The following is a 144,179-nucleotide window of genomic DNA, read 5'->3' as shown; positions in this document are numbered from 1 at the left end:
GAGGGGTCAGGGTGAGAGTGAGAAATGTGTCTGAGTGGGTCAGGGTGACGGTAATGGAGTGAGTGTGAGGGGTTCAGGGTGACGATGATGGAGTGAGAGTGAGGGGTGAGGGTGACGGTGATAAATGTGTGTGAGTGGTTCAGGGTGACGGTTATAGAGTGAGCGTGAGTGGGTCAGGGGGACCTTCATGGTGTGAGTGTGAGGGTGTCAGGATGATGGTGATGGAGTGAGTGGGAGTGGGTCAGTTTGGCAGTGATGAAGGGAGTGTGAGAGTGTGAGGGTGACGGTGATGGAGTGATTGTGACAGGTCAGGGTGACTGTGATGGAGTGAGTGTGAGGGGGTCACTTTGACGGTGATTGAGTGAGTGTGCGGGTCAGTGTGTCGGTGATGGAGTGAGTGTGGAGAGTCAGTGTGACTGAGATGGAGTGAGTTTAATGGGGTCAGTGTGACGAAGATGGAATGAGTGTGAGGGGGTCTGAGTGACGGTGATGGAGTGAGTGTGAGGGGGTCAGTTTGACGCTGAAGGTGTGAGTATGACTGGTCAGGGTGATGCTGATGGAGTGAGTGTGAGGGAATTGGTATGACAGTGATGGAGGGAGTGTAAGGGGGTCATCGTGACGTTGATGGAGTGAGTGTGAAGGGGTCAGTGTGACGATGATAAACGAGGGTGTGGGGGTCAGGGTGACCGTGATGGGGTGAGTGTGAGGGGGTCAGGGTGACAGTGATAAATGAGTGTGAGGGGTTCAGTGTGACGGTCTTGGAGTAAGTGTGAGGGTGTCATGTTGACTGTGATGGAGTGACTGTGAGGAGGCAAGTGTGATGGTGATGGAGTGAGTGTGAGGGGGTTATTGTGACTGTGATTGAGTGAGTGTGAGGGGATCAGGGTGACGGTGATGGAGTGTGAGTGAGGGGGTCACGGTGACGCTGATGGAGTGAGTGTGAGGGGATCAGTGTGACAGTGATGAAGTGAGTGTGAGGGGGTCAGGGTGACGCTGATGGAGTGACTGTGAGGGGATCGGTGTGACAGTGATGGAGTGAGTGTGAAGGTGTCAGAGTGACGACGATGGAGTGAGTGCGAGGGGGTCAGGGTGACGGTGATGGAGTGAGTAAGATGAGGTCAGGGTGACGGTGATGGAATCAGTGTGAGGGGTTCAGTTTGACGGTGAAGGAGTGAGTGTGACGGGTCAGGGTGATGCTGATGGAGTGAGTGTGAGGGGATCGGTGTGACAGTGATGGAGGTTGTGTAAGGGGATCATCGTGACGTCCATGGAATGAGTGTGAGGCGGTCAGTGTGACAGTGATAAATGAGTGTGAGGGGTTCAGGGTGACGGTCTTGGAATGAGTGTGAGGGTGTCATGTTGACTGTGATGGAGTGACTGTGAGGAGGCAAGTGTGACGGTGATGGAGTGAGTAAGAGGGTGTCAGGGTGACGGTCGTTTACTGAATGTGAGGGGGTCAGTTTGACGGTGAAGGAGTGAGTGTGAGGGGTCAGGGTGATGCTGATGGAGTGAGTGTGAGGGGATCGGTGTGACAGTGATGGAGGGAGTGTAAGGGGGCCATCGTGACGTTGATGGAGTGAGTGTGAGGGGGTCCGTGTGACGATGATAAATGAAGTGGTCAGGGTAACGGTGATGAATTGAGTCTGAGGGGGTCTGTGTGTCGGTGATGGAGTGAGTGTGAGGGGGTCAGTGTTACTGTGATTGAGTGAGTGTTAGGGAGTCATCAGTGTGACAGTGATGGAGTGAGTGTGAGGAGGTCAGGGTGACGGTGATGGAGTGTGAGTGAGGGGTTCACGGTGACGCTGATGGAGTGAGAGTGAGGGGTAAGGGTGACCGTGATAAATGAGTGTGAGGGTGTCAGGGTGACTGTGATGGAGTGAGTGTGAGGAGGTCAGTGTGACTGTGATGGAGTTAGTGTGAGGATGGTCAGGGTGACGGTTATGGAGTGAGTGTGAGTGGGTGAGGATGACTGTGATGGTGTGAGTGTGAGTGGGTCAGGATGACTGTGATGGAGTGAGCGTGAGGGGTCAGCGTGACGGAGATGGTGTGAGTGTTAGGAAGACAGTGTGATGGTAATGGACTGAGAGTGAGGGGGTCAGCGTGACAGTGATGGCGTGAGTGTGAGAGGGTCAGGGTGAGGGTGATGGAGTGAGTTTGAGGGGGTCAGAGTGAGGTTGATGGAGTGAGAGTGAGGGTGTCAGTGTGACGGTGATGGAGTGAGAGTGAGAGGGTCAGGGTGAGTGTGATGGAGTGATTGTGAATGTGTCAGGTTGACAGTGATAGAGTGAGTGTGAGGGGGTCAGTTTGACGGCGATTGAGTGAGTGTGGGAGGTCAGTGTGACGGAGATGGAGTGAGTGTGAGGGTGTCAGTGTGATGGTGATGGAGTGAGTAAGATGTGGTCATGGTTGCGGTGGTGGAATGAGTATTAGAGGGTCAGTTTGCCGGTGAAGGAGTGAGTGTGAGGGGGTCAGGGTGATATTGATAAATGAGTGTAAGAGGGTCAGGGTGATGGTGATGGAGTGAGTGTGAGGATATCAGTGTGACTGTGACGGAGTGAGTGTGAGGAGGTCAGTGTGACTGTGTTGGAGTGAGTGTGAGGGCCTCAACGTGACGGTGATGGAGTGAGTGTGAGGGTGTCAGTGTGACTGTGACGGAGTGAGTGTGAGGAGGTCAGTGCGACTGTGATTGAGTGAGTGTGAGGGCCTCAACGTGACTGTGATGGAGTGAGTGTGAGCGGGTCAGGGTGACGATGAAGGAGTGAGTGTAAGGGGTTTAGGGTGACGGTGATGGAGTGAGTGTGAGGGGGTCAGTGTGACGGTGATAAATGAGTGTGAGACGGTCAGGATGACGGTGATGGAGTGAGTGTGAGACGGTCAGGGTGAAATTGATGGATTGAGTGTGAGAGGGTCAGCGTGACATTTATGGAGTGAGTGTGAGACGGTCAGGGTGACTGTGATGGTGTGAGTGTGAGGGGTTCAGGGTGACGGTTCTGAAGTGAGTGTGAGCGGGTCAGGGGGACCTTCATGGTGTGAGTGTGAGGGGGTCAGGATGATGGTGATGGTGTGAGTGTGAGAGGGTCAGGATGATGGTGATGGAGTGAGTGGGAGTGGGTCTGGTTGACGGCGATGGAGGGAGTGAGTGTTTGAGGGTGACGGTGATGGAGTGAGTGTGACAGGTCAGGGTGACTGTGATGGAGTGAGTGTGAGGGGTGAACGTGATGGAGATGGAGTGAGTTTTAGGAAGTCAGTCTGACGGTGATGGAGTGACTGTGAGGGGGTCAGGGTGACAATAATGGAGTGAGTGTGAGACGGTCTGGGTGAGGGTGATGGAGTGAGTGTGAGGGGGTCAGGGTGAGTGTGCTCGAGTGATTGTGAATGTGTCAGGTTGACAGCGATTGAGTGCGTGTGAGGGGGTCAGTGTGACCGAAATGAAGTGAGTGTGAGGGTGTCAGTGTGACGCTGACGGAGTAAGTTTAATGGGGTCAGTGTGACGAAGATTGACTGAGTGTGAGGGGGTCTGGGTGACGCTGATGGAGTGAGTAAGATGGGGTCAGGGTAACGGTGGTGGAATGAATGTGAGGGGTTCAGTGTGACATTAAAATTGTGAGTGTGAGGGGTCAGGCTGATGCTGATGGAGTAAGCGTGAGGGGATCAGTGTGACATTGATGGAGGGAGTCAACAGAGGTCAGCGTGACGTTGATGGAGTGAGTGTGAGGGGTTCAGTGTGACGATGATAAATGGGTGTGTGGGGGTCAGGGTGACGGTGATGGAGTGCGTGTGAGGGGATCAGGGTGACAGTGATAAATGAGTGTGAGGGAGTCGTGTGACGGTGATGGAGTGAGTGTGAGTGTGTCTACTTGACTGTGATGGAGTGACTGTGAGGGGGTCAGTGTGACAGTGATGGAGTGAGTGTGAGCGGGTCAGTGTGAAAAAGATTGAGTGAGTGTGAGGGGGTCAGGGTTACGGTGATGGTGTGCGTGTGAGGAGGTCAGTGTGACTGTGATAGAGAGAGTGTGAGGGGGTCAGTTTGACTGTGATGGAGTGAGTGTGAGGTTTCAGTGTGACGGTGATGAAGTGAGTGTGAGGGGGGCAGAGTGACGCTGATGGAGTGAGTGTGAGGGGATCGGTGTGACAGTAATGGAGGGAGTTTGAGGGGGTCAGGGTGACAGTGATGGTGGGAGTGTGATGGGGTCAGGGTGACGATGATGGAGAGAGTGTGAGGGGTCAGGGTGAGAGTGAGAAATGAGTCTGAGTGGGTCAGGGTGACGGTAATGGAGTGAGTGTGAGGGGTTCAGGGTGACGATGATGGAGTGAGAGTGAGGGGTGAGGGTGACGGTGATAAATGTGTGTGAGTGGTTCAGGGTGACGGTTATAGAGTGAGCGTGAGTGGGTCAGGGGGACCTTCATGGTGTGAGTGTGAGGGTGTCAGGATGATGGTGATGGAGTGAGTGGGAGTGGGTCAGTTTGGCAGTGATGAAGGGAGTGTGAGAGTGTGAGGGTGACGGTGATGGAGTGATTGTGACAGGTCAGGGTGACTGTGATGGAGTGAGTGTGAGGGGGTCACTTTGACGGTGATTGAGTGAGTGTGCGGGTCAGTGTGTCGGTGATGGAGTGAGTGTGGAGAGTCAGTGTGACTGAGATGGAGTGAGTTTAATGGGGTCAGTGTGACGAAGATGGAATGAGTGTGAGGGGGTCTGAGTGACGGTGATGGAGTGAGTGTGAGGGGGTCAGTTTGACGCTGAAGGTGTGAGTATGACTGGTCAGGGTGATGCTGATGGAGTGAGTGTGAGGGAATTGGTATGACAGTGATGGAGGGAGTGTAAGGGGGTCATCGTGACGTTGATGGAGTGAGTGTGAAGGGGTCAGTGTGACGATGATAAACGAGGGTGTGGGGGTCAGGGTGACCGTGATGGGGTGAGTGTGAGGGGGTCAGGGTGACAGTGATAAATGAGTGTGAGGGGTTCAGTGTGACGGTCTTGGAGTAAGTGTGAGGGTGTCATGTTGACTGTGATGGAGTGACTGTGAGGAGGCAAGTGTGATGGTGATGGAGTGAGTGTGAGGGGGTTATTGTGACTGTGATTGAGTGAGTGTGAGGGGATCAGGGTGACGGTGATGGAGTGTGAGTGAGGGGGTCACGGTGACGCTGATGGAGTGAGTGTGAGGGGATCAGTGTGACAGTGATGAAGTGAGTGTGAGGGGGTCAGGGTGACGCTGATGGAGTGACTGTGAGGGGATCGGTGTGACAGTGATGGAGTGAGTGTGAAGGTGTCAGAGTGACGACGATGGAGTGAGTGCGAGGGGGTCAGGGTGACGGTGATGGAGTGAGTAAGATGAGGTCAGGGTGACGGTGATGGAATCAGTGTGAGGGGTTCAGTTTGACGGTGAAGGAGTGAGTGTGACGGGTCAGGGTGATGCTGATGGAGTGAGTGTGAGGGGATCGGTGTGACAGTGATGGAGGTTGTGTAAGGGGATCATCGTGACGTCCATGGAATGAGTGTGAGGCGGTCAGTGTGACAGTGATAAATGAGTGTGAGGGGTTCAGGGTGACGGTCTTGGAATGAGTGTGAGGGTGTCATGTTGACTGTGATGGAGTGACTGTGAGGAGGCAAGTGTGACGGTGATGGAGTGAGTAAGAGGGTGTCAGGGTGACGGTCGTTTACTGAATGTGAGGGGGTCAGTTTGACGGTGAAGGAGTGAGTGTGAGGGGTCAGGGTGATGCTGATGGAGTGAGTGTGAGGGGATCGGTGTGACAGTGATGGAGGGAGTGTAAGGGGGCCATCGTGACGTTGATGGAGTGAGTGTGAGGGGGTCCGTGTGACGATGATAAATGAAGTGGTCAGGGTAACGGTGATGAATTGAGTCTGAGGGGGTCTGTGTGTCGGTGATGGAGTGAGTGTGAGGGGGTCAGTGTTACTGTGATTGAGTGAGTGTTAGGGAGTCATCAGTGTGACAGTGATGGAGTGAGTGTGAGGAGGTCAGGGTGACGGTGATGGAGTGTGAGTGAGGGGTTCACGGTGACGCTGATGGAGTGAGAGTGAGGGGTAAGGGTGACCGTGATAAATGAGTGTGAGGGTGTCAGGGTGACTGTGATGGAGTGAGTGTGAGGAGGTCAGTGTGACTGTGATGGAGTTAGTGTGAGGATGGTCAGGGTGACGGTTATGGAGTGAGTGTGAGTGGGTGAGGATGACTGTGATGGTGTGAGTGTGAGTGGGTCAGGATGACTGTGATGGAGTGAGCGTGAGGGGTCAGCGTGACGGAGATGGTGTGAGTGTTAGGAAGACAGTGTGATGGTAATGGACTGAGAGTGAGGGGGTCAGCGTGACAGTGATGGCGTGAGTGTGAGAGGGTCAGGGTGAGGGTGATGGAGTGAGTTTGAGGGGGTCAGAGTGAGGTTGATGGAGTGAGAGTGAGGGTGTCAGTGTGACGGTGATGGAGTGAGAGTGAGAGGGTCAGGGTGAGTGTGATGGAGTGATTGTGAATGTGTCAGGTTGACAGTGATAGAGTGAGTGTGAGGGGGTCAGTTTGACGGCGATTGAGTGAGTGTGGGAGGTCAGTGTGACGGAGATGGAGTGAGTGTGAGGGTGTCAGTGTGATGGTGATGGAGTGAGTAAGATGTGGTCATGGTTGCGGTGGTGGAATGAGTATTAGAGGGTCAGTTTGCCGGTGAAGGAGTGAGTGTGAGGGGGTCAGGGTGATATTGATAAATGAGTGTAAGAGGGTCAGGGTGATGGTGATGGAGTGAGTGTGAGGGTGTCAGTGTGACTGTGACGGAGTGAGTGTGAGGAGGTCAGTGTGACTGTGATGGAGTGAGTGTGAGGGCCTCAACGTGACTGTGATGGAGTGAGTGTGAGCGGGTCAGGGTGACGATGAAGGAGTGAGTGTAAGGGGTTTAGGGTGACGGTGATGGAGTGAGTGTGAGGGGGTCAGTGTGACGGTGATAAATGAGTGTGAGGGGGTCAGGATGAAGGTGATGGAGTGAGTGTGAGACGGTCAGGGTGAAATTGATGGATTGAGTGTGAGAGGGTCAGCGTGACATTTATGGAGTGAGTGTGAGACGGTCAGGGTGACTGTGATGGTGTGAGTGTGAGGGGTTCAGGGTGACGGTTCTGAAGTGAGTGTGAGCGGGTCAGGGGGACCTTCATGGTGTGAGTGTGAGGGGGTCAGGATGATGGTGATGGTGTGAGTGTGAGAGGGTCAGGATGATGGTGATGGAGTGAGTGGGAGTGGGTCTGGTTGACGGCGATGGAGGGAGTGAGTGTTTGAGGGTGACGGTGATGGAGTGAGTGTGACAGGTCAGGGTGACTGTGATGGAGTGAGTGTGAGGGGTGAGCGTGATGGAGATGGAGTGAGTGTTAGGAAGTCAGTCTGACGGTGATGGAGTGACTGTGAGGGGGTCAGGGTGACAATAATGGAGTGAGTGTGAGACGGTCTGGGTGAGGGTGATGGAGTGAGTGTGAGGGGGTCAGGGTGAGTGTGCTCGAGTGATTGTGAATGTGTCAGGTTGACAGCGATTGAGTGCGTGTGAGGGGGTCAGTGTGACCGAAATGAAGTGAGTGTGAGGGTGTCAGTGTGACGCTGACGGAGTAAGTTTAATGGGGTCAGTGTGACGAAGATTGACTGAGTGTGAGGGGGTCTGGGTGACGCTGATGGAGTGAGTAAGATGGGGTCAGGGTGACGGTGGTGGAATGAGTGTGAGGGGTTCAGTGTGACATTAAAATTGTGAGTGTGAGGGGTCAGGCTGATGCTGATGGAGTAAGCGTAAGGGGATCAGTGTGACATTGATGGAGGGAGTCAACAGAGGTCAGCGTGACGTTGATGGAGTGAGTGTGAGGGGTTCAGTGTGACGTTGATAAATGGGTGTGTGAGGGTCAGGGTGACAGTGATAAATGAGTGTGAGGGTGTCGTGTGACGGTGATGGAGTGAGTGTGAGTGTGTCTAGTTGACTGTGATGGAGTGACTGTGAGGAGGTCAGTGTGACTGTGATGGAGTTTGTGTGAGGGGATCGGTGTGACAGTGATGGAGGGAGTGTGAGTGTGTCAGGGTGACGGTGATGGAGGGGGTGTGACTGGCTCAGGGTGACGGTGATGGAGTGAGAGTGAGGGGTGAGGGTGACGGTGATGGATGAGACTGAGGGGGTCAGGGTGAGTGTGATGGAGTGAGTGTGAGAGGGTCAGGTTGAAGTGGTGGAGTTAGTGTGAGGGGGTCAGGGTGAGAGTGATGGAGTGAGTGGGAGTGGGTCAGGTTGACGGTGATGGAGGGATTTTGACAGTGTGAGGGTGACGGTGATGGAATCAGTGTGCGGGGTCAGCGTGACGGAGATGGAGTGAGTGTGAGGGGGTCAGGGTGACAATAATGGAGTGAGTGTGAGAGGGTCAGGGTGAGGGTGATGGATTGATTGTGAATGTGTCAGGTTGACAGTGATAGAGTGAGTGTGAGGGGATCAGTTTGATGGTGATTGAGTGAGTGTGGGGGGTCAGTGTAACGGAGATGGAGTGAGTGTGCGGGTGTCAGTGTGACGCTGACGGAGTGAGTTTAATGGGTTCAGTGTTACGAAGATGGAGTGAGTGTGAGGGGGGTCTGGGTGACGGTGATGGAGTGAGTAAGATGGGGTCTGGGTGATGGTGTTGGAATGAGTGTGAGGGGGTCAGTTTGACGGTGAAGGAGTGTGTGTGAGGGGTCAGTGTGATGCTGATGGAGTGAGTGTGAGGGGGTCAGTGTGACGATGATAAATGAGTATGAATGGGTCAGGGAGACGGTGATGGATTGAGTGTGAGGGCGTCTGTTTGACAGTGATTGAATGAGTGTGGGGTGTCAGGGTGACGGTGATGGAGTGAGTAAGATGGGGTCAGGGTGACGGTGGTGGAATGAGTGTGAGGGGTTCAGTTTGACGGTGAAGGAGTGAGTGTGACGGGTCATGGTGATGCTGATGGAGTGAGTGTGAGGGGATCTGTGTGACAGTGATTGAGGGAATGTAAGGGGGTCATCGTGACGTTGATGGAATGAGTGTGAGGGGTTCAGGGTAACAGTGATAAATGAGTGTGAGGACGTCAGTGTGACGGTCTTGGAGTGAGTGTGAGGGTGTCATGTTGACTGTGATGGAGTGACTGTGAGGAGGCAAGTGTGATGGTGATGGAGTGAGTAAGAGGGTGTCAGGGTGACGGTGGTGGAATGAATGTGAGGGGGTCAGTTTGACGGTGAAGGAGTGAGTGTGAAGCGTCAGGGTGATGCTGGTGGAGTGAGTGTGATGGGTCAGGGTGACGCTGAAGGAGTGATAGTGAGGGAATCGGTGTGACAGTGATGGAGGGAGTGTAAGGAGGTCATCGTGACGTTGATGGAGTGAGTGTGTGGGGGTCAGGGTGTCAGTGATGAGGTGAGTGTGAGGGGGTCAGTGTGACGGTGATGGAGTGAGTGTGAGGAGGTCAAGGTGACTGTGATGGAGCGAGTGTGAGGAGGTCAGTGTGACTGTGATGGAGTGAGTGTGAGGGGGTCAGGGTGACGCTGATGGAGTGATTGTGAGGGGATCAGTGTGACTGTTATTGAGTGAGTGTGGGGGGGTCAGCGTGACTGTGATGGAGTGAGTGTGAGTGGGTCAAGGCGACAGTGATGAAGTGAGTGTGAGAGGGTCAGGGTGACGATGATGGAGTGAGTGTGAGGGGATCGGTGTGACAGTGATGGAGGGAGTGTGAGGGTGTCAGGGTGACGGTGATGGAGGGAGTGTGACTGGCTCAGGGTGACGGTAATGGAGTGAGTGTGAGGGGTTCAGGGTGACGGTGATGGAGTGAGAGTGAGGGGTGAGGGTGACGGTGAAAAATGATTGTGAGTGGGTCAGGGTGACGGTGATGGAGTGAGTGTGAGGGTGTCAGGGTGACTGTGATGGAGTGGGTTTGAGGAGGTCAGTGTGACTGTGATGGAGTTAGTGTGAGGATGGTCAGGGTGACGGTGATGGAGTGAGTGTGAGAGGGTCAGGGTGACGTTTATGGAGTGAGTGTGAGTGGGTCAGGATGACTGTGATGGTGTGAGTGTGAGGGGGTCAGGATGACTGTGATGGAGTGAGTGTGAGGGGTCAGCGTGACGGAGATGGTGTGAGTGTTAGGAAGTCAGTGTGATGGTAATGGAGTGAGAGTGAGGGGGTCAGCTTGACAGTGATGGCGTGAGTGTGAGATTGTCAGGGTGAGGGTGATGGAGTGAGTGTGAGGGGGTCAGAGTTAGGGTGATGGAGTGAGAGTGAGGGTGTCAGTGTGACGGTGCTGGAGTGAGAGTGAGGGGGTCAGGGTGAGTGTGATGGAGTGATTGTGAATGTGTCAGTTTGACAGTGATAGAGTGAGTGTGAGGGGGTCAGTTTGACGGTGATTGAGTGAATGTGGGAGGTCAGTGTGACGGAGATGGAGTGCGTGTGAGGGTGTCAGAGTGAAAGTGATAAATGAGTGTGCGTGGGTCAGGGTGACGGTGATGGAGTGAGTGTGAGGGGTCAGGGTGACGGTGATAAGTAAGTGTGAGTGGGTCAGGGTGACGGTGATGGAGTGAGTGTGAGGGTGTCAGTGTGACTGTGATGGAGTGAGTGTGAGGGGGTCAGTGTGACGCTGACAGAGTGAGTTTTTTGGGGTCAGTGTGACTGTGATGGAGTGAGTGTGAGGGGGTCTGGGTGACGGTGATGGAGTGAGTAAGATGTGGTCATGGTGGCGGTAGTGAAATGATATGAGGGGTCAGTTTGACGGTGAAGGAGTGAGTGTGAAGGGGTCAAGGTGACATTGATAAATGAGTGTAAGCGGGTCAGGGTGATGGTGTTGGAGTGAGTGTGAAGACATCATGTTGACTCTGATGGAGAGACTGTCAGGAGGTCAGTGTGATGGTGATGGAGTGAGTGTGACGGTCTCAACGTGACTGTGATGGAGTGAGCGTGAGCGGGTCAGGGTGATGATGAAGGAGTGAGTTTAAGGGGTTTAGGGTGACGGTGATGGAGCGAGTGTGAGGGGGTCAGTGTGACGGTGGTAAATGAGTGTGAGGGGGTCAGGATGTCGGTGATGGAGTGAGTGTGAGGGGATCAGAGTGAAAGTGATAAATGAGTGTGCGTGGGTCAGGGTGACGGTGATGGAGTGAGTGTGAGGGGTGAGGGTGACGGTGATAAGTAAGTGTGAGTGGGTCAGGGTGACGGTGATGGGGTGAGTGTGAGACGGTCAGTGTGACTGTGATGGAGTGAGTGTGAGGGGGTCAGTGTGACGCTGACAGAGTGAGTGTTTTGGGGTCAGTGTGACTGTGATGGAGTGAGTGTGAGGGGGTCTGGGTGACGGTGATGGAGTGAGTAAGATGTGGTCATGGTGGCGGTAGTGGAATGATATGAGGGGTCAGTTTGACGGTGAAGGAGTGACTGTGAAGGGGTCAAGGTGACATTGATAAATGAGTGTAAGCGGGTCAGGGTGATGGTGTTGGAGTGAGTGTGAAGACATCATGTTGACTCTGATGGAGAGACTGTCAGGAGGTCAGTGTGATGGTGATGGAGTGAGTGTGAGGGTCTCAACGTGACTGTGATGGAGTGAGCGTGAGCGGGTCAGGGTGACGATGAAGGAGTGAGTGTAAGGGGTTTAGGGTGGCGGTGATGGAGCGAGTGTGAGGGGGTCAGTGTGACGGTGGTAAATGAGTGTGAGGGGGTCAGGATGCCGGTGATGGAGTGAGTGTGAGGGGGTCAGAGTGAAAGTGATAAATGAGTGTGCGTGGGTCAGGGTGACGGCGATGGAGTGAGTGTGAGACGGTCAGTGTGACTGTGATGGAGTGAGTGTGAGGGGGTCAGTGTGACTCTGATGGAGAGAGTGTGAGGGTGTCAGTTTGACTGTGATGGAGTGAGTGTGAGATTTCAGGGTGACGGTGGTGGAGTGAGTGTGAGGGTGTCAGGGTGACAATGATGTAGTGAGTGTGAGGGGTCAGGGTGACGCTGATGCAGTGAGTGTGAGGGGATCGGTGTGACAGTGATGGAGGGAGTTTGCGGGGGTCAGGGTGACAGTGATGGTGGGAGTGTGAGGTGTTCAGGGTGACGATGATGGAGTGAGAGTGAGGGGTGAGGGTGACGGTGATAAATGAGTGTGAGTGGTTCAGGGTGACGATTCTGGAGTGAGTGTGAGCGGTTCAGCGGGACCTTCATGGTGTGAGTGTGAGGGGGTCAGGATGATGGTGATGGTGTGAGTGTGAGAGGGTCAGGATGATGGTGATGGAGTGAGTGGGAGTGGGTCAGTTTGGAAGTGATGGAGGGAGTGTGAGAGTGTGAGGGTGACGGTGATGGAGTGATTGTGACAAGTCAGGGTGACTGTGATGGAGTGAGTGTGAGGGGGTCACTTTGACGGTGATTGAGTGAGTGTGCGGGTCAGTGTGACGGTGATGGAGTGAGTGTGAGGGGATCGGTGTGACAGTGATGGAGGGAGTTTGCGGGGGTCAGGGTGACAGTGATGGTGGGAGTGTGAGGTGTTCAGGGTGACGATGATGGAGTGAGAGTGAGGGGTGAGGGTGACGGTGATAAATGAGTGTGAGTGGTTCAGGGTGACGATTCTGGAGTGAGTGTGAGCGGTTCAGCGGGACCTTCATGGTGTGAGTGTGAGGGGGTCAGGATGATGGTGATGGTGTGAGTGTGAGAGGGTCAGGATGATGGTGATGGAGTGAGTGGGAGTGGGTCAGTTTGGAAGTGATGGAGGGAGTGTGAGAGTGTGAGGGTGACGGTGATGGAGTGATTGTGACAAGTCAGGGTGACTGTGATGGAGTGAGTGTGAGGGGGTCACTTTGACGGTGATTGAGTGAGTGTGCGGGTCAGTGTGACGGTGATGGAGTGAGTGTGGAGAGTCAGTGTGACCGAGATGGAGTGAGTTTAATGGGGTCATTGTGACGAAGATGGAATGAGTGTGAGGGGGTCAGTTTGACGCTGAAGGTGTGAGTATGACTGGTCAGGGTGATGCTGATGGAGTGAGTGTGAGGGGATCGGTGTGACAGTGATGGAGGGAGTGTAAGGGGGTCATCGTGACGTTGATGAAGTGAGTGCGATTGGGTCAGTGTGACGATGATAAACGAGTGTGTGGGGGTCAGGGTGACCGTGATAAATGAGTGTGAGGGGTTCAGTGTGACGGTCTTGGAGTAAGTGTGAGGGTGTCATGTTGACTGTGATGGAGTGACTGTGAGGGGGCAAGTGTGATGGTGATGGAGTGAGTGTGAGGGGGTCAGTGTGACGATGATAAACGGGTGTGTGGGGGTCAGGGTGACTGTGATGGTGTAAGTGTTAAGGGGTCAGGGTGACAGTGATAAATGAGTGTGAGGGGGTCAGTGTGACGGTCTTGGAGTAAGTGTGAGGGTGTCATGTTGACTGTTATGGAGTGACTGTGAGGGGGCAAGTGTTATGGTGATGGAGTGAGTGTGAGGGGTCAGTGTGACTGTGATTGAGTGAGTGTGAGGGGGTCAGGTTGACATTGATGGAGTGAGTGTGAGAAGCCCAGGGTGACGGTTATGGGGTGAGTGTGAGTGGCTCAGGGTGTTGGTGATGAAGTGAGTGGGAGTGGGTCAGGTTGACGGTGATTGAGCTTGTGTGTGAGTGTGAGGGTGACGGTGATGGAGTGAGTGTGACAGGTGGGGGTGACTGTGATGGAGTGAGTGTGAGGCCTCAGCGTGACGGAGATGAAGTGAGTATTAGGAAGTCAGTGTGACGGTGATGGAGTGAGTGTGAGGGGGTAAGGGTGACAATGATGGAGTGAGTGTGAGAGGGTCAGGGTGACGGTGATGGATGAGACTGAGGGGGTCAGGGTGAGTGTCATGGAGTGAGTGTGAGAGGGTCAGGTTGAGAGTGGTGGAGTGAGTGTGAGGGGGTCAGGGTGAGAGTGATGGAGTGAGTGGGAGTGGGTCAGGTTGACGGTGATGGAGGGATTTTGACAGTGTGAGGGTGACGGTGATGTAATCAGTTTGAGGGGTCAGCGTGACGGAGATGGAGTGAGTGTGAGGGGGTCAGGGTGACAATGATGGAGTGAGTGTGAGAGGGTCAGGGTGAGGGTGATGGATTGATTGTGAATGTGTCAGGTTGACAGTGATAGAGTGAGTGTGAGGGGATCAGTTTGACGGTGATTGAGTGAGTGTGGGGGGTCAGTGTGATGGAGATGGAGTGAGTGTGCGGGTGTCAGTGTGACGCTGACGGAGTGAGTTTAATGGGGTCAGTGTGACGAAGATGGAGTGAGTGTGAGGGGGGTCTGGGTGACGGTGATGGAGTGAGTAAGATGGGGTCTGGGTGATGGTGGTGGAATGAGTGTGAGGGGGTCAGTTTGACGGTGAAGGAGTGTGTGTGAGGGGTCAGTGTGATGCTGATGGAGTGAGTGTGAGGGGGTCAGTGTGACGATGATAAATGAGTATGAGTGGGTCAGGGAGACGGTGATGGATTGAGTGTGAGGGCGCCTGTTTGACGGTGATTGAGTGAGTGTGGGGTGTCAGTGTGACCGAGATGGAGTGAGTGTGAGGGGTCAACGTGACGGAGATGGAGTGTGAGGAGATCAGGGTGATAATAATGGAGTGAGTGTGAGAGAGTCAGGGGGAGGTTGATGGAGTGAGAGTGAGGTGGTCAGAGTGAGTGTGATGGAGTGATTCTGAATGTGTCGGGTTGACAGTGATTGAGTGAGTGTGAGGGGTCAGTTTGACGGTGATGGAGTGAGTGTGAGGGTGTCAGAGTGACGCTGACTGAGTGAGTTTAATGGGGTCAGTGTGACGAAGATGGAGTGAGTGCGAGGGGGTCAGGGTGACGATGATGGAGTGAGTAAGATGGAGTCAGGGTGACGGTGGTGGAATGAGTGTGAGGGGTTCAGTTTGACGGTGAAGGAGTGAGTGTGACGGGTCAGGGTGATGCTGATGGAGTGAGTGTGAGGGGATCGGTGTGACAGTGATGGAGGGAGTGTAAGGGGGTCAGTGTGACGATGATAAATGAATGTGTGGGGGTCAGGGTGACGGTGATGGGGTGAGTGTGAGGGGGTCGTGTTGACTGTGTTGGAGTGAGTGTGAGTGGGTCGGGGAGACTGTGACGGAGTGAGTGTGAGGGGGTCAGTGTGACTGTGATTGAGTGAGTGTGAGGGGATTGGTGTGACAGTGATGGAGGGAGTGTGAGGGGGTCAGGGTGACAGTGATGGTGGGAGTGTGATGGGGTCAGGGTGACGATGATGGAGTGAGTGTGAGAGGGTCAAGGTGACGGTAATGGAGTGAGTGTGAGGGGTTCAGGGTGACGGTGATAAATGAGTGTGAGGGGGTCAGTGTGACTGTGATGGAGTTAGTGTGAGGGGCTCAGGGTGACGGTGATGGAGTGAGTATGAGAGGGTCAGGGTAACATTGATGGAGTCAGTGTTAGAGGGTCAGGGTGACGGTTAAAGAATTGAGTGTGAGTGGTTCAGGGTGATAGTGATGGAGCGAGTGGGAGTGGGTCAGGTTAACGCTGATGGAGGGATTGTGAGAGAGTGGGGGTGACGGTGATAGAGTGAGTGTGACAGGTCAGGGTGACTGTGATGGAGTGAGTGTGAGGGGTGAGCGTGACGGAGATGGAGTGAGTGTGAGGGGGTCAGGGTGACAATAATGGAGTGAGTGCGAGAGAGTCAGGGTGAGAGTGATGGAGTGATTGTGAATGTGTCAGGTTCACAGTGATGGAGTGAGTGTGAGGGGGTCAGTTTGACAGTGTTTGAGTGAGTGTGGGGGGTCAGTGTGACGGAGATGGAGTGAATGTGCGGGTGTCAGTGTGACGCTGACGGAGTGAGTTTAATGGGGTCAGTGTGACGAAGATGGAGTGAGTGTGAGGGGGTCTGGGTGACGGTGATGGAGTGAGTGTGAGATAGTCAGGGTGAGAGTGATGGAGTGATTGTGAATGTGTCAGGTTCACAGTGATGGAGTGAGTGTGAGGGGGTCAGTTTGACAGTGATTGAGTGAGTGTGAGGGGGTCTGGGTGACGGTGATGGAGTGAGTAAGATGGGGTCAGAGTGAGTGGTGGAATGAGTTTGAGGGGGTCAGTTTGACGGTGAAGGAGTGAGTGTGAGCGGTCAGGGTGACGCTGGTGGAGTGAGGGTGAGGGGGTCAGTGTGACGATGATAAATGAGTATGAGTGTGTCAGGGTGACGGTGATGGAGTGAGTGTGAAGGGGTCAGGGTGACGTTGATAAATGAGTGTCAGGGGTCAGGATGACGGTGATGGAGTGAGTGTGAGGGCATCATGTTGACTCTGATGGAGTGACAGTGAGAAGGTCAGGGTGACGGTGATGGAGTGACTGTGAGTATGTCAGGGTGATGGTGATGGAGTGAGTGTGAGTGGGTCAGTGTGACAGTGATAAATGAGTGTGATGGGGTCAGGGTGACGGTGATGGAGTGAGTGTGGGGGGTCAGGGTGACAGTGATAAATGAGTGTGCGGGGGTCAGGGTGACGGTGATGGAATGAGTGTGAGAGGTAAGGGTGACGGAGATAAATGAGTGTGAGTGGTTCAGGGTGACGGTGATGGAGTGAGTGTGAGCTTGTCAGGGTGACTGTGATGAAGTGAGTGTGAAGGGGTCAGTGTCACTGTGGTGGAGTGAGTGAGAGGGGGTCAGTGTGACTGTGATGGAGTGAGTGTGAGGGGTTCAGGGTGACGGTGATGGAGTGAGTGTGTGAGGGTCAGGCTGACAGTGATGGAGTGAGTATGAGAGGGCCAGGTTAACAGTGATGGAGTGAGAGTGAGAGGGCCAGAGTGACATCTATGGAGTAAGTGTGAGTGGGTCAGGGTGACTGTGATGGTGTGAGTGTGAGAGGGTCAGGGTGTCAGTGATGGGGTGAGTGTGAGAGGGTCGGGGTGACTTTGATGGAGCGAGTGGGAGTGGGTTAGCTTGACTGTGATGGGGTGAGTGTGAGAGAGTCAGGGTGACAGTGAAGGAGTGCTTGTGACTGGTCAGGGTCACTGTGATGGAGCGAGTGTGAGGGGTCAGCGTGACGGAGATGGAGTGAGTGTAAGGAGGTCAGTGTGACGGTGATGGAGTGTGAGGGGATCAGGGCAACGGTGACAGAGGGATTTCAAGTGGTTCAGGGTGACGGTGATGGAGTGAGTGTGAGGGCGTCATGGTGACGGTGATGGAGTGAGTGTGAGGGCGTCAGGGTGACGGAGATGGAGTGAGTGTGAGTGGGTTAGGGTGACGGTGATGGAGTGAGTGTCAGTCGGTCACAGTGACGGTGATGGAGTGATTGTGAGGGGGTCAGGGTGACGGTGTAGAGAGAGTGTGAGAGGGTCAGTGTTACGGTAATGGACTGATTTTGAGTGGATCAGGGTGACGGTGATGGAGTGAGTGTGAGGGGATCAGGGCAGCGTTGACGGAGGGAGTGCGAGTGGTTCAGGGTGATAGTGATGGAGTGCATGTGAGGGTGTCAGGGTGACGCTAATGGAGTAAGTGTGAGAGGGTCAGGGTGACAGTGATGGAGTGATCGTGAGGTGGTCAGGTTCACGGTGATCGAGTGAGTGTGAGGGGTTCAGGGCAAAAGTGATGGAGTGATTGTGAGGCGTTCATGGCAACGGAGATGGAGTGAGTGCGAGTGGATCAGGGTGATGGTGATGGAGTGAGTGTGAGGGATTCAGGGTTTTGGTGATGAAGCGAGTGTGAGAGGGTCAGGGTGACGGTGATGGAGTGAGTGTGAGCTTGTCAGGGTGACTGTGATGGAGTGAGTGTGAGGGGGTCAGTGTGACTGTGATGGAGTGAGTGTGATGTGTTCAGGGTGACGGTGATGGAGTGAGTGTGTGAGGGTCAGGCTGACAGTGATGGAGTGATTGTGAGAGGGCCAGGGTGACGTCCATGGAGTGAGTGTGAGTGGGTCAGGGTGACTGTGATGGTGTGGGTGTGAGAGGGTCAGGGTGACAGTGATGGAATGAGTGTGAAGGAGTCAGAGTGAGTGAGTGGGAATGGGTTAGCTTGACTGTGATGGAGTGAGTGTGAGAGTGTCAGGGTGACAGTGAAGGAGTGCTTGTGACTGGTTAGGGTTACTGTGATGGAGCGAGTGTGAGGGGTCAGCGTGACGGAGATGGAGTGAGTGTAAGGAAGTCAGTGTGACGGTGATGGAGTGAGTGCGAGGGGATCAGGGCAACGGTGACGGAGGGAGTTCAAGTGGTTCAGGGTGACGGTGATGGACTGAGTGTGAGGGCGTCAGGGTGATGGAGATGGAGTGACTGTGAGTGGGTCAGGGTGATGGTGATGGAGTGAGTCTGAGGGGTTCAGGGTTATGGTGATGAAGCGAATGTGAGAGGGTCAGGGTGACCATGATGGAGTGATTGTGAGGGGTCAGGTTGACGGTGATGGAGTGTGTGTGAGGGTGTCACGGTGACTCTGATGGAGTGAGTGTGACGGGGTCAGGGTGACGGTGATGGAGTGTGTGTGAGGGTGTCACGGTGACTCTGATGGAGTGAGTGTGACGGGGTCATGGTGACGGTGATGGAGTGTGTGTGAGGGTGTCACGGTGACTCTGATGGAGTGAGTGTGACGGGGTCAGGGTGACGGTGATGGAGTGAGTGTGAGTTTGTCAGGGTTACGGTGATGGAATGAGTTGAGGGTGTCAGGGTGACGGTGATGGAGTGAGTTTGAGGAGGTCAGTGTGATGGTTGGAGGGATTTTGAGGGGGTCAGGTGATGGGATGGAGTGAGTGTGGGAGGGTCAGGGTGATGTTGATGGAGTGAGTGTGAGGGGTTCAGGGCAAAAGTGATGGAGTGATTGTGAGGCGTTCAAGGCAACGGAGATGGAGTGAGTGCGAGTGGATCAGGGTGATGGTGATGGAGTGAGTGTGAGGGTGTCATTGTGACGGTGATGGAGTGAGTGTGAGGGGGTCAATGTGATGGTGTAGGTATGAGTGTAAGTGGAACAAGGTGACGGTGATGGAGTGCGGGGGAGGATGTCAGGGTGACTGTGATGGAGTGAATGTGAGATGGTCAGGGTGACGGTGATGGAGCGAGTGTGAGGTGGCCAGGTTGGCGGGTGATGGAGTGACTGTGAGGGGATCATTGTGACGGTGATACGGTGAGTGTGAGGGGATCAGGGTGCTGGTGATGGATTGAGAATGAGGGGGTCAGGGTGACGGTGAAGGAGTGATTGTGACGGGTTCAGGTTGACGGTGATGGAGTGAGTGTGTTGGGGTCAGGGTGACAGTGATGGAGTGAGTGTGAGAGGGTTAGGGTGAACGATGATGGAGTGAGTGTGAGGTGATCAGTGTGACGGTGATAGAGTGAGTGTGGTGGGGTCAGGGTGACAGTGATGGAGTGAGTGTGAGAGGGTTAGGATGACGGTGTTGAAATGAGTGTGAGTGGGTCAGATTGGCTGTGATGGAGTGAGTGTGACGGGGTCAGGGTGACGGTGATGGAGTGATTTTGAGAGGGTCAGGATGACAGTGATGGAGTGAGTGTGAGAGTGTCAGGGTGACGGTGATGGAGTGAGTTTGAGGTGGTCAGGTAACGTGACGGAGTGAGTTTGAGGGGGTCTGGGTAATGGTGATGGTGTAAGTGTGAGGGGACCATGTTGACGGTGATGGAGTGCCTGTGAGGGGGTCAGGGTGATGGTGATGGAGTGAGTGTGAGGGTGTCATGGTGACGGTGATGGAGTGAGTGTGATGAGGTCACCTGACGGTGAGGGTGAGAGTGTGATGGATCAGGGTGACGATGATGGTGTGAGTGTGAGTGGATCATTGTGATGTTGATTGAGTGTGTGTCAGGGGGTCAGTGTGACTGTGATGGAGTGAGTGTGAGGGTGTCAGTGTGACGGTGATGGAGTGAGTGTGAGGGGGTCTGTGTGATGGTGATGATGTGAGTGTAAGGAGATCAGGGTGACCGTGATGGAGTGAGTGTGAGGGGGTCAGGGTGACGGTGACGGAGTGAGTGTGAGGATGTCAGGGTGACGGTGATGGAGTGAGTGTGAGGGGGTCTGTGTGATGGTGATGGTGTGAGTGTAAGGAGATCAGCGTGACCGTGATGGAGTGAGTGTGAGGGGGCCAGGGTGACGGTTGACGGAGTGAGTGTGAGGGGTCAGATTGACGGAGATGGAGTGAATGTGAGATGGTCAGCATGACGGTGATGGAGTGAATATGAAAGGTTCAGGGTGACAGTGATGGAGTGAGTGTGAGGGGATCAGTGTGACGTGATGGATCGAGTGTGAGGTGGTCAGGTTGATGGGTGATGGAGTGCCTGTGAGGGGATCAGTGTGACGGCGATTCAGTGAGTGTAAGGGGTTCAGGGTGATGGTGAGGGAATGAGAATGAGAGGTTCAGGGTGACGGTGATGGAGTGAGTGTGAGGTGGTCAGATTGATGGTAATGGAGTGAGTGTGAGAGGGTCAGCGTGACGATGATGGAGTGAGTGTGAGGGGATCAGTGTGACACTGATGGAATTAGTGAGTGGCTCAGGGTGACGGTGATGTAGTGTGTTGAGGGGGTCAGGGTGACGGTGAAGGGGTGAGTATGAGGTGATTAGGGTGACTGATGGACTGAGTGTCATTGGGTCAGTCTGAGGCTGATGGAGTGAGTGTGAGAGTGTCAGGGTGACAGTGATGGATTGAGTGTGACGGGGTCAGGGTGACGGTGATCGAGACAGTTTGAGAGTGTCAGGGTGACAGTGATGGAGTGAGTGTGAGGGGATCAGGGTCTCTGTGAGGGAGTGAGTGTGATGGGGTAATAGTGACAGAATTGGGACGAGTGTGAGGGTTCAGTGTGACAGTGAAGGAATTAGTTGAGGGTGTCAGGGTGTGGATGATGGACTAAGTGTGAGGAGGTCAGTGTGATGGTGATGGAGTGAGTGTGAGGGGGTCAGGGTGACGGTGATGGAGTGAATGTGAGGGGGTCAGTGTGGCTGTGATGGAGTCAGTGTGAGAGGGTTAGGGTGATGGTGATGGAGTGAGCGTGAGAGATTTTACGAGATGGTGATGGAGTGAGTGTCAGCGGATCAGTGTGACCGTGATGGAGTGAGTGTGAGGGGGTCAGTTTGACTGTGATGGAGTAAGTGTGAGATGGTCAGGGTGACGGTGACGGAGTGAGTGGGAGGGGGTCAGGGTGACGGTGATGGAGTGAGTGTGAGGGGATCAGATTGACGGTGATGGAGTGAGAGTGAGGGGGTCAGAGTGACGGTCATGGAGTGAGTGTGAGGGGGTCAGGATGACGGTGATGGAGTGAGTGTGAGACGGTCAGGTTGACGGTGATCGTGTGAGTGTGAGGGGGTCAGTTTGATGGTGACCGAGGGTGTGTGAGGATTATGTGTGACGGTGATGGAGTGTGTGTGAGGCGGTCAGAGTGACGGTGATGGAGTGAGTGTGAGAGGGTCAGTATGGCTGTGATCCACTGAGTGTGAGGGTGTCATGGTGACAGTGATGGAGTGAGTGTGAAGGGGTCAGGGTGAGGGTGATGGAGTGAGTGTGAGAGGGTCAGTATGGCTGTGATCGACTGAGTGTGAGGGTGTCATGGTGACAGTGATGGAGTGAGTGTGAAGGGGTCAGGGTGAGGGAGACGGAGTGAGTGTGAGAGGGTCAGTATGGCTGTGATCGACTGAGTGTGAGGGTGTCATGGTGACAGCGATGGAGTGAGTGTGAAGGGGTCAGGGTGTGGGTGATAGAGTGAATGTGACGGGTTCAGAGTGATGGGGATGGAGTGAGTGTGAGTGGGTCAGTATTAAGGTGATGGAGTGAATGTTGGGGGGGTCAGTGTGGCGGTGATGCAGTGAAAATGAGGGGGTGAGCTTGACGGTTATGGAGTGAGTGTGATGGGGTCAGGGTGACATCGATGGAGGGAGTTTGATTGGATCAATGTGACGGTGACGGAGTAAGTGTGACGGGGTCAGGGTGGCCGTGATGGTGTGAGTGTGAGTATATCAGGGTGACAGTGATGGAATGCGTTTGAGGGGTTCAGGGTGACAGTGATGACGTGAGTGTGTGGCGGTCAGTATGACTGTGATGGAGTGAGTGTGAGGGGGTCAGTGGGACGCTGATGGAAATAGTGTGAGGGGGTCACGGTGACGGTGATGGAGTGAGTGTGAGGGAGTCAGCGTGACCGTGATGGAATGAGTGTGAGATGATCAGGGTGACAGTGACGGAGTGACTTTGAGGGGGTCAGGGTGACGGTTACGGAGTGAGAGTGAGGGTGTCAGGGTGACGGTGATGGGGTAAGTGTGAGGGGATCAGAGTGACGGTGATGGAGTGAGTGTGAGGCAGTCAGGTTGATGGTGATGGAGTGAGTGTGAGTGTGTCAGGGTGAAGGTTATGAAGAGAGTGTGAGGGGATCAGAGTGACGGTGATGGAGTGAGTGTGAGAGAGTCAGGTTGGCGGTGTTGGTGTGAGTGTGCGTGCGTCAGGGATGGAGTTAGTATGATGGTGACCGAGGGTGTGCGAGGATTCTATGTGACCGTGATAGAGTGTGTGTGACATGGTCAGAGTGACGGTGATGGAGTGTGTGTAAGGTGGTCAAAGTGACGGTGATGGAGTGAGTGTGAGGGGGTCAGGGTGACGGTGGTGGAGTGAGTGTGATGTGGTCAGGGTGAGGGTGATGGTGTGAGTGTGAGAGGGTCAGGGTGACGGTTATGAAGTGAGTGGGAGGGGAGCAGAGTGACGGTGATGGAGTGAGTCTGAGAGGGTCAGTATGACTGTGATCGAGTGAGTGTGAGGATGTCATGGTGACAGTGATGGAGTGTGTGTGAAGGGGTCAGGGTGTGGGTCATGGAGTGAGCGTGACGGGTTCAGGGTGACGGGGATGTAGTGAGTGTGATGGGGTCAGAGTTACGGTGATGGAGTGAGTGTGAGGGGATCAGTGTGACGGTGATGCAGTGAAAATGAGGGGGTCAGCTTGATGGTTACGGAGTGAGTGTGATGGGGTCAGCGTGACATTGATGGAGTGAGGGTGAGGGGTTAGGATGCCGGTGAGGGAGTGAGTGTGATGGGATCAGTGTGACGGTAATGGAGTGAGGGTGATGGGGTCAGCGTGACATGGACGGAGTGAGTGTGAGGGGGTCAGGGTGACGGTGAGGGAGTGAGTGTGATGGGATCAGTGTGACGGTAATGGCGTGAGTGCGATGGGGTCAGGGTGACATTGACTGAGTTAGTGTGAGGGGGTCAGGGTGACGGTAATGGCGTGAGTGTGAGAGGGTCAGGGTGACAGTGAAGGAGTGAGTGTGATATGGTCAGGGTGACGATGATGGAGTGAGTGTGATTGGATCAGTGTAACAGTGATGGAGTAAGTGTGACGGGGTCAGGGTGGCCGTGATGGTCTGAGTGTGAGTACATCATGGTGACAGTGATGGAGTGCGTGTGAGGGGATCTGGGTGACAGTGATGACGTGTGTGTGTGGCGGTCAGTATGACGGTGATGGAGTGAGTGTGCAAGGGTCAATGTTACAGTGATGGAGTGAGTGTGAGGGGGTCAGGGTGATGGTGACGGAGTGAGTGTGAGGGGGTCAGGGTGACAGTGATGGAGTGAGTGTGAGAGGGTCAGGTTGACGGTGATGGTGCGAGTGTGAGTGCGTCAGGGATGGAGTTAGTGTGAGGCGATCAGTGTGATGGTGACGGAGGGTGTGCGAGGATTCTGTGTGACAGTGATGGACTGTGTGTGAGGCGGTCAGAGTGACGGTGATGGAATGAGTGTGAGAGGGTCAGTATGACTGTGATCGAGTGAGTGTGAGGATGTCATGGTGACAGTGATGGAGTGAGTATAAGTGTGTCAGTGTGACGGTGAAGGTGGGAGTTAGAGGGGGTCGGGATGATGGTGACGGAGTGAGTGTGAGGGGGTCAGGGTGACAGTGATGGAGTGAGTGTGAGAGGGTCAGGTTGACGGTGATGGTGCGAGTGTGAGTGCGTCAGGGATGGAGTTAGTGTGAGGCGATCAGTGTGATGGTGACGGAGGGTGTGCGAGGATTCTGTGTGACAGTGATGGACTGTGTGTGAGGCGGTCAGAGTGACGGTGACGGAGTGCGTTTGAGGCGGTCACAGTGACGGTGATGGAATGAGTGTGACAGGGTCAGTATGACTGTGATCGAGTGAGTGTGAGGATGTCATGGTGACAGTGATGGAGTGAGTATAAGTGTGTCAGTGTGACGGTGAAGGTGGGAGTGAGAGGGGGTCGGGATGATGGTGACGGAGTGAGTGTGAGGGGGTCAGGGTGACAGTGATGGAGTGAGTGTGAGAGGGTCAGGTTGACGGTGATGGTGTGAGTGTGAGTGCGTCAGGGATGGAGTTAGTGTGAGGCGATCAGTGTGATGGTGACGGAGGGTGTGCGAGGATTCTGTGTGACAGTGATGGACTGTGTGTGAGGCGGTCAGAGTGACAGTGACGGAGTGCGTTTGAAACGGTCAGAGTGACGGTGATTGAATGAGTGTGAGAGGGTCAGTATGACTGTGATCGAGTGAGTGTGAGGATGTCATGGTGACAGTGATGGAGTGATTGTGAAGGGGTCAGGGTGTGGGTGATGGAGTGAGTGTGACGGGTTCAGGGTGACGGGGGTGGAGTGAGTGTGATGGGGTCAGATTTACGGTGATGGAGTGAGTGTGAGGGGATCAGTGTGACGGTGAGGGACTGAGTGTGATGGGATCAGTGTGACGGTAATGGCGTGAGTGCGATGGGGTCAGGGTGACATTGACGGAGTTAGTATGAGGGGGTCAGGGTGACAGTGAAGGAGTGAGTGTGAGATGGTCAGGGTGACGGTGACGGAGTGAGTGTGATTGGATCAGTGTGACGGTGACGGAGTGAGTGTGAGGGCGTTCTGGGTGACAGTGATGACGTGTGAGAGGGGCAATATGACTGTGATTGAGTGTATGTGAGGATGTCATGGTGACAGTGATGGATTGAGTGTGACGGGTTCAGAATGACGGGGATGGAGTGAGTGTGAGGGGATCAGTGTGACGGTGATGCAGTGAAAATGAGGGGGTCAGCTTGACGGTTACAGAGTGAGTGTGATAGGATCAGTGTGACATTGACGGAGTGAGTGTGAAGGGGTCATGGTGACGGTGAGGGAGTGAGTGTGATGGGATCAGTGTGATGGTAATGGAGTGAGTGCGAGGGGGTCAGGGTGACTTTGACCGAGTTAGTGTGAGGGGGTCAGGGTGATGGTGAGGGAGTGAATGTGAGCGGGTCAGTGTGACGGTGATAGAGTGAGTGTGAGAGGGTCAGGGTGACAGTGATGGAGTGAGTGTGATTGGATCAGTGTGACGGTGACGGAGTAATTGTGACGGGGTCAGGGTGGCCATGATGGTGTGAGTGTGAGTACATCAGGGTAACAGTGATGGACTGCGTGTGAGGGTGACAGTTCAGGGTGACAGTGATGACGTGTGTGTGAGGCGGTCAGGTTGACGATGATGTACTGAGTGTGTGGCGGTCAGTATGACGGTAATGGAGTGAGTGTGCGAGGGTCAGTGTTTCAGTGATGGAGTGAGTGTGAGGGGGTCATGGTGACAACGATGGAGTGAGTGTGAGAGGGTCAGGGTGACGTGATCGAGTGAGTGTGAGGATGTCATGGTGACAGTTATGGAGTGATTGTGAAGGGGTCAGGGTGACGACGAAGGAGTGAGTGTGAGAGGGTCAGGGTGACGTGATTGAGTGAGTGTGCGTGTGTCAGTGTGACGGTGATTGTGTGAGTGTGAGGGGGTCAGGATGACGGTGATGGAGTGAATGTGAGGGGGTCAGGGTGACAGTGATGCAGTGAGTGTGAGACGGTCAGGTTGAGGGTGATGGTATGAGTGTGAGTGCGTCAGGGATGGAGTTAGTGTAGGCGATCAATGTGATGGTGACCGAGGGTGTGCGAGGATTCTGTGTGACAGTGATGGATTGTGTGTGAGGCGGTCAGAGTGACGGTGATGGAGTGAGTGTGACGGGGTCAGGGTGACGGTGAGGGAGTGAGTGTGAGAGGGTCAGTATGACTGTGATCGACTGAGTGTGAGGGTGTCATGGTGACGGTGAGGGAGTGAGTGTGAGAGGGTCAGGGTGACAGTGATGGAGTGAGTGTGAGTGGGTCAGGGTGACGGTGATGGAGTGAGTGTGATTGTTTCAGTGTGACGGTGATGGAGTAATTGTGACGGGGTCCGGGTGGGCGTGATGGTGTGCGTGTGAGGGGTTCAGGGTGACAGTGATGACGTGTGTGTGAGGTGGTCAGGGTGACGGTGATGCAGTGAAAATGAGGGGGTCAGCTTGACGGTTACGCAGTGAGTGTGATGGGGTCAGCGTGACATTGACGGAGTGATTGTGAGGCGGTAAGGGTGACAGTGATGGAGTGAGTGTGAGTGGGTCATTGTGACGGTGATGGAGTGAGTGTGATTGGATCAGTTTGACGGTGGCGGAGTAAGTGTGACGGGGTCAGGGTGGCTGTGATGGTCTGAGTGTGAGTACATCAGGGTGACAGCGATGGAGTGCGGGTGAGGGATTCAGGGTGACAGTGATGATGTGTGTGTGAGGCGGTCCGAGTGACGATGATGGACTGAGTGTAAGGCGGTCAGTATGACAGTGATGGAGTGAGTGTGCGAGGATCAGTGTTACAGTGATGGACTGAGTGTGAAGGGGTCACGGTGACGACGATGGAGTGAGTGTGAGAGGGTCAGGTTGAAGTGATTAAGTGAGTGTGAGTGGGTCAGTGTGACGGTGATGGAGTGAGTGTGAGGGGATCAGTGTCACGGTGATGGACTGGGAGTGAGGGGCTCTGTGTGACGGTGTTGGAGTGTGAGTGTGTCAGGGTGACAGTGATGGAGTGAGTGTGAAGCGGCCATTGCGACGGTGATGTGGTGAGTGTGAGGGGGTCAGTGTGACAGTGACAGAGTGAGTGTTAGAGGGTCTAGGTGACAGTGATGGAGTGATTGTGCGAGGGTCAGGGTGACATTGATGGAGTGAGTGTGAGGGGGTCAGGGTGACGGTGGTGGAGTGAGTGTGATGTGGTCAGGGTGAGGGTGATGGTGTGAGTGTGAGAGGGTCAGGGTGACGGTTATGAAGTGAGTGTGAGGGGAGCAGAGTGACGGTGATGGAGTGAGTCTGAGAGGGTCAGTATGACTGTGATCGAGTGAGTGTGAGGATGTCATGGTGACAGTGATGGAGTGTGTGTGAAGGGGTCAGGGTGTGGGTCATGGAGTGAGCGTGACGGGTTCAGGGTGACGGGGATGTAGTGAGTGTGATGGGGTCAGAGTTACGGTGATGGAGTGAGTGTGAGGGGATCAGTGTGACGGTGATGCAGTGAAAATGAGGGGGTCAGCTTGACGGTTATGGAGTGAGTGTGATGGGGTCAGCGTGACATTGATGGAGTGAGGGTGAGGGGTTAGGATGCCGGTGAGGGAGTGAGTGTGATGGGATCAGTGTGACGGTAATGGAGTGAGGGTGATGGGGTCAGCGTGACATGGACGGAGTGAGTGTGAGGGGGTCAGGGTGACGGTGAGGGAGTGAGTGTGATGGGATCAGTGTGACGGTAATGGCGTGAGTGCGATGGGGTCAGGGTGACATTGACTGAGTTAGTGTGAGGGGGTCAGGGTGACGGTAATGGCGTGAGTGTGAGAGGGTCAGGGTGACAGTGAAGGAGTGAGTGTGATATGGTCAGGGTGACGATGATGGAGTGAGTGTGATTGGATCAGTGTAACAGTGATGGAGTAAGTGTGACGGGGTCAGGGTGGCCGTGATGGTCTGAGTGTGAGTACATCATGGTGACAGTGATGGAGTGCGTGTGAGGGGATCTGGGTGACAGTGATGACGTGTGTGTGTGGCGGTCAGTATGACGGTGATGGAGTGAGTGTGCAAGGGTCAATGTTACAGTGATGGAGTGAGTGTGAGGGGGTCAGGGTGATGGTGACGGAGTGAGTGTGAGGGGGTCAGGGTGACAGTGATGGAGTGAGTGTGAGAGGGTCAGGTTGACGGTGATGGTGCGAGTGTGAGTGCGTCAGGGATGGAGTTAGTGTGAGGCGATCAGTGTGATGGTGACGGAGGGTGTGCGAGGATTCTGTGTGACAGTGATGGACTGTGTGTGAGGCGGTCAGAGTGACGGTGACGGAGTGCGTTTGAGGCGGTCAGAGTGACGGTGATGGAATGAGTGTGAGAGGGTCAGTATGACTGTGATCGAGTGAGTGTGAGGATGTCATGGTGACAGTGATGGAGTGAGTATAAGTGTGTCAGTGTGACGGTGAAGGTGGGAGTGAGAGGGGTTCAGGATGATGGTGACGGAGTGAGTGTGAGGGGGTCAGGGTGACAGTGATGGAGTGAGTGTGAGAGGGTCAGGTTGACGGTGATGGTGTGTGTGTGAGTGCGTCAGGGATGGAGTTAGTGTGAGGCGATCAGTGTGATGGTGACGGAGGGTGTGCGAGGATTCTGTGTGACAGTGATGGACTGTGTGTGAGGCGGTCAGAGTGACGGTGACGGAGTGCGTTTGAAACAGTCAGAGTGACGGTGATTGAATGAGTGTGAGAGGGTCAGTATGACTGTGATCGAGTGAGTGTGAGGATGTCATGGTGACAGTGATGGAGTGATTGTGAAGGGGTCAGGGTGTGGGTGATGGAGTGAGTGTGACGGGTTCAGGGTGACGGGGGTGGAGTGAGTGTAATGGGGTCAGATTTACGGTGATGGAGTGAGTGTGAGGGGATCAGTGTGACGGTGAGGGACTGAGTGTGATGGGATCAGTGTGACGGTAATGGCGTGAGTGCGATGGGGTCAGGGTGACATTGACGGAGTTAGTATGAGGGGGTCAGGGTGACAGTGAAGGAGTGAGTGTGAGATGGTCAGGGTGACGGTGACGGAGTGAGTGTGATTGGATCAGTGTGACGGTGACGGAGTGAGTGTGAGGGCGTTCTGGGTGACAGTGATGACGTGTGAGAGGGGCAATATGACTGTGATTGAGTGTATGTGAGGATGTCATGGTGACAGTGATGGATTGAGTGTGACGGGTTCAGAATGACGGGGATGGAGTGAGTGTGAGGGGATCAGTGTGACGGTGATGCAGTGAAAATGAGGGGGTCAGCTTGACGGTTACAGAGTGAGTGTGATAGGATCAGTGTGACATTGACGGAGTGAGTGTGAAGGGGTCATGGTGACGGTGAGGGAGTGAGTGTGATGGGATCAGTGTGATGGTAATGGAGTGAGTGCGAGGGGGTCAGGGTGACGGTGAGGGAGTGAATGTGAGCGGGTCAGTGTGACGGTGATAGAGTGAGTGTGAGAGGGTCAAGGTGACAGTGATGGAGTGAGTGTGAGTGGGTCAGGGTGACGGTGATGGAGTGAGTGTGATTGTGTCAGTGTGACGGTGACGGAGTAATTGTGACGGGGTCAGGGTGGCCATGATGGTGTGAGTGTGAGTACATCAGGGTAACAGTGATGGACTGCGTGTGAGGGTGACAGTTCAGGGTGACAGTGATGACGTGTGTGTGAGGCGGTCAGGTTGACGATGGTGTACTGAGTGTGTGGCGGTCAGTATGACGGTAATGGAGTGAGTGTGCGAGGGTCAGTGTTTCAGTGATGGAGTGAGTGTGAGGGGGTCATGGTGACAACGATGGAGTGAGTGTGAGAGGGTCAGGGTGACGTGATCGAGTGAGTGTGAGGATGTCATGGTGACAGTTATGGAGTGATTGTGAAGGGGTCAGGGTGACGACGAAGGAGTGAGTGTGAGAGGGTCAGGGTGACGTGATTGAGTGAGTGTGCGTGTGTCAGTGTGACGGTGATTGTGTGAGTGTGAGGGGGTCAGGATGACGGTGATGGAGTGAATGTGAGGGGGTCAGGGTGACAGTGATGCAGTGAGTGTGAGACGGTCAGGTTGAGGGTGATGGTATGAGTGTGAGTGCGTCAGGGATGGAGTTAGTGTAGGCGATCAATGTGATGGTGACCGAGGGTGTGCGAGGATTCTGTGTGACAGTGATGGATTGTGTGTGAGGCGGTCAGAGTGACGGTGATGGAGTGAGTGTGACGGGGTCAGGGTGACGGTGAGGGAGTGAGTGTGAGAGGGTCAGTATGACTGTGATCGACTGAGTGTGAGGGTGTCATGGTGACGGTGAGGGAGTGAGTGTGAGAGGGTCAGGGTGACAGTGATGGAGTGAGTGTGAGTGGGTCAGGGTGACGGTGATGGAGTGAGTGTGATTGTTTCAGTGTGACGGTGATGGAGTAATTGTGACGGGGTCCGGGTGGGCGTGATGGTGTGCGTGTGAGGGGTTCAGGGTGACAGTGATGACGTGTGTGTGAGGTGGTCAGGGTGACGGTGATGCAGTGAAAATGAGGGGGTCAGCTTGACGGTTACGCAGTGAGTGTGATGGGGTCAGCGTGACATTGACGGAGTGATTGTGAGGCGGTAAGGGTGACAGTGATGGAGTGAGTGTGAGTGGGTCATTGTGACGGTGATGGAGTGAGTGTGATTGGATCAGTTTGACGGTGGCGGAGTAAGTGTGACGGGGTCAGGGTGGCTGTGATGGTCTGAGTGTGAGTACATCAGGGTGACAGCGATGGAGTGCGGGTGAGGGATTCAGGGTGACAGTGATGATGTGTGTGTGAGGCGGTCCGAGTGACGATGATGGACTGAGTGTAAGGCGGTCAGTATGACAGTGATGGAGTGAGTGTGCGAGGATCAGTGTTACAGTGATGGACTGAGTGTGAAGGGGTCACGGTGACGACGATGGAGTGAGTGTGAGAGGGTCAGGTTGAAGTGATTAAGTGAGTGTGAGTGGGTCAGTGTGACGGTGATGGAGTGAGTGTGAGGGGATCAGTGTCACGGTGATGGACTGGGAGTGAGGGGCTCTGTGTGACGGTGTTGGAGTGTGAGTGTGTCAGGGTGACAGTGATGGAGTGAGTGTGAAGCGGCCATTGCGACGGTGATGTGGTGAGTGTGAGGGGGTCAGTGTGACAGTGACAGAGTGAGTGTTAGAGGGTCTAGGTGACAGTGATGGAGTGATTGTGCGAGGGTCAGGGTGACATTGATGGAGTGAGTGTGAGGGGGTCAGGGTGACGGTGGTGGAGTGAGTGTGATGTGGTCAGGGTGAGGGTGATGGTGTGAGTGTGAGAGGGTCAGGGTGACGGTTATGAAGTGAGTGTGAGGGGAGCAGAGTGACGGTGATGGAGTGAGTCTGAGAGGGTCAGTATGACTGTGATCGAGTGAGTGTGAGGATGTCATGGTGACAGTGATGGAGTGTGTGTGAAGGGGTCAGGGTGTGGGTCATGGAGTGAGCGTGACGGGTTCAGGGTGACGGGGATGTAGTGAGTGTGATGGGGTCAGAGTTACGGTGATGGAGTGAGTGTGAGGGGATCAGTGTGACGGTGATGCAGTGAAAATGAGGGGGTCAGCTTGACGGTTATGGAGTGAGTGTGATGGGGTCAGCGTGACATTGATGGAGTGAGGGTGAGGGGTTAGGATGCCGGTGAGGGAGTGAGTGTGATGGGATCAGTGTGACGGTAATGGAGTGAGGGTGATGGGGTCAGCGTGACATGGACGGAGTGAGTGTGAGGGGGTCAGGGTGACGGTGAGGGAGTGAGTGTGATGGGATCAGTGTGACGGTAATGGCGTGAGTGCGATGGGGTCAGGGTGACATTGACTGAGTTAGTGTGAGGGGGTCAGGGTGACGGTAATGGCGTGAGTGTGAGAGGGTCAGGGTGACAGTGAAGGAGTGAGTGTGATATGGTCAGGGTGACGATGATGGAGTGAGTGTGATTGGATCAGTGTAACAGTGATGGAGTAAGTGTGACGGGGTCAGGGTGGCCGTGATGGTCTGAGTGTGAGTACATCATGGTGACAGTGATGGAGTGCGTGTGAGGGGATCTGGGTGACAGTGATGACGTGTGTGTGTGGCGGTCAGTATGACGGTGATGGAGTGAGTGTGCAAGGGTCAATGTTACAGTGATGGAGTGAGTGTGAGGGGGTCAGGGTGATGGTGACGGAGTGAGTGTGAGGGGGTCAGGGTGACAGTGATGGAGTGAGTGTGAGAGGGTCAGGTTGACGGTGATGGTGCGAGTGTGAGTGCGTCAGGGATGGAGTTAGTGTGAGGCGATCAGTGTGATGGTGACGGAGGGTGTGCGAGGATTCTGTGTGACAGTGATGGACTGTGTGTGAGGCGGTCAGAGTGACGGTGACGGAGTGCGTTTGAGGCGGTCAGAGTGACGGTGATGGAATGAGTGTGAGAGGGTCAGTATGACTGTGATCGAGTGAGTGTGAGGATGTCATGGTGACAGTGATGGAGTGAGTATAAGTGTGTCAGTGTGACGGTGAAGGTGGGAGTGAGAGGGGTTCAGGATGATGGTGACGGAGTGAGTGTGAGGGGGTCAGGGTGACAGTGATGGAGTGAGTGTGAGAGGGTCAGGTTGACGGTGATGGTGTGTGTGTGAGTGCGTCAGGGATGGAGTTAGTGTGAGGCGATCAGTGTGATGGTGACGGAGGGTGTGCGAGGATTCTGTGTGACAGTGATGGACTGTGTGTGAGGCGGTCAGAGTGACGGTGACGGAGTGCGTTTGAAACAGTCAGAGTGACGGTGATTGAATGAGTGTGAGAGGGTCAGTATGACTGTGATCGAGTGAGTGTGAGGATGTCATGGTGACAGTGATGGAGTGATTGTGAAGGGGTCAGGGTGTGGGTGATGGAGTGAGTGTGACGGGTTCAGGGTGACGGGGGTGGAGTGAGTGTAATGGGGTCAGATTTACGGTGATGGAGTGAGTGTGAGGGGATCAGTGTGACGGTGAGGGACTGAGTGTGATGGGATCAGTGTGACGGTAATGGCGTGAGTGCGATGGGGTCAGGGTGACATTGACGGAGTTAGTATGAGGGGGTCAGGGTGACAGTGAAGGAGTGAGTGTGAGATGGTCAGGGTGACGGTGACGGAGTGAGTGTGATTGGATCAGTGTGACGGTGACGGAGTGAGTGTGAGGGCGTTCTGGGTGACAGTGATGACGTGTGAGAGGGGCAATATGACTGTGATTGAGTGTATGTGAGGATGTCATGGTGACAGTGATGGATTGAGTGTGACGGGTTCAGAATGACGGGGATGGAGTGAGTGTGAGGGGATCAGTGTGACGGTGATGCAGTGAAAATGAGGGGGTCAGCTTGACGGTTACAGAGTGAGTGTGATAGGATCAGTGTGACATTGACGGAGTGAGTGTGAAGGGGTCATGGTGACGGTGAGGGAGTGAGTGTGATGGGATCAGTGTGATGGTAATGGAGTGAGTGCGAGGGGGTCAGGGTGACTTTGACCGAGTTAGTGTGAGGGGGTCAGGGTGACGGTGAGGGAGTGAATGTGAGCGGGTCAGTGTGACGGTGATAGAGTGAGTGTGAGAGGGTCAAGGTGACAGTGATGGAGTGAGTGTGAGTGGGTCAGGGTGACGGTGATGGAGTGAGTGTGATTGTGTCAGTGTGACGGTGACGGAGTAATTGTGACGGGGTCAGGGTGGCCATGATGGTGTGAGTGTGAGTACATCAGGGTAACAGTGATGGACTGCGTGTGAGGGTGACAGTTCAGGGTGACAGTGATGACGTGTGTGTGAGGCGGTCAGGTTGACGATGGTGTACTGAGTGTGTGGCGGTCAGTATGACGGTAATGGAGTGAGTGTGCGAGGGTCAGTGTTTCAGTGATGGAGTGAGTGTGAGGGGGTCATGGTGACAACGATGGAGTGAGTGTGAGAGGGTCAGGGTGACGTGATCGAGTGAGTGTGAGGATGTCATGGTGACAGTTATGGAGTGATTGTGAAGGGGTCAGGGTGACGACGAAGGAGTGAGTGTGAGAGGGTCAGGGTGACGTGATTGAGTGAGTGTGCGTGTGTCAGTGTGACGGTGATTGTGTGAGTGTGAGGGGGTCAGGATGACGGTGATGGAGTGAATGTGAGGGGGTCAGGGTGACAGTGATGCAGTGAGTGTGAGACGGTCAGGTTGAGGGTGATGGTATGAGTGTGAGTGCGTCAGGGATGGAGTTAGTGTAGGCGATCAATGTGATGGTGACCGAGGGTGTGCGAGGATTCTGTGTGACAGTGATGGATTGTGTGTGAGGCGGTCAGAGTGACGGTGATGGAGTGAGTGTGACGGGGTCAGGGTGACGGTGAGGGAGTGAGTGTGAGAGGGTCAGTATGACTGTGATCGACTGAGTGTGAGGGTGTCATGGTGACGGTGAGGGAGTGAGTGTGAGAGGGTCAGGGTGACAGTGATGGAGTGAGTGTGAGTGGGTCAGGGTGACGGTGATGGAGTGAGTGTGATTGTTTCAGTGTGACGGTGATGGAGTAATTGTGACGGGGTCCGGGTGGGCGTGATGGTGTGCGTGTGAGGGGTTCAGGGTGACAGTGATGACGTGTGTGTGAGGTGGTCAGGGTGACGGTGATGCAGTGAAAATGAGGGGGTCAGCTTGACGGTTACGCAGTGAGTGTGATGGGGTCAGCGTGACATTGACGGAGTGATTGTGAGGCGGTAAGGGTGACAGTGATGGAGTGAGTGTGAGTGGGTCATTGTGACGGTGATGGAGTGAGTGTGATTGGATCAGTTTGACGGTGGCGGAGTAAGTGTGACGGGGTCAGGGTGGCTATCATGGTCTGAGTGTGAGTACATCAGGGTGACAGTGATGGAGTGCGGGTGAGGGGTTCAGCGAGACAGTGATGATGTGTGTGTGAGGCGGTCCGAGTGACGATGATGGACTGAGTGTAAGGCGGTCAGTATGACGGTGATGGAGTGAGTGTGCGAGGATCAGTGTTACAGTGATGGACTGAGTGTGAAGGGGTCACGGTGACGACGATGGAGTGAGTGTGAGAGGGTCAGGTTGAAGTGATTAAGTGAGTGTGAGTGGGTCAGTGTGACGGTGATGGAGTGAGTGTGAGGGGATCAGTGTCACGGTGATGGACTGGGAGTGAGGGGCTCTGTGTGACGGTGTTGGAGTGTGAGTGTGTCAGGGTGACAGTGATGGAGTGAGTGTGAAGCGGCCATTGCGACGGTGATGTGGTGAGTGTGAGGGGGTCAGTGTGACAGTGACAGAGTGAGTGTTAGAGGGTCTAGGTGACAGTGATGGAGTGATTGTGCGAGGGTCAGGGTGACATTGATGGAGTAAGTGTGAGGGGGTCAGGGTGACAGTGATGGAGTGAGTGTGCGAGGGTCAGGGTGACATTGATGGAGTGAATGTGAGGTGGTCATTGAGACGTTGATGGGGTGAGTGTGAGAGGGTCAGTGTGACGATGATGGAGTGAGTGTTAGTGGGTCAGGGTGACGGTGATGGTGGGAGTGTGAGGGGGTCAGGGTGACTGTGACGCAGAGAGTGTGACGATCAGTGTGATGGTGATGGAGTGACTGTGAGTGGGTCAGTGTGACGGTAATGGAGTGATTGTGAGGGGCTAGTGGATGGTGATGGAGTGAGTGTGAATGTGTCATGTTGACAGTGATGGAGTGAATGTGAGGGGACAGGGTGACGGAGTGAATGTGAGGTTGTCATGGTGACGGTGATTGTGTGAGTGCGAATTGGTCAGGGTGACGGTCATAGACTGAGTGTGAGGGGGTCAGGGTGACTGCGATGGAGTGTGTTTGAGGGTGCCAGTGTGACGGGGTTGGAGTGAGTGAGGGGGTCAGTGTGACGGTGATGGATTGAGTGTGAGGGTGTAAGGGTTACGGTGATGAAGTGAGTGTGACGGGGTTAGTGTGTTCGTGATGGAGTGAATGTGAGGAGTTCAGGGTGATCATGATGAAGTGAGTGAGTGTGACGTGGTCAGGTTGATAGTGATGGAGTGAGTGCGTGCGGTTCTGGGTGACTGTGGTGAAGTGTGTGTGACGGTGTCAGTGTGAGGGTTATTGAGTGAGTGTGAAGGAATCCGGCTGACAGTAACACAGTAAGCGTGTGGGTCTAAGGGTGATAATGACACAATCAGCTTTGGGGGTCAGCGTGACTGTGACACAGTAAGCATGTGTACGTCAGGGTGACAGTGACACAGTAAGTGTCAGTGGGTCAGGGTGACAGTGACACAGTAAGCGTGTGGTGGTAAGAGCGATAGTAACGCAGTCAATGTGAGTGGGTCAGGATGATAGTAACGCAGTCAGTGTGAGGGGGTCAGGGTGAGAGTGACACAGTCAGTGTAAGTGGGTCAGGATGATAGTGACGCCGTAAGTGTGAAGATGTAAGGGTGAACGTAAGACAGTAAATGTGAGTTGTCAAGGTGATAGTGACACAGTAAGCATGTACGGGTCAGGGTGACAGTGACACACTAAGTGTGAGGGGGCAGGGTGATAGTGACGCAGTCACTAGGAGGGGTCAGGCTGACACTGACACAGTAAATGTGTGGCGGTCAGGGTGACACTGACGCAATCAGGGTGAGGGGGTCAGGGTGACAGTGATGCAGTAATTGTGAGGGGATCAGGGTGAGAGTGACGCAATAAGTGTGAGGCGTTCAGGGTGATTGTGACGCAGTAAGTGTGAAGGGGTCAGAGAGATAGTGACGCAGTAAGTGTGAGGGGGTCAGGGTGATAGTGACACAGTCAGTGTGAGGGGGTCAGGGTGATAGTGACGCAGTAAGAGTGAAGGGGTAAGTCTAATAGTGACGCATAAGTGTGAGGGAGTCAGAGTGATAGTGACGCAGTAAGATGAGGGTGTTAAGGTGACAGTGATACAGTAAGTGTGCAGGGGGTCAGGGCGAGAGTGACGCAGTAAGTGTGAGGTGATCAGAGAGATAGTGACGTGATAATTGTGAGGGGTCAGGTTGATAGTGACGCAGTAAGTGTGAGGGAGTCAAGGTGATAGTAAGGCAGTAATTGGGAGTGGTCAGACTGGCAGTGACACAGTAAGTCTGAGGGGGTCAGGATGACAGTGATGCACTAAGTGTGAGGGGTCAGACTGACAGTGATGCAGTAAGTGTGAGGGGGAGAGGCTGGTAGTGACACAGTGACTTTGATGGTGTTAGGTTGATCATGACGCAGTAAGTGTGAGGGGTTCAGGGTGATAGCGATGCAGTAAGTGTGAGAGGTACAGGGTGACACTGACGCAGTAAGTGTGAGGAGGTCAGGCTGATAGTGAAGCAGTAACTGTGAGGGGTCAGACTGACAGTGACGCAGTATGTCTCAGGGGTCAGTCTATAGTGGCGTAGTAAGTATGAGGGAGTCAGGCTGTCAGTGAAGCAGTAAGTGTGAGGGGGTCAGGGTGATAGTAACAGACTAAATGTGAGAGGTCAGGGTGTCAGTGATGAAGTAAGTGTGAGAGGGAGAGGCTGGTAGTGACACAGTAAGTGAGTTGGGTTTCAGCATAACACTGGTGCAGTCGTTGTGAGGGGAGAAGCTGGTAGTGACGCAGTAAGTGTGAGGGAGTCAGGGTGTTAGTTGCACAGTAAGTGTGTGGGTGTCAGGATGATAGTGACGCACACAGTGTGAGGGGGCAGGGTGATAGTGATGCAGACAGCGTGAGGGGGTCGGGGTGATCGTGAAAAAGTAAGTGTGAGGTATCAGGGCTATAGTGACACAGTATGTATGTGGGGGTCAGCGTGATAGTGATGCAGTCAGTGTGAAGCTGTCAGGGTTATAACGACACAGTAAGTATGAGGGTGGGCAGGGTGATAGTGACGCAGTCAGTGTGAGGGGGTGAGGGTGATAGTGACACAATAACAGTGAGGGGGTCAGGGTGATAGTGACACGGTTAGTGTGAGGGTGTTGGGATGATAGTTACGCAGAGAGTGGGAGGTGTCAGGGTGATAGTGACACAGTAAGCGTATGGGGGTCAGGGTGATAGTGACGCAGTAAGCGTGTGGGATCAGGGTGATAGTGACACACTAAGTGTGAGCGGGTCAGGGTGACAGTGACACAGTAAGTGTGAGGTGATCAGGCTGATAGTGACGCAGTTAGTGTGTGTGATGGTAAGGTTCAACATGATGTAAGGCGTCAGTCTGATAGTGACGCAGTAAGCGTGAGTTGTCTGTGATGCAGTAAGAGTGAGGGGGTCAGGGTGACAGTGACACAGTAAGTCTGAGAGAGAGAGGCTAACAGTAACGCAGTTCGTGTGAGGGGTTCAGGCTGATAATGACACAGTCAGTATGGGGGTGTTAGGGTGATAGTGTCACAGTAAGTGCAAGGATGTCAGGGTGATAGTGATGCAGTAACTCTGAGGGGGTCAGGGAGATAGTGACACAGTAAGAGTGAGGGTGTCAGTGTGATAGTGACGCAGTAACTGTGAGGGGGTCTGGGTTATACTGACGCAGTAAGTGTGAGGCGATCAGGGTGACAGTGACGCAGTAACAGTAAGGGGGTCAGGATTAGTGACGCAGTAAGTGTGAGGGTGTCAGGGTGATAGTGTCGCAGTAAGTGTGAGGAGGTCAGGGTGATAGTGCTGCAGTAACGGTGAAGGGGTCAGGGTGATAGTGACGCAGTAAGTGTGAAAGGGTCAGGTGATAGTATCGCAGTCAGTGTGACAGGGTCAGGGTGATTGTGACGCAAGAAGTGTGAGGGGATCAGGGTGACAGTTATGGAGTCAGTGTGAGGGGGTCAGGTTGATAGTGAAGCAGTAATTGTGAGGGGTCAGGGAAATAGTGACACAATAAGTGTGAGGGTTCAGGGTGACAGTGATGCAGTAAGTGTGAGAGAGACAGGCTGGCAGTGACGCAGTAAGTGTGAGGGGGTCAGGCTGGTAGTGACGCAGTGAGTGTGAGGGGGTCAGGCTGATAGTGACACAGTCAGTGTGGGGGTGTTATGGTGACTTGCTCGCAGTCAGTGTAAGGGGCTCAGGGTGACAGTGACACAGTCAGTGTGAGGGGGTCAGGATGGTAGTAACGCATTAAGTGTGAGGCAATCTAGGTGATAGTTACGCAGTAACTGTGAGGGGTCAGACTGACTGTGACACCGTAAGTCTGAGGGGGTCAGGATGACAGTGATGCACTAAGTGTGAGGTGTCAGACTGACAGTGATGCAGTATGTGTGATGAGGAGAGGCTGATAGTAATACAGTGGTTGTGATGGTGTTAGGTTGATCATGACGCAGTGTGTGTGAGGGGGTCAGGGTGATAGTGATGCAGTAAGTGTTAGACGTTCAGGGTGACACTGACGCAGTAAGTGTGAGGGGGGTCAGGCTGATAGTGACGTAGTAAGTGTGAGGGGGTCAGGCTGATAGTGACACAATAAGTGTTGGGTGTTTGGATGATAGTGACGCAGTCAGTGTGGGGGAGTTAGGGCGATAGTGACGCAGTCAGTGTGACAGAGTCAGGGTGACAGTGACGCAGTACGTGTGCGGGGGAAAGGCTGAGTGACAGAATAACTGTGTTGCTGTGATGGTGTTAGGTTGATCGTGATGCATTAAGTGTGAGGTGCCAGAGTAATAGTGACGCAGTCAGTGTGTGGATGTAAAGGTGATAGTGTCGGAGTCAGTGTAAGGGGGTCAGGGTTACAGTGATGCAGTAAGTCCGAGGGGGTCAGGGTGACAGTGAAGCAGTAACTTTGAGGGGTCAGACTGACAGGTGACGCAGTATGTCTGAGGGGTCAGTCAATAGTGACGCAGAATGTGTGAGGGGGTCAGGGTGACAATGACGCAGTAAGTGTGAAGGGTCAGTCTATAGTGGCGCAATAAGTGTGAGAGGTTCAGGGTGACACTGACGCATTAAGTATGAGGGAGTCAGGCTGTCAGTGAAGCAGTAAGTGCGAGGGGGTCAGGGTGGTAGTGACAGACTAAATGTGAGGCATCAGGGTGACAGTGATGCAGTAAGTGTGAGGGGGTCAGGGTGATAGTGAAGCAGTAACTGTGAGGGGTCAGACTGACAGTGACGCAGTATGTCTGAGGGGTCAGTCTATAGTGGCGCAGTAAGTATGAGGGAGTCAGGCTGTCAGTGAAGCAGTAAGTGTGAGGGGTCAGGGTGATAGTAACAGACTAAATGTGAGAGGTCAGGGTGTCAGTGATGAAGTAAGTGTGAGAAGGAAGGCTGGTAGTGACACAGTAAGTGAGTTGGGTTTCAGCGTGACACTGATGCAGTCATTGTGAGGGGAGAAGCTGGTAGTGACGCAGTAAGGGTGAGGATGTCAGGGTGAGAGTGAACCAGTAAGTGTGAGGGGTCAGGGTGACAGTGATGCAGTGGGTGTGAGGGGTCAGGCTGATAGTGATGCAGTAAGTGTGAGGGGTAAGGCTGATAGTGACGAATAAATGTGAGGTTAAGGGTGACAGTGACGCAGTAAGTGTGAGTGGGTCAGGGTGACAGTGACCTAGTGAGTGTGAGGGGGTAAGACTGAGAGTGACACAGTAAGTGTGAGGTTGAGGGTGACAGTGACGCAGTGAGTGTGAGGGAGTCAGGATGACATTGATGCTATAAGTGTGAGTTGTCAGGGTGATAGTGACGCAGTAAGTCCGGTGGGGTCAGGGTAAGTGTGAGGGGTAGATGCTGGTAGTGACGCAGTAAGTCTGATTGTGTCAGGGTGATAGTGACATAGTCACATATGAGGGGGTCATGCTGATAGAGACGCAGTAAGTGTCGGGGTTTTAGGGTGATAGTGACGCAGCCAGTGTGGGTGTGTAAGGGTGACAATAACGTAGTAATTATGTGAGGGTCTGGGTGATAATAACGCAGTAAGTATGAGAGGGGCCTGGGTGACAGTGATCCAGAAACTGTGAGGGGGTCAGACTGACATTGATGCTGTAAGTGTGAGTTGCCAGGGTGACAGTGACACAGTAAGTGCGGTGGGGTCAAGGTAACAGTGGTGCAGTACGTGTGATTGTGCCAGGGTGATAGTGATGCAGTAGGTGTGAGAGGTCAGTCTGATAGTGATCCAGTAGGTGTGAGTGTGTTCAGCTTGTAGTGAAGCTTTAAGTGTGAGGGGGTCAGGGTGATAGTGACGCAGTCAGTATGAGGGAGTCAGGGTGATAGTGACGCAGTAAGTGTGAGGGGGTCAGGGTGATATTGACGCAGCAAGTGTGAGGGGATCAGGGCGATAGTGACGCAGTCAGTATCAGGGGTTCAGGGTGATAGTGATGCAGTCAGTGTGAAGGGGTCAGGATGATAGTGACGCAGTAAGAATGAAGGGTAAGTGGAATAGTGACGCAGTAAGTGTGAGGGAGTCAGAGTGGTAGTGACGCAGTAAGTATGAGGCTGTCAAGGTAACAGTGATGCAGTAATTGTGAGAGGGGTCAGGGCGAGAGTGTCGCAGTAAGTTTGAGGTGATCAGAGAGATAGTGACGTGGTAATTCTGAAGGGTCAGAGTGATAGTTATGCAGTAAGTGTGAGGGGGTCAGGGTGATAGTAACGCAGTAAGTGTGAGGTGTCAGGTGAAAGTGACACAGTAAGTGTGAGGGGGCTCAGGGTGATAGTGACGCAGTCAGTGTGAGGGGCTCAGGGAGACTGTGACGCAGTAAGTGTGATGGGGTCAGGGTGATAGTGACGCAGTCAGTGTGAGGGGTTCAGGGTGATAGTGATGCAGTAAGTGTGAGAGGTACAGGGTAACACTGACGCAGTAAGTGTGAGGGGGTCAGGGTGATAGTGATGCAGTAGGTGTGAGTGAGAGATGCTAGTAGTGATGCAGTAAGTGTGAGGGGCTCAGTCTGATAGTTGCGCAGTAGGTGTGAGTGTGCCCAGCTTGAGGTGAAGCAGTAAGCGTGTGGGGGTCAGGGTGACAGTGACGCAGTAAGTGTGAGGGGGTCAGGGTGACAGTGATACATAAATTGCGAGGAGGTCAGGGTGATAGTGACGCAGTAAGTGTGAGGGGGTCAGGGCGATAACGACGCAGTCAGTATGAGGATTTCTGGGTGATAGTGATGCAGTCAGTGTGAAGGTGTCAGGGTGATCGGGAAACAGTAAGTGTGAGGTGTCAGGGTGTCAGTGGCGCAGTCAGTGTGAGGGAGTCAGGGTGATAGTGACGCAGTAAGTGTGAAGGGGTAAGTGTAATAATGACGCAATAAGTGTGAGGGAGTCAGAGTGATAGTGATGCACTAAGTATGAGGGTGTGAAGGTGACAGTGATGCAGTACGTGTGAGGGGGGTCAGGGCGAGAGTGACGCAGTAAGTGTGAGGTGATCAAAGAGATAGTGACGTGGTAATTGTGAGGGGTCAGGGTGATAGTGACGCAGTAAGTGTGAGGGGGTCAGGGTGATAGTAACGTAGTCAGTGTGAGGTGCCAGGGTGACAGTGACGCAGTAAGTGTGATGGGGTCAGGGTGATAGTGATGCAGTAAGTGTGATTATGCCTGGGTGATAGTGATGTAGCAAGTGTGAGGAGGAGAGGCTGGTAGTGATGCAGTAAGTGTGTGGGACTCAGTCTGATACTGACGCAGTAGGTGTGAGTGTGTCCAGCTCGTAGTGAAACTGGAAGTGTGAGGGGGTCAGGGTGATAGTGATGCAGTAAGTGTGAGGGGGTGAGGGTGACAGTGAACCAGTAAGTGTGAAGGGGTCAGGGTGGTAGTGACGCAGTCAGTGTGAGGTGGTCAGTGTGATAGTGATGCAGTAAGTGTGAGCGGGTCAGGCTGACAGTGACGGAGTAAGTGTGAGGGGTTCAGCGTGACAGTGACGCAGTAAGTGTCAGGGGGTCAGTGTGACAGTGATGCAGTAAGTGAGAGGGCGTCAGTTTGACAGTGATGCAGTAATAGTGAGGAGGTCAGGGTGACAGTGACGCAGTAAGTGTGAGCGGGCAGGATGAATTGATGCAGTAAGTGTGAGGGCTTCAGGGTGATAGTGATACAGTAAGTGTGAGGAGGTCAGGGTGATAGTGAAGTAGTCACTGTTAGGGGGTCAGGCTGATAGTGACGCAGGAAGTTTAGGGGTTTTAGGGTGAAAGTGACACAGTCAGTGTGGGTGTGTAAGGGTGACAGTGACATAGTAAATGTGAGGGGTCAGGATGATATTGATTCAATAAGCGTGAGGTGGTCAGTTTGATAGTGACGCAATAAGTGTGAGAGGGTCAGGGTGACAGTGATGCAAAAAGTGTGAGGTCGTCCGGCTGACAGTGACACATTAATTGTGATGGGTCAGGGTGATACTGATACAGTTAGTGTGAGGTTGTCAGGGTGATGGTGACACAGTTGGTGTGAGGGGGTCAGGGTGATAGTGACACATTCTGTGTAAGGATGGTCCTGTTGATAGTGATGCAGTAACTCTGAGGTTTCTCTCTGACTGAATCTGTCTCCCTCCTGTCCCTCCCTCCCTCTCTCTCTGACACACTCTGTCTCCCTGGTCCTACCCCCTCCCTCTGACCCAGAGCAGGGTGGTTTGGGGGCGAGGTTCCATTTGTGGCAGTTGGGGTGAGATGTGGGAGAAAGGGAAAATTGTGGGAGGCAGACAGCGACAGCAGGACAGTGAGAGTGAGCGGGAGGGGGTGGGGATAGGAAAGCGTGGAGGCAGGTGGAGAAACCAGGGTTGGGGGTGAGAGAGGGGGTACGAGAGAGAGTGAAAGGGAGAGGAGTGAGAAAGAGTGAATGTGCAGAGAGGGGGGCAGAGAAATGAGGAGAAAGCGTATGGGAGAGGAAATGGGGAGGTCAGATTGGAGTGGGGGAGACAGAGGGAGTTAATCCCAGCTCCTGAGCTCAGGGCGCGATATCTTTCCCTTCGCTGAGAGCCAGGACTTGGGGCTGAGTCTGTTTCTCTCCAGCTCAGCTTCTCCAACACAAAGACACACAACAACATCGGTCACTCTGCTGCTCGGCATGCTTTAATCAACATTTTTATTGTTTATAAATGGAAGTGATGTTTACAGTCAGTGGGATGGTGCCTTTTCTCACTGGCACCTGAGTTGTGAGAAACATTGAAATGTTTCCCTGTAACTCTCCTGGGGGATAAGGATGGACAAACCAGCGCTACCCTCAGTCTGTTACCATAGCGACAGGCTGCTCCATCGCTGAAACACTGAACTGAAATGAGAAAATCCCGGATGGATTGATTAATGAGGGAATTTGATGGATGGATGGATCTGGGTGAAGGGATATTTCAGCACATTCTTCAGCTGCTGCCTGAACTTAGTCTGGGTCACGGCATAAATCGCGGTGTTTGTGCAGCAACTGAGGAGCTGCAGCATGAAGCCCAATTCCCGCACAAAGCCAGGGAGAGACACAGAGGTATTCACAATCCACCCCATCCGTATCCATATAGAATACAGCATTAACGTTGACCATAACAGGATCAAATTGGCCGAGATCACAAACAGTAAAATGATGGATTTTTTTCGGTTCCTCATTTCAGTGTCAGACTGAGCGTCCCCATTGGTGTGAGCGCGGAGCCTCCTGCGGGCTCTGCTGGTCATTAAAATGTGTCTGACGGTGAGAACATTGAGCAGCAGAATCAGGAGAAATGGGACACACGGGGTTAGAATGTGGTGGAGGGAATCGATTGAGGTCCAGACAATGGAGTAAAGAACAACGACTTTTACCGCACAAAACCAGGGGCGGTTCATCAGCGAATACCGAGCCGTGAGAATAAAATACCAGGAAATGTTCTTTAAACAGCTCAGCACAGTCACTGCTCCCAGAACCACAGCCGCCGTTTTCTCACTGCAACATTTACTTTTCAGCTTCTGGCAACAAATGGCCACAAACCGATCAAAGGTGAAAGTGACGGTGAACCAGACAGAGCAGTCAGTGGCTGCATAAAGTAGGACATCGTAGATATTACACACGGGGACGGAGACTCTCAGGAAATAAAACTGTTCCCGATAAACAATGGGAATGTGTCTCAGTATCAGGTCGAGGATAATGACCAGGAGATCCTCGGCTGCCATGGCCCCCAGGTAACGTCTGACACATGGAGACAATCCACAATCTTTATAAAGCAGGACGTAGATGGTCACGACGTTAACTGTGAGGAAGGAAAACAAACCCATTATCCATCAGCCTGGAGGCAAAGGAACCCGTTTGATTGGGACCCAGTGAGATTTTCAAATGTGTCCTTGTATTCAGGGATTTATTAAAATAATTGGAGTTGGAATAACAAATGGGAAGGTCGGAATTACTGACAAAAATGTGACATAAACCACAGGAAACCCTCCCACTTCAAACACACAGAAACACATCCATAAGGACAGATGGTTTCTAGAACATTCCCACACACTCGATCACTCGAGAGCAGACACAGGTCACTCCTTCCCAGTTCCTAATACGGAGGGTGGGAACGTTGCTGTCCTGAAGGATTCTCTCCCAGTTTCCTGAAGACAAACGGAATTTGGGAATTTCTTTGTTTTGGTCTAAATTGTGGTCGATCCTGTGTCGGGAAGAAATGTAAACGCAGGGAAAACTTATTCACCCCTTTAACTGCCTGAGGGGCCTTCGGAACAGTGTCTCCTTCTCCCTGCAACGGGATCTCTACCCTCAGGATCTTATCGTTTGTTCAATTCACTGACGTCCGGGCGTTCACAAACAATGTCAGGGACAGAACGTTCCGGGGAATGGTGGTTATAGAATGCCGGGGACAGAACGTTCCGGGGAATGTCAGTTATAGAATGTCAGGGGCAGAACGTTCCGGGGAATGTCAGTTATAAAACGTTGGGGAAAGAACGTTCCGGCGGATGTCAGTTATAGAATGTCCGGGACAGAACGTTCCGGGGAATGTCAGTTGTAGGATGTTGGGGATAGAACGTTCCGGGGAACGTCAGTTATAGAATGTCAGTGACAGAACATTACAAGAAATGTCTGTTATAGAATGTCGGGGACAGAATGTTCTGGGGAATGTCCGTTATAGAATTTCAGGGACAGAACATTCCGGGGAATGTCAGTTATGGAATGCCAGGAACAGAACGTTCCGGGGAATGGCAGTTATAGAATGTTGGGGATAGAACGTTCCAGGGAATATAAGTTATAGAATGTCAGGGACAGAACTTTCCGGGGAAGGTCATTTATAGAATGTCGGGGACAGAAAGTTCCGGGAAATGGCAGTTATAGAATGCTGGGGATAGAACGTTCCGGGGAATATCAGCTATAGAATGTCAGGGACAGAACTTTCCGGGGAAGGTCATTTATAGAACTCATTGACCTGGCCATCACCTTCCCCCCCCCCCCCCCCCCCCGCCAATCCACCCCACCAACATGACGTACTGTACCTGGACACACTGTAACATTAGTGGGGAAAGAGATTGAAGGTCCAATCACAGGAATGGGAACTAAAGGCATTGCCAGATCAACTGAAATGGTTAGATATACCACATTCTCAATCCACCTCACAGAACCAGCCCAGACACCATACACCCAGAGGAGATATCTGTTCGCCGTGGAACACTGTGCAGACCAGGCCTGTGTACTGCTCAGTACAACCCAGCAACCTCTCCAGATTCATCCATTACACTGGTCAATCCAATCCAGGCAATCTGTCCAGGGTGAAACATTGCACAGCTCCTGTCACAGCACTTATCTTCAAACGCAGACTAGACATCTGTCCAGTTTGGGAATCTGGGATAGAGACAGAAAAGGTGCAGATGCTGGAGAGCAAAGTAGACAGGCAGGAAGCTGGTAGAACACAACAATCGATCAGGAGTTGGAGAAGTCGACATTTCGGGTGTTACCGTTCTGTAAGATTCCTGAAGAAGGGCTACACCTGAAACATCAACTTCTACACCTCCTGATGCTGCCTGGATTGCTGTGTTCCCCTAGCAAGTATACAGCATGAGACGCAGTGGAGACCACACCCGTGCATTGATCTATAAACCCCAACTAGATATCTGTCCAGCACGGGGAGCTGTGCAGACCACAGTAGGGCCCTAATGTGTAAACCTGAAACAAATATCCATCCAGCATAAGGAACTACACAAACCACATCATTGTATTATCTATAAACCTCAATCAGATAGTCTGACCAGCACAGGGAACTGTGCAGTTATCGGCCATGAATTAATCTGTAAACCAGGAGCAGTTACCCTCCCAGCATGTAGGACTGTGTACACCACTCCAGTGCATTGATCTGTAAACCAGGAGCATTTAACCTCCCAGCATGTAGGACTGTGTACACCACCCCAGTGCATTGATCTGTAAACCAGAAGCAGTTACCCTCCCAGCATGTAGGACTATGTACATCTCCTCAGTGCATTGATCTGTAACCCAGGAGCAGTTACCCTCCCAGCATGCAGAGCTGTGTACCCCACCCCAGTGCATTGACCTGTAACCCAGGAGCAGTTACCCTCACAGCATGTAGGGCTGTGTACACCACCCCAGTGCATTGCTCAGTAACATTGTGTTAGATACCTGCCCAGTGTGTGGAAACTTGCAGCCCATGCTGGAAGTGACATGATGTGCAGCTCCCACCCATTTACAGCTCCATATCTCCATTGTGCCATGACAAGGGGGTGCTGTGGCTATGAACATCACTGCCAGAGAGAGATGGCAGGGGAATAAGTTTAAATATCACCACATGGGAGGGGTTTTGGAAATAGACAGAGACAGGGTGACTGAGAGACAGTGTCATGGAAGGATGTGTTCCCAGGTTTCAGAATACTGAAATGTAAACACATCGATAACATCCTGTAACATGAGCCAGTCTTCCCAGGAAAGATGGGAAAATGGGATATTGGTGTGAGGTCAGATGAAACAACAGCTGCTGCGTGATTTTGAAGTTACGTTTATGTAATTTTAATAAGTGTCTTTTTGAAACAGTATATTGTTATAGAGTTGGAGTAGGGTAATAAGCAGTTAAGAGAAATGGGGTCCCAGAGTTGTGAATAGTTGATGTACAATGTTCACTTTCAGAGTTAAAAAAAATTGGGAGTGGAATTTGGGAGTTCTTTCTGACTCATATTTTAACAGTTTACAAGGCAAATTGAGCATTTCTTTATGTTTAGTGTAAATTACCAGATAAGCTCAATGCTGTGTCCTAACAATTGCTGTGTGTGTAACTGTGTGTCTCTGTGTGGGGCAGGTCTGGCAGTCTCTGTGGTGCTTAAAGCGATGCAATGCCAACCTCTGCTGGCCTCCTCACGCCACAGCACAGACATTGGCAGAGGGTGAAAACCAACATGGATCCATTCAGAGAAGGGGAGGGGGAGGGAGAGGGCAGCTGCTCACAGCACCATTCAAACTGATGTCTTATCCATGGACTGATCTAAATGTCCTTTAAACGTTGTAACTGTCCCTGCTTTCACCACTTCCTCTGAAAGTTCATTCCACACACAAGCCAGCTTCTGTCTAACATAATTACCTCTCGTGACTTTTGTAAATCTTTTTTCCTCGCACCTTAAAATATCCCTCAGTTTTGAATCCCCATCTCCAGTGAAAAGACATCAGCCCTTCAACGTTTCTGTAACCCTCATTATTTTATAAACCTCTGTAAAGTTACTGCTTAATCTCATATTCTTCAGTGAAAAAAATCCCAGCCTATCCAGCCTCTCCTTATAGCTCACTCCCTCCTTTCCCAGCAACATTCAGGTTAAATTCTTCTCAATCCTCTCCAGCTTAATAATATCAAGGTTAATACTATCAAAATGAAGAGTCAAGGTATTTTCTAAGGGTATGGGGAGTCCAACACTAGAGGACATAGGCTTAAGTGGGCGGCACGGTGGCACAGTGGTTAACACTGCTGCCTCTCAGCGCCAAAGACCCGGGTTCAATTCCTGCCTCAGACGACTCTCTGTGTGAATTTTGCGCATTGTCCCCGTGTCTGTTTGGGTTTCCTCCGGGTGCTCCGGTTTTCTCCCACAATCCAAAAATATGCAGATCAGGTGAATTGGCCAGGCTAAATTGCCCGTAGTGTTAGGTGAAAGGTTAAATGTAGGAGAACGGGTCTGGGTGGGTTATGCTTCGGCGGGTCGGTGTGGACTTGTTGGGCCGAAGGGCCTGTTTCCACACTGTATGTAATCTAATCTAATCTAATTTAAAAGTGACCTAAGGGGCAGCTTTTTCACCCAGAGAGTGGTGTGCCTATGGAATGGGCGGGCAGGGTGACCAGACTGGACACAGTATTCCAGAAGAGGTCTCACCAATGTCCTGGACAACCACAACATGACGTCCCAATTCTGATACTCAAACGTCTGTCCTATGAAGACATGTGCGTTAAAAACCTTCTTAACCACGCTATCAATATGAGATGCAAACTTTAAAGAATTAAACCTGACGGCCTAGGTTTCTGTACTACAGCACTGCCAAAGGCTCTACTTTTAATTGTATAGGTCCTGTTGTTTGATTTACCAAACCCAATACCTCGCATTAATCCAAATTAAACTCCATAAGCAACCCCTCAGCTCAGTGTGTGATATTACTGCCACCTCACCCTCCCCCTTCAATTTTAAAATGCCTATCCCTCTCCAGGATGCCTGCACACTCCGGCCTTGATTTTCACAAAGACCCTGAGCATGGGATGCCTTGTGTGGTTAGGGGGAGAAGAGACAGATTGCAAGCACAGTCAGTGGGGAGGAGAAGCTGGACAGTAATCAGCGGCCTGGTGTCATTTCATGGTTTTAGGAAGAGTGCAGTCGCACGTGAGAGTTGGGTAAGAGTGTTCGGTGTTTTGGGGTCAGAAATTAAGCTCTTCCTTCGTCTGTGGTGTTCAGTCATAAATATCTATTTGAGACCTTTCATTTGGCAGAGTGTGTCTGCAGGATTTCTTTCCTTAATATTGCAGACTACAGATAATAGCAATTAAAGATGTTTATAGTTAATTTGATGGCACAGCACGTACACTCAATATTCTACAGTTGCGACAATATCTTGCATTTGTTTAATAATACAAAGTGTTTTTTTGTAATTCAGTAACGGTAACCTGATTATAATAAATCTCACCAAGCTGAAAACGGGCACTTAAAATATTACCCAAAATCTGGGTATGGTAGTTGTAGTGGGTAGTGTCCCTGTCTCTGAGCCAGAGGTCTGGATTTGATTCCAATTCCTGAATATGTGTGGTCGTGTTCCTAGCTCTGGACTAGAAGGCCTGGATTCAAGTCCTGCCTGTAGCAGAGGTATGTCACAGCATATCAGAACAGGCTGATGAGCAAACACACAGGAGAATAATGTTACAGCTTTATGGGTATTGCTGAGTGATGCTAGTGTCCCCACCTCTGGGCACAAAGGTCCAGGCGAAAAGCCCACAGAAGTGTCTCATGATACATCTGTGCAACCTGATTAAAATAGATTTAGAATTGTGACTTGATCGAGAAGGAAGTGGAGTCAGTATTGAATTTCAGAATTTCGGCCCGGGATGATTGAAAGTACGACTATTCGTGTTGATTGGAGGCATATTTCGCAGCAGTAAAGGTTTATAAAATCAGAACGGTCCTGTATAGGGTGACTAGTCAGGGTTTTTCCCCAGGTTAGGCGCGCCCAAAACCTGAGGGCATTGGTTAAAAGTGAGAGGGGAAAGGTTTTGATGAGGCCTAAAGGGCACTTTTTCACACAGAGGGTGGTGTGCATATGGAATGAGCTGCCAGAGGAAGTGGTGAAGGCTGGTACAACTAAAACATGTAAAAGGCATCTGGATGCTGACAGACCTGCCGAGCTTTTCCAGCAATTTCTGTATTTCTTTAAAAAATGCATTCAGTTTAACACAGGTATTCTGAATAAATTAAACATTTTTATTTTTTTAATATCTTCAAATTGACCGAGACCATTTTCTGGGAAGCATATGGCTCTGTTTATGACAGCAGCAATGATGCATCTACATTGAACAGGGATGTGATGGAGACATAGTTTGGACAATGTACAAGGAGACCTCACATGGTCCAGTTTGGGAGAGGATGACATTCCTGTGTGATTCAGCTCAGAGAGGGAGAAAATGTCATCTGCCCGAGAAGGAATGGCTTATTGCACTCGCTCTCCTTCAGTGTTCCTCATCACAGCAATGTGTGCAAGCTAAAAATAAAACCTCGACAGTCACCGATGCCATTCTTATTTTTATGGAATCACTGCAGTGTTGAAACAGGCCCTTCGGCCCAACAAGTCCACAACAACATTACCAACCCTTTTCCCTATATTTACCCCTGACTATTGCACATAACCTAGAAATCCCTGAACACTACAGACAATTTAGCATGACCAATCCACCAAACCTACACCGTTTGTGGGAGGAAATTGGATCACCAATTAGAAGCTCACATAGACAAGGGGAGAATGTGCAGACTCCACACAGAAAGTCACCCAAGGCTGGAACTAGGGCTGAAATCCCTAGTTCTGTGAGGCAGCAGTGCTAACCACCGTGCTACCCTTTGGATGATCCCGAACCAGAATTCACTGGAATCTAATCACTGCCTAAAGCAAAGGGAATTCAGCCAAATCCAAACTCTACTAGGATGAAATCCCATTGCTAGCAGCTTGTGTGAGTACAATATCTTCAGAAGCAGAATAACGTTTTGGACAATCTCACAATTTTTCCTTGCAATGAGATCCAATAATATCTGGACAAAGTTCTTTCAAGTTAAAATTGCAGAGATTGTGTGTGTGTGTGTGTGTGTGTGTGTGTGTGTGTGTGTGTGTGTGTGTGTGTGTGTGTGTGTGTGTGTGTGTGTGTGTGTGTGTGTGTGTGTGTGTGTGTGTGTGTGTGTGTGTGTGTGTGTGTGTTTTTGAGAAAGGGAAATATTGATTATATAATTGCAATACCCAAACAGTTTGCCACTCATCTTTCCATCATAGTTTGAGTAACATTGCTCTGGATCATAAATGTGTTGTTTTAGCAGATTAAAGAAACGAGCCTGACTTATTTCTAAAGCTGACCCTGACCCAGTCTGAGACCGATATCATCGGCCATATCACCCACCTGGTTACATTTAACATTTGTTGTGAGCAGTGGAGGAATGGGACTAGAGGAAACAGTGACCCACAAAGCTGGGGAACTATCGACCGGTAAGCCTGATATCAGTGGTGGGTAAGTTGTTGGAGGGGATACTGAGGGACAGGATTTACATACATTTGCGAAGGCAAGGGCTGATCGGGGTCGACAACGTAGCTGTCTGCTTGGGAAATCATGTCTCACTAATTTCGTTAAGTTTTTTGAAGACGTCATAAAGAAGATTGATGAAGGATGTTTGTTAGACATTGTCTATATGGACCTCAGCAAGGTGTTCATTTAAAGAACAAAGCGCAAAGAAAATTTCCAGGCCAGGAACAGGCCCTTTGCCCTCCAAACCTGAGCCGATCCAAATGTACTGTCTAAGTCTGTCGGTCAATTCCTAAGCATCTGTATCCCTCTGCTCCCCACCTACTCATCCATCTGCCCAGACGCATCTTAAATGAATCTGCCTTGCCTGCCTCTACAACCTATGCTGGCAACACGTTCCAAACGGCCACCATCCCTCTGTGTGATGTACTTACCGCGTATATCCCCTTAAACTTTCCACCTCTCACTTTGAAAGCACGACCTCTCGTTATTGAATCCCTCAACCTGGGAAAAAGCTTGTCTCTGTCCATCCTGGCTGTACCCTTCTTGATTTTGCAAATCTCAATCAGGTCCCCCCTCAATTTCCTTTTTTCAAGTGAAAATAAACCTAACCTACTCAGTTTCTCTTCATAGCTAGTATTTCATTCTGATTGGTAGACAGATTAGTAAGTTTCAGTCACATGGGATACAGAAGAAGCTAGTCACAATTGGTTTGAAGGAAGAGGGATATATTTCAGACTGGAGGCTTGTGAGAAGCAGTGTGCTGTAAGAATCAGTACTGAGTTCACTGCATTTCATCATTTATGTAAAGGATTTAGATGTGAATATAGAGGCAATATTTAGTAAGTATAGAGATGACATCAGAAAGGTGGTGCAGTTGATTATCTCAGATTACAACAAGACGGCAATTAGATGAGACAAAGAGGCAAGGAGTAACAGATGAAGGTTAATTTAGATAAATATGAGGTTTTGCATTTTGGGAAGGCAAACCAGGGCAGACATTATATACTTCATGGTCAGGTCCTGGGGCATGTTGTGAAACAAAGGGACCGAGGACTGCAGGTACATTGTTCCTTGAAAGTGGAGTCGCAGGTAGACAGTGGTGCTGAACACATTTGGCACATTTGCCTTAATCAGTCAGAGCATTGAGTTTAAGAGTTGTGGTGACATGTTGCATCTATAAAGGACGTTGGTGAGACCACTTTAAGAATACTGAGTACAACTCGGTTTTCTGCAAAAATGACTTACACAGATATGTAAGCTTTAGGGAGAGGTTGATTAGGTTGAGGTATTTTCGCTTGGAGTGTCAGAGGCTGAAGGGTGCCATTACAGAGGTTTATGTAATCATCAGGGGCATGGATATTCTGAACAGCCATGTTCTGCTCTCCAGGACAGGGGAGTCCAGAACAAGAGGGCATAGGTTGAAGGCGAGGGCGAATGATTTAGAAGGGACCTGAAGATAAATGTTTCACACAGGGAGTGGTGTGTGTCCAGAAAGTGCTGTCAGAGAAAGTGGTGAAGGCAGTTACAATTGCACATTTAAAAAGAATCAGAAAGAGGAGGGGTATTAGCCAAATGCTGGCAATTGGGACTGAATCAGATTTGATATCTGATCGGAGTCAACAGATTGGACTAACGGGTCTGTTTCCGGTTTGCTTGACTCTCTGATTCTATAAGAGGGATGATGAAAAATTCTGTCAGGTCCTTTCAAGTCGTACTTCTCTTCTCTGGAAGTTTATCGTGCCTCTATGTTCACATTGATCGAAAGCTGAATTAGTTAAATGTTTGACAAAGAAGTGAATCATGCACAATGGGATGCAGAGAGGAAAGTGGGGCTGAGACGCCAGCCTGATCAGCCACAATCTTACTACCTGGTCGAGAAGGCTCAAAGTATCTAATGACCCACTCCTGCTCCTCAGTCCCATGTTCCTGTGTTCCATTCAGCCCCTCAAACCTGCTAGACAGGAACAGTTGGAGGCCACTTACTCCTATAAACTGGTGCACAGAAACAGAGGAGACCATTCAGCCTCTCAAGACTGTCACACACGCTTTGAGGTGATTTGGGAAATGTAATTGGAAAATCCAGACTGGGTATGAAAGAGGCCCCTCAGCTCGCTTTACAGAGGTTCCCCTATCTGCAGCTTGTACTTCGTTTGTTGGTCGTGTTGTAGACCCAGATTCACTGTGACGACAGCTCACATACCTCACCCAGAGATGGATCAAAAAATCATTTGGTCTCCCTGACTGCAATATGCAATACCAGAACATTCATAAAAATAACACCCACTAACTTTCCAATAACAGAATGTGAGAACATCAGAAACAGGGGCATGTCGTTCACTCCCCAAGCCTGCCTTGCCCTTCACTAAGATCATGGCTGATCTGCTCCTGGCCTCAAATCCTCTTTCATAACCAATTCCTCATAGCCCTCAACTCTCTGACAGGTCAATATCCATTTATTTCCTCTTCAAATGCTTTCAGTCATCTAGCTCCCGGAACACTCTTGAGAAGAAAAATCTTGACATTCAATACCACCTGTTTGAAGAAAACACTTGCTGCTCCTATATCATGGCCTATTGATGTGAACAAAAGAGGTTGGCTTAAGGGTTCAGGTAAAAATGACTGGCCCTGATATCAAGGCAATGGTTGACTTCTGTTGACATCAAGGAGCTGGACTTAATGGGAATCAGAGTAAACTCTCCAGTATTTGGAGTCAAACATGGCACAAAGGAAGATGTTCATCATCTTAGTCCTGGGTCACTTCTGTGGGAGATTCTCAGAGTAGCTTCCTCTTCACAAACATTTTCAACTGCTTCATCAATGTCTCCCCGCACCCACCTTCCCCACCATAAGATCAGAAGTGGGGATGGTCACTGAAGATTCTACAATGTTCAGAATGTTTTGTCCCCCGTCAGCTCCTGAACTGGTCTGTGACCATGTGCAGCAAGACCCAGACTCCATTGAGACTTGTGCTGTTAAAGTGTCTGTAACATTCATGTATGTGCACTGCCTGATACTGCGCATTGCCACAGTAAAATAAGAGTTCATTCAGCACCTAACGCTGGTTTCACAGGAATATGAGGAAGCCATTCAGCCCATTGACACTATTGGAGAAGAAGAGGGACAGCCCATTCAGTGCCTCCAGCCTATTACTCAGGAAGAGAAGGAGTCTAGTGTGATGGACCACACCAGAGCCCCTCGAAAATATTTGATGGCAATAACCTAGACTCTAATGTTTTTTTTTGCTTTAAAGGAAATGTAATTTTTCTGTTACAGATGCAGTGTGACTGGTCAAACAACTCGGTGTGAAGCAAAATACCATCTATTTCAATACGAAAGACGAAATAAAACCACAGAAAGAGGAATGTAGAATAACGTAATTCTATTGGACAGTTTAGGAGAATAATAGAATTAGGAGCTGTTACTAATGAACTATTCCAACATAGGAAAATTCCAGAAACAGAGCCCTTGGCAAAAACGAAAATTCAGACACAGAATGTCACAAATATTTCTCCATTCTAGGAATAAAAAACAGCATCAAGAGAAAATTCAGAGAGAGTAGCAGCCGGGAGATAGTCACTGACGCTTCCAACTCTTGGAGACCCCTATAACTTTTGATGTTACTGAGAAACCAAAACCCAGAGATCCTAACCTGTGAGAGCTGGCCACACCCATTCAGGCTGCATTAAAATTAACCTAAGGACTCCCTCGCTGTTTACTCAAGTGGTCTGAACTAGCCATATTTGTAACAATCTTTCTTTTAAAATAAACCAGGACAAAATAACCTCTTAAAGCTGCAGCATTGTCACACTGGTCAGTACATTGAGCTGTCAAACAGGAACCGGGGGAACCCAGTCAGGCCTCGGCCCTGTCCAATTGGACGAGGAAGAAGCCAGTCAGTCCCTTGAGTCACTTATACAGGAACAGTAGGAGACCATTCCCACCTCAATGCACTTACACGGGGGCAGAATGAGGTAATTTATGCTGATTCCTGATGATTTATGTATGCCCAAAACGTCAATTATCCTGCTTCTAGGATATTTCCTGACCTGCTGTGCTTTTCCTTCAATCGATTCTCTACTCTGATCTCCAGCATCTGCAGTCTTGAGTGTCTCCTCAATAATGCTCTGACATGATGAACAAGTGGAGCAGAGGCTGCACAGACAGACTGCTCCACGTTGTTCCTCCTGGGTCCGTTGCTCATTCTACACATGTGGGACTTTAACGTGGTCTTGTATGAAGTCTCAAGAAGGCATCTTTCAGCTCCGAGAAGACAGCCAGGTGTTCTCTATGTAGGGCGGAAGCTGGTGGGAATGGCTACCTGTTTCAGATGGAAGGTATTGTGGCTGCTGTTGGGGATTGTGAACAACATGATGTTGAGTACGGGTTCACACGCCGACTGCACAATAACGTGGAGAGAGTTAATTTAGGCATATAAACTATTAGGAAAGCCATGTTAGACTGATAAATGGAGATTCTAAGTTCAAACAATGGTGATCTTGTTCATGTTGATCTTGTCTAGTGCACGTCGTGTTGCCTTACTCTGTCCAAGTCTATTTCCACCCTATGATGTGCCTGGGCATGTTCACTATGATCTTCCTCCACTGCTCATAAATAATGTGTTTCCCTGTACTGACGTGCACGTGGCAATAAATGAAACAAATCAATCCTGGTAAAGTATGGAACTTCTCACCCTATCAATGTCTCTTTTGGAAATAAGTGATCGCTGCCACTCCTCATGTTTCAGCATCGCCATTTCTTTGTCTCTCACAGCTCTGCAGATTAAACACTCAGCTTATTCACTCTCTCCTCATGTTACCATGACCCGTGTCTGTGGTAAGGAGATCATTCCTTACAAAGGAGATCAAATCTGTAGAGAGTGCCCCAAGTGCTCTCTCAGCATGGCTCTACAACAGCAGGAAGATGGCTTTACTTATGTACTCGAATCATCTTACAATGAAGGACAGCATACCCTTGACTGCACCCATGACTGACACAGGTTTTGATTCAGACCGGTCAGCATAAACTTGTGAGTGGGAGATCATGCTTGCCCAATTTCTTAGAGTCCTTTGGTGAAGTGACCAAGAAGGTTGATGAGGGCAGAGTGGTAAACGTAGTACCTATGGATTTCAGTCAGGCCTTTGATAAGGTTCCACATGGGCAGGCTCCTCTTCTATGAAATTGAGGTCGCGGGTACATCGGATAACGAAGAATGCGTTTGGTATGCTTTCCTTTATTGGTCAGAGTACCGAGTACAGGAGTTGGGAGGTCATCTTGCGGGTGTACAGGACATTGGTTAGGTCACTCTTGGAATATTGCGTGTAATTCTGGTCCCTTTCCTATCGAAAATATGTTGTGAAATTTGAAAGGGTTCAGAAAAGATTTACAAGGATGTTGCCAGGGTTGGAGGATATGAGCTACAGAGAGAGGCTGAACAGGCTGGGTGTGTCTTCCCTGGAGTGTCGGTGGCTGAGGGGTGACCTGATCGAGGTTGACCCTGGGGTCAGAGATTCTAGAACTAGAGGGCATAGGTTTAGTTTGAGAGGGAAAGACATGAAAGAGACCTAAGGGGCAACTTTTTCACAGAGAAAGTGGTACGTGTATGGAGTGAGCTGCCACAGGATGTGGTGGAGGCTGGTACAATTGCAACGTTTAAGAGGAATTTCGATGAGCATATGAATAGGAAGGGTTTGGAGAGACATGGGCCAGGTGCTGGCAGGTGGAACTAGATTGGTTTGGGATATCTGGTCGGCATGGACAGGTTGGAACGAAGGGTGTGTTTCCATGCTGTACATCTCTATGAATCTAACACTCTGTAACTCACTCCGGGCTACCTGTTTTTCTGCATAGAAACCACCCTGAAACTCTCGATTAGATTCCAATCTGTAACTAACTCTGGGGTATCTGTTATTGTACTCATGATCGTCCTGAATCCCCTTGATAAAATTCCAATCTGTAACTGACTTCCATTTTTAAGGGACTCTGTACATGAGCCACCTCAATCCTTGAATTAGATTCCAGTCTGTATCACACTCCTGGATATCTGTTAGTCTGTATATTAATCATCCAATCCAAACCCTGTTAAAATTGCCCACAGTGTTCAGGGATGTGTATGTGAGGTGCATTAGTCAGGGGTAAATGTGGGGAAATGGCTCTGAATGGGTTATTCTTCTGAGGGTCAGTGTGTTCTTGTTGGGCTGAAGGGCTTGTTTCCCCACTGTCGGGATTATATGAATCACCCGGAACCCTCTCGTTTAGATTCCAACGTGTAACTCACTTCCATGTATGTGTGAGTGGCATGTTTCAAAAACACCCCAAAACCTTCAATTCTATTCCACTTCGATAAACACGAGGTGCTGTATTTTGGGAAAGCAAATTTGAGCAGGACTTACACACTTAATGGTCAGGTCCGAGAGAGAGTTGCTGAACAAAGAGACTTTGAAGTACAGGTTCGTAGCTCCTTGGAAGGAGAGTGGAAGGTGCATAAGAGAATGAAGGCAGCGTTTGGTATGCTTTCCTTTATTGGTCAGAGTTTTGAGTATAGGCATTGAGAGGTCATGTTGCGGCTGGACTGGACATAGTTTAGTCCACTGTTGGAATATGGCGTGCAATTCTGGTCTCCTTCCTACCGGAAGGATGTTATGAAACTTGAAAGGATTCAGAAAAGATTTACAAGGAGGTTGCCAGTGTTAGAGGATGTGAGCTACAGGGAGAGGCTGAATAGGCTGGGGCTGTTTTCCCCGGAGCATCAGAGGTTGAGGGGTGACCTTATCAAGGTTTATAAAATCATGAGGGGCATGGATAGGGTAAATAGACAAAGCATTTTCCTTGGGGTGGGGGAGTCCAGAACTAGAGGGCATAGGTTTACTGTGAGAGGGGAAAGATATGAAAGAGACCTAAGGGGAAACGTGTTCACTCAGAGGGTGGTATATGAATGGAATAAACTGTCAGACGAAGTGGTGGAGGCTGGTATAATTGCAACATTGAAAATACAGCTCGATGGGTATATGAATGGGAAGGTTTGGAGGGAGATGGGCCAAGTGCTTGAAAAAGAGACGAGAGTAGGTTAGGATATCTGATCGGCATGGTGGGATTGTACTAAAGGGTCTGTTTCTATGCTGTACATCTATATGACTGTATGATTCCGCGATTTTGTGACTCACTCCTTGTTATCTGTTATTCCGTATGTAAACCACCTCAAACCTCTCGATTAGACTCCACTTTGTCCCTCACTCCTGGGTACCTCATATGCTGTATGTAAATCCTAAACCCCTCAATTAGATTCCAGTCTGGACCTCACTCCTGGGTTATCTGTTATTGGATCTGTGAAGTGATCCTTGTTGAATGTTAGACTGAAGACAAGATGAACTAAATGGTCAAATGCTACATTGGGAGCAGGAACACAGGAAGCTGCTGGTTCATTTGTGTTCTGTTACATATCTCCAAATTTCAGATTGGGGCTGAATTTCTGCCACAATGGTGAAAGTCTCAAAAGCTGTTTACTGTCCTGCATAAATGCATCGTCATAACATGAATTCCCTTGCAAGATAGGAAATTGAGAAGCTCCTGGGAGGTGTCTGTATCTCTGTGTGTCTGTGTATGTCAGTTTGTATGTGATTCTGTCTGCGTGTTCAATGTTTCATATAATTTCAAACTGTATTGATGTTGCCCGTCTCTCTTGCTTTTCCTTATTTATGAACTCAATGTCATCGTTTTGCTGATACAAAATGGTGGCTGAGGACGAATCTAAAATGTCTGCCTGACTGATTTGTGTCAGGAATACTTTCAGCAAGGGCGAGGGGGCAATGTGTCAAAGGCCATTTCCATTCATTGATGCTCGCAGAGATAGGAAATGGAGACAGCTCTTTGAAGGTGATCAAAATTCAAATCCCAGAACCTGTTTACAGTGAATGCGGAGAGACAATGTGACATTCCAGTAAGGTCTGCCTTACTTTCCAAGCTCCTAATATATGAGAGAAACGTAAGATCCAAAACCTGATAGAGCTCAGCCACTGAATTGTAGATTTGCAGCGTTGGATCAGAATCCTGCCTGGCTAGGCCTCAGCCCAAATTGAAGGGCTTCTCAAATACCACATGATCTTCTGTGGGTTCAAATTGTGTGTTGTCTACAAATAAAAGAAAATAATGCACCTGCAATTGAACAAAACTCTTTCTGGAACTTTGTATGTCTGTTGGTTTAAGTATCTTTCAACACGATTGAAGATAAATGAGACAGTTAGAGATAGGCAGCACTGTAACCAGAATGGCAGTGCATTATAAAAGATATATTAGTATCTTCAGTGAAAGGGGAAAACAGGGAAGGATAGTCCTCAAACTAGTACCGTGGGGAGTCAGTAAAGTCGTGTAGTTTGTGACTGCATTATGTTTCTGTGAGTCAAGATTTGAAACCACTTGGCCAATAGTACACTTTGTGACTCACTTCCAGTTACACGTTAATACACGTAAAAAGGTTAACATATCCCTCGATTAGATTCCAGACTGTAACTCACTCCGGGCTATCTGTTATTCCATATATAACGACCCTGAACTCGATTAGATTCCAGGCTGTTACTCATTCCGGGCTATCTGTTATTTTGTATATAAACGACCCTGAACCCCTCGATTAGATTCCAGGCTGTAACTCTCTCCAGCCTTTCTGTTATTCTGTATATAAACCACCATGAACCCCTCGATTAGATTCCAGGCTGTAACTCACTCTGGGCTATCTGTTATTCTGTATATAGAACACCCTGAAACCCTCGATTAGATTCCAGGCTATAACTCACTCTGGGGTATCTGTTATTCGTATATAAACCACCCTGAACCCCTTGATTGGATTCCAGATTGTAACTCAATACGGGGTATCTCGTATTCTGTATATTAACCACTGAACCCCTCGATTAGATTCCAGTCTGTAACTCACTCCGGGCTATCTGTTGTTTTGTATATTAACCACCCTGAACCCATTGATTTGATTTCACTTCCTGAAATGTTAAGCTCATGTTCCCAACAAAATCTAATATCAATAATGATCAGTGCATGAGGAGAAAGTGAGGACTGCAGATGCTGGAAATCAGAGCTGAAAATGTGTTGCTGGAAAAGCGCAGCAGGTCAGGCAGCATTCAAGGAGAAGTAGAATCGATGTTTCCGGCATGAGCCCTTCTTCAAGAATGAGGCAAGTGTGCCCAGCAGGTTAAGATAAAAGGTCAACTTGGATGCAGCCGGACCTGCTGCGCTTTTCCAGCAACATATTTTCAGCAATGATCAATGTATCACTGGTCCTCCTGTCTGCTGCCACTACCATCATGTTAACTTTCTGATGTTTACGGAGATGATTAGCTGTAGCAGTGAGTCGCAGGTAGACAGAGTGGTGCAGAACACATTTGGCACATTTGCCTTAATCAGTCAGAGCATTGAGTATAGGAGAGGCTGATTACGTTGAGGTGTTTACCCCTGGACTGACAGAGGTTGAGAGGTAACATTACCGAGGTTTATAAAATCATCAGTGGCATGGATATTCTGAACAGCCATGTTCTGCTCCCAAGGATAGGGTATTCCAGAACAAGAGGGCATAGGCTGAAGGCGAGAAGGCGAATGATTTCGAATATTTCACACAGAGAGTGGTGTGTGTAAGGAAAGTGCAGTCAGAGGAAGTGACTGCACTATGCGATTTTCCTATATTGGAACAGTTCATTAGTTATAGTTCCTAGATCTATTATTCTGTTAACTTGGCCAATAGAATTATGTTATTCTAAATTCCTCTTTCTTTGGTTTCATTTTCTCTTTTGTGTTTAAATAGATAGTGTTTTGCTTCCCACAGAGGAGTTTGACCAGTCACATTGCATCTGGAACAGACACTTTACATTTGCTTTAAAATTAAAAAAAAAACATGAGAGTCCAGGTTACCAACTTTAAATATTTTTGAGGGGCTCTGGTGTGGCCCATCTCACTAGACTCCCTCTCTTCCTGAGTAATAGGCTGGAGGCATTGAATGGGCTGTCCCTGTTCATCTCCAATAGTGTCAGTGGGCTGAATGGCTTCCCATTCAGCATGAGATGCTGAAGGAACTCTTGTTTTACTGTGGCAATGTGCAGTGTCCGGCAGTGCTGTTACATGAATATTACGGACACTTTAACAGCATAAGTCTCAATGGAGTCTGGATCCTGCTACACACGGACACAGACCAGTTCAGGAGCAGACGGGGGACAAAATGTTCTGAACATTGTGGAATCTTCAGTGACCATCCCCACTTCTGATCTTATGGTGGGGAGGGTGGGCATGGGGAGACTTGATGAAGCAGCTGAAGATGTTTGTGAAGGGTAAGCTACTCTGAGGATCTCGCACAGAGGTGACACAGGACGGAGATGATGAACATCTTTCTTGGTGCCATGTTAACAGCATAAGTCTCAATGGATCTTAAGGGGTGCAGTGGGCAGAGAGACCTTGGTGTTCAGGTGCACGGTTCTCTAAGAGTGGAATCACAGGTAGACAGGATAGTGAAGAAGGCTTTTGGCACATTGGCCTTCATCAGGCAGGATATTGAGTATAGAAGTTGGGAACTTATGATGCAGTTACACAGGACTTTGGTAAGGCCGCACTTGGAGTATTGTGTTCAGTTTTGTCACCTTGTTATGGGGAGAATGTTATTAAATTAGAAAGAGTGCAGAAGAAATTTACAAAGACGTTGGCAGGACCCAATGATCTGAGTTATAGGGAGAGGTTGGACAAGGTAGGACATGTTATTTCGCATGTAGGAAACTGAGGGAGTCCTCATAGAGCTGTATAAAGTCACGAGGTGTAACGATAGGGTTCTTGCTCTCAGTCTTTTTCCAAGGTGTAGAGAATCGAGGATTAGAGGGGATCAGTTTAAGGTTAAAGGAGAAGGGATAAAAGGGAACCTGAGGGGCCACTTCTTTACACAGAGGGCTGGTACGTGGATGAGCTGTCAGCAGATGTGTTTGGGGTTTATATTAACAACATTTCAAAAGCATTCGGATAAATTTGTGGACAGGAAAGGAATGGAAGGATATGGGCTAACTGCAGGGAAATCGGTTTAGTGTGGATGGACATTTACAAGGTGGAGTTGAACTCTTCTGTTAATTAAAACCTAACACTCAGAAAAGCTCACCTCACCTCGTTATCTTTTAAAATATGAGTGATGCAGATCTCCTACATTCCACTATTTAAACAAAAAATAACAAGTTAGTTTCTTAACTTTAATAGTGAACACTAAACAACAACTATTCACAAATACAAGCCCCTCTTTTCTTAGCTACTTGCTATCTGACTCCAACTCTGTAAAACTTTGCTGTTCCAAAAACCCACATACTAAACATTACAATCTCAAGACCATACAGTCTCTATCTTCCCCGCTGTGTTCACTCTTTCAGCTACTGATCTTGCGGGGTCATTATCTTTTATTGCAAATAGGTTTGCATGAACATGTGTCTTTGATAGAGAGTGTTTGAGATGGCCAGTTAGCACTCCTGCTCTACAACAGTTACCCTGCTGTTGGATGGCAGTACCTCTCCCTCCAGTGTTCAAAATGCTGGGTTCATATACTCCCCATGATACAGCAATTCTCATAATTTGATTGCTTTCCAGGTGTCCAAACAATAATATTCAAATTCTGTTGGTTTCTGCTATCCTGAGCGTTATTTAAACTCTTTGGTTGCATTTGAATGGCTGTCAAAACAGCAACCAAAACTCAGGTATCCATTTCTCAGCTAATGGTGACATGTGGAACAGTGTGACATTCAGCTGGAATCTGTGGCTTTAATTTCTATTCAGCAAAACCCGATCTGTCTTAAAGTACCCATACATGTTTTTGTCTTCATAACATCTCCCCGCTTCAGAAAATAAAATGAACCAGCAGAATGAAAAGATGGCTACATTTCTTTTCCTCTAATTCTTAATCCCAATGTTATGAAATACAAAAGTACTAATCTCAGTTATATCATTCATATTAATTCGGCACACCAATACAACATTGGAATAAGTCAAATCTTATCTACACTGTTTTCCTTTAAATCCGCAATAACACATCTGCTATCACATTGTCGGAACCACAGCATGTACATTTTGTGAGTTTAAAGTCAGTAAGGTAAGACTCCAATTAAATAGTCTCATATTCTGGTCTTTAAATATTCCAAAAAATGCGAGAGATTTGTCGTTGTCCACAACCATCTCCGACAATTTGTCATATACACATTAAAATATTGACAGGCCAGTGTGAAACATAATCATTCTTGTTCAATAATGGAGATTTTGTACTTTTTTTTTCTGGTGGATATTGAGCTTTTTCGACAAGTAGCCAATTAACCATTCAATTCCATCATCCTCTTTCTGTATCAATACATCTCCGAGCCCTATATCCCGAGCATCAAACACAATTTTCAAAGGGTTTCAAAATATTTGGTGGAGCTAAAACTGGTGTGGTGATTAATCCTGCTTTAAAATTCTCAAATGCCTCCTGGCATTGTTCTGTCCACCACAATTCTGTGTCTTTCTTCAGTAAATCCATCAGTGGTGCCGATATGCTGCTGAAGTTTGGAACAAACTTTCAATAGAATCCACTCAGTTCCAAAAATCGAAGCACCTCTTTCTTCGAGGATGGTTGTGGAAATTCCTCAAAGTCCTTCGTTTTTGTGTTGCATGGGGTCAACCTTCCATGGCCAATGTAATGTCCCAAGAACGTCACCTCTGCCTTCACGAATTCTGTTTTCCTTCAGTTTTATACCAAGTTTGCTCATTGTAATCGTTCAACATGCTCTGCCAGCTGTAACATGTGAGCTTTCAATCACTTGCTAAAGACCACTACATCATTCAGATAAGCTGCACAATTTGTCCATATGGCCACACCTCTGTTCTTGAGTCTTAAATGTGGCTGGTGCATTATTCATCCATATTAAATAGTCAATAAAGTTTTTTGTCATCTCCGGTATCTTTACCAGATAGTTGAACTGACTCCACATTTTTTTTATTTGAAAGGGGCCACGAAACGCGGCTTTGAAGGGATTTCTTACCACTGGTGGCAATACTAATAACTCATCCCCACGGGAAATCGTCAAAGTTTCAGAGTTTTTATCTGCCACTTGCATCACTCTGTACTGTGCCCACTTCAGGTGCTGTTGAGCTCACTCACCTACTTCATCAAATCTATCCCTCACCTCAGATACATGATCCGACTTTGGTCCAGTCAATTTATATTTAATTAATTTCAAAGGACCTCTCACTTCATGTACGAACATTAAACCAAAGGAAGTAAAGTGAGTAGATTTAGTTGGGGAATCTCTAATGGCAAACAATATAATGGGGCACCTTTATCCGAATCATTCAGGTACTCCTGACAGTATGCTGTTAACATGGTCCTCAGTGTGTGATGCGAACTTTCCAAGGCTCCCTGGGATTCAGGATGGGACGCACTTGATTTCAAGTGCTGTATGCCTAAGCTATCCATGATTCCTAAAACAGCTGAGCGATAAAAATGAGACCCTTGGTCTGACTGAATCTCTCTGGGCAGTCCACAGTGAGTAAAGAAAGCTACCAACCCCTCCACCTCAATTTTTGCCTTAACACGCCAATAATAGATTTGCCTCTGGAAATCTGGTAGGCACATCCATTATGGTCAGCAAATATTGGTTTCCACTTTTACTTTAGAAAGGGGAGCTACACAATTGACCATAATCCATGTGAAAGGTTCTTCGAATGCAGTAATCCGCAACAAAGGTGCTGGTTTTATTACTGCCTGTGACTTACCTACCATTTGGTATGTATGTCACGTACAACCAAAATTAACAGCGTCCTTGTGCATTCCAGGTCACTAGAAATGCTTCTGTACCTTAGCCTGAGTCTTCTGTACACCTAAGTGACGGCCTACAGTTAGTTTATGAGCTACCCGTAACACTGTACGTTACTGCAGTATCCGAGGGGCAGGAGCGTTGACGTTTCAGGCATAAATCCTTCATCAGGAAAGTGGGGGATAAGGGAGGGGGAAGAGGTTGAGAAATAAATGGGAGGGTGGGGGTGGTGCTGGGTGGAAGGGATCTTGGAAGGCGAGAGGTAGATGCAGGTGGAGTGTAATGGTGATAGGTCGGAGAGGATGGTGATAGACACCTATCGGTGATAGGACAGCTGAAACCCTCAAACTGTACAGCATCAACGTTGACTTCACCAAATTCCAAATCTCCCCTCCACCAACCTCTCCCAGATCCAACCGTTCAAACTCGCACTGCCCTCTTAAACTGCCCTAACTGGCCATCTTCCTTTCCATCTATCGACTCCACCCTCCCCTGCGACATATCACTATCATTCCCAAATACATCTTCTTATCGCCTTCCCAGTGACCCTCCCACCAGCTCAGCTACTACCCTCGTATTTATCTTTCAGCCCCCTTGTCCCCCCACCATGTTCCTGACGATGAGTTTCCGCCTGATATTCGATTGTCCTGCTGTTCGGATGCTGCCTGAACTGTTGTGCCTTTCTGGCGCCCCACTTCTCAACTATTACAGACTGAGCAGATCCCGCATCTCACAAAAATTTAGGCGGCACGGCGGCACAGTGGTTAGCACTGCTGCCTCACAGCGCCAGAGACCTGGGTTTAATTCCCGATTCAGGCGACTGACTGTGTGGAGTTTGCACATTCTCCCCGTGTCTGTGTGGTTTTCCTCCGGGTGCTCCGGTTTCCTCCCACAGTCCAAAGATGTGCAAGTTATGTGAATTGGTCATGCTAAATTGCCCGTAGTGTTAGGTAAAGGGGTAAATGTAGGGGAATGGGTGCATTACGCTTCGGCGGGTCGGTGTGGACTTGTTGGGCCGAAGGGGCTGTTTCCACACTGTAAGTAATCTAATCTAATCTAATCTAATCTAATCTAATCTAATCTAATCTAATAACTTCTTGTCCTTCTCCCCCTGTTCTTTCGGAGTAAACTTTATCTACAGAGGCGAATTCTTGAGAGAGATCAGGCACTGCCTCCATACCCAGCCCTTGCTGAGGCTGTGCAATTTCCTGCAGCTCCTCGGCTCCACTTGGGCTCTCCTTTACCAGTTTCACTAATGCCACTGGGCTTAGCCTCTTCTACCCCATCTTTCCTCAAAGTGTCATCCTTTAACGCCCAGCACGGTGTGTGCCAGCTTACTGCAGTGAAAACAACTTTTTCCCTGTGCCCTTCTTAAACCAGCAGCACTGTAATATTATGTGTTCCACTCCCTTATTAGTGAGAACACCTGAGGCATTTCACCTCCTGTCAACGCTCTTGGGCTTCTTTCTTCACCTGTGGTAAACTATTGTGAACTAATGTTCGCTTTGTAATGTGTGATCTTCCCTTCTCCCAATTTCTATCCCTCCCAGGATGAAATTCCTGCCAGAAGCTAAATTTCATCACATGCCACAATGCATATTTACCTGCCATTTCTGCCTCGCTTCTCACTTCTTGAACTTTCTATTCATTCACATGAATTCTTATTATCTCTGGAAGTGAGTCTTTTAACTTCTCCAGCAGATTAATCTCCCTTCGAGCCTCACAGGTCTTATCTATTTTTATTTTTATTTTTTATATATTTTTAATAGATATTTGTATTAGAAATTTAACATTTTTACAAGTTTACAAAAATAAACAAAACTTTCAGATATAAACATTGATATACTATTAGCTCAAATATACAATAGCCAAAATTTAGCAAAAAAATCAAAACAACAACAAAAATAAACCGAAAAGAAAAACAAACAAACAAACAAAACTCAACTATCTACTAATCTAACCTACAACTAACCAGGGTGGATATTTAAGTCTCTTACATGCTCGGGATGTGTTAGCATCAGATATAATAAAACCCGTATTCGTGCGGGATTCCTCCCCCGAGGGGCCGCGGACCAGCCAGGTTTGTAATCTCGATGAAATAAAAGCCCTTGTTAGGATAGCCGAAATATCTGTATTTATGTAATTCAAAAAGGGCTGCCATATTTTATAAAATAATTCGGTCTTTCGGTACACCATATTTGTAAGGAAGTCAAGGGGAATACATTCCATAATTAGTCTGTGCCAATTTGAAAGTCCGGGGGGGCCCTCAGCCGCCCAGTTCACCAAAATATTTTTCCTTGCACAGAAAGAAAGAATAGAAAATAGTCTCTTCTAGGGAGGGAAAGTTCGAAAAGCCCAAGAGGAGAGATACAGGGTCCACTTTAATTTCCATTCCTAAAATTTCTGTCAGGGTACTTGCTACTTTAGTCCAATATCTATGGATCTTATGACAGGTACATAAGCAATGTACAAGAGTGCCCACCTCTATTTTACATTTAGGACACATTGGAGATGCTCCTGCCTTAAATTTTGCCAATCGAACCGGTGCTATATGGGCCCTATGAAGTATCTTCAGCTGGATAGCCAGGGTTCTGTTACAAATAGTAATTCTTCTAGCATTTTCCCAGATATCATTCCACGTTTCTGTGGAGATTTCTAGTCCCAGATCCTGATCCCATGTTTTAAGCAGATTATCCATATATCCCGATACTTCATCATGTAGTAAATGATAAATATTACTGACGGAAGATACCCACATTGGTCGGAGGACACTACATTCTCTATCGGATTTATAAAGACTATCTAATAACGTAGTCTTCTTCTGTATATAATCTCGAATTTGGAATTATCGAAAGAGGTCTCCATTGTGTATCCGAATTTCTGACGCAGCTGTCCGAAAGTCATCAGGACCCCATCTTTAAATAAATCCCCTAGACATGAGATACCCCTGGATCTCCAGAGTTTAAAAGTGGCATCTGTTAACCCCGGTTGGAATCCCCATGCTCCCACTAAAGGTGCATAGGTGGATGTTTTATGTGAATTACCCTCATTTTACCGCATTATATTCCAAGCCTTGATTGTATTTAGTGTTATAGGGTTTTTACAGTGATCTGTAATGATTTTCCTCTTGTCTGAGATTAAAAGGTTAATAAGTGGGTGTTTTACTTGAGAAGCCTCGATGTCCAACCAGATTGATTGTGGATCAGACAAGACCCAATCAGCTATGTAACTTAATAGGGAACTTAACTGATATTTCCTAAAGTCTGGGAAGTCCAATCCACCCCTTGCCTGTGGAAGCTGTAGCTTCTTCAGCTTAATGAGGGGCCGCCTATGATTCCAGATAAAGGAACTCAGCCAGCCATATATTTTACATAAAGCCGTCCTCGGCAGCATCACCGGAAGCATTCTCATAGGATATAGGAGACGGGGCAGGATATTCATTTTGATTAATGCTATTCTACCCAACCAGGAAATTGGTAGGTCTCCCCATTGCTAGGAGGTCCTGCCTTATCCTTTCCAATAAATACACAAAATTAGCCTTATACAACTGACCAAATACTGGAGTAATAAAAATGCCTAAATATAAGAAACCCTCCAGGGACCAGCGAAAGGGAAAAAGGGAACCGTCCGCTAAGCGGGGTATCATAGCAAGGCCACCCATTGGCATAGCCTCCGATTTTGAAAAATTAATTTTATAGCCTGAGAATGCACTAAATGTATTAATAACTTGGATTAAGCGAGGTATGGACATCAAAGGGTTACTGAGGAATAGAAGAACATCATCTGCATAAAGGGTAATTTTATGTTTATCTGTACCAATCCTTGGGGCCACTATATTAGGATCAGCTCGTATAGCTTCTGCTAGTGGTTCAATTATTAGCGTGAATAACAATGGCGAGAGGGGACATCCCTGACGGCAGCCACTACCCACACTGAAGCTATCCGAGCCTAATCCATTGGTAACCACAACTGCTTTGGGATCACTATACAATGTTGAGACCCATTTGGTAAACACCTGTCCAATGCCAAACCTCTCCAATGTGTAAAACAAATATGACCATTCGACCCTATCAAATGCCTTTTCCGGGTCAAATGAAACCACTACTCCTGGTATCTTTCCCTGATGACAAGCTTGAATCATATTCAGAGCCCTTCTAACATTATTGGATGATCTACGCCCCTTAATAAACCCCGTCTGATCCTCCTTTATAATATGTGGCAGTATCCTTTCTAGTCTCAGTGCTAACGTTTTAGAGAGGATTTTAAAATCTACATTTAGCAAGGATATTGGTCTGTATGATGTACAATCTTCTGGGTCCTTTCCTTTTTTAAGGATAAGAGAGATATTTGCCTCTTTCAGCGAAGGCGGGAGACAGCCCTGACTATATGCATAGTTATACATGTCCATAAGTGGACCAGCCAGTATTTCTGTAAATTATTTATAGAATTCAGCTTGAAAACCATCTGGGCCCGGCGCCTTACCATTTTGAAGGTGCCTAATTGCATCAACTATTTCTTGGGGTGTAAGAGGAGCATTTAGGACCGATACTTGTTCCGGAGTAAGGTCTGGAAAAGTCAAACTTTTAAAAAATGACTGTATCCTCTTCGTCCTAGCTTCACAATCCTGTGATTTATATAACTCAGAATAGAATTCTCTAAAGGTCGCATTAATCTTTTTGTGATCATGAGTCAAAATACCCGTACTTTCCTTGATAGACATAATAGTCTGAGGGGCCTTTTTTTCTTTTACAAGAAATGCTAAGTATATACCCGGTTTGTCACCATATTCATATAACCTTTGCTTTGCAAATAATATTTCCCTCTTAGCCGTTTGAGTAAGTGTAGATTTTAGAGCTGTCCTAAGAGCTGTAATCCTTTGCAATTTAATAATAAATAAGGTCTATCAGTGTATGCTGTTTCAGCCGCTTTTAAGCGGGCTTCAAGCAGACGCTGTTGTTCTCCCTTTAATTTCTTCTGGGTCGCTGAGTAGGAGATGATCAAGCCTCGCGTCTAAGCTTTGATGGTCTCCCACATCATTGACGGGTTGCTAGCTGTACCTGAATTAATTTTTTAAAAAGTTTTAAATTCTTGAGAGAAGTACTTTACAAATTTACTATCTTTCATTAGGAAGGGGTCCATACGCCAATGCCGAGGGGATGTCCCACTGTTCCTCGCCTTAGTTTCCATATATACAGCAGCGTGGTCAGAAATTGCTATATTACCTATTTTACAGGATAATATGGAATTTAAAAAAATCGAGGGGGCCAAAAAACATATCAATTCTGGTATGACATTCATGTGGATTAGAGTAGAAAGAAAAATCTCTACCCTGTGGATGAAGACATCTCCATACATCTACTAATCCTAATTCTTTGTTCAGATCCATCAATTGTCTAGATCTGGGAGATACTCCTGCAGTACTCTTGGGAATCCTATCTATTTCCGGATCCATAATACAATTAAAGTCTCCCCCTATAATTATATGACGGGCATCAAAAGCCATCAATTTTGAAAAGGCTTCCGTTATAAATTTAAAGGGGTGTGGCGGGGGGCAGTACAAATTTAAAATCCCATATTCCTCTCCATTTATGAGGGCTTCAATCAAGATATATCGTCCAGATTCGTCTTTTATCTGCTTTAGGATTTTGAAAGGGAAATTCTTCCGAACAAGAATAACAACTCCCCTGCTTTTTGAGCTAAAAGAAGAAAAAAAGGCCTGATCAAATCCGCACTGTCGTAATTTCAAGTGTTCTTTATCTGACAGGTGTGTCTCCTGTAGGAGAGCTATATCAACTCTTTCCTTCTTAAGATTTGATAATATTTTCTTCCTTTTGAGTGGCGAATTACTCCCCTTGACATTCCAGGTGCACCACCTAACCGACTGATCAACCATAATCCTCTGGGCCAATCCGAGACCCCTCGGGAGGGGCAACCCTATCCAGAACATCCCGAGCGTGGAACATGTAAAATTTACAAAAATAAAGCCTCTTTAATACACCCACAACAATTTTCTAAATAAAAAAATATAAAACGTATCTAAGTGGAGATTTTCCCCCTTGTTCCCATGGGGCGTCATTTCCTCTCCAAAAGTCCCTCATATCCTCTCCCAACCAATGCCCCACCCTTGACCCAGGCACCCCTCAGTAAAATGAGGAGAATTCAAATATAATACAAAGCTAGAGTTAACAGTGAGCACCCTACCCCCACCCATACCAACACCTGGGTATATTTGGTAATGTTAATACCATATATAAACATATAACTATAAAATGACCACTTCAACAAATAATAATTAAATAATTAAATACAAAATAACGAAGGGAAAACAACCCCGCTCCTAAAGGCAGAGGTAAAATTGAATAAGGTAACCACTTCCCCCCACCAACATTAACCAAACCCTCCAGCTTTTATATATACACACATACATATATATATATATACATACATATATGTATATACACACATACACACATATACATACATCCCTCATATATACATAAAATAATAACAGAAAACAACTCCGGGGGGGGGGGAGAAAATCAAATCCCTCTCCCCACCCCCTATGATAATATTAAGCAGTAAGGTAAGAGAAAGAAAAAAAAAAGGAGGGGATATAAACCAAAGCTGGGGGGGGGGGGGGGGGGGGGTGGAAGGCAGACCAACATCCATTATGTCTTACAGTTTATCTAAGAGAGTCCAAGAATTCCTTAGCCTTTTCTGGTGATCCAAAGTTATATACGGATCCTTCATGGTTAAAGTGTAACATCGCTGGGTAGCGTAAGGAGTACTGAATATTTAAATCCCTTAAACGCTTCTTCACCTCGTCGAATGCCTTCCTCTTTCGAACCAGAGCTGGGGAAAAGTCCTGAAATAGCATGATCTTGGATCCTTTGTAGATCATAGCTTGGGGGTCTTTTCCGAGATTTCTAGAGGCTTCTAGGAGTATCTGCCTCTCCCTGTAGCTCTGCAGCCGGAACAGGACCGGGCGTGGGCGCTGGTTCGAGCCGGGCCCGCGTATTGCAACCCGGTAGGCCCATTCCACCCTTACCTGGCCTGATCCAGCTTGCAGATTTAAAAGCTGTGGCAGCCACTGCTCCAGGAATGCTGTAAGCTGGCCTTCCTCTTCCCGTTCGGGAAGTCCCAGCAAACGAATATTTTTTTGACGACCTCGATTATCGAGGTCGTCAATATGATTTTCCAAGGTCCGGACTCGCTGCTCGAGAGTCCGGACCTGATCCACGGCCAATTGAGCGGTATTTTCGGAGGTCGCGGCCTTTAGCTCCACCCCTCCGACTCGGCGTTCAATTTCTTGAATCTCTCGGTCGTGCTTCTGCAGCGCGGCCGAGAGCGACTCCCAACGATTTCTGGATTCTGCAATAAAGGCATCGATCTTCGAGTCAAGCTTGGAAATCATTTCTGCAAGGCTTGTTACTGTTGGTAAGTCCCCCGGGGCGGCTGTGGACGCCTCTGCTGCAGCTGGAGAGGGTGGGGGAGGGGTTCCTGCTTGCTGAGAGCTGCGGGCTCCCTTCCCTTTTGTCATTTTAATTTAGGATTAAATTGTTTAAATATAATATTACACAACTAATTAAATTACACAACTATTATAAATGATTTGGTGAGCGTGGTAGGGGGTGGGTGACCCACTGTACCCAAGTTTTGGGAGGAGCACCATCTTGGATCCCCTCGAATTGATTTTTTAAGGATGTTGCCAGGGTTGGAGGATTTGAGTTGCAGGGAGAGGCATAATCGGCTGGGGCCATTTTCCCTGGAGTGTCATAGGCTGGGGTGTGATGTTGAAGAGGTTTATAAAATCGTGAGGGGCATGGATAGCGTAAATAGACAAGGTGTTTACCGTGGGGTGGTGGAGCCCAGAACTAGAGGATATAGGTTTAGGATGAGAGGGGAAAATTCAAAAGGACCTAAAGGGCAACCAAAATGGCATTTGAATAGGAAGGGTTCAGAGGGATGGTGGTTAAGTGCTGACAAATGGGAATAGTTTAGGTTAGAATATCTGGTTTGCATAGATGGGTTGGACTGAAGAGTCTGTTTTTGTGCTAGACATCTCTGACTGTGGGATCATAAAAGTGAACACTGCTCTGATTCACCTCTGGGCTCCTTGATGTCCACTTGTTCGTTATCTAGCTTCCTCAGTCTCACATGAGTGTATTTTTGTCATGTTTAGTATTTTACTCCTACGTTCACAGACCTTTTTGTAAATGAATTGTCCACTGCTGCCCGACTCCTGACCGTATGCTGCTCCATTATCAGGTTGTTTTTTCCACAATATCTTTGACAGTCAAGAATTCTTTTTTCCAATAGTGAGTGGATTTTTCTTCCATTTCTGACAGTCACATTCTGCACCATTTTCATTCCCTATAATTCACATTGCACTCCCTGAAACATCATGTGTATTTCTCCTTCCACAGACACCAGTGATCATTGCCAAAGCCCTGTTGCCTGTGGAGCGGGTGATGTTTGACGTCCTTGTACAGCTGCAGTTTGAATGGTGAAGGCGCGCCCACAACGTGGTTGGGTAAGAGACATTACAGATTATTCACTCAGCGATAGTGAAAAGTAGAAGATATCTGTACAAATCAACATGTTTTTAATTTCACAAAAATATTGAGAACCTTTGACATAAGGCTACAGCTGGACAATACTATGTCCAGTGACCAAAACCATTGCCAAATATGCAATTTTTCAGTAACGCCTTAAAGGAAGAAAGCAGATCTCAGAGGGTGGGAATTCCAGACCATGCTGTCTTGGAATCTATGGAAACAGTCACACAGCTGAACTAAAAAATAAACACATCATTGGGAGTCTAAACTAAAATGAGTTCTTGAGATATGAAAGGGTGTGTGGTGCAGGAAGATAGGAATGATTACAGCCAGGAATTAAGTCAAGGGTGTGAAAGTAAATTGTTGTTGCTCATAAATGGGAGCCTTTTGATGGATCAGCAAGTTCTGGAACAAGTGAGCACTTGGGCAGTAGAGTTTTCAATAATTCTGGAGATTAGAGGGAGGGTGATTGTGGGATTCTGGCCAGGAGTGGGTTTAGATAATGAAATCTAGAGTTAGCAAAATGAATGAATGAGAGTTTCAGTAAATGAGCTGAGACTGTGGTGAGGTCGGGTGATATCACTGAAGTCGAAATAGTGGTCTTGGAGTGGGACTGGGCTATCACCCTCACCTCACCTCTGGAATTCAGCTGTTTGTCAGTTTGTGAATCAAGTCTGTAACAAGATCAGGAACTGAGTGGCCCTGACAGACCCCAAACTGGGTGTCACAGAAGGTTATTGCTGAGCAGCTGCGTGACAGCACTGTTGATGACACCTTCCATCACTTCACTGCTGAGCGAGTGTGGACTGATGGAGGGAAATTGGCTGGGTTGGCTCTGTCCTGAGTTTTTGTGTTGAACATCCCTGGGAAATGTTCCACAATGTCAGTAGGTGCCAGTACTGGACTTGTCTTGTTGGGCAGCAATTTCTGGAGCACAGCCATCAGTATTATTGCCACAATGTTGGTAGGGCCGACAGCCTTTACACTACTTCTCCATTTCTTGATCTGATTTGAAATAAGTTTTCAACCAAATTGATTCACGTCTGTGATGTCAGGGACCAATGTAAAAGGCTTATCCACTTGGCACTGCTGGCTGAAGATTGCTGCAAATGCTGTTGTCTTGTCTGTTGCATGGATGTGGAAAGATGTGGAAGCTTTGGAGAGGGTGCAGAGAAGATTTACCAGGATGTTGCCTGGAATGGAGAGGAAGTCGTACGAGAATAGGTTGAGAGTTCTCGGCCTTTTCTCGTTGGAACGGCGAAGGATGAGGGGTGACTTGATAGAGGTTTATAAGATGATCAGAGGAATAGATAGAGTAGACAGTCAGAAACTTTTTCCCCGGGTACAACAGAGTGTTACAAGGGGACATAAATTTAAGGTGAAGGGTGGAAGGTATAGGGGAGATGTCAGGGGTGGGTTCTTTACTCAGAGAGTGGTGGGGGCATGGAATGCGCTGCCTGTGGGAGTGGTAGAGTCGGAATCATTGGCGACCTTTAAGCGGCATTTGGATAGGTACATGGATGGGTACTTAATCTAGGTTAGAAGTTCGGCAGAACATCGTGGGCCGAAGGGCCTGTTCTGTGCTGTATTGTTCTATGTTCTATGTTTCTATGATGTGTGAGACCCCTCCATCAGTAAGATGGGGGATATCTGTGATGCTTCCTGCAGTGAGTTGTTTAATTGCCCATCACCATTCCTGACTAGGTGTGGCAGAACTGCAGAGCTCAGATCTGATCCATTGGTTGTTGGATCACATAGTTCTATTTGGTGTTGCTTGCACTGTTCGGCATGCAGGTTGGGTAGCTTCACCAATTTGGCACCACATTTGTAGGTATCCCTGGTATTGCTCCTGGCATGCCCTGCGGAACTCTCCATTGAACCAGGATTGATCCCCTGGCTTGATGTTAATAGTTGAATGGGGGATATACCAGGCCATGAGATTTCAGATTGGGCTGGAGTACAGTTTTGTTGTTGTTGGCACACAGTGAGACAGAAGTTGCAGGGTCAAGAGGGCTGATTGTGTGGTTGTATTTGCTAGTGCATTGGTAGATGTAATGTGGTCCATCCAGTTTCATTCCTTTGTTGAGACTGTGCAGTGACTAACACAATGAGTGATTTGATGGGCCACTGACAGGAATACAACTTTTCAAAAAAGGTTTTGTGATTTACACATGAAAGAAATGAAACTATCATGGTATTCGAACAGATGAAAGACTCAACAGACAATCAAGGTATTTTTCAATGGGATAATTTCATTTACATCACACTAAATTTTTGCTATAAATTCTGTGCCTTAGAATTGTGTCCTCCACAATCTCCTGATGAAGAAGCGGCGCTCTGAAAGCTTCCAATTAAACCTGTCGAACTATAACCTGGTGTTGTGTGATTATTAACTGAGAATATTACAGCACTACTAACAGGGCTGCATGTAAAGAGGCTCAGTCCAGTTAATCAATACATTCGGAAGGATTTCCTCCAAGTTTGATGACGCAATATTCGTCAAAACCGTCAACTTCAACCTGCAATGTTGTTATTAACAAAAACTTCAGGCTGACACAACGCTCCCTTACCCAACTGCAATGTGGTAACTGGGCCCGGCCCAGGAATTGGAACTGGGACATTTGTGGACTATGATCTCAAAGGAAGCGAGATGTGATGGTACAGAGAACACCGAACGGAGAATTCTCCACAAAGGTTGACAGGAAAGCCACACACACAGACCAAGTCCTGAACTACGAAAGCAACCACCCCAACACGCACAAACGAAGTTGCATCAAGACACTATTCAAAAAGGTCCACAACACACTGCAGCACACCAGAACTGCAAAAAGAGGAAGACAAACACCTGTACAAGGTATTCGCCAAAAACGGATACCCTCGCAATTTCATCAACAGATGCAGAAGGGAAAGACAATGGAACGAGAACATGCCACAACCCAAAGGACGAGCCACACTACCATACATCAGGAGCATTTCCGAACTGACATCCAGACTACTGCAACCACTAGGACTCATAACAGCACACAAACCAACAGCCACTCTCAGACAATAACTTACCAGAACGAAGGACCCGATATCCAACATGAGCAAAACCAATGTAGTGTACAAAATCCCATGCAAGAACTGCACAAAACACTACATAGGACAAACAGGAAGACAGCTAACGATCCGCATCCATGAAACCAACTAGCCACGAAATGACACGACCAGCTATCCTTCGTAGCCACACATGCAGATGACAAGCAACATGAATTCGACTGGGACAACACTACCACTATAGGGCAAGGCAAACAGAGAACAGCCAGGGAATTCTTAGAGGCATGGCACTCATCCACAGACTCTATCAACAAACATATCGACCTGGACCCAATATACCGGCCACTACAGCGGACAGATGGAACTGAAAACCGGAAGCGGTAGAGACAGGCCACTATAAATGCCGGAGGAAACATCACAGAAGCACTTCACAGGAGGCTCCCAAGCACTGAGGATGTCACCAAGACAGGGGACAAAACGTTTGCAACACAAATTCCCAGCTTGGCGAACAGAACCACAGCAACGAGCTCCCGAGCTACAAATCTTCTCCCAAAAATTGAAAACTCAATTTTTGGAAGGATTTTTATTAAACCTGATTGAACATTTAAATCTTTGTTTTTTTAAACAAAGTGTGTGGGAACCAACCCACATCTTGCTAGAGGTTCAGTTCGGCCTGATACATAGAGCCAAAGGTCAAGCAAACATCACACTTTCCATTCACTTCTACAAAGGGCTGACATCACATTTCCTCAGGACTTAAAGTATTTTATAAATTGTTTGTAAAATCATTTGTCACGTTAAAGAACTGGACAATAAATGTCATTGTATACAATAAGAGTGAAGCCTGTGACAGCAGATTTAGCTTTGGAGGGCAGTGTGTGCGCTTCCTAAATTCTGGGAGCATTTTGGGATACTGCTCCCAGATGGTGATAGTGAGCATATCTGCAATGCACTGTTTAGATTTGGGAATCCATGGGGAACAATCTGTGGTTTCACTAATACTTGGCTTGCGTTGTTGGTGTACAGTAAGCAATCCATAAAGTTACTTATGTATTGTTGTTGACTACCTGAAAGGTATTCAAATCTGCCAGGATGCCTTCAATATGTAAATGCATCTATTGTAAATATTTGGAATATCCCAGAACTGCCCAGTGCTTGGCAAATTCAGGGGGGACAAAAAAATCACATTGAGTAATTTGAAATTAAGAATCCAAGAGGACGTAACCACTGAAGTATTCAATTCAAATAGTTAAATGGAGTGCTCACATTTAAAATACCTGTTATCCATAGGAATGGATGGACTGACAGAATTGGGATCAAATTCCTGGCTAGGGAGTGTGAAATCTGCTTTGATAAAGTCACCTGCATTTACCAACAATAATTTGGCAAGTTTGGAAATTTAACAAACAATACCAACTTCGGTGATGCTCCAGTTAGGTCCCAAGCTCTATGAAAAAAATAACAATGTTCAGGTTTATTGCATACACTCTGAAACACGTGTTTCTTCTACAGATCCTGCAAGTTTCCCCAATGAGCATAGTCCATCCAAATGATGTTGCTAACTTTGGCCAACTCATTTCTTTCCGAGCCTCTATAACCTGAAGAATGACCAGAAGCAATTACTTCACATATGTGGGAACATTACCGACGAGGATTTTTTCCTTCAGAATTGACTTCCATATATTCAGTGCCCAGAAAAGATAAAAAAGCTTGTTATCTTTTATAGAGCAATGAGTCAGTGGGAGTAAAACCCTAACCTTTTCTTGCTTAATAATCACGCTGCCTAAATTTTAAACATGAACACTTCTTAATAGTTCACCAGATCCTAACGAAATATTTTGTGCAAAACAAATCACATGATACGTAGTTATTCAGATAATAAAACAACTTTGTTCATTGAAGAACCCAGAGGAAAAGGTCATGAAACAATGTGAGTTTGATATACCTCAATTATCATTTCAAGTGCAATCTCTGCATAAATTCTCCTTTTCCTCCTCGAAGTATTCAACTTCTTGAATAACTGAGAGAATGAAGTCACAGTTGTACAACACAAAATCAGACCCTTCAGTCCAACTTGCCCATGCTGACCAGATATCAAAAATTAATCTAATCCCATTTGCCAGCATTTGTTGCATATCCATCTTAAACCCTTTCTACTGATTATCAGTTTATTTTACTTTATCAGTACTTGAAATACTGACTTTTTTTTCTCCCAACATTGGTTAAAGAAATCATAAGTTCATTCATCCAAGTTAATTTTGTAATCTTTCACAAAGAAACAAGTGAGAACAACATATAGCTGAGTGCAAAACAAAATACTGCAGCTGCGCGATATCTGGGAACACTCTAAAGGTGAGGCATTGATACTGCACAAGTTTGTCAGCACGGTTTCAATTACTGATAATAATTTAGTAATGTCTTAGCCTTCACATAGTTAAGGTAAATGTGAGATATCTGAATTTCATGAATTGGTTCGTATTGCACTTTGAGAAGATTAAACCAAGAATAATTTTTGTTGATCAAAGGAGAAAGTGATGACCAAAGAAGCTGGACATCAGAGTTGAAAAGTGTCATGCTGGAAAAGCACAGCAAGTCAGGCAGCATCCGAGAAGCAGGAGAGTTGATGTTTCGGGCATAAGCCCTTCATCAGGAATCACAGGCTTCAAAAAAATAACTGGCATAGACTTATGCCAGTACATACGTAGAAGGGTCAGAACATGTTACTATCAGATTAGAGACTAATTTCAGATTTGGTACCATTCAGTGCAACATTTCAGTATGATATTTACATATGTACCTAAAAGAGAAGTTGTCTAAAATTACAAGCTCTAGAATGATTATACGATTAAACCTGGAAATAAAGCTGGTGAACAAGAATGGCAAATCAGTCCCATCAGTATCGCCTTGGGCAGTGTCAAGTAAGAATTTGACAACAGAGTTGCCACTTTGGTATAACCTGCAATCTGGCCAAATTGCAGCAAAAATCTGTTCAATTTTATCTGCACACTATTGAATGCAAAATCCTCCTTGCACAATATTGATGCAGCATTTTGGGATGTCATTTTTAAAATATATTATTTTCAAAGTTACTCACAATTAAGAGTGATCACTTGGTGCTGTCTGCATAACACAGTACAAAAAGGAATGAACAAAAAAAAACATGATAACCCAAATTCAGAGTCACTAATTCATTGATATTGCATGGGTCCAGCATTTTTAAGTAATCAATTTTTAAAAATAAATGCAGATACATTTACTAACTATATTGGAGTACAGTCAGGTTTCTTACTGAACGGTGACAGGATTGGACAGACTCTGCATGGATTTAAGAGAGGGGAATCATACTTAGCAAATCTACTGAAAGAATCTACAGAGTCGAATATTAAAGAAATAAATTGCAGGACATTTAGAAAAGCTTATCATTAAACATGGTAGACTGGGTTTTGTGAAAGAGAAACTATATTTGACAAATTTACGACAGTTCATTGAGGAGATAACAAGCAGGGCTAATAAAGGGCAATCCAATGATGTTCTGTATTTGGATTTTCAAAATGTAAATGATAAGGTGCTACATAAAAGTTAATTGCACAATTTAGGAGCTCATGTTATCGGGGTAATGCATTGGCATGGGCTGAGGATTGGTTAACCACACTGGCTGTTGCTGAGTCCTTACTTGGAGTACTGTATACAATGTTAGCTCCTATATTTAATAAAGGGTAAACCAACATCGGAGACCATTCAAAAAAGATTCACTTAGCTGCTTTCAGGACGAAAGGGTTGACCTATCAAGAATAGATAAGCAGGGGTGATCTTATGTCAACAAGATTCTGAGGAACTTGACAGGGTAGATGTTGACTAGATCTTCTAGCACCAGTGAAGTCTCAAACCAGGGACATTACATAAAGGAACATTCTTTTTAGAAAAAGTAAAGAATTTTTTCTCTCAGTGAATGGCTAGAATTTTCTCGCCCAAACAATTGTGAAAGTTAAATGTGGGAGGGGAATGGTTGGGTTACTCTTCGGAGGGTTGTTCTGGCTTGTTGGGCTGAAGGGCCTGTTTCTACACAGTAGGGAATCTGTGATTCTATCTCAAATTATTTTAAAAGAGGGCAGATAGATTTTTGAAATGTTGAGGGCTTTGCGGATCAAGCATAAAAGAGATGTTGAGGTCTGGGTTGGCCCAGCCATGATCTGATAGAATGGGGGAACAAGCTAAAGGGATGAATTGTCTACTCCTGCTCCGATTTCTTGAGGCTCCATTTCATGTTTTTTTTTGTTTCCAAAGAAGAGCGTGATACATTGTGCTAAAGACCTCAGATGTGAAAATGGGGTGTTTATGTACTGATTCAGAAGGCATTGATTCATCAATCACACCTATACAGTCATGAGTAGGAAGGCAATTCCCTCCATGAATAAAGGAAATCTCCTGCAGAGCTCACACAAAGGGAATTCTTACCCTCAGTGAACTCTCCCATCACATTACCCAACATATCAGCTAAAGCAGGACACACTGCGCATGCTCTAGCCAACAAAGTGACCCCCGGGTGATCGATTCAGCACCAGACCAATGAAAGAACAGTGGGCGAGGCTGGATGACCAAGCGGGATGTTGGTCCTCCAACCAATCAAAGTGACTGAAGGGCGGAGCTAAACTAAACCATGTGATCACCCTCGCGTGCGGCGCAGAGCCGCTGTAATGAATGTTCGGCAAGTTATGGAGAGAAAGGATACGGTAAGGAAAGAAATAAACAGGGAAACCGGAGAAAAACTGTGCTGCTACGAGCGGAGAGGTTTTACAAACAAATTGTGCACGTCGGAAAATCCAAATTTGAACGTCCCAGTCCCGTGTTTGCAGTAAATGGGGAATTGCCTCAGCGCGGCTGCAGGCCTGAGTGAGCGCCGCCATCTTTATTTGGGGCAACGATTCACTGTACACGTGCGGAGCCGCCATCTTTGTAGGGGGCAAGGTGCAGCCAGGCGCATGTGCAGCCTTTCTCTGGTATAGAGTCTTTGTGATCATAGCAGCCAATACAGCTCTGATTCACATCTGGGCTCCCTCATCACCACTTTGTCAATATCTAGCTTCCTCAGTCTCGAACCATAGGTGTATTTTTGGTCTGTTAACTACTGTATTAAAACTTTTTTAGACCCTTTGTAAATGAGTTTTTCACTGCAGCCCAGCCCCTGACCATGTACTGCTCTATTATCAGATTACTTTTTTCTTGAATATTTTTGACAGTCAAGAATTCTTTTTTCCAACAAGCAAGTGTATTTTCCTTCCATTTCTGACTATCAAATTCTGCACCATTTTCATTCCCTGTAATCCATTTTGCACTCCCTGAAACATCAACTGTGTTTCTCCTTCCACAGGTACCAGTGATCAATGCCAAAACCCTGTTGCTTGTGGAGAGGGTGATGTTTGACTTTCTTGTACAGCTGCAGTTTGTGTGGTGAAGGTGCTCCTACAATGTGGTTGGGTAAGTGGCATTATAGATTATTCATTCAGCAACAGTGTTGATTTGAAAATAATGTCTATTTCAGCAACAGTTTGTATTTTTATTATCATGCTTATAATTTCACAAAAGTACTCTTGAGAACTTTAGTCATAAGACCAGAGATGGAGATATTAGGTCAGGTGACCAAAAGCATTGCCAAAAAACAGGTTTTGAGGGATGTCTTAAAGGTGGAAAGCAGACCTGTGAGGTTTTGGCTGTGAATTTCAGACTATGCTGCTTCAGCAACTGTAGAAACATCCACACAGGTGAAGTAATGAATTAACAAATGGTTGGGAGTCTTAAAGAAAATGTGTTGTCGAGGTGTCACAGTGTGTGGGGTGCAGGGAGCTAGGGATGATCACAGCCAGGAATTAAATCAAGTGTGAGGATTCTAAATTGAGGGATATTGGCCAGGTGCTGGCAGGTGAGACTAGATTGGGTTGGGGTGTCTGGTCGGCATGGACGGGTTGGACCGAAGGCTCTGTTTCCTTGCTGTACGTCTCTATGGCTGTATGCTGTTGATTATAATTAGGAGCCTTTTGATGAATCAACAAGCAGAGATTTAGACTTTCTTGAGATTACAGGGAGGTTGAATGTGGGAAGCTGGCCCTGAGTGTGTTTGGAAAATGAAGTCTGGAGATAACACAAGTTGGATGAACGTATATGAGCTGAGACAAGGATGGAATCAGCTAGAAATAGTGGTCTTGGAGTGGGACTGAGTTATCACACTCACCTCACCTCTGGGATTCAGCTGGTTGTCAGGTTGTGAATCAGAGCGGTAACACAATCGGGAGCTGAGTGGCCCTGGTGGAGCCTAAAGTGGGTGTCACTCAGCTGGCTGTTGCTGAGCAGCTGCTGCTTGGTAGCCCTGTTGATGACACCTTCCATCACTTTTTACTGCTGATCGAGTGTGGACTGATAGATGTAAATTTCCTGGGTTGGATTGCCCTGTGCTTTTGTGTTGAACATGCCTGGGCAATGTTCCACATTGTCGGTAGATGCCAGTGCTGGAGCGGTACTTGGCTCGGTGGGTGGCAAGTTCTGGAGCACAAGCCATCAGTATTATTTCCAGAATATTGGCAAGGCCCGTAGCTTTTGCACGACTTAACCATTTCTTGATGTTATTCAAACTTAATCGAACTGGCTTAAAATTCTCATCTGTGATGTTAGAAACCACTGTAGAAGGCTAAGATGGATAATCCCACTTTGCACTTCTGGCTGAAGATTGCTGCAAATGCTGTCACCTTATCTGGTGCATGGAGGTGTGAGGCCTCTCGATCAGTAAGGGTGGGGATATCTGTGATGCTTCCTCCAGTGAGTTGTTTAATTGTCCATCACTGTTCACAACTGGGTGTGGCAGAACTGCAGAGTTCCGATCTGTTCCATTGGATGTAGGATCACTTAGCTTTGTTGCTTGCTGCTGATGCTGTTTGATATGCAGATGGTCCTGTTTGGTAGCTTCACCAGGTTGGCACTTCAGTTTTAAGTCTGCCTGGTGCTGCACATGGTATGCCCTCCTTTACTGTCCATTGTGATGGGTGAGAGCAGGATTTACAAACCCATGAGATTACAGATTGTGCTGGAGTACAGTTCTGCTGCTGTTGATGTCCCACAGTGCCTCAGAGATATCCAGTTTGAGATCCTACATCTCTTCAAAGTCTGTCCCATTTAGAACGGTGATAGTGCCACTCAACACTGTGGAGGTTTTTCTCAACTTTAAGGCAAGACTTTGTCTCCAAAAGGAATGTGTGATGGTCGCTCTTACTGATACTGTCATGGCCAGATGTATCTGCCGCTGGTCAAATCTTAACAATGAGATCAAGTATGTTTTACACTCTTGTTGGTTCCCTCACCACCCGCTGCAGACTCAGTTGAGCAGCTATTTCCTTTAGGATCTGACCAGCTCAGTCAGTAATTCTGTTGCAGAGCTAGTCTCGATTGTGGACATTGAAATCCTGTACCCTGAGTACGTTTGACACCATTTTACTTCCTCAGTGCTTCCTCCAAATGTTGTTCAACATGAAGGAGAACTGATCCATCAGCCAAGGGAGGACGGTACGTGGTAATCGGCAGGAGCCATGAGACTTCCTGGTCTCCGGAGCCAATGCTGTGTACTCCCAGGGCAAATCCTCCCTGTCTGTACACCACTGTGCCACCACCTCTGCCTGGTCTGTCCTGCCGGTGGGACAGGACATATCCAGTGATTTCAGGAGAAAGTGAAGACTGCAGATGCTGGAGATCAGAGTCAAGAGTCTGGTGCTGGAAAAGCACAGCAGGTCAGGCTGATGAAGGGCTTAGGCTCGAAACGCCGATTCTCCTGCTCCTCGGATGCTGCCTGACCTGTTGTGCTTTTCCAGCACCACACTCTCGATATCTCGGGATGGTGATGGTAGTGTCTGGTCATTGTCTGTAAGGGATGATTCCGTGAGTATGAGTATGTCAGGCTGTTCCTTGACTAGTCTGTGAGACAGCTCTCCACATTTTGGCACCAAAAACCATATGTTAGTGAGGAGGACGTTGCACCATTGAGAGGGCTGAATCTGTGGTTGTAATTTCTGGTGCCTTGTTAGTTGCCAACTGGTTCATCCAGTTTCATTCCTGTGTTGAGACTTTGCAGTGATTAATACAGTGAGTAGCTGGCTGGGCCGCTGTCAGGTTGGCAGGATGTTTTTCACCATTGAAAATGGTTCCATGGAGATCAGGAGATTCCTAACACTTTTTTTTACTTGAATTCAGATTCCACCATCTGCCAAGACGGGATTCGAACCAGGACTTCAGTCGTTTGTTTTAATATTCTGGATAAAAGCTAAATACATCAGGTTTGTTAACTCATTTTAAATATCACTAACCCTGGTTTTGTTTCTTTGTAAAACACTGTCCATCATCCTGTCTCCTCCATCCTCCCCTCCAACACGAGTGAGGAGCACATGGAGTTTCTCTGTCACTAAGACTGAGATAATACGATCTGCTGCTTCTCTCCCTCCCACGAGCCCACTGAGTCAAACTGCCTCACGTGGTGTTCCTGGTTTTTGTCCTAAAACTACATCTTTCTCCAGTCTCTTGTCAAGCCTTATCAGAGCTCACCTTTACCCTAATCTCGCTAAACTCATTTTCCAACTCTCTTTCCTCCGCTGCTGCCTCATCATCCCCCTCGCCAATTCATAGATATTGTTCCTTGTTCTCTCTGTTGGTCTTTTCTGGTTATGTCCTTCTCTCCCATTCTGTGAAAAACTAATATTTGACCTCACCGTTGTTGGAAAATCCTGCTCCATCTCCACTCTCCCTTTCCTTTCTGAATTCCTTGCATTTGGTTTCCCTCAACGATCGATCCTTGGTCTCTCCTGTATCTCACGTACATAGTGCCAGGAAGTGATATCGTCCAAAAACACTGTTAGGTTTGACATGTACACTGACGATGCCCAGCTCTCCATCCCCATCATCCCTCTCCATTACTCCACTGTTACTCAGTTATCAAACTGCTTATCACATTCCCACTACTCGATTAGCTTCAATTTCCTCCAATGACACATTGGCACGGTTAAACCCATTGCCTTACCTTTACCTTTCTGCTGAGCCCCTCCCTCCCACTCTGAGGCAGAACTCTGAGGCAGAACGACACTTTTCACAATATTGCTGTTATATCTGACCCCAAGATGACCTTCTGATCAGACATCCACACAATCACAACCCCAGGAATTCCAATCTCTTAAACGTTGCTTTTCTCCACCTCACCCCAGCTCCATTGCCACTGAAACCCCTTACTCTCGTCTGTGTCGCCTTAAACCTGAATAAAAAACAGAATCTTTGATTCCGTGACTCGGAATCTGGTTTCAGACTCCCCTCTCAGTATTTACCCTCAGACACATCCTCTTTTTATTTATCCTGTCAAACCCCCTAAGAATTCCATCTGTCTCAATGAGATCACCTCTCTTTCTCCAAAATCCAGTGAGTAGAGTCCCAACCTTTTCAGTCTTTATTTAAAAGATAATCCCTCCAAACCAGGGATCATCTCATTGAATCTTCCCTGAAATGCCTCCAATAAAGTGACACATTTCCTGATCTAAAGGGACCAAAACTGCTCTCATTACTGCAGATATGGGGGTCTCACCAGCACTTCCACACGGTACTCTCAGGTATACACTCCAAACTCTAATACTGAGAACCTTTGAAACAAAACGTTCCATTCCTCTTCCTGCTTCCCTGTTGTAACTGTGTGGTAGCTTTCTGTGTTTCCTGTACAATTACCCCGGTCCCTTTGTGGTGCAGCTTTCTACAGTTTCCACCATTTAAATAATACTTTGTTCTTTTATTATCTCCTCCAAAATGAGCAACTTCCCATTTTCCCAAGTTACACCCCATCTGGTAACTTGTTGCTCCCTTCTCCTGTGCATCTCTCTCTTTTCATAATCCTCTTAGACCTTTACAGTTATGCCTTTTCTAGAAGATATCTCCCCTTCCCATTCTTCCAAACATTTACTGGGAGCACTGGGCAGTGGGAAACAGAGAGAGTTGCTATCTTTTTAGGGATACGCTTTGGAGTGATTTGAGAGGATCTTTCTACCCATTGGCCAGGATGGAGACAACTTGCCCATCGTTAGGCATTAGCCTTTCACACCCATGTCTTACTGATGAGGCAGAGCGGCAGCACGGAATGAAAGAAAAGAAAGTAATTCTTGTTCCCCATATCTCACTGACGCTTGGATCATTTTCTCCAATGTGTCAAAGAACTGCTGTGTTCAGTCACATGAGATCTCAAGTTGGAATCTCCTAGAAACCCACAGATTTCCCCCTGAGTTGAGTGCTGTTGTCCTCAAGGATAATGTGTACAGTCATCCTGGGCCACGAGGAGGGGATAGTGTGGGTTTCTAACTTGGACTGATAGTGACAGATTTTATAAACTTGTATTACAGGGTATTACTGGTTGACATTCAGATGGTAATCTCAGTAAATATTCTGCTAAACTCTGATTGAATTACTCAGTATATCAGGATCTGGATATTTGCATTGTGTGTGTGTGAGTATTGTGTTCCAGATCAATCCCATTTGCTGCTTAAAAATTCTCCTTTGAATCATCGCATTCGCTCAAAAGGTCTCCCCAAACCTTCAAAGTGTCATGTAATCCTTTTATGATGACCTGATGAGTGTAAGGTCTATTATTCGAATGTGTAAGTTTTGTATAAGGATGTCTCAGAGAGGGAGCAGAATATTCTTAAAGGGGAGAATAATCATTTTGAGGAGAGGCTGTTGTTTAATGGTATCAATGACATAGGAATAGAAGAGTTCACATTATTGGATCATTTGAATCTCTTGTGGGGTAGAATTGACCTCCATCAGAAGGATGGATTGTACCTGCACTGGAAAGGAAGAGTTGCTAGTGCTATTCATGAGGCATTAGACCAGTGAAGAAATGTGGGGAAACCGAAAGAGAGGACGAGCGAAGTCTGAGGCTGGTACAATTCAGACGTCAAACAGTCAAGGCAGGCAAAGGCATGGCAGAGAACGAGGTAGGACTGAGCAGTTACACTGCATTTATTTCAATGCAGGAGGCCCGATAGGTCAGGCAGATGAGCTCAGGGCATAGGTTTGAACATGGCAATGGGATAGTATAGCAATTACAAAGGCATGACTTAATGGTGGATAGGACTAGCAGCTTAATGTTCCAGTGTATAGATGCTATAGCAAAGATAGAAAGGGGGCAACAGAGCAGGGGGAGTGGTATTTTTGATTAGGGATAACATTACAGCTGGGCTTCAAGAGGGTATTCCAGGGAGTACATCGAGGCAAGTTATACAGGTGGAACTGAGAAATAAGAAAAGGATGATCTCCTTACTGGGATTGTACTATTGAACCCTCCTCACCCCTTCCCCAATAGTCAGCGGGGAATTGAGAAGCAAATTTACAAAGACATCACTTATCTGTAAGAATAGTATGGTTGTATACAAGACTTGACCTTTTTTATTCATTCACAGGATGAGGGTGTCACTGGCTGGGCCCAAAGGGCAGTAAAGAGTTAACCACATTGCTGTGGGTCTGGAGTCACATGTAGGTCAGACCTGTTAAGAATGGCAGATTCCTCCCCTGAAGGATATTAGTGAATCTGATGGGATTTTTTTTTTCCTCGCAACAATCGACAATGGATTCATAGTCTTTCATAGATTCCTAATTCCAAATTTTTATCGAATTCACATTCCACCAACTGCTATGGCAGGATTCACACCCAGGGCTCCAGAACGTTATCTGGGTATCTGGATTAACCGTTTAGCCAAAATATCACTAGGCCATTTGGCAGGGTGAGTGACTGAGGTATCCGTAGGACAGCACATCAGCACCAAAATTCCCATGGTCTCTGCGGAACATAGAAAGGGCTGGGGAGGGAAATATATTCGAGGTGGTGGGGTCTGACTGTAGGTAGCGGAAATGGCGCTTTATCTGGTGATAACTGGGGTGGCAACTGAGGACCGGTGGATTATATTCTTCTTGTGGTTGGAGGGCTGATGTAAAGGCGAAGGTGCAGGAAGTGGAGGATATGCATTGAAGGGCATTGTTGATCACGTGGAAGGGAGATGTGGTGCTTGAAGTAGGAAACCTTTTCTGGGATGTCCTGGAGTGGAATTGCTTCTCCTGGGAGCACATATGGCAGAAGCAGAGGAACTGAGAGTACAGGATCACGTTTTTACTGAATATACTCGAGGGTAATCAGGAGAACAAAAAGGGGACATGACATATCTCTAGGAAATAGTTTAAGGAGAATCCAAAGAGATTCTTCAAATACATTAAGGATAAAATAATAACCAGGCAGAGAATAGGACACCTTAAAGATCAAGAAGGCCATCTATGGAACAACAGGAAGTGGGAGAGATACTATGCTATTCTGTTTGAGAGAGTTTGGAGAAATAATAGTGATAGCTTGAAAAGTGTCCATATTACAGAAGAGGTGGTACTGGATGTCTTAAATCGTAGCAAGGTGTATCCCAGAAATTTGTGGAAAGCTAGGAAAGTGATAGCAGTGCCCCTCCCTGAGATATTTATATCATCGTTTATGACAGGTGAGGTGTTGGAAGATGTGTGCCATTATTTTAAAAAGTAGTAAGGAAAGGCCAGGGAGCAAGAGGACAGTCACTCTGACGTCAGTGGCAGGCAAGTTGTTGGAAGGGATTCTGAGGGATAGGATTTACATGTATTTGGAAAGACGAGGAATGATTAGTGATAGTCAACGTGGGAAATTTTGTGTGTGGGAAATTCTCTCTCTCTAACTTGATTGAGTTTTTTTAAAGGCAGACTGTGGACGTTGTCTGTATGGACACTGAGCAGACTGGTTAGCAAGGTTAGATAACATTGAATGTTGGGAGAACCAGACATTTGGATACAAAACTGGCTTGAAGGTAGGCGGCGGAGGGTTGATTTGTGGACTGGAGGCCTGTGAGCAGCTGTGTGCTGCAGGAATGGATATGGGGTCCTTAAATAAATGACTTGGATGTGAATATGAGGTATGGTCAGTAGGTTTACAGAAGACACCAAAATTGGAGGTGTAGTGGACAGTGAAGAAGGTTAGTTCAGAATACAACAGGATCTTGATCAGATGGGCCATTGGAGCAAGGAATGGCAGATGGAGTTCAATTTAGATAAGTATGAGCTGTTGTATTTTGGAAAGGCAAATCAGGGCTGGACGTATGCACTTAATGGTAAAATCCTGGGGAGTGTTGCTGAACAAAGAAACCATGGTGTGCAGGTTCATTGTTCCTTGAAAGTGGTGTTGCAGGTAGGGAGGCGAGTGAAGGTTGCGTTTGGTACACTTATATTTATTGGTCAATGCATTGAATACAGAAGCTGGGGCGTTATATTATGGCTGGACAGGACATTGATTAAGCCATTCAGGAATTCTGTTTTAAGTTCAAAATTCCCTGTTTTGGGAAGGGTGTTGTGAATCTTGAAAGAGTTCAGACAAGATTTACAACAATTTTGCCAGGGTTGGAGGATTTGAGCTAAAGGGAGAGGCTGAATAGGGTGGGGTTAATTTCCCTGGAGAGTCAAAGACCGAGAGGTGATTTTACGGAGATTTATAAAATCACGAGGGGCATGGATATGGTGAACAACCGGAGTCTTTTCCCCCCAGGTTAGATGGGTCCAAACAAGAGCACACGGGCTTAAGTTGAGAGGGCAAAAATTTAAAAGGAATCTAAGGGGCCACGTGTTCAAGCTGAGCGTGATGTATGTGTGGAATGAGCTGCCAGATGAAGTAGTGGAGGCTGATAGAATTACAACATTTAAAAGGCATCCGATTGGGTACATGAATAGGAAGGGTTTCGAATGATACGGACCAATAGCTGGCAAACGGGACTCCATTAGTTTAGGATTCCTAGTTGGCATGGACCAATTGGACCAAAGGTCTGTTTCTGTGCTGTACATCTGACACTAATAAATGAAAATAAGATGTGTTCCTCTTTTGTGGAGAGCTAGCAGAAGCACAGATAATTATCCTTGGAGCTGAGAATGTTAAGCAATGATTTCGACCCGATGCAGATTTGTTTCCAATGTATTTAATTTGCAGAGAGAGAGAGGAATTGTTAACAACGTCATAATTTTAGTAACTATTTTCAAGTAATTGGCAACTAATGCAGGGTGAATATGTGAACATTATTTTATTCAGTAAATTCTGAGCATCTGGAACAGTCTGAATGGCAGCTGGACACAGATTCAGCAGTTATTCATAAATAGATTTGGAATTTTACTTTTTAAGCAAAGGTTTGGGGGGCTAAGGGCAAATGGGAGGGGAGTTGGGACAGATTTGCAGCATCTCCAGAGGGAGAGAGTATAGCCCCAATGGGCTGAATAGCCCCCAGCCCCAAGCTCTGTGATACTGCCCCATTCACTGTGAATGATGAAGCTCATCCGAGGGCAGAGAGGGAGGATACCACCACTCACCTCACAATGGGCCTCAGGTGATTGATGTCAGCGCAGGCCAACAGGAGGCAGAGGGTGGGACTGGAACACGAGGCAGTACCAGTTTATCTTCCAACCAATCGGAGTGAACGAGGGTATCCTTAAGGCTGGAATGAAAGAAAGGCACATGTAGCAGAGATTTGAGAAACTGGAGGAGATTAGAGATAGGGAGCGTTTTGTGGCTGGAGAGGAATCATATGAATAAGGAAGAGTTGTGAAGCTGGATGAGGTGACAGTGATCGGGAGAGTTGTGAGGATGGAGGAATTTGGAGACAGTGATAATGAGAGTCCTAATGTTATACAGCAAGGAAACAGGCCCTGTGGTCCAACCAGTCCATGCCGACCATAATTCCAAACTAAACTAATTGTACCTGCCTCCGTTTAGTCCACATCCATCCAAATATTTCCTATTTGCGTACTTATCTGAATGTCTTTTAAATATCGTAATTGTATTCACAACTACCACTTCCTCTGGAAGTTCATTCCACACATGTAATTTTTAAAAAAAATCCCTAATGTCTTTTCTCTAATCTTTCTCATCTCTTCTCAAAATGAATGCACCCGAATTTTGAACTCCCCTCTCTCCCAGCCATTCACCTTTATCTACACTCTTCACGATTGCATAAACCTTTTAATAAGGTCACCCCTCAACCTCCTAAACTCCAGTGAAAAAAGTCCCACCCTTTCCTGATAACACAATCCCTCCATTCCCATTAATATTCCAGTAAATCTCTTCTGAACCTGCTCTGATTTAATGATATCCTTCCTATAACAGCACAACCAGAGCTGGGTTTAGAAATCCAGAAGAGGCCTCTCCAACATCCTGAACAACCTCAACATAACGTCCCAATTCCTATACTCAAAGGTGTGAAAAATGAAGGTAAGTGTGCTTGAACACTTTCTTAACCACCCTGTCTACATGTAACACGAACTTCAAACACGTGAAGCCCTCGGTCTCTTTGTTCCATATCACTACTCAACGCCTTACTTGTAATGAGTGTAAGTCCTGCCTTTGTTTGTTTTATCAAGATGTAATATTTTGTATTTATTCCAATCCAAAAATCCTTTGATTATAAAGGCAGTAGGAGTATAATTAAGAGGGAAATCAGGAGGCAAAAAGGGGACGTGAGATAGCTTTGGAAAATAGGGTTAAGGATAATCCAAAAGGCTTTTATAAATACATGAAGAACAAAAGGCTAACTAGGAGAAAATAGAGACCCTCAAAGATCAGCAAGGTAGCCATTGTGTGGAGCTGCAGGCGATGGGTGAGAGAGGGAAACAAGTATTTTGTATCAGTGTTTACTGTGGAGAAGTGCATGTGAGATATAGATAGTGGGGAAATAAATGGTGATATCTTGAAAAAAAAGTCCATATTACAGAGAAGGAGGAGGTGCTGGATGAGTGGCTAAGGAGCTGGTGCAGGGGAAAAGGATTCACATTTTTGGATCATTGTGATCAACTCTGGGGTAGAATTGACCTGCGTAAGAAGGATGGATTGTACCTGATTTGGAAGGTGTCTAATATCGAGGCAGGGAGATTTGTTAATGCTACTCGGGAGGCAGTAAATCAGTGAGGAGTAGGTGTGATCGCAAATAGCTAGTGAGAAAAGAGATATCTCTGAGGCTGGTACAGTTCAGAAGGCAAATAGTCATTGCAGGCAAGGGCAAGACACAGAACAAGGTGGGATTTAGCAGTTACACTGCATTTATTTCAATGCAAGAGGCCTGACAGGGAAGGCAAATGAGCTCAGGGTATGGTTTTGAACATGACACTGGGATATCATGGGTATTATAGAAAGGACTGGCAGCTTAATGTTTCCGGGTATAGATGCTATAGGAAGAATAGAAAAGAGGACAAGAGGAGGGGGAGTGGCATTTTTGATTAGGGACAGCATTAAGATTGTGCTTAGGGAGGACATTCCTGGGAGTACGTCCAGTGAAGTTATTTGGGTGGAACTGGGAAATAAGGAAGGGATGATCTCCTTATTGGGGTTGTCTGCGTGGGTTTCATCTGGGTGCTCTGGTTTCCTCCCACAGTGCAAAGATATGCTGGGTAAGTTTGATTATCCAGGCTGAATTGCCACAGTGTTCATGGATGTGTAGGTTGGGTGGATTATCCTGGCTGAATTGCCCACAGTGTTTAGGGATGTGCAGGTTGGGTGGATTGTCCAGGCTGAATTGCCCACAGTGTTCAAGGATGTTCATGTTGGGTGGATTATGCAGGCTGAATTGCCCATAGTGGTCAGGGATGTGCAGGATGGCCCTGGGAAATGCAACGTTGCAGGGGGAGGTTAGGCGACTCTGAGGGTCAGTGTCAGTGTGATGAGATGAATGGTCTTATTCCACACTGTCGGGATTCTCTGATAATTCTACTAGTTTTAAAATAGTTCCAGAAAATAATAGACCAGATCTAAAAGTTAAGGTTCTAAATTAGACAAAGGCCAATTTTCACAGCACAAGGCAAGCACTTTCAAAATTTATTTGCGGGAGGTTATTCCCAGGGAAAGGGACGGCTGGAAAGTGGGAACATAAGAACATAAGGAATAAGAGCAGGAGTAAGCCATCTGGCCCCTCAAGCCTGCTCTGCCATCCACAAGATCAGGGCTGATCTGTTCATGGCCTCCGCTCCACTTTCCTGCTCTCTCACCATCACCCTTAATTCTTTTCCTGTTCACAAATCTACATTTTGCCTTAAAGGCATTCAAGTTGATAACGTCAAATGCTGCACTCGGCAGGGAATTCCACAGATTCACAACCCTTTACCTGAAGAAGCTCCGCCTGAACTCAGTCCTAAATCTGCTCCCCTTATTTTGAGGTTATGCTCTAGTTTCACCCGTCCCCAGTGGAAATAACCTCCCTGCTTCTGTCTTATCTACTTCCTTCAAAGTTTTATTTTTTCCTCTCCAACCTCCCATTCTTCTAAATTACAATGACGATAGAACCAGTTTTCTCAATCTCTCCACATACGCCAACCCTCTCAACTCCCAACTCAAGCTAGTGAACCTCCTGTGCCAGTACATCCTTGCTAATGTAAGGGGACCAAACCTGTACACAGTACTCCAGGTGTGGCCTCCCCAGCACACTGTATAGCTGCAGCATAACCATCCCTCTAGCAATGAAGGACAATATTCCCTTCACTGTCTTAATTACCTGCTGCACCTGCAAACCAACTTCCTGTGATTCATGCACAAGGATACCCAGCTCCCTCTGTACAGCAGCCTGCTGCAATTTTTCACCAGTTCGTCATCAGTTTGCTGTTAGTCCAACTAAAATGGATAACCTCACATTTCCCAACATTGTCCTCCATCCACCAGATCCTTACCCACTCACTTAACCTATCTGTATCCCTGTGCAGACTGACAGTGGTCTCTCCAGACATTGCTCTACCTCATCTTTGTATCAAATGTGAACTCTGACACCGTACACTTGGTCCTCAACTCCAAAACATTTGTGTAAATTATAAACCGTTGTAGTGCCAAAAGTAATCCAAACACCCATTTATCCCCGTTCTTTATTTTTTGTTGGTTAACCGATCCTGTATCAATGATAATACATTACCCACAATGCCGTGCATCTTTACCTTATACAGCAGCCTTTGTGTGGCAACTTGTCGAGTACCTTCTAGAAATCCAGATACACCACATCCACCGAGTACCCCATGTCCAACGTGCTCGTCGTATCTTCAAATAATTCCAGTAAATGCGTTATACATGACCTACCTTCCATGAATCCATGCTGTGTCTGCTCAATGAGACAATTTCTACCCAGATATCTCACCACTACTTCTTTGAGAGATTCAAGCATTTTCTCCGCTACAGAAGTTAAGCTAACGGGTCCTTTTTGAAAAATAGTGGCACCACATTTGTAGCTTCCATTCTGTCAAAACCATCCCAGAATCCAACAAATTTTAGTGGATTATTACGAGTTGTATTTGCTATTTCCCCCCCACCCCCGCCATCTCCTTTTTCCCTGGGTGCATTCTTTTTAGATTAGATTACTTACAGTGTGGAAACAGGCCCTTCGGCCCAACAAGTCCACACCGACCCGCCGAAGCGTAACCCACCCAGACCCATTCCCCTATATTTACCCCTTCATCTAACACTACGGGCAATTTAGCATGGCCAATTTGCCTAACCTGCACATTTTTTGGATTGTGGGAGGAAACCGGAGCACCCGGAGGAAACCCACGGGGAGAACGTGCAAACTCCACACAGTCAGTCGCCTGAGGCGGGAATTGAACCCGGGTCTCTGGCGCTGTGAGGCAACAGTGTTAACCACTGTGCCACCATGCCGCCCACAGCCTAAAGGTAGATGGGCCAGGAGACCCATCTACCTTTAGGCTGTTATCTTTCCCAACATTACCTCTTTACTGGGAATGATTGCTTCTCTGTCCTCATCTGCCATTGCCTCCATAGGCCTGCGACAATGCGAGGACATAGACAGTATGTTCCTGTTAAGGCCAAGGCTGATAGGTGTAGAGAATGCTGCCTGTCGAGAGAAATTGTGGGCCTGGTCAAGAAAATGAAGGAGGGATATGGCAGGTACAGACAGCTGAGTTTGTGTGAATCCCTAGAGGAGTATAGGGGCAGTAGGAGTATACTCGAGGTAAACCAGGAGGGCAAAAAGGGGACATGAGATAGCATTAGGAAATAGGTTTAAGGAGAATCCAAAGTGTTTGTACAAATACACTAAGGACAAGCGAGTAACCAGGCAGAGAATAGGTACCCGCAAAAATCATCAAGGCTGTCTGTGGAACCGCAGGAGGTGGGAGAGATTCTATATGAGATTCTTTTACTGAAAGAGGATGTGGCAGCTAGAGTGTTTGGAGAAATAAATAGTGATCACGTGACAAGTGTCCATATTACAGAGGAGGGGGTACTGGATGTCTTAAACGGTAGCAAGGTGGAATAATCCCTGGGACATACTCAGGTGTAACCCAGAACTTTGTGGGAATCTAGGGAAGTGTTTGCTGGACCCCTCGCTGAGATATTTGTGTCATTGATAGTCATAGGTGAGGTGCTGGAAGATGGGCGCAATTATTTGAGAAAGGTGGGAAGGAAAGGCCAGGGAACAATAGACCAGTGAGCCTGAAATCAGTGGCACAGAAGTTGTTGGATGTGATTCTCAGGGACATGATTTACATGTAATTGGAAAGGCAAGAAGTGATGAGGGAGAGGCAGCCTGGCTTTGTATATGGAAGTCACTAACTTGGACTCCAGGAAGACACAAGGTTCTACATAACAGACCGGTTAGCAAGTTTGAGACTGTAGAATACAGGGAGGACTAGCTATTTAGATACAGAATTGTCTAGAAGGTCATAGAGATGTATAACATGGAAACAGACCCTTCAGTCCGTACCGTCCATGCCAACAACTTACCCAACCCAACAACTGTGTGAGAAATATGCTGTCAGGCTGGGTGCTGGGTCCACTGCTTTTTGTCATTTTATATCAATGATTTCTATGTGAATATATGAGGTATGGTTAGTAGGTTTACACTAGACACCAAAATTGGAGATGTAATGGACAGTGAAGAAGGTTACCTCAGTACAATGGGACTTCAATTAAATGGGCTAAGGAGGGGCAGATGGGTTTAATTTAGATAAATGAGGTTCTGCATTTTGGAAAAGCAAATCAGAGCAGGGCTTGTACACTTAATGAGGAGGTCCTGGGGAGTGTTGCTGAACAAAGAGACCTTGGAATGCAGGTTCACACTTCCTTGAAAGTGGAATCTTAGGTATGCTAGTGAAGAACGTGTTTTGTATTGAGTATAGGAGTTGTGACATTATTTTGGGGCTGTACAGGGCATTGATTCACCTACTTCTCGAATTCTGCTTTCACTCCTGGTCTCCCCGCTATAGGAATGATGTTGTGAAACGTGAAAGGATTCAGAAAAGATGCACAAAGATGTTGCCAGGGTTGAGAGTTTGAGATATAGGGAGAGGCTGAATTGGCTGGGGCTGTTTTCCCTGGGCATCGGATGCTGAGAGGTGACCTCAGTGGTTGATACACTCGTGAGGGACATGGTGAGGGTGAACAGCCAGGGTCTTTTTCCCACGTTAGGTGGGTCCAAAACCAGAGAGCACAGGCTTAAGGTGTGAGGGAAAAGATTTAAAAGGGATGTGAGGGGCAATGTTTTCAAGCTGAACATGGTATGTATATGGAATGAGCTGCCAGAGAAAGTGTGGAGGCTGGTACAATTGCAACATTTAAAAGGCGTCTGATTAGATATGTGATCAGGCAAGTTTGAGAAGGATATGAGCCAAGTCCTGGCAAATGGGATGAGATTAATTTAGGATATCTGGTGGGCATGGACAAGTTGGACCAAGGGGTCTGTTTCTGTGCTGTACATTTCTATGACACTAATAAATTAAAATTAAGATCGGTTTCTCTTTTATGGAGAGTTAGCAGAAGGTCAGAAAATTCTCCTTGGAGCTGAGAAGGTTAAGCAGTGATTTCAACGAGGAGCAGTATTGTTTCCAGGAAATTTAATTTACAGAGAGACAGCATGAGAAATTATTAACATTGTCACAATTTTTATGAACTACTTTCGGTAAGTGGCAAATAATGCAGGGTAAAAACGTGAAGATTATTTTACTCAGTAAGTTCTGAGCGTCTGGAACAGTTTGATTGACAGCTGGATGCAGATTCAGTAGTTATTGTCAAAACAAATTTGCAATTTTCCTTTTTAAAGGAAGGATTTGGAGGGCTATGTCCAAATGGAAGGTGAGTTGGGACTGACTGGCACCATCTCCAGACGGAGAGTGTACAGCCCCATTAGGCTGAATAGCCCCCAGCCCCTGTGCTCTGAGACACTGTCTCATTCACTGAATGACGAAGCTCATCACAGGGCAGAGCCATAGACATGTACAGCATGAAAACACACTCTTTGGTTAAACTGGTCTATGCAGACCAGATATCCCAACCTAATCTAGTCCCATTTGCCAACACTTGGCACATATCCCTCTACTCCCTTACTATTCATTTACCCATCCAGATGCCAAATAGTATAATTGTACCAACCTCCTCCACTTCCCGAGAGAAGATTCCATCCACGCACCAACTCCACTGTGAAAGAAATTGCCCCTCAGATCCATTTTAAGTCTTTCCCTTCTCATCTTAAACCTATGCCCTCTCGCTCTGGACTCCTCCACCCCAGGGAAGATACCTTGTCTATTTATACTACCCATGCCCCTCATGATTTAATAAACCTTTGAGGTCATCCCTCAGCCTCTGATGCATCTGGGAGGATCCCACCACTTATGTCACAATGGAGCCTGGCTGATTGACACAGCTTCAGACCAGTAGGACAGTTGGCGTGATCCTCCAGCCAAAGGGAGTGAATGAGGGGTGGGTCCAGCGGGCCAACACCTGACCATGAGCTTTGCAAGCGCAGTGTCACTGTGAGCGGGAGGGGTCTCAGTGAGTGTGAAGGGACTGGGAGAGAGATGGAGTTAGTGTGGACTGGGAGGGTTGATAAACACTGTTTCAGTCTGCTAGACCTGAAAAAAATACTCGGGGTAAATTAAAACCAAAAGAACTGCGGATGCTGTAAATCACACACAACAACCTCAAGGTACTGGAAAAGCTCCACAGATCTGACAGCATCTGTGAAGAGAAATCAGTTCTCATTTTGGATCCGGTGACGCTTCCTCAGGTACTGATATTACTGAGAAAAATACTATTGGTTTATATGCAGAAGGTAGGGGTTAAGGAGTAAATGATAGGTGTGGATAGAGTCAAAAGAGAGAGAGACAGAGAGAGAGGAGCAGTTGGACAAAGGAGTGGATATCAACCTGGCTGGGGGAGAGTAAATACCTGTTTATGGGGACTGTTAGTGGTTATCCATAGGTAGTGTGTAATAGCAGGCTATGTAATAACAAGGCCTGGTATTTGAGGTAGGGGGCAAAGAAACTAGAACGTGTTGAAGCCATGGGATTGCAGGGTCCCCGAGTGGGAGATGAGGTGTTGTTCTTCCAGCTTGCTTTAAAGTGTGGTGCTGGAAAAGCACAGCAATTCAGGCAGCATCCAAAGAGCAGGATAATCGACATATTGGGCATATAAGCACTTCATCAGAAATGTGGGAGTGGGGGAAGCTGGCTGAGAGATAAATAGGGAGGTGTGTGTGGGGTTGGGGGTAGGGAGCTAGGAACAGGCTAGGTAGATGTAGATGGGGTAGTAAAAACAATGACTGCAGATGCTGGAAACCGGATTCTGGTTTAGTGGTGCTGGAAGAGCACAGCAGTTCAGGCAGCATCCTGATGAAGGTCTTTTGCCCGAAACGTCGATTTCAAAGCTCCTTGGATGCTGCCTGAACTGCTAAGCTCTTCCAGCACCACTAATCCAGTAGATGGGATAGTGGTGAGAGGGTGGAATGGATAATTGGGAAGGATGATGGACAGGTGGGACAGTTCAACAGGCCAGTGCCGAGTTGGAGGGTTGAATCTGTGATGAGGTGGGGGAGAGGAGATGAGGAAACCTTGATGCCGTGTGGTTGAAAGGTCCCAAGGTGGAAGATGAGGTGTTCTTCCTCCAGGGGTCGGGTGGCTCGGATCTGGAGGTGGATGACACCCAGGAATTGCATGTCCTTGGCAGCATGGCGGCAGAGGGGGGTAGCTGAAGTGTTTGGCCACAGGGCGGTGGGGTTGGTTGGTGCATGTTCCCTGAAATGTTCCACAAGTTGGCATCCTGACTCCCCACTGTAGAGGAGACCGCATCGAGAGCAAAGGACACAAAAAGTGAGGTGTTATTGGATGTGCAGGAAAATCTCTGCTGGATGTGGGAGGATCCTGTAGTGCCTTGGATGGAGTTGAGGGGGGAGGTGTGGGCACAGGTGGTAAGTGAAGGTGCTGGGAGTGGAGGATAGTTTGGTGGGTCGCATGGATCTAATGAGGAAGTCACAGAGGGAATGGTCTCGGGAATGCTGAAAGGGGTGGGGAGAGAAATATATCTCTGGTGGTGTTGTCTGATTTTAGTTGGTGGAAATGGCAGACGATGATGCATTGTATCTGGGTGGAAGGTGAGGAAGAGGGGGATTCCATCCTTGTTGCAGTTGGAGGTGTGGGTGCCAAGGGCAGTGGTGTGGGAAGTGGAGGAGATACACGGGAGGGGAAATTGCAGTCCTTGAAATCGGAGGCCATTTGGTATGTTCTGAAGTGTTCTGCCAGCTTGCATCAAGCTTCACTGGAACACTGCAGTAAGCATGAGACAGAGATGTTGGCCTGGGAACAGCCTTGTGTGTTAAAGTGGGGGGCAACTGGATGCTCCGGGTTTTTTTTGCATCAGAACATAGATCATCAGCCGTCTTTTCCACCACCGCTACTGAGATGCTACCAGGTTCCTGTCTACTCCATTAACAGCTTTCCGCCCTTCCAGCCGGATTGTTATCCACTCTTTTGTCTTTCCAAATGTTCCAGTCTCTCTTTGGGCTCTGTCCCCACCTATTATTTACTCTTTAACCCTTATCTCCTGTAGTCCAAAAATGTGCAGATTAGGAGAATTGGCCCAGCTAAATTTCCCGTAGTGTTCAGGGATGTGCATTAGTCCGGGGAAATGGTGAGTAAACGGAATGGGAATGGGTCTGGGTGGGTGTAGAATTGTTGGGCCGAAGGGCCTGTTTCCTGTGGGGATTCTAATTTTCCCAGCTGCCATCGGTTCTGAGGAAGGGTCACTGGACCCATGATGACCCTTTGTGTGTGCAGGAGGAGGAAACGGGAAAGGAGAGAGTGGCAGCAGAAACCGGATGAAATGTATCAGTGGAGACTGGGAGGGTTGAGTGACACTCTGTGCAGGTCGTTAATCTGAATTAGAAACTCCTGGTCCCTGGTTTGCAGCAAAGTGGAAGATGGCTTGGGCCTCAGGCAGTGAGAGGTGCTGGGTTATGGCTGCCATCTTTATCTGGGGCCAAGGTACAGCAAGGAGCATGCACGTGTCCTCTTCCTGGGTGGGGGCGGTGCGATTTGAAGAGGAGCATCCAACACCTACCAAAAGAAGTGTTTGCCTTCACTATTCATCTTGCACTGACTATGAGCTTTGTTTTGTGAATTTATTTTATAGGATATTAGTTGAGAATAATTGAGACTGTGATCTCAAAAGCAAGTTTCTACAGTCCACAGAGTCATCACGATCTGAATATCATTGACATTTAACTGTGAAAGGAGAAAGGTTTATCTGTTCTGTCTGTGGGAAAATATCTTCAATATTTTTGTCAAGCCAAAAGCAGAACGATGTTCAGGTCCATGGTTGGATCACCCTTTGGGTGTGTGTTCAATTCTTGGCCCTGTAGCTGTGGAAGGAGGTATTGGCCTGAGAGAGAGCACAGATTTATCCATATTACACCTCGTCTCTTTGCAGGAACTGTCAGATTTAGTCTCAATCATCCACTTTATGATGTTAACCTGTAAACTCCTTACTTCCAATTCCCTGCAAATTTCTCATTGAAATTCCTTGTGGACTCAAATTCCAGCACCATTTCAGGTGGAAAGTTCCAGATTCTGACAACTGTCTGTTCATTCGGAAACTGCTGAAGTCCATTTTGACTCTGGGGTTACAAAGGGATGAATTGAAAGATGAGATGCTGGTCCTGAGCTCCCATTGAGATGCATTAGAACAGTACAGGAGGCTGAGGGCAGTGTCAGTGTGAGCAGACAATGAAAATGACAGGGCTGCACTGTGAGGGCTGCTTGGCTCACTGAGAGTGTTTTGGAGTTGGATGTAAACAGAGTGAGGTGAGACTGGGAGAAGGTGAAGCTGAAACTCCGTTTTACTTCAGACTATTCAGAAATTCACAGTCCCAATGGGAATAGCCAACTTGTCAGTGATACCTGCGGCGTATTTAAGTTTTTAAAAGTACGACATATCAGCTTAACTAAAGATTTTTTTTTATTATAATGGGCATGTTTGAAGTGAAGGAAGGTTGCTCACTCATTTAAATTCTCTTAGTGGGAGTAACTAGATGAATGTAGTGAGATGTTGTTACAAGAGCCCTCAGATCTGTGGTGTGCTCCTCTCGCACAATGTGGGACATAAGGGATGCTTCCAGTGTCCCTTACGGCTATGTGTGCAGGCAGTGTGCCCACCTGTCGCTGCTGAGAAACTGTTTTTCAGACCTGGAACTGAGAGTGGACTCACTGTGGAGCAATACTGAGAATGTTATGGACAGCATGGTTAATGAGTTAGTCACACTGCAGGTGAGAGTTACACAGGCAGAAAGGGAATGTGTGACCATCAGATCAAGTAAAAGGCTCAGGAAGGAAATGCAGGACTCCCCAGCGGTTATTCCCTTCTCAAACAGATACTATGCACCACTTGGAATTCTATAAAGGGGGCAACAGGTGGGGTGACCTCTCAGGGGAAATCAGCAACAGCCAGGTTCATGACACTGCTCCACTGCACAGAACAGGAGGAGGGAGAATGGCATAGCTGTCGTGACAGGGGATCCAGTAGACAGGCGTGTCTGTGGCCACAGACATGAATCCAAACAGTGGAATTGAACCCAGGTCCCTTTATTGATAAGTGCACAGACCAATAAAGGTCAGTGTCCCAAATGCAACCTTCAGCACTTGACCACCCTGAAGCTCCATTTTCCAGGGACTGTGCACTTGTTCTGAGCCCTTCAGAGGGATTGAAGGGGACAGGGAAAAAACAGGAGCAAGGTTGTGTTGCAGATCTATAAAATAACTGTCTCTCTCGCCTCTCGGTTTCTCCCCCCGCCTCGGTCGCCCACACCCCTCGTGCCTCCTCCCCACCACAGGGAAAAGACCTTGTGTATTTACTCTATCCATGCCCCTACTGATTTTATAAACCTCTATAAGGTCACCCATCAGCATCTAATGCTCCAGGGAAAACAGTGTATTCAGCCTCTCCCTGTAGCTCAAATCCTCCAACCCTGGCAACATGCTTGTAATTCTTTTCTGACCCCTTTCACGTTTCACAATATTGTTTTGATAGGAAGGAGACCAGAATTGCATGCAATATTCCAAGATTGACCTAACCAATGTCCTGTAGAGCCGCAATATGACCTCCCAACTCCTATACTCAGTGCTTTGACCGATAAAGGAAAGCATACTAAACACCTACTTCACTATCCTATCTACCTGCGATTCTGCTTTCATGGAGCTATGAACCTGCATTCCAAGGTCTCTTTGTTCAGGAGCACTCCCGAGGACCTTACCATTAAGTGTATACACCCTGCTAATATTTGCTTTTCCAATATGCAGCACCTCACATTTATCTAAATTAAACTCTTTCTGCCAGTCCTCAGCACATTCGACCCTCTGATCAAGATCCTGTTGTAATCTGAGGTAATCCTCTTCACTGTCCACTACACCTGCAATTTTGGTGTCATCTTACTAACAATGCTTCCTATATTCACATCCAAATCATTTATATAAATGATGAAAATTAGTGGATCCAGCGCCAATACTTTGTGACACCCCACTGGTCACAAGTCTCCAATCTGAAAAGCAACCTTCCACCACCACCCTCTGTCTTCTACCTTTGAGCCAGTTTTGTATCCAAATGGCTAGTTCTCTCTATCTTCCTTGAGATCTAACCTTGCTAACCAGTCTCCCATGGGGAACCTTGTTGAACACCTTACTGAAATCCATGTAGATCGTTTACATCGCTTTGCCCTCATCAATCCTCTTTGTTACTTCTTCTAAAAAATTGACTCATGTTCATGAGAGGTGATTTCTCACACACAAAGCAGTTGTTAATATCCCCGACTTAACTGTACATTGGGGTCTGCGTCACACAATTATAGGTGTTAATATTCTGGATAAAGTTCACGTACACCAGCTTTGTGTTAGTGACTGTGTATTGAGTCTTGTTAATAACACCAATGCCGGTTAGTTCCTTTTGAAAGGCAGTCCCTTCCGTTCTGCTTGTCTCCTCCAACCCCACCGTAGACAGTAAGTGGGAGGAGCTCATCCAGTTTCCATGTGAGTGAAATAGAGAAAATCTTCCCTTCATTCCATTAGCCCACCAGGAAATAGTGGTAGTGTCCTTACCTCTGAACCACGAGGTTTGGGTTCAAAGTTGAGTAACAGCATCTTTGAAGAGGCTGTTTGGAAAACATGCCCAAGCTTCCAGCTGTCCCTGCCTGAGCCTCCAAATAGAACCTTCCTGTAGTTTCTCTCCTGTCAGACTCTCCCATTGCTCAGTTTGTCCAGGATCCCCTCCTGTTGCTGCACTGCTCCTGTCCCTCACTGAGCTGCCCATCCCCACAGTGTCCTCCACATTCATTCATTGTTTACCATCCTATTGTCCCAGTACTCCAGTCCTCTAGCCCCGCCCCCTCCACCCTATTGGGCAGCAACTGCTGTCAATCACCCAGGGTCCTATGTGATCTGGAGCATGCTCTGTAGGAGGGGCAACCAGTGCACGGGCGCAGTGCTGGCCAATTGTTGGCGTATGTGCAGGGCGGGTCAGTGCCAGGGAGGCTGTGGGTGTGTGGGATTAATCTGTCATTTGGCAGCGCACTCCTTTCCTCCTCTGGGAACAGGACCGAGGGGAATGGTCCCAGCCCTGGTATCGTGACAAGTGGTTGGCGTATCAGTGGGGTGAGCATTTTGCAGAAAGTTATCAGAACTCGTGTGAAGATTCAGGAATGTTATGGAAAGGATCAAGGATGGGCCTGCAATTAAAGTTCTAATTTGGTTCATTTTAGTTCAACCAGATATGATTTGGCCAGTGTGTGCAGGATGGTTCTTATCAGAGGGTCGGTGTGGGGAAAATAAATAAGAGATTCCAGATTGGGAAAAAAAAATCAGTTTGGGTCTGACCAGGAAGGAAACCCTGGGAGGTGGGAGGAGGATTCACCAACACCCAGGAGGCTCTGATTCAGAGTAATAGACTTGATTAGATTAGATTTCCTACAGTGTGGCAACAGGCCCTTCGGCCCAACCAGTCCACACTGACCGTCGGAAGAGTAACCCACCCATTTCCCATGGCCGATTCACCTGACTTGAGCATCTTTGGATTGTGGGAGGAAACCGCAGCACCCGGAGGAAACCCACGCAGACACGGGGAGAATGTGCAAGCTCCACACAGAGTCACCCAAGGCTGGAATCGAACCTGGGACCCTAGTGCTGTGGGGCAGCAGTGCCATCGTGCCATCCCTTTTTTTTTGGTTCTTAGCCTGCAGGCAGGAGCTAGGAAGCTGAATCCAAGGAGAGGAGAGAGAGTGTGAGAACTGGGTGTGGAGGAAAGGAGTGAGGAGATTGGTTTGGTCTTCAGTTAACGAGAGAGAAATTGTGAGACTGAGATTTAAAGCTTTGGGGCAACAAGGAAACTACAATTTAATACTATCATTGTCTTATAAAGATCTTGTTTTCTCTGTACGGTACTGAAATGGCTGATTTGCGGATGAGAAATTCAAATTGAACTTCATGTTCAGTTTTGATGGTTACTTGATCCGTGCCGATCTGAATATCATTGGCCTTTTCATGTTGAAGGAAAGGTGTGTATTCTGTCCGTGGGTGAATATTTCAAATATCACTGTGACTGGAAAAAAATACTGAGACACAGCCAAGTCCATGTTATCGTGGTGACTGTGGAGAGAGATTTTGTTTATTTTTAAAAGTCTGAAAAACATGGCACATTTTCCAGGAACAATTAAGCTACAGATTTGTTTTGTATGAGGACAAGGTTTTAATTAACCAAGCAACCAGAAAGAGACAAGGATGCCTGCACCATGGAACAAACGATGAAAACGGGATTGTTGTAAAGGAGTTAATTATCGATCATGGCTTGTAATTCATTGGCGTTGTCACGTCGGTTCCAGCACCTTTGGGAAATAGTGGAAATGTGATGAATTTAATGTAGGTTTCAGTTATTAAACGGGAAAAAGTGCAGAAGAAATTTACAAGGATTTTTGCCAGGGCTCAGGGGTCTGAGTTATAGGAAGAGGTTGGACAAGCAAGGATTTTTTTTTTGTTTAGAGCAGAGGAAACAGGGGGGGGAATCTTTTCTCGAAGTGTATAAGACAATGAGAGGCATGGGTAAGGTGAATGCACTCAGTCTTTTGCCCAGGGAATCAAGGACTGGAGGGCATCAGTTTAAGGTTATAGGAGAAAGAATGAAAGGGAACCTGAGGAGCAACTGTTTTACACAGAGGGTGGTATGTATATGGACTGAGCTGCCAGTGGAAGTGGTTGAGGTGGGTACATTAATAACATGTAAAAAATAATTGGACAAATGCATGGATAGCAAAGGGTCAGAAGCAGATGGGCCAAGTGCAGGAAAATGTGGTTCACGTGATGGGCATTTTGGCGGGCATGGGACAGTTTGGGCCAAAGGGCCAGCCTCTGCTATAGGATGCTCTGACTCCAAGTATATTTGCTATTTCTCCTGCTATCTCTGGTAGCACCCTGGGATGTATTTCATCTGAGCAAGGAGACGTGTCCACCTTTAGCTCCATTAGCTTGCCCAGTTCTAACGCTTTCGTGATGATGGTTGTTTCTTGCTCCTCACCTTCCTTTGTCTCTTTATCAATGACTGGCATGTTCTTCATATCCTCCACTGTGAAGACTGACTGCTGTGTACTCATATTCCTGAACCCTGCTGGATAGGAATAACTAGGTGCAGAACTCTGAGAGGTCTTCTTTGAGTCTTTATTGATGAGACATGGTAGGTACCTTGATAGTGTACATGCAGAACACCTCCAGGCAGCATCAGGTAACTCCCCGCCTGTCCGATGTGCCGCTCCCATTCTTATACCTTTGTGGTTTGTGGTTTTGAGTGGAGGCTGTCTCTCAATATTATTTCCATAGCAACGGCAGTTAAAAAGTCGAGTTCAGCTCAACACTTTGTGGTTAAACCACATACCCCTCCCCCACACCCCTGTGGCTCAGTCAGGTATCTGACAGGCACTTCAGTTTCAGTGGGGCTGTCTGTCAGGATTCTGATGTTGAAGAACTGGTGTTGGACTGGGGTAGGCAAAGTTTAAAAACCACACATCACCAAGTTGTACTTCCAAATAAACCTGTTGGACTATAAGCTTTTGCAGTGTGCTGAGAGTTTGAACTTGATCAGGATTATCTCTATGGTAACAGTTAAGTCCTTCAACAATTACAGAGGCCATATGTTCCCCACATAATAGGTTTCCCTCTAGCAGTGTAAACTGCTATTCTGACCCTGGGGATAGCTACTCAATCCCATCTAGCTTTCTGTTGATCTTTAAAGTTTTTCTAATCTCCTAGATTCTCCTTGGTCTTTGCCAATTTGTATGCTTTCTATTTCAATTTGATAAACTCCCTTATTTCCTTAGCCACCCATGACAGATTACTTCTTTTCCTACAGTCCTTTGTTTTCACTGATATATACTTTTGCTGAGCAGTTTGAAAATTTTTTTGATATTCCTCCACTGTCTGTCAACTGTCCCACCCTAAAGTCTTTGCTTCCAGTCTACATTAGCCAACTCCTGCCTCATCCTATTGTAGTCTCCTTTGTTTAAGCACAGGATCTTGGGATTGGATTTAATCTTCCCGCTTTCCAACTGTATTCTAAATTCAATCATACTTAACACAAGACTTTTATCAGATTATGAGGTGAGGCGATGTTACCTGGGTATTTTGGTTTTCATTGTCAGAGACCTTGACTCTGTAATAAAGTACATGATAGATATTCACAACAGAGTATTCTGGACGGTGTGAATAGTACGACACAGTCTAAAACCATAAATCACTGTCTCCCCTCCATTCACATGATTTGGAGATGCCGGTGTTGGACTGGGGTGTACAAAATTTTTAAAATCACACAACGCCAGGTTATAGTCCCTCAGGTTAAATTGGAAGCACACTAGATTTCGGAGTGTCTCTCCTTCATCATGATCCAATTAAACCTGTTGGACTATAACCTGTTGTGTGATTTTTAACTCACCTCAATTTAAAATTGCAAAATCATTATCTCCCACATGCTTCCTCACTATCTAATCCACCTGACTATCCTGCTTTTTCCGAAAATCTCCTTTGGTGAAGGTAGTGAGTTTTGGATTCAGCTTTCCAGTTATTACCGTAAGAAGATAAGCCCTGGGCCCAGGAGAGGCAATGCAGCCCTTCGAACCAGCTCCACCATTTAAGACCATGATGATTGAGCTCACCTCGGTCTCAGCTGGAATTTCCCACCTGCTCCCTCTCTTGCCCTTCATCTCATTGCAAATTTAACATCTGCATCTCTTCAGTAAATTTGCTCATTGTCCTGGCAACCACTGCATTTTGAATAGGCAATTCCCCAGATTCACAGCACATTGAGATAGGTACATTCTTCTTCATGAGAATAGAATAGATTCCCTACAGTGCAGAAACAGGGTATTCGTCCATGGAGTCCACACCAACCCTATAATGAGCATCCCATTCAGACTCACCCATTCCCTGTGTTTCCCATGGTTAATGGCTTAACCTGCACAGGCATGGTCACTGTGGGAATTTAGCATCGCCAATCCACTTAACCTGCACATCTTTGGACTAAGAGATGAAACTGGAGCACCCAAAGGAAACTCGCACAGACACGGGGAGAACGTGTAAACTCCACACAGTCGCCTAAGGTTGGAACCAAATCCAGGTCCCTGACGCTGAGAGTCAGCAATGCTAACCATTGATCCACCTCTGCTTAAAATCATCTCCTATTAACTACCCCACACCCCAGTTGGCTGAGTCTATATTCCTTATATCAGATAATCAGGTTGTGGAAGCAGATGTATCAGTAAAACCCAGTGACAGTCCAAATGTTCTGTGTGTCTGAATGGGGATCCTATACACAACACCCTCCAGCCTACACTTTTCAATCACTTTCCAGAGACAGGGTTCCAGTGGCTTCATGGGGACTACAACTCCCACAGTCCGTGAAGCAGGGCCCACACGTGTGTGGGGAAACCCGGCACTGTACATGTACAGAATGTGGGCGGGTTTTGGAGCATGTGCTTTGGGTAAGTATACTTTGTAGAAAGTATTTCACACTGTGATTGACTGGAGGAGGAATGTATCTGCTTATAGTATTGATCTGTTGGGGGATCAAAGTGTCACCACACCCATGTAGGACCACTCTCCATCCCCAATTCATTGTAATGGTGGGAATCAACTAATGGGAAACAAAGAAGGATCTGCCCCATTCTCCCAGACTGAAGTTTCTTCTGTCCAGGATCTGCCACCTCCCTTTCTGTTTCCTTTTGTCTCATTCTGCAGTTACATTACTGACTTGCAGCAACTGAAGGGAAAGGAAGTGAACCCAGAAAGGGTGCAGAGTCTAACCAGGGATGAGAAGTGGTGGAATGGATCTGTTTATCAGTAACTCCATGAGAATGTACATTAGGGGGCAGCAGAGTCAGAATGGTGGGAGAGAGTAAGTGGGCTGGAGGGTTACAGCTTTTGGGGAAGAAAGGGGAAAAATATTCCAGAGCAACTAGAATTGTCTGTTCTGAATTTCTAACTTTTTTTTTAGATTAGATTACTTACAGTGTGGAAACAGGCCCTTCGGCCCAACAAGTCCACACCGACCCGCCGAAGCGCAACCCACCCATACCCCTACCTTTACCCGTTTAACCTAACACTACGGGCAATTTAGCATGGCCAATTCACCTGACCCGCACATCTTTGGACTGTGGGAGGAAACCGGAGCACCCGGAGGAAACCCACGCAGACACGGGGAGAATGTGCAAACTCCACACAGTCAGTCGCCTGAGTCGGGAATTGAACCCGGGTCTACAGGCGCTGTGAGGCAGCAGTGCTAACCACTGGGCCACCGTGCCGCCCACTAGATTAGATTACAGTGTGGAAACAGGCCCTTCGGCCCAACAAGTCCACACCGACCCGCCGAAGCGAAACCCACCCATACCCCTATATTTACCCCTTACCTAACACTACGGGCAATTTAGCATGGCCAATTCACCTGACCCTGCACATCTTTTGGACTGTGGGAGGAAACCGGAGCACCCGGAGGAAACCCACGCAGACACGGGGAGAACGTGCAAACTCCACACAGTCAGTCGCCTGAGGCGGGAATTGAACCCAGGTCTCAGGCGCTGTGAGGCAGCAGTGCTAACCACTGTGCCACCGTGCCGCCCACCTGTGCCACCGTGCCGCCCACCTGTACATATTCCTTTATACAGGGTGCTAGATGGTGAAGATTTGCAGACTGAAATCTCAAAATCATGTGCAGATCGTGATTAAGTTAACCAGCATTTGAAGATCCAAAGATAGAGACTCACTCGGCCAAAATCCTGCAACACTCTCCATCCCAGCATTGTCGGTCTCTCTGCACCAAATGGACTGTGAATGGTATGAGACAGCAGCTCACTACCATCTTCTCAAGGGTAACTAGAGATGGGGACTAAATGCTGGCTGAGCCAGTGATCCCCATATCCTGGAAATGGGTTCTATCTCTAGTTGCTGAATCCCGGTTGATGTTACTACAGGATGAAGAGGGACACTGAGTGGTGCATCCTCCAGGAGGCAGCACCATCACATTTCCCCGCCTACAACCGCACTGCAACCTTCCCACCATCAAAATCAACATTAAGCCATTTTGCTTTTGGTTAATCAGCCACAGTAAACCACCCGTGTAACCAATTGAATATTTATAAACAAGGCCCATGACGGGCAAAGCAAACCATTGCAAGTGACAGAGTGAGAAGGGACTAAATCAAAGGAGAGTTGGGGGTGAGGGAGCAGCGACAGAGATAAAGCACTGTATCCCCTGTGGTGCCTACCTCTATCTGAAGGCATCAAGAGCATTGATGCACACCACATGCTCCTTCTCCAAGGACACCTTGCTGTGTAGCCTTTATCCTCAATCATAGAATAGAATCCCGACAGTGTGGAAGGAGAGCATTGGCCCATCAAACCCCACCGACCATCTGAAGAACATCACGCCCAGAGCACTCTATCACTGTAACACTGAATTTCCCATGGCTGGTCCACCTGGTCTGCACAATCCTGGACACTGTGGACAATTCAGCACGACTGGTCCGCCTAACCTGCACATCTTTGGGCTGTGGGAGGAAACCAGAGCACCTGGAGGGGACCACATTATCATGGGGAGAATGTGGGAACTCCACATTGACCAAGGCTGGTCTCCAACCTTGTACGTGGTGCTGTGAAGCAGCCGTGCTACGATCATAATTTAAATCGAAATAGATGATCATTGCTTATTGTCACATTGCTGTTTGTGGAGACTAACTGCCCAGAGAGACACCCTGGGGTTCAGAAAGTGGCAATATAAATTCTGTCAACTCCAGCCCAGTTAATATGATTAAAAACCACAACATCAGTACTCCAGCAGTGTCATCATGTACAATGTCCAGTCCTGACTCTGATGGACAGTAATATCAGAATCAGAGTCCAGCAGTGATGTGTGAACTCTACCCCACATGGAGCAGGTGGATGACCACTTACTGGACTCAGTTGTGTTGAAAACTCAGCAAATCCCTTGTCACACAAAGAGGTGAATGCTTCATATCCAGTGTGAACCCGCTGGGGTCTCAGGTGGTGGGATGAATCACTGAATCCCTTCCCACACACCGAGCATCTGAGTGGCCTCTCCTCTGTGTGGGCTCACTGGGGTCTCGGGGCAGGATGAATCTTTGAATCCCTTCTCACACACTGAGCATCTGAATGGCCTCTCCCCCTCTGTAGGCTCACTGGGGTCTCAGGGGCAGGATGAATCACTGAATCTCTTCTCACGCACTGAGCATCTGAATGGCCTCTCCCCTTGTATGGGTTCACTGGGGTCTCAGGGCAGGATGAATCTTTGAATCCCTTCTCACACACTGAGCATCTGAATGGCCTCTCCCCGTCTGTGGGCTCACTGGGGTCTCAGGGGCAGGATGAATCACTGAATCCCTTCTCACGCACTGAGCATCTGCATGGCCTCTCCCCCTGTGTGGGTTCACTGGGGTCTAAGGGGGCAAGGTGAATCACTGAATCCCTTTTCATACACTGACCATCAGAATGGCCTCTCCCCTGTATGAGCTTGCTGGGGTCTCAGGTGGCAGGATGAATCACTGAATCCCCTCTCACACACATCCATCTGAATGGCCTCTCCCCTGTGTGGGCTCGCTGGGGTCTCAGTGGGTGGGATGAATCACTGAATCCCCCTCACACACTGACCATCTGAATGGCCTCTCCCCCTGTGTGGGCTCGCTGGGGTCTCAGGGGGCAGGATGAATCACTGAATCCCCCTCACACACTGAGCATCTGAATGGCCTCTCCCCTGTGTGGGCTCACTGGGGACTCAGGGGGCAGGATGAATCACTGAATCCCCCTCACACACTGAGCATCTGAATGGCCTCTCCTCCACGTGGGCTCACTGGGGACTCAGCAGCTGGTACATTTGAGTGAATCTCTCCCCACGCTGGGAGCAAGTGAATGGCCTTTCCCCAGAGTGAGCTTGCTGGTGTTTCAGCAGGTCACTGAGTGAATCCTTTCCCACACACTGAGCAGGTGAATGAGCTCTCCCCGATGGGAATGCACTGATGTCTCTGCGGGTGGGAGATTTGAATGAATACTTTCTCACACATTGAGTAGGTGCAGGGTCTAAATCCACTGTGCCATCTCTGGTGCCTTAGCAGATTGTAAGATCGAGTAAACCCTTTCCCATACATGAGGCAGGTGAGCAGCCTCTTTGCAGTGTGACTGTGTCGGTGAGTGTCTTACTGGGAGGGTAGGTAAATTCCTTCCCACAATCCCCATGTTTGCATACCCTCGCCCTGGTCCAGTCATAATGGTGTCTTCCCAGATCACATGACTGGTTAAATATTCGACCACATGTGAAACATGGGAATGATTTCTCTGGGCTGGGAATGCTGCTTTCCCCTTCCTTATTAACGATAAGGATCAGGACCTGCAGAATTGGATGACTCTGCAGTTGATATGATGTTAATGTTTCCCATCTGGGAACTCTCACTCTCTGTAAAACAATTTTTCCCTATCATTACTACAACTCCCAAAACCAGTTTTCCCATCAGTTCTCCTGAACTTATAAATTTGGACTAATGCAATGACCTCAGTAATGTGCCTTTCTCTCACCTGTTTCTGAAAGTAAATTAGGACCATTTTGAATAACTTTGCACACTTTACCAGAAGAACCCACACCTATTCTTTCATTTAAAAGTTTTAACCCATGAGAAATTTATTACCTGCTCCAATGACAGTTATAATGGTCTGACCACTTCTACGGAGCCAGTGCAGGTCAATTCTAACAGTTATCAATAAATTGTGCCAGAACAGGATGTCCCACAACAGGAAGTGCTCTGACACTCAATGCCCTTGAGTTGTGTTTTTTTCGTAAAGCCCCTCATGCATCTGGCAATACGATTGAAGATATTTTATACAGTAACCTTACAGTCTCAATTGCCAGTTCCAGTCCATGAAGCAGCCAGTTACATGCACCAGTGACTTGAATTCTGACGACAGCATTTCCCTGGCAGGAGAGATTGAAGAGCATGAAACTGTCTTCTCTGGAGTATCTAAGAAACACTTGAAATGAACAAAATTCTTCAAGAGCTCGATAGGACAGATACAGGAAGGATGTGCTCCCAGGCTGGTGTATCTGGAATGAAATCAGCACTAACTGTGGTTTCTTTACCCAGCATCCTCTTTAGCTGCATAAATGTTTAAGATATATTTGCTGCTCTAATTCCACTCTCTTGATCACTCCCGTTTGTAACTGCTGTAGTGTTGGGGGCCATGCAAATTGATAACATTTGATTCAATCCATCCCAAAACCCCTCTGTGTCTGTGTCTCACTTTTGTTCACCGAGACCGTCATTCAATCTGACCCCTTCACAATCCCTGCTCTGATATTTCCTTAGAGGGCTCAGAATAAAATGTTCACACAAGGACAAAAGGAGGCTGATGGGCTCATCACCTCACTGAATGCCATTCTTTACCTTTACCCCATAAACCTTCCCATTCGTCCTCTTCCAATAACTGTTCAATTGAATTCTCTTCATTGTACCTGACTCACCACACTTTTTGGCAGTGCATTCCTGACCATAAACTTTCTCTGCATGAAATTGTTTTGTCTCATGTCACATGCGCTTCCTTTGTCAATCCCTTTACATCGGTGCCTCCTCATTATTGATTCTACCATGCATGCGAATAGTTTGTCCAAATCAACTCTCACTGGATCCCTCTTGGAGGTATCTTTACCCAGTATCCCCCGGGATGGTGAATATCATCTCTTCCTGTCACAGGAGACCAGTGCGAGACCATTCAGGTGCTCTCACTGTAGGATTGTGTTCAGTACACCATCCAGCCTCACTGTACTCCAGTGAGAGGCCATTCACCTGCTCTGAGCGTGGGAAGCAGTTCACTCAGATATCCAGCTTGATGAAACACCGGTGAGTTCACAAGTAACCACAGTGATTGGATTTGTTTTGTTTGTTCATGGGATCACGGCATCACTTACTGGGGCAGCATTTGTCATCCATTCTGACTGCCCAGGAGATGGTTCAGAGTCAACCACATTATTCAGGGTCTGGATTCACATGTCGGTTGGACCAGGTCAGAATAAACAGTTTCCCAGACCCAGTGACATGAAGAGTTGTTTTCTGGTCTATTATCCTATTTCAGAAATAATAATGAATAATTTTTGCAGTTGAATTAAAAGTGAAAGACCAAAATGGGTTTTAGTCTGATTGAGCACGTCCTCCTGTTTTCTCAGTTGTTATTGACAGTCTCATTCCCCTCGCACCAGAACCTGTTCCAGAGAGTGTTACAGAAAAGGCAGAATGGTCAGCTGCAGCTGGTCACCTGACCAGTCACTGGACCCAGAGGTTCACTCTCCACAGATGTTGCCAGATCTGCTGACTTTTTCCAGCAATGTCTGTTTTTATTCCTGATTTCCCAGCATTTGCAGATGGTTAGTTTTTCAATATTGATCTTGTCTGTTGCAGAGGAGTTTATTAATGAGTTTGGAGGGTTTTGGAAATTGCAAGTTAGGCCACAAATCAGCCATGATCATCCTGAATGGCAGAGAAGGGTTGAGGGGCTGAATGGCCTCCTCCTGTTCCAATGAAAGTTGTCCATCTGCAGCTTGTGGTAACATTTCCCCTCACTGTTCACATCACATCCATGTCTAACACACTGTTACTGACTGAACAAACCTGTGTTTGAGTTAAACCTGCTAATGTTCAGTGGCTCCCTCTCCTGCCTCTCGGATTTAACTCTCATCATGGAATGCTGTCTCGTATTACTGCGGGAATGCCCACAAAGGGCTCAGCCTGGATTCTGTATCCCCTGAGACCCACAAACCCGGTTTATTTCCTTCTTCCTCTTTCATTCTGGCTATTGAACACTCAGTTTCAATCCAATCTCCTGTCATGATCTTCAAAATGTCCATGTGGGTGGACAAGAGGCAGCTGGGATTTAATGAAGAGAAGTGGGGATTAGGCAGAAGAATGAGGAGAGCTGACAGCAAAGGCAGTTCTCATTGTAACGGCAGAGTTTCTCCATGACCCAGTGAGTGGTGAGGCACCTGAGATTGTGGGGGAGGCAGATTTGGGATCAGGGATTTGGAAAAGCACTCAGACACTGACTGACCTGTCCATCTGATTGTTAGCTCAGACAAAAATACACAAAGAAAGAGGCACATTTAGATAGCACCTTTGATGACCTGGGGCAATGAAACATGCTTCAAACCCAATGATTTCAGCCTCAAATCTCTGAAAATACAGACACAAAGCTTCCTACTTGAACCAGGTTGTCTCTCCAGCGTCCTTTTTTCTTGAGAATAGAGTTTTAAGCTGTGTAGCCATTCCTGGTGATTGTAACCTCTGTGTCCTTGTAAGATGTATGACTGAACCTTTATTTTCCTGTTCCCTGTGAGCGACATCAGCAGCAGAAACAGGTCCTGACCTGTGTGGGTTTCGGTTGGAGTATTTATATTTACAAATTCATTCTCACCCTCACATACAGTGTGAAATTGCTGTAAAACAGAAGGAAAGGAGTGAGAGAGCAGCCACAGAAACACAAAGGCAGCATGTGTACCTGAGCTGAATGAACCTGGCATGAGGAAAACGTGTCGACAATCACAACTAATTAGAATTACAGGATCTCTGAGGTGCACAAAGAGACTATTCGGTCCATCGAGTCTGCAATGACCCTACCTCCATAACCCCACATTTACCATGGTTAGCCCAACCCACCTAACCTACACACTACAGGCCATGTTAGCACGGCCAATCCAGCAAACCTGCACATCTGTGGGAGGGTCACATATTATGTCTAAATGCTCAGGATTGTGGATGAAGGCTCACAAATACTTGACTCTGACACAAATGCTCTGTTTTTTTTTTCAAAATAAAATCTGGGGGAAACTGCAACTGGAAAGATTTCTGATTATCTCAGGAGGAAGAGAATTCAAAACTCGTGCCATTGACCCATGGGGCACAGTGATAGTTACAGATGTCTGGGAACCATCAGAAATGTAACAGGTTGTGAGCAAGGTGGGGGTGAGACAAGGACAAAAAGACATTCTGTCACACGGGGGAAGGCAGGAGAAATTAAACAGCAGAAATGGTAGTCCCTCAAGGCCACAGGGAATGGAGTTAGGGCTGGGAAAGAAACAAGGTGAGCAGCTGCCAAAGAAATACTTTGAAAAAACAGATTATAACAACATAGAGGACAGAGTTCACAGTCTGAAATTGTTGCTGTCATTGGTGAGTACAGAACGCTGTAAAGCCTGGATCGTTCTATTACAGCCAACACATACAGGATGGACAAAGTGGCCTCGATCTGTGCTGTAACTTACTGACAAATTTATTCTGACGTTTTGAATTCAGGTCGGCTGATATTCATAAATTCTCAAATTGGACTTGAGTTTAATATTCTGGAGAAATGTCAAATAAATCACAATGATCCCATTCTGCAGACTTTAGTCCATAGCCCTGCATGTTCTAGCGTTTCAGTTACATCCATGTCCTTTTATTCTAATGTGATGCCAACTACTGCCTCTACCACCCCATCAGTGAGTTCTTGCTCCCCACCATCCACTCCCCTTCTTTCTGAGAATTAGTTTCAATCTAAAACCTCCAGTTTCTGACCTCTCTGTTATGAATAGCTCCTTCCTAGCCACTCGATCTGGATTCCTCAGCATCTTATCACTTCAATTAAATCTCAGCTCATCCTCCTCGGAAAACATCCCCAACTTATCCAACCTTTCCTCAGAGCCGACATTCTCCAATCATGGAAACATTCTGATCAATCTCCTCTGTACTCTCTCTGGTGAGAACACATCAACGTGGGGACTAGGAGTGAGTGCAGTACTTTAACCATAGATTAACTGGTGTTCCTGACATTTCCCGTGTCACCTCCGTGTTCTTGTGGTTGTCGCTGATACAAGAAGTGTCCTGGTTTTCCCACATGGAACTGGATGTGCACTCCATGGGGCTGGGATTCCCTACCATTTGTTAACTAATCCTAAATTAACTCCAGATTAAAACAAGATTATCAGATACCCAACAATCAACTTGTTCCATTATTCTCAAGTCAATTTAAAAATTATTACTATCTAAATACCACAGGCTTTAATTTGCTGAACAAGTATTCAGATGTATTCTCTGTTCGAATCACTTGAAGATTATTACCTTCAGCTACATTTGGTGAATTGAACACTGATTGTAAATATATGAATATCAAATGGATTTGAGTTTGATGATAATTAATCTAGTCTGACATTCGTGTTGATTAATATCAATATAAACAGCAATAGGGTTGATTCATATCTGCCCTCTGGGCAATTAGGCATGGGCAGTAAATGCTGACGGGTCAGCGACACCCTTATCCTGTGAATGAATAAAGGAAAATAAAAGTCTCTACCCAGTGTGAATCTGCACATGTTCAACGATGTTGTGAACATTTCCAAAACTAAGTTCTCTATATGCAAAAAACATTATGAACTGCCAATACCATTGTTCATTACTTGGTGTGAATAAGAGAAAAAAAATCCTTCAACTTGTGGTTATGAGTAAATTCACTGGTGTCTCAGCAGGATGGATGCCTGAGTGAATCCCTTACACCCCCCCCCCCCCCCCCCCCCACACACACACAATAGACAATAGCTGCAGGAGTAGGCCATTCAGCCCTTCGAGCCTGCACTGCCATTCAATATAATCATGGCTGATCATTCCTAATCAGTATCCTGTTCCTGCCATATCTCCATAACCCTTGATTCCACTATCTTTGAGAGCTCTATCCAACTCTTTCTTAAATGAATCCAGAGAGTGGGCCTCCACTGCCCTCTGGGGCAGAGCATTCCACACAGCCACCACTCTCTGGGTGAAGAAGTTTCTCCTCATCTCTGTCCTAAATGGTCTACCCCGTATTTTTAAGCGGTGTCCTTTGGTTCGGCACTCACCCATCAGTGGAAATATGTTTCCTACTGCCAGAGTGTCCAATCCTTTCATAATCTTATACGTCTCAATCAGATCCCCTCTCAGTCATCGAAACTGAAGGGAATACAAGGCTAGTCGCTTCAGTCTTTCAGTGTAAGGTAATCCCACCATTCCAGGAATTGACCTCGTGAATCTACGCTGCACTCCCTCAATAGCCAGAATGTCTTTTCTCAAATTTGGAGACCAGAACTGCACACAGTACTCCAGGTGTGGTCTCACCAGGGCTCTGTACACCTGCAGAAGCTTCTATACTCAATTCTTCTTGTTATGAAGGCCAGCATGCTGTTAGCCTTCTTCACTACCTGCTGTACCTGCATGCTGGCCTTCATTGACTGGTGTACAAGAACACCCAGATCTCTCTGTACTGCCCCTTTACATAAATTGATTCAATTGAGGTAGTAGTCTGCCTTCTTGTTCTTGCCACCAAAGTGGATAACCATACATTTATCCACATTAAACTGCATCTGCCATGCATCTGCCAACTCACTTATCTTGTCCAGGTCACCCTGTAATCTCCTAACATCCTCATCACATTTCACCCTGCCACCCAGCTTTGTATCATCAGCAAATTTGCTAATGTTATTGCTGATACCATCTTCTATACCATTAACATATATTGTAAAAAGCTGCGGTCCCAGCACGGATCTCTGCAGTACCCCGCTGGTCACTGCCTGCCATTCCGAAATGGAGCCGTTTATCACTACCCTTTGTTTCCTATTAGCCAACCAATTTTAAATCCAATCTAGTACTTTGCCCCCAATACCATGCGCCCTAATTTTACTCACTAACCTCCTGTGTGGGACTTTATCAAAAGCTTTCTGAAAGTCCAGGTACACTACATCTACTGGATCTCCCTCGTCCAACACACACACACACACAGAGCAGGTGAACAGCTTCTCCCCAGACTGTCTGGTTTGGCTCGTTTCCAGGTGGGAATTGGTAAATAATTCCCTTCTGGCATTCCCCACATTTCCAGAGTCTGTCCCTAGTGTGGCTGCACCAGTGTTTTCATTTCAGATAAATGCTGGCAGACTGTTATACACACCGTTAGCACCACCCCACCAACCGCTCCCCCTCCCTCCTCCCAGAACCCAGTATAAAGCAGTAAACATTATCTCCTGGTGTGGAGGGACAGCCTGTATTGGTTTGAGTAGGAACACTGAGCAGATTTACCTCAATGACAATTTAATCGGTGACCAGATCAAGTTAAGTAGGTCCAAATAAAATGCATTATAGCACAGAAAGAGGCCCATCAAATCCAAGCTGGCTCTCTGTAGCAGAATCCAACATTCACATTCCCCATCCGTTCCCCAAACTCTGAGATTTTATTTCCCTCAGACCTGATATAATTGTTTTTATCAATCATTCATCTTCTCTGCTTGCACCACCGTAATAGGCAGCATGCTCTGCAATATTTCCAGCCAATACAGCAGAGACACTTACTCATCTCCCACTTTCTGAAAACCTCACATCTGGTCTTAATTCTTGTGCCATCACCTATCGAATACAAATATTTTTGTCTGCTATATCTAGGTGTTATAATCTTATACAGCTTTATCAAAAATATATTCAACTTGTTTACTTCAAAGAAAATCGCAATTTCTTCAAATCAATTCAGTGACTGCATTTTCTTCATCAGTGAACTACTCCAGTAAGTCTGTACGCCACACCCTGAAGATCACTCATATCCTTCCTTGTTGATGCCTATTCTGTTCCACAAATCCAGACGAGACAAGTTTTCTGCACAACAGCAGTAGCTTTATTATCGGACAGCCGGCGAGAGTTTCAAAGTGTCTCTAAAGTAGCCGAGTGTCTACTTGCAGAGACTCTTCTTCACGAATCTCTGCCTTACCCACAGAGACAGTATATTTAATAGGAATTAGACAAAGGCATATCAGCCACATGGGCGATTGTCAACAGATAGTTTAAAGTAGGTAATTATGACTTTACAAAGCTTGATGAATGGCGATGTCCTGTGATAACGTGTGATGGATTACAGAAACTGATTATCGTATTGTTCATGTTTATGTGTTAATGGGACGAGATTAAGGCAGAAGGGTTCTTCCTTCAGTAAATGGGGGATTCACTTACATATGCTAATATGGAGGGGAAGTAAGACAATGGGAGCGGGAGGCAGTTTAACAGGGTTGTGCCCAGGGCTCTCAGTCTTGTCTGGAAAAGGCAGATTCCTCTGTCTGGGATTACGGGGGAGTCCACATTTTTTCCTGCAATACGTTCTATTTCGAAGGTACAGTCCGCCTCCCCCTACTGAGGTGTTCTGTCTGTGTTGTAAGAGTACAACAGTAGTAAGACTTTTGGCAGGAGAATGTTTAACCCTTGAGTCGCCAATGCATCCTGAAAGAAAGCAAAGTAAGGAACAGGTCCCTCTGTGGTATTTTAACTTTCTCACCCTGACCAGGAATCTGGTGACCAAAATTAGATGCAATGATTGACTGTGACATAACTAGAGCTTTGTCAATGGTCAGCATCTTTTCCATGAGTTTGTTATCATTCGCTCTATTAATGAAGCCCAGTATCCTTTACGTTTACTCAAAACACTTTATGTTCTCTCTCCTTTAATGATTTGTACACATTGTCCCCCATTCCTGCTGTCCTACTCCCTGTGTCTGTGCCATTCAAACATATATTCCCTTTCTACATTGCTTCTCTCAAAATTGTCAACTTACTGTGTGTTCTAAAGAAGAGACATATTCCACTCAAAATATTATCTCTCCCTCCACACATTCTCCTCCCCCCCCTGGAAAACAGAACAGTACAGTACCGGAATAATCGGCCCACCATGTCTGTGTGGATCATGATGCCATTCCAAACTAATTCCATCTGCCTGTATATGATCCATATCCCTGCCAACCCATGCCCGCTTATGTGTCAGCCCAAATGCCTCTTAAACATTGTGATTGTTTCAGCTTTTACCATCTCTCAGGCAAGTACATTCTAGTCACTGACCACCTTCTGCATAAGAAACTTGCCTGACACAACTCCCTTTTAACTTGTTCAGGTGTTGTTGGAAATGCTCAGCAGGTCATGCAGCATCTGTGAACAAAAATCAGTTAATAATTAGGGTCTGGTCACCCTTCCTCAGATACGTTATCGCTGATTTATCTTCACAGATGCTGCTAGACCTGCTGAACTTTTCCCGAAAATGTTTTTGTTTCTGGTTTACAGCATCTGCAGTTGTTTTGGTTTTCATTTCCTTTAAACGTGCCCCCTCTCCCCTTAAATCTATGGCCTCTAGAATTTGTCGTTTCCACCTTGGCAAAAGATTCAGATTATTCACTCTGTCTGTGCCTCTCGGATCACTCCACAGCCACTGACTTTCCAGTGACAACAATCCAAGTCTTTCCAACCTCTCCCAATCCAGGCAACATCCTGGTAAACCTGTTTCCAACCTCTCCAAAGCCTCCACATCCCCCTTATGCGGTGATCAAAACGGCTCACAATACCACAAAAGTGACCTAATGACAGTTTTATATTCAGTCCCCTGACAGAAGAAGGCAAGCCTGCCATCCAGCTCCTTCACCACATTCAGGGAGCTGTGAACTTGCACCTGAAGATCCCTCTGCAACCAATGCTGCTCAGGGCCCTTCTGTTTTGTGTATACATTCCTCATGCAATGTGCCTCCCAAAATGCATCACCACACATTTGTCCAAATCAGATCTATCTGTAATTTCTCCGTATAACCTTCTAACTGATCTTTCTTGCTGCGTCCTTTGACAACATTCTTCACTGTTCACAGCTTCATCAATTGTACCATCTACAAACTTGCTAATTAAGTTGTTTACACTAATATATGTTGCAAACAACAGATGTCCCAGCTCTGACCCTTGTGGAACAGAGGCACTGATCACAGACCTCCAGCCAGCAACATGCCTCTGCACAACTGTTGCTGGGAGAAGTATCAAAGAGGAGCCTGTGTTTAGCAGCACACCTGACCTTTATTCAACGCTCCTTACTGAAGCATGATGGGAGAGTTCCATCTCGAGAACTCTGTGGCTTCCCCAGCCAAGTACAGCTGGGTTTCCTTCATGCGTTCCGGTAATATTTTCCCCCGACCCGATCTCCTGGGTTTGGAATGTCAGCTCGGATATTTCTGTGCTCCCTTTCTCAGTTTCTGGTTCTCTGTCCCTCTGCAACTTCCCCTCTCAGCTCATGCAGTTGCTTTGCCAGTTCTTTCAAGAATTGTTTAACCCTATCCTTGCCATTGCACATCTCGGGCACTCCCAATACCACACCCTGTGGTATCTGCATAGTCCGTCCGATCACTAATTCAAAGGGGGACTGCCCCGTTCCCTTTGCTGGGTTTGACGTCAGTTTCATTACAGAGTACTCTAACCCATCCCTGCCTGCCTCTGTCAAGGGCTTAGTCAGACTAGCTTTCAGTGTCTGCTTCATTCCTTCTGCTGTACCTGAGCTCTGGCCATGGTATGGGTGATGGGATTTCTGTTTAGTATCAAACAGGCCACAGAGCTGTTTAACTATGTTCCCTGTAACATGTGTCCCTTGGTCAGAATCTGTAGGGGAATGCTTCCACCCACTGAGTAAACATGTTTATTAAGACCCAGCAGGATCTCCTTCCCTGGGATTGGGTTGAGGGTGGGTGTAAAATCCATCTGCAATTGTTCCCATGGGCCCCTGCGTCCCTGCTGCTGCCTCCATTTTACCCTGATTGTTTTCCCTGGCTCATATAGTGTGTACATGACTACACCCCTTCAACAAAAAGCTGCTATATCTCTCCCTGTTCCAGGCCTCTCCCTGTAGTGGAGCATCTGAGATTGCATTGTATCCTGCCCAATATGGGCTGACCCATGATATGTTTTTAATAATGTTTGTCTTTTACAGTCTGATGGCACTGCTGGATAATCCAGACTCTGTCGTGTCCTATTACTGCCCCACCCTTTTCCCATTCCTCTTTCTCCTGTTGTGGGACCGTTTCTGGGAATATCTTTAAACCTTCCTCTCTCACTTCTGCAGCTACTGCCACTGCCATCTCCTCAAATGTCTGCACTGTTTCAGTCAGTATTTCGCCCGCCTTACCCACATACTCACTGCCCTGCTGGTGTGAGGATTCTACTTTCCTGTGAGCTCTAATCTTCATTATTGCTGCTTCACTGGGAAAGTTAGCTGCTTCCACTAACTTTCTGACCGGTTCTTCATGCTCTGTGTGGCCCCCAGACAAGGTGATGTACCTCACCGAGCCCGACCAACACATGGTCATGAACAATACCAAAGGCATGCTGACTGTCTGTGTATATGCTGACTCCCTGACCCCTGGCTGATGTCAGTGCTTTTGTCAGGGCTTATGGTGGTTCTGCCATTTCTGGATAATTTTTCACAAAATTCCTCCAATAATTAAACAATCTAAAGTTTGCCTTACCCCTTCGCGATATGCAGGTGAATAGTTTTAAAATCATGGTCTTTCGTTCCACTGGGATTATCCCCTCTGCCTTCCTGATTTGATCTCCCTAATATGATGTCCCAGGTACGTCTCTACCTACCTTCCCAGTTGCACTCTCTGTGGGTTAATTTTAAGCCCGGCCTGCCTGAACTGACACAATACTATGTTTAATATTTGGATATGTTCTTTCTCACCAACTGAGGTAATGAGGTGTTGGTAAGATTAAATAGACTAACTCCATCAGCCATACATCGGTGGGATATAATGGAATATTACGGGATCCCTGAGGTAACTAGATCCAGGTGTACTGTTTTCCTTCGACAGTAAACACCAGCTTATTCTGCCATTATGGACCAGAACGCATTCACAATATCAAGGGCTGAGACTATATCCTGTTGCGATTTCAATCCATTAAATACAGTGGTGTGGTTCACAACTGTAGGATACTCTTTAATGGCAGATTTACTGAGGGAGGTATAATCAATAGTGAGGTGGGATGAGCCGTCTGGATTCAGTGAATTAGTCTGGGATACTGTCGGTCTGACTATTCCCTGCTTCTCTCAATCTGTTACTGTCACAATTACTGCCTCCTCTGCCCCAGCTTTAATGGGATCCGGTTTGTGTGGGGAGTGAGAGGGCCCTTGATCTTTACAGGATCTACAGATAATAACCCACATTCCTGTTTGAGTTACTCACACTGCTATTTGGGTCCAAGCTATAACTGCCCAGATTCCCTGACTGTTCCAGTCTCCCTGCAAGGTAACTACCCTGGAGATGTCGCCTCTCCTTTTCTTCCTGTCCCGGGCCTGGTCAAGTTGTTCCCATGTTACAGTTCGTGTCTCTACAGTTCATGTTCTAAACTGGCAACTCCCAGAATGGTCCCTTCCTCAGTTTCACACTCCCGTATCTGAATATATTTTGCCATATCCGTGATCTGCGTCGGGAGAGGTTTATTTCATCTAGCTTCCTCGATTCCCTCTCCAACGGCTTTTATTTTAGTGATTGAGGGGTGAGGGGCAAATTCATATTGGTAACTGATATAAATGCTCCTGAGGTAATATTATGTTCTGCTGGTTCCCAAACAGAGTATCAATGAATATTCATGGGATATGCATGTGCCTACGTGAACACAAGCCACACACAATGTGAACATCTCTCTCCCTCTCTCTGCCTACGTCCCTTGGCTATGTGCCCTTTCCTGCTTCCCTTGTAACATTGTGGGTCTGATTACCCTCCCTGTACTGCAGTTATTCCTCTGTGTTTCTGCGTTTGCCTCAGCTCCCATGACCAATTCAGCATTTGGTTAGAATTATCTCCCACTGGGAGTCCCATGTTTATAATTACAGTTAAATAGGGTCCCATGTCATCTTTTAAATACATCAAACCTATTTCATCATCACAGGCTGGGGTTTGGTAATCCCCCGTGGTCCTTACACACCTCAGGCTTCCTCTCTGTATGATTCTTGATATTACCCTTGGGTCCCTGAGTCACCAAGGTTATTTTAGCCCATTCAGCCTGTCCCCTCCCCAGTGTGTCCCTGTAATATCTGTAAATGCCTGGAGCCACTGATCGGCTGTGCACTGGGGGTAACCGGCTCACACCTCCACCCTCTCATTGCAGAGACAGGTTCTGCTGTACACTTCAGGACATCGTGGCCTGAGAGATCTTGGCTGACACCATCTTTGGTGAGACTGTGTACCTCAATTAATTCATCCATATTGTCTCAATAAGGCCCATTAATACCACTTCTCTATCAGGCTGGATGTTCATTCACCAACATCTGTCGTTCAGCGGGTAAACGGTTCAGGTTTAGTTTCTGTCAGTTCCCTTTGTTGCCACCTTCTGTCTGTCCAAGTTGAGCTTTGATGCCCAGCGGTGCCATAGACACGGCCTTCTGGGCCTTACAGGGCGGTGGCTCATCCCACCCATTGTTGTCCCTCTGTCCATACGTGGGCGCTTCAACATCTAACCCGTTCCAGCCAGTGTCACCATCCTCACTGCCTTCTGAGGAGAGCGGGGCACAAGGTACCTCCCCCACTGTAACTACCACCTGGCCCTTTGGCTTTCAGGCCTCACGTCTGAGAGCCACCACCTTCACTTGTTCCTGTTTCCCATAATAATGTAACACATTCCATCATTCCAGGAATAAAACAGAGCAAAATGTGAATTTGGTTTTACTTGAAATATTTATAACTTGACATTCACTTAACATATCTATAGAAGTGAGAATTGTACTGTGATTATTTAAGTGAATTTAACATAATCATACAGTGAAAATAACTCTTAACATCAACGACAATGAATGAACTGAATAATATGTGATCATTTGTACCAGTTCTTGCATTGAAAATTCGATTTTCTTTTAATGCTTGTCACCCATTACACCATAGGCATTGTTATTAGGGAATAAAGTAATGGAAGGATATCAGAGAAAATAAATTTTAGCTTCACTGCAATAATGAACCAAAACAATATTTGGAAATATGGTTGAACTACATAACAAAGTTTCCAGTGTCATTATTGACTTGAACACTATTTTAGTTTGCAAGTTGTTTTGCTCTAAGTATAATTGGAAATGAACTGTGATTATGAATTGACCATTTAAAATATACTTTGAAGAGAATAATTAGATATATTTTTGGAGGAAAGTAGGGAAATTAGCCGAGGAACGGAGGAAATAAATATGTATACATTGATATTAATAGTTTTAAAATGTTTGGAAGTTGACTGCGATTATTTGATTGAGAGAGGCTGCATGATTATAAAGACTAATTCACCTTTTTCATTGCATTGTTGGTTTCACTGGAATTTGTTGTGGTCTAAGCTCTTGTTGTGTGCAATGGACTGTCACTAATAGCTTAATTAACCTGCGAGTCCCTGATCAGGTTTCCTTTGTCTGTAAGTCAGTCTGTAAGTGAGCGACACACCTGCTTTTCTGAGGGGAAACAGAGACTCTTTTCAGTGACAGAGAATGGTTTCTACCACACACCATTAGCAGGGAAGGGTTTTTCTAACGAATTCCAATCTCTATCTATAAATCTGATGGTACCTGTGTTTGTCAGTTTGTGGAGGATTCAGCACCTTTGTTCTGTGCTGTTTTTATACAAGCAGTTGGTTCATTATGTCTTTGCCAAGAATGTTGTTTACTTTCCCCTTTTACTGTGATTCTGCAGGTTAGAATATTCTGTGAATCAATAATGTTCAGTAACTGAACATTGAATGGTTTTGACTCTAACAGTGCAGTGGCTTTGTTTTCAGCTCATTATTCATTTTTTTATTTCCTGGTTGTGTTGAATGTTACAGAAACAGGCTCTGAGCAATGTTTCCATTCACTTGTGTTGGAGTCACTGACAGCCACGTGGTCAGTCAGTTTCAGGCTGATGGATCAGTTTCTCTGTCCTAATAGATGGTGGCCACTTGCTCAGTTACCAATTGCTCACCTCAGCATCAGTCCATCAGCTGCTGAAACCCTCCATCCAGCATTTGTTCCCTCTCACCATGACTATTCCAATATAGTCCCAGCTCGTCTCCCACATTCTACCTCCATTACCTCATGATCACCTCAGATTCTGCTGTCTGTGTCCTTGCAGCAAGTTGTGTCAGACACCTACCACAGTTTTAACCTGATCTACATTATGTTCAGAAAGATATTTTCAAAATTTGGTTCACTGCTTTTAAATCTACCCGTGACTTCACCCTGTCCTCCCTGCGTAGTTCCTCACCTCCCTGAGGTATCTGCACTTATCCAATTCCAGCTGCATGTAAGTTTCTTGTTTTAATCTCCTCCCTGTTGGTGGCTTTAGTTTCAGTTGCCTTGAACCTAAACTAGGTAATTCTTTTCGCCCATTCCCTTCAGCACTCCTTAATTCTACCTGTTTGATCAAGGTTTTGGTTTCCGCCCTTTGTAGCTCGGTAACAGCCTTGTGGTATCATTGCTGAACTGTTAATGCAGAGACCCAGCGAATATTCTGGGGTCTCTGATTCGAATCCCACCACGGCAGACGTGGAACATAAATTTAATAATCATCTAGAATTATGAGTCTATTGATGTAATTATTCTCGATTGTCAGGAAAAACCCAGCTGGATCACTGATGTCCTTTACGGAAGGAAGCTGCCACCCTTACCTGGTCTGGTCTACATGTGACTCCTGACCCACAGCAATGTGGTTGACTCTTATCTCCCTTCTGGATAATAAATGCTGCCCACAGCCAGTGGCACCTACATCCCAGTAAATTAATTTTAAACAAAGATCTCATTCCTTGGATTATGTGAGAGAGAAGCAGAAGGTGACCATTCGGCCCCTCGAGCCTGCCAACCATTCAATAAGACCAGGCCTGATCCTTAGTGATTTGTATTCCATCTCCCCCCAATGTCCCTTAACAAGAATCTATCAACTTGTGTCTTAAAAATACTCAGTGAGCCCACCTTCTGGGGCAGAGAGTTCCAAAGTTGCACAGCCCTCTGATAGGAAACAAATATCATCATCGCTGTCCTGAAAGGGTGAACCCAATTTTAAAGCAGTTCCCTCTAGTTCAGGAATGACCCACAGGAGGAAACATCCTTTCCACATCCACCTTATCCAACCATTCAGGATGTTAGATACTTCAGTCATGTCAGCCCTCACTCTTCCAAACTCTAGCTGTAACAAACCTATCCTGTCCAACACATCCACATTTTATTTCTGTCATGCCGGGTGTGAGTGGGGTTGAAATGTTGTGTTGTGTTTATTATGCAGTGAATGTGTTGCTTCACTGTGTGGGGTCTAAGAGTGAACATGAGCCATACTAGCTTTCCTGTCTCACTGTATTACATATATCTTACATCACAGTCGTGTTTCCATCCCTCCCTACCTCATCTAACTAAAAAGAATGACAGAGATCGAGAAAGGTTGTTAGAAAATTTGTTGTTGCATAAAAGGTATTTGGTCTGTTTGTAGAGATTGCATTGTAATTGTAGTAACCAGTTAATTAAAATTTACTGACAAAATATTTTAAGAGGATCTACTGTTGGTTGTGAAAATGCTGCTGGTTCATATAAGAGAGGGCTGGGGTTTCTCCTGTATTCGGTTTTGATGAGAAAGTTGAGCATGGTCAGATTCTTTTATCTTTTTCAATCAGGGGCAGAGATTGCAGCTAGGACAGTGTGGAGCTGTTTTGATCTTGTAGACATTTTTAAAATATTTATTTGATGTGATGTTGGTGTCACTGGCTGGGCCCAGCATTTATTGCCCATCCCTAGTTGCCCTTGAGAAATTGGTGGTGAGCTGTCTTCTTGAGCCGCTGCAATCTACCTGCTGTGGGTATATACCTTTGGGGTGGGGATTTCCAGGATTTTGACCCAGCGACAGTGAAGGAACAGCTACATATTTCCAATTCAGGGTGATTAGTACCTTATAGGGGAACTTGAAAATAGTTGTCTTTCCATCTAGCTGCTGCCCTTGTCCTTCTAGATGGAAGTGGCCATGGGTTTGAAAGGTGCTGGTTAGTGAATTCCTGCAGTGCATCTTGTAGATAGTATACACTGCTTCTACGGAGCATCAGTGATGGTGGGGGATGGATACCTGCGGATGCTGTGCCAATCAAGCGGGCTGCTTTGTTCCGGATGTTATCAAGTTTCTTGAGTGTTGTTAGGGCTGCACTATCCAGGCAAGTGGGGAGTATTCCATCACACTCCTGACTTCTGTGTCTGGTAGCTGTTGGAAAGGCTTTCAGGAGACAGCAGTTGAATTACTCTTGTAGCCACTGTGTTTATGTGCTGAGACTAATTCAGTTTCTGATCAATGATTATTCCTAGGATGTTGATGGTGGGTGTTCAGTGATGACAACACCATCGAATGTCAAGGGATGGTGGTTAGATTATTTCTTATACATGATGGTCATTGCCTGCATTTGTGTGGGATGTATGTTACTTGCCCCTTGTCATCCCATACCTGGATATTGTCCAGATCTTGTTGTATTTGGACTTGGACTGCTTCAGTACCTGCGGAGGTAATTAATTATTAACGTTCAATAACCATGAAATTATGCAAATTCCTTTTTCTATCAAATGCCATGGACTGTATCTTGTAGTCACTCTGATATTCACTTTGGTTATCTCCTTACGTTCTTCCTGATTCAGACACAAATGTTTGATCATCGATCAGGATAAAATTACATAAATTTCTCCTTCTTCAATGTGCACTGATAGATTTTCAAAATCTAAGTGTTGCTAACATCTAATTATTGTTCAGTTCAGTGGGGGGTAGAAATGTGTAATAATGGCTCAGTACATGAAGTAATGTGAAGATATGGCAGTGTACAAACTCACAATCATTGTGAATATCATTTTTTATTTTAACCATATCAACACAATTGAATTGATTTAATTATATTTCACTTCAATGCTCACATTCATTGTATTTCTGATCACAATAAGAGTGGACTATTTCTTGTGACAAAATTATTTAAAATTCATGTCACTTTTTAATGGACACAAAATAGAATGAACACCCATTTGTTCTCTCCTTTACCAATCACAGTCAAGTTTGAATTGTACAATGCTAGCTTGATACAGCACGGAAACAGGCCATTCAGGCAGCCCGGCCATATTCCCTCAACTAAACTAGCCCCATTTTCCTGTGTTTGTTCCCTCTGGATGTTTTCTATCCATTTAACTGTCCAAAAGTCTTTTAGATGTTATAATTGTACCATCCACCACCTTTCCTCTCACAGCTCATTCCATATGAGCCAAACACACTTTGTGAAAACAGTTGCCTCTCAGATCCCTTTTAAATCTTTCCCCTTTACCTTAAATATAATTTACACTGCAGAATCTTTATGACTGCAAAGTTATTAAAAGTTGAGAGGTATTTAGAAGCAGCATAATAACATTCGTAGTTTAGTCAGTGACCGGAAGCAAATAAATTCAAGATATTGTGAACATTACAATGAACAACAGATACAAGTTGAGAAAATGTTGGATTGAAAAACAATTCAGGAGACACTTAGATATTTTCTAATCAACTCTGAGGTGCTTTGACACATCTCTGTTGAAGGTTGGAATTGAACCCATACCTCCTGGTCTTTCAGCACAGACATTACCAGAGCCCTACATAATGTTCCTATGCAAGAAGGGCAAGACTATAATCACATACTTACTGTGGTTACTCACATGGAAAACTGCTCAGATATTTATTGTGATAAGCAGACTAGGATTAGACAATTCCAGTGTGGAATGGATAAAAGGAATTAGTAATTTCTACAAATGTTCGAACGAAGCGACAATGAGCTTAAATAAATATAAATCTCATGATAATCAAGTAATTAAATATGTCTGAAGCAATTATTTATGTATTCAAAATTAAACTGCTTTGTAATGCACATGACTTGGAAATAAAGCATTAGTCATTCAATGTGACTATTAAGCGAAAGATAATTTTCCTCATTTTCACAAAATTATGATTTCGAAGAATTCAAGATTTATTGTAAAAGAATAGAGCAAACATTTGTTAATTCTGGTTTGTGTACACAAGAAACACGTGAAATTGATATAATGTTTAACATGAAAAATACTTAGCTCTTATCGTAATAATCAGAAATATAGAAATGTTAGTATTGAAATGAAATACAATCAATACAAGAACGTAAAAAACTGTGGATACTGGAAATCAGAAACAAAAATAGCTGATAACAAATTTAAGAATGATGAAAAACCCTTATTGCAATGTAATTGTGCAATATGTTTGAAAGAACTGAAATATTGATGTGAAAACTAGTTAGCCATCTCTTAATTGATAAGACTGATTAATAATCCTTTGATTAATATGAGAATTCAAATGAAAGAGAATAAGATAGTTACTATGAGTGTTGGGTGAGAAAACTTTGCTTGATTGCAGGTGTGTTGACCTGAAACGAGTGTAAATATTTCATCATGATACTGGCACTAAGAAATAATAGATTCAACTCTCATGATGGTGTGATAATTGAAATACAATTAAAGAATAATTAATGTTAGAACTCAACACTTAAAATGATTCAATATTTTCAAAGCAGTTTTTTTACTGGATATTCATTAAGATCAGTCAACTGAGAATTAAAGTATTGGGTTAATTTCAAAACAAAAATCACACCTTCAGAGATTATTCATCAGAATAGTTTTGTCATTGAAAGAAACCTCAATTATTCAAGAATTCTGCATTTTCCTCATTTTCTGTCTTTTTCCCACAGGGATCTGCACTGGAACCCTTCTGTTTGTGGGACAAATATATGTAAGTGACATGGATTAAAATCTAATTTGGTGAGTTAATAAGTTTGCAGATGATACAAAGTTCAGTGCCGTTGTGGATAATGTAGAGGGTTGTCAAAGAATGCAGCAGGAAAACGATAAATTGCAGATATGGGCAGAGAAATCAAAGGTAAAGCTTAATCCCTACAACTGTGAGGTGTTTCACTTTGGGAGCTCAAATATTAAGGAAAAGTAGGTAATGGCAGGACCCTGAACAACTTTGTTGTTCACAGGAATCTTGGCATTCAAGACCATGGCTCCCTGAAAGTGACCATGCAAGTAGATAGGGTGGGAAGGAAGGCAAATGACATACTTGCCTTTATTGGTCAGGGAACTGGTTACAAGAGTCAGGATGGCATGTTGCAACTTTATAAGACTTTGGTTAAGGCATACTTAAAGTATTGTATTCACTTTTGTTCGCCACATTATAGGATGGGTATGGAGGCTTTGGAAAGGGTACAGAGGGCGTTTACCAGGATGCTGCCTGGATTTGGAGACGTGAGAAAAACTCAGGTTGCTTTTTTGTGGAGTGGTGGAGGATGGAGGAAGAATTGATGTAAGTCTGTACAATCAGGAGATACATAAATAGGGTTGACAGTCAGAATGTTTTTCCCAGAGTTGAAATGTCAAAAGTATGTGACATGCATTTAAGGTTAGGGGAGACAGTTCAAGGGGCATGTGAGGAGCAATTTGTTTTTTTACAAAGTGAGTGGTAGGTGTCTGGAAGAACTTCCAGGGTTGATGGTAGAGGCAGATACATTAGGGCTTTTTAAATGTTCATTTAGATAATTTGGAAGGATTTGGACCAAGGGTAGACAGAAGGGGTGAGTTTATTTTGCATTATGTTCAGCACAAAGTTATGGGCCAAAGGGCCCATTCCTGTGTTGCACAGATCTTTGAGAAAAAACTTATGTCTAACATATGACATTTAATCTAATCAATATTTAGTCACTGGTGTCAAAGATAGGAATAAAATAAGTAGAGAATTAACTTGACTCTAATCTAAAGATATAGTTTGACATTTACACAGGTAATGCTTTGGTATTTTTTTCTGAATTTTCAGATTTGATGGAGATGTGTTGAAAATGTTTGCAGTTACTGATCTGCTGAACCAAAATTACCCCTTTTAATCTGATGATTGGACTAGAAACCTTTTAGAAAACTTGAAAATATTTCGTAAGGTGAGATGCATATCATAATTTAATCCTATATTTCTTATTGCCAATACTCTAATAAAAATTTTTTTCACGTCTATGCCAAAAAGATTGATTTTCTATCCAATGTTCATTGGAAATATCTGAATGCCACTCGTTTCAACAATCAAAGTAACCATAGCCTCATCGATTAATAGATATCTAATGACATTTCTCCAATAATTAATGTTAATTTCGGCACATTGTATGTTCAAACAGCAATGTGAGATTTCTCTTTAATATTCAGTTCACTGACAGCATATTAATAATTTAGTTATTGCTAATATCTAATAACTGATCAATCCAGTAACGGATATAAAAGTGGAATTATGGCTCAGTGCATCAGCTGATGGAAAGATATTGCAGTGTTCAATCTCCCAATTATTGTGAATATCGATGTATATTTTGATTTGATTTGATTATATTTTTCTTCCACGTGAAGGTTTATTGTATTGCTGATTTCAGCAAGGGTTAAATATGTTAAAGCTAAAAAATTCAAATTTGTGACTTTTTTTGTAAACACGAGAAAAAAACTTACATGTGTTTGTTCTTCCCTTTATCAATCAGAGTACATTTTGAATTGTTGGAAGTCGTACATTTGTGTAAGGAAGGGGAGCTGAATAGTCACAGTGAATAACTTTTTTTTGGTGATTCCATCTGCTGCTAAGCATTCTAATTATCTTTTCATTCTCAGAAAAATTGTTTTAAACATATTCAGCAGTTGTATTTTTCATGAATTTACAATAAGCGCATGATATGTCTATTTATTTTTCCTTCAATTGTCACGATATTAATTTTTACGTAAGAGCCTATATACTTAGTACCATCATTATTGTGAATTACCATTTCATTCTCAGTCCATTGCATAGAAACTGTCGAATTAATTCCAAGCCCAATTATCAGAGTGAACACTGGTTAGTGTTCATTTGAGTCATCACAATTAATTATAATTCCACCCTTCCTTGGTGGGAAACTAATGAAAGGAACCTGTGGAGCTCCAGTAGAGTGTCTCCCACGAGACCGGGAAGTGTGGGTTGAGTTCCCATCTTCAACAGAGATGCGCAAAAGCAGCTTAGAATGGTGATTAGAAAATATCTAAGCAAAGTTTGAATTGCTTTTCAATCCAATCTTGGATTTGCTCTGTCTGTTGTTCATTCCAATAATCACAGAATCTGCAATTTATTATCTTCAGGTCATTAATAAATGTATATATCACATTACATTGTCTCTAAATTTTAGATTTGAGGACACTGTAGTTTTTCAAATTTAAAATATCTAAATAATGACATTCATTTTATTTAATCAAAATATCTTACTACTTCCACTTGTCTCACTTTGTGTATGATGGCTTCAATGCATTTTGCTAAGCAATTCTACTAAACATAAAGATTTTGTTGACTTTGAATAGTATCATTAGCACTCGCTTATCAATCTATTCCGAAACCAAAGAATCATAGAATCCCTACAGTGTTCAAACAGGCTACTTGGCTCAACAAGTCCACACCGACCCTTCGAAGAGTAACCCACTCAGACACATTCCCTTGTTCTATTACTCGACATTTCCCCTGACTAATGCACCTAACCTACACATCCATGAACACTATGGGCAATTTAGCATGGCCAACTCACCTAACCTGCAGACTTGTATACTATCACAATGTTATTGAAATCAATGCTCACACAAAACACTATTCATAAAGCCAGACAATGGTCTCATGATCATTTAATTACTGTTCAGTGGAATAATCTGAGTAACTGTCTTATTGTTCCTAAGATCAATCACCACAGTAAGCATCTGATTATCATTCCCTCCAGTAAATACAATGAGTGTCTTCTGAAATTTCTGTTCTGTAATTATCCAAGATACGTATTGCTCACAGCAGTGTTTATTTTTCATTACGAGTAGCCAATGATGCTAACAGCCATTGATCTTGATCTTATTGTTACTGAGTGCAGTAACCACAGTAAACATTTGGTTATAATTCTTGCCAATAAATACAAGAGCTATCCTCTTACTTTTCAGCCCAGCAATTACACATGATACTTGTTACTCAAAGTAGTATTTATTCTTTATTACCATTGGCCAAGAACACTAACAGCAAGACTTGTCGATAGTCCTGATTTGTTCATGTTTTCAAACAGGTTTTCAGTCTAATTATTTCAAAAAAAGAGTCATTTGACTTAGTTCAAATGTAGATGTAAACATTTTCGGATCATTTCCATTCAAAGTATTTATTTGCTTATTCGGATCAAACTTGAATTTGCTTCTGTAAATTCAATTTACTGTGTTTTCCATTCATGGAAGTACTCGTTAATTGGTCCTTATTTTCATCTTAAATCTGATGCAAATTTGAAATACTGATTACAGTGAAAATTATATGAATTGTGGGCGGCGTGGTGGCACTGCTGTCTCACAGCGCCAGGGACCCTGGTTCAATTTCCACCTCAGGCAACTGTCTGTGTAAAATTTGCACATTCTCCCCCGTGTCTGTGTGGGTTTCTTCCGGGTGCTCCGGTTTCCTCCCGCAATCCGAAAAATGTACAGGTTAGGTGAATTGAACATACTAAATTGCCCGTAGTTTTAGGTGAAGGGGTAAATGTAGTGAAATGAGTCTTGGTGGGTCGCTTTTCGGAGGGTCAGTGTGGACTTGTTGGGCCAAAGGGCCTGTTTCCACACTATAAGTAATCTAATCTAATCTAATCTATAAATGTGTGGTCTCTAAAAGAAAACCATGGAAGGCTAGATAGAATTCTTGAACAGCCTGTATATTTGAATGAAAAAAACAATTCCTTCCAAAAAACAAAGTTAAAAATCAGACAACACCTAGGTTATTGTCCTACAGGTTTATTTGGAAGCGCTAGCTTTCGGAGTGCTGCTCCTTCAACCAACTGATGAAGGAGCAGCGCTCTGAAAGCTAGTTCTTCAAAATAAACCTGTTGGTTCATAACCTGGTGGTGCTTGATTTTTTAAACTTTGTACAGCTCAATCCAACACTGGCACCACCAAATCATTCCAAAAACACTCCACGTATGTACCTTTTAACAATTCAACAATCCTGCAACAGGATTACAATTCTCAGTTTATCTATTTTAATAAATATCTAATCAATATCTAACAACTACTGGAAAATATAAATCATTTTATCTGTTAAAACACAAAATTTAATTATCAATTCATTGTTATCACGGTATGTGAAGTATATTTTCACTCTCCAGTGATGTGAAGTGACCCTTGGACAGAAATTGTATGTTCTAAATTCACCTACAGCCAGATAAATTGGGACAAACACAAAATTAATCAAACTAAGTCAAACAGCAGCGAGAATCAATCAGTTCCAGGATGACCCAAATTTTCTTACACCTTGACTTCCAGCCAATTCCTGAGCATTATATACCTCGCTTGGAAATGTCAACAATGACGGGTTTTTGCACCAACACATTGAATGTTTTGAATCCAGCTAATGACCACATGTAGACATTTGTCACAAAACTATTAATCATTGGGCGGCACGGTGACACAGTGGTTAGCACTGGTGCCTCACAGGGCCAGAGACCCGGGTTCAGGGCCCGCCTCAAGTGACTGACTGTTTGGAGCTTGCACATTCTCCCGTGTCTACGTGGGTTTCCTCCGGGTGCTCCGGTTTCCTCCCAAAATTCACAAATGTGCAGGTTAGGTGAATTGGCCATGCTAAATTGCCCATAGTGTTAGGTGAAGGGGTAAATGTCAGGGAATGGGTCTGGGTGGGTTGCGCTTCAGTAGGTCCGTGTGGACTTGTTGGGCCGAAGGGCCTGTTTCCACACTGTAAGTAATCTAATCATTTTCCAAATCATGGAAAATATATCAAAGGTCTTGAAATCAAAGTAATCACTGCACATAAAGCCATCAGATGGTCTTCAAGGCCACCTAATAATTGTTCAGTGAAATACCTTTTGTCAGTATCATATTGTTCTCAGGATAAGTAAACACAGCAGACATCACGCTATCACATCATCCCAAAGATACCTTCTTATAATTTACACACCACATGTTCCCATGCCAATAATCACACTTCATTATTTGTGACTAAGGATGCTGATAGTAACATGTATCGAGATGAAGGAATTCCTAAATATAGGCGAGTTTTCTGATAAGTTCCCTCCAGTCATCATGTGAAGAAAATGTAATTGTGGCTCAGTACACTGTGAACAGATCCCCATTAAACCTTTTCACGTGTTACTCAGAGACACTATTGAAAAATTTCCTCTATAAATGCTGTTGACTGTATTTCACTATAATAACCATGTTCCTTATCGATTTATTTTCTTTGTAATGCTGACACAAATGTCTGAATATTGATGACATGGAAAATTGAATGGATTATATATTATATTTCTACAGAAGAAAAGCTGAGACAGCAAGTACAGATTGCAGGAGTATCTGAGATGTTGAATGACAAAACAGTTCTGATCAATAATCACTGCATATCGAATGTATTTTCCAAACCATCATGCCAGCATTCTAGTTCTCAGTTCATTGATACTAATTTCTGTGTAATCAATATCAGAACAAACTCATTTGGAAATATTGAATCATTTAATGTGTCAGCGTTCTAAAATAAGTTACCAATTCATTGTTAGACCAACATCACACTATAATTATGTTTAGGTTTAGTAACAAATATCTTGAGATTCACATTTCAATTTAAAACATTGTTTCTTTGTGCCAATTTTTCAAAGGAAAATTGATCTTTTTTTCCAGGTCAACACAACCATGAACCAAGCAATGATTCCTCATCCAACACTCACAGGAAATATCTGATGCCTTCTCATTTGAATGTTCGCAGAAATCATTGGATTAATATTCGGCCTTACAAATGAAGATATGTCTAATTGTTTTAGACTCCAATAATTAATGTTCATTTCTACATGTTACAGATAGCAATATGAAGTTTCTAATTATTTTAAGTTTGCAGTGACCTGTTTTAAGACTAATTTTTCCTTATATCTAATATTTAATCATTGATGAAATCCAGTATATTTGGCTTTAAGTGTTGAATTAAGTCTCTGTGTCGTAGGCATATTGCACAGTACTGTTCCCTAACGGTGGCGAATGCAGATTTTTATTTTAATACTGAAATCCTGGTTGATTTGCTGTTGTAGGGGTGCCCTGCCCCATCTGGAATAGAATGGCCTATGTTGGCTCATATGAAATGTCCGACAAACAAAAAGACGCAACCTGCCTTAGAATTAAAACACAAGATGGTGGAGGAGAGATAAACTAACAGTCTGTTCCAATCTTGATGAAAGAAAATAATATTTTGTGAAATCCTACTCCAAGTCCATAAGTATGCCAGTTCAGACAGTTATATTCCAGACAGAAATAAGAACATGCCAGATACAGAAAAAAACGACCAACCCTGACCTTCATTAATGAAAGAATAAATGTCCCAGTGAATGAATAAACACTAGCTGCAGGATACAGCCCAGTTAACTTTCACAGCAGCTATCAGGGCAATAGACAGGGTTCATTTGTCAGAAACAGTTACTATTTTAAAGTTGCTCAGAACATTAAAAAAACTTCAAATTGCAGATTCTTGAGAATCGTGGACAAGGCAGAGTGCGAGGCTGGAAGGAGTGTAATAATTAACGTTGTAAACTGAAGAAATAAGATACATTGTGAGATACCAATGCCGGGAGATTTTAGGACCTTTTAAACATCATGAAACAATAGCAAACTGGGGCTATCCATAACAATGTCCATCTGAGATTAGGTGTTCTACAGGATCGGGTGTCTGTATAAGGAGGGAAGGACTGTAACCACATTGCATGTGGCCATTGTAATATAGCAAGTGTGTAAAATTATTGCTTTTTACTGTACATGTTACAGTGTGTCATGGATTTCATTCAGAGATTGGCCTTGGGGGATGATCCCTGCAAGGCATTCAAAAAGGTCCCCCGCAGTAGGCTATTGTACAAAATGCAGAGGAATGGGATTGTGGGAGATACAGCAGTTTGGATCAATAATTGGCTTGCTGAAAGAAGACAGAGGGTGGTGGTTAATGGGAAATGTTCATCCAGGAGTCCAGTTACCAGTGGTGTACCGCAAGGGTCCGTGTTGGGTCCACTGCTGTTCGTCATTTGTATAAATGACCTGGATGAGGGGATAGAAGGGTGGGTTAGTAAATTTGCATATGACACCGAGGTCGGTGGATTTGTGGATAATGACGAAGGATGTTGTAGGTTACAGAGAGACATAGATAAGCTGCAGAGCTGGGCTGAGAGGTGGCAAATGGAGTTTAATGTGGACAAGTGTGAGGTGATTCACTTTGGTCGGAGTAACTGTAATGCCAAGTACTGGGCTAATGGTAAGATTCTTGGTAGTGTAGATGAGCAGAGAGATCTCAGTGTCCAGGTACACAGATCCTTGAAATTTGCCACCTAGTTTGACAGGGTTATTAAGAAGAGTTTTAGTTTTTATTAATAGAGTGATTGAGTTCCGGAACCATGAGGTTATGCTGCAGCTGTACAAAACTCTGGTGCGGACGCACTTGGAGTATTGTGTACAGTTCTGGTCACCGCACTATAAGAAGGATGTGGAAGCTTTAGAAAGCGTGCAGAGGAGATTTAGTAGGGTTTTGTCTGGTATGGAGGGAAGCTCTTACGAGGAAAGGCTGAGGGACTTGAGGCTGTTTTCGTTGGAGAGAAGAAGGTTCAGAGGTGACTTAATAGGGACATATAAGATAATCAGAGGGTGAGATAGGGTGGACAGGGAGAGCATTTTTCCAAGTATGGTGATGGGGAGCACAAGGGGGCATAGCTTTAAATTGAGGGGAGATAGATATAGGACAGATGTCAGAGGTAGTTTCTTTACTCAGAGAGTAGTAAGGGTATGGAATGCTTTTTCGCCACCTCCAAACGGACCCCACCACCAGGGATATATTTTCCTCCCCTCCCCTATCAGCGTTCCGAAAAGACCACTCCCTCCGTGACTCCCTCGTCAGGTCCACACCCCCCACCAACCCAACCTCCACTCCCGGCACCTTCCCCTGCAACCGCAAGAAATGCAAAACTTGCGCCCACACCTCCCCCCTTACTTCCCTCCAAGGCCCCAAGGGATCCTTCCATATCTGCCCCAAATTCACCTGACCTCCACACACATCATTTATTGCATCCGCTGCACCCGATATGGCCTCCTCTATATTGGGGAGACAGGCTGCCTACTTGCGGAACGTTTCAGAGAACACTCTGGGACACCCGGATCAACCAACCCAACCACCCTGTGGCTCAACACTTCAACTCGCCCTCCCACTCCACAAAGGATATGCAGGTCCTTGGACTCCTCCATCGCCAGACCATAGCAACACGACGTTTGGAGGAAGAGCGCCTCATCTTCCGCCTAGGAACCCTCCAACCACAAGGGATGAACTCAGATTTCTCCAGTTTCCTCATTTCCCCTCCCCCAACCTTGTCTCAGTCAAATCCCTCGAACTCAGCACCGCCTTCCTAACCTGCAATCTTCTTCCCGACCTCTCCACCCCCACCCCACTCCAGCCTATCACCCTCAGCTTGACCTCCTTCCACCTACCGCATTTCCAACGCCACTCCCCCAAGTCCCTCCTCTCTACCTTTTATCTTAGCCTGCTGGACACACTTTCCTCATTCCTGAAGAAGGGCTTATGCCCGAAACATCGATTCTCCTGCTCCTTCGATGCTGCCTGACCTCCTGCGCTTTTCCAGCAACACATTTTCAGCTCTGATCTCCAGCATCTGCAGTCCTCACTTTCTCCTATGGAATGCTTTGCCTGCAACGGTAGTAGATTCGCCAACTTTAAGTACATTTAAGTTGTCATTGGACAAGCATATGGACGTACATTGAATAGTGTAGGTTGGATGGGCTTCAGATTGGTATGACAGGTCGACGCAACATCGAGGGCCGAAGGGCCTGTACTGCACTGTAATATTCTATGTTCTATGTTAACTGGTTGCAGCATAGGTAAACATTTTCCACTTCCCAGAGTTCTGCCTGCCTTCTGAGTCTTCATTCAGTGGAATACACTCCTGCAGCTATGATGACACTTCAATTCAATACAAACACTTACTTTGCGTGAAATTATTACTTTCAGAGCAATACAATTTCCATGTTAAAATTACTTTACTTTTTATGTGTGCTAGAAAACAATGTAGGTACATCCATTTGTTCTTTAGTTCAACTAACACTAAATTTAAATTTATTGGAAACACTACACTGGGGAGAAAAGAACGATTCTTCAGCTCAAATCTCACATAAAATGGCTGTTTTTATTTTTCAAATTCTATGACGTCCAAAACAATATTTATTTAATTTCATAAGAAGAAAAAAAAACTGCTTTTGAAATGTTGAGATAGCTTCTTTTTCTTCCAACATTAGTTTACAATGAACAATAATCACACAATTATCAGTCATTTGGTACAAAATGACTTCTGGTATCAAATGCCATTAACTCTACCTTTCCTTCACAATAATACTCACTTTCCTGGCCTAATTTTCTTCCTAATTCTGACATAAATGTCTAAACATTTATCATGGTAAAAATTACATTAATAAAATAGACATGACTCTACAAACAAAAATCAATTGTTGCTAAGTATTTTTTAATTATTAAAGCCACGTTTTACATGTTAATTTTCAGTTTATTAGTATTAATGAATGTACAATCGACATCAGAGCAAAGTGCATTCAAAATATTAAGTCAATTTATCTATCAGGATTTTAGAAACAATTATCAATTACAGTAATTACACAACACTTTAGCTTAGAATTTGTAACAAGCATGTGATTGTCGCCCTGCCCATTATGGTTGGGAACCTTATGAAGGAATCTTGTGCAGCTCTGTTACTGTCTCTGCTACCAGACCAGTAGGCACAGTTTCAATTCCCACCTTGTACAGAATTCTGATTCGAAAATATCTAAGAAACAATTGAATTGCCTTTCAATTCTATATTCGATATGCTTCCATCTGTTGTTAATTCCAATAATCACAGTATTTGTTATTTACTTTCTTCAGGTCACTAATAACAGAATGTATCTAATTCCACTCAATCAATATTCCTTGGAAAATATTTGAGAATGTTGCAGTCATAAAGATGAAATATACAAAGTAATTATATTCATTGATTTTGTTTTGTTCTGAAGAGCTTAGTTCGGACAACACATAGAACTTGATGCTCCAGTGCTACAAATATTAGAAAATAATATTGTTCTTCGTCAGTAAAATAAACAAATGCCACTTGCTATTATTTATCAATTTTTAGTTATTGATCTGTGTGAATTGTGTGAAATGTTTAGTTTTCCACTCACCTATTTATGTTGAATGTAAGATTGAAATGCTGTGAAAATATCAGGTGTGTTCATTTGAAAATTGACTTTGCATATTTCTCACTTACCTCATTTATTGCATGATGTCTTAAGTGTGTTTTGCTCAGCAATTCTAGTAAATATTTAAAAATGTCTAATCTTAAATAAGATCCTTCACACCCAAATATCAGTCTGTTCCTAATTCATGTAACTACCTCAATTTTATTGAAATCAATGTTAACACAAAACAGTGCACATAAAGCGACACAAAGGTCCTTATCAACACCTGATTACTGAGTAAATACCTTATTGTTCCTGAGACTAATAACAACAGCATTTGTCTACTATTCCCTGCAGTAAGTGCAATTGATATCTTATATTTCAGTTCAGTCGTCAACGATGATTTATATTGTTTAAACCAATAATTCTACTTTATCATGGACATTGACTGTAATACAAGAACATTGGGAACAAAAAATTTGTCATTCTAACAATTTTTAAGCTTTTTGTTGTGTACAGCAGACAATTCAAATTATAACCATTTTTGTTGCAAATTCAACAAACATTTCATTTCAAATTTGTGTAATTCCTACATTTTTGTAAAAAGGTTAGTTGCCACTGTATGTTTCATATTAAAGGACTGCTTTTTCAAATCATATGTGCTACAAAATGATTATTGCTTTCATTTCATTGTAAGAAAAGGACAGCTTTGATCACGTTAATTGTTTTTTGCCGTCTCTATTCCGACGTTATTCATCTTTGTACAATAATGACAAAATTATTAAAATTGCTTCATATACCACATATTGTTGACTACATTGTTTGTTCAATTTCCTGTTTAATTTCATGATCTACTAATTCTCTTCCAAATTCTGACACAAATGTTTAAACATTCATCATAAGATTAATCATATAAATCAATGTAACACATCTCTACAAGGAGTTCAGTGGATAGAAATTCACAATTCTTGTATAATGTATATTTTTGTGTTAAAAAAGAAGAATTTTGTTCAATAATCACTGCATGGCTCATTTTTTTCTTCAATCCATAAAACTAAGTACTATTCCTCAGTTTACTGATCTTAATAAATATTCAATCAACATCATAGCAAAGTGCTTTTGAAATATTGAATCATTTTAATTGTTCATGTCCAACACTAATTATCAAGACATTGTCATT

General features: G+C 46.3%; 1 long non-coding RNA gene across 3 annotated transcripts; it reads left to right on the top strand.

The window, feature by feature from the left end:
* Positions 1-81,680: 81,680 nt before the first annotated feature.
* LOC148147113 (uncharacterized) lies at positions 81,681-143,803 on the top strand. 3 transcript variants are annotated; one of them, XR_015760246.1, is made up of 7 exons: positions 81,681-81,720; positions 82,359-82,465; positions 85,220-85,302; positions 92,199-92,303; positions 132,436-132,476; positions 133,557-133,674; positions 138,425-143,803. It is a non-coding gene; the product is annotated as an uncharacterized LOC148147113 (long non-coding RNA). The 3 variants fall into 3 exon arrangements; XR_015760248.1 differs by lacking the exon at positions 92,199-92,303; XR_015760247.1 differs by lacking the exon at positions 133,557-133,674 and having other exon boundaries at positions 132,436-132,505.
* The last annotated feature ends 376 nt before the right edge of the window (positions 143,804-144,179 follow it).

This window comes from Chiloscyllium plagiosum, unplaced genomic scaffold (genome assembly GCF_037043375.1).
Source record: "Chiloscyllium plagiosum isolate Xiang-an unplaced genomic scaffold, Cpla_swu_hap1 HiC_scaffold_18, whole genome shotgun sequence".
Taxonomy (NCBI): Eukaryota; Metazoa; Chordata; class Chondrichthyes; order Orectolobiformes; family Hemiscylliidae; genus Chiloscyllium; species Chiloscyllium plagiosum.
Note: the sequence above shows the minus strand (reverse complement) of the source record. Positions and strands in the feature narration are given on the sequence as shown.